Here is a 129,774-nt window from a genome sequence, read left to right on the forward strand (position 1 = left end):
GGTGCAAAAAGTGCAAATCAATCCCAGAACAACAGCGAAGGACCTTGTGATGATGCTGGAGGAAACAGGTACAAAAGTATCTATATCCACAGTAAAACGAGTCCTATATCGACATAACCTGAAAGGCCACTCAGCAAGGAAGAAGCCACTGCTCCAAAACCGCCATAAAAAAGCCAGACTATGGTTTTCAACTGCACATGGGGACAAAGATCGTACTTTTTGGAGAAATGTCATCTGGTCTGATGAAACAAAAATAGAACTGTTTGGCCATAATGACCATCGTTATGTTTGGAGGAAAAAGGGGGAGGCTTGCAAGCCGAGGATCACCATCCCAACCGTGAAGCACGGGGTGGCAGCATCATGTTGTGGGGGTGCTTTGCTGCAGGAGGGACTGGTGCACTTCACAAAATAGATGGCATCATGAGGATGGAAAATTATGTGGATACATTGAAGCAACAGCTCAAGACATCAGTCAGGAAGTTAAAGCTTGGTCGCAAATATGTTTTCGAAATGTACAATGACCCCAAGCATACTTCCAAATTTGTGGCAAAATGGCTTAAGGACAACAAAGTCAAGGTATTGGAGTGGCCCTCACAAAGCCCTGACCTCAGTACTATAGAACATTTGTGGGCAGAACTGAAAAGGCATGTGCTAGCAAGGAGGCCTACAAACCTGACTCAGTTACACCAGCTCTGTCAGGAGGAATGGGCCAAAATTCCCCCAACTTATTGTGGGAAGCTTGTGGAAGGCTACTGAAATGTTTGACCCAAGTTAAACAATTTATAGGCAGTGCTACCAAATACTAATTGAGTGTATGTAAACCTCTGACCCACTGGGAATGTGATGAAAGAAATAAAAGCTGAAATAAATCATTCTCTCTACTATTATTCTGACATTTCACATTCTTAAAATAAAGTGGTGATCCTAACTGACCTAAGACAGGGAATTTTTACTAGGATTAATTGTCAGGAATTGTGAACTTCCGACTTCAACTGTATCATGAACCAAGGATCAATGAGTAATTGGTTGACGGTTCATGCTCCTAAAGACTGAGGCTATTATGTAGGCTGGACAAACAGTATACAGTAAAGGGTTAGAATTCCAAGTGCATTGTTCCACAGCATCAATACATCCTAAAGTCTCACAGATGCTCAAAGTACATAAACAAACATGGGCCTCAAACAAAGAGCGTACACATGAACTCTATGACCACATCCGTGTGTAGGTGTGTTCATTGCAGAATAAATTCATAAACAAAGTGCAAGACAACGAGTTAACGGGAGAATACTCCAAAACAGATCTGTTTCAGCTCCATGTGGGCCCAGCGGATAGGGCTTAGGGCGTAGCCTAAGATTAGTGACTTAAAATAGATCATCTCTATGAAAGGGGTGTTTCAACATACATATGGGTCTAAAACAAACAAACAAATTAATATACTAAATGAAAGTCTAGCCACAATAACCAAAGGCAATTAGTATAATCAGCCTCTCTCCCTGAGGGGCCTGTATCTCGCTGTGGAGGAGGAGGCGGTGGGGGGCAAAAATGGGATGGCCCGCTTCCTCAGGAAAAAGCATCTTGCGCTATAGCCAGGAAATGGCCAACGCCAGCCCTGGAGTCCAGACGAGCCTCTGGAACAGAGAAGCAGGCATTACTTCTGAGCTGTCGGACCTACGAGGACACAGCAACTCACACACACACTTCAACCAGTTACATTGCCCGTGTGGCCCAGGGATGCCACTGCTGTGAGAACCACAGGGATCCTCTTCTTAACAGCATAACAAGGTAAGAGCTGGGCCCGGGTGAAACCATATTAGACTTTTCATCTCAGTTTCATGTTGTCCGGGGTGCCCCTGGTCTGGCTGGGCTCCAGTCAGAGCTCCCCTCGGAGGCATGTGTCCTCACCCACTCATAGAGAGCAGGGCTCCGTATTGGTCAGAGCGGAGACCAATGAGAGACCAGTGAGCGGCGGTATTCAGTGGATGCTTTCTTAAGAGTCATACAGTATGTCACTGTTGTTTCATGTATAGTCTGTATGGTATGTTTATGCATCTGTTGTTGTGTCTCTACTATAGTCTATGGAATAACATCATTTAAATACAACTTCCTCCAAGAACAGTATTTTGTTAGCATGTATTGCAGCACTTGATAATACGTACAGGGCTCCAAAGCCTTGTGGATCAGGAAAAGCCATGCATAGATAACTACATGAATATACATACAGATCAGATTTTCTTAACGTTTAGTCCATCTAGAAACATCCCACATAGTGGACTACCCACAGCTGTTCATCTGTTGGATGTTTTGATCATGTTTTCTCTGGATGAAAAGTGAAGAGTACATTGGCAAAGTAAAACAATGGAACTGAATTCTGCACTTTGGTGCCGTTTTAAACAATGTTTCAATGGTTTGAATGCCTTGTTTGATGCGGTGTAGTAAATTTGAACTACACTGACCGCTGACCACATGTCCAGTGTTGAGGGAGCAGCCGTCTGATGATTCATTGATGGTTATCTGAGAGTCCATCAGGGAATCTCTGTTGTCGTCTGCACTGTTTGTTCCTGCGTGTTTGTGACTCATGCACAGTCACGGGAAAATCAAAGTCACTTTTTCTAGAAACATTAGAGCAACAATGACAAAGTCTAAAGATGAATCGTATGAACAGTAGTTGAATATAGGCCTACAGTCCTATTTAAAAAAAAAAAAAATGTAACCTTTATTTAACCAGGAAACGCCCATTAAGACCCAGAGTCTCTTTTTCAAGTGGCCAGAATAAGCCTTCTTGTGAGATGTCTTGCAGTGAGGCACTATGTAACTAGGGCCCCCATTATTCACTCCTTAATACAACTGTGGGCACAGGTACACCTAGGCAATTCAAGTTAGGACAGTTCAAGGGAACAAGATCTGTTCCCAGTAGGGATTTCAATGTTGAACGATCTGACCAGTACTTCAAAATGTATAATGTAAGAGTTTCTGTCTGGCCTTAATGATGCTACATGGTGTGATATAATATACTAATGTAGTCATAGCAGTCACGGTACCTTATGAGAGATAATACAATGTTTTCAGGCTATAAAGTGTGTTAAGTGGATAACTACACTGTTAAAAATGTGTGCTTTGCAACAACAAAACTAGTGACAACTGAGCTGCCACCAACGTGAAGGAAATGAAACTTTAACTTTGATGGAGTATTGAAACACATAATCCTGATGATGTTTTGAATCCTGTCTATTGCAGAATTAGATACTTTTTCTGACATGTCTTAATGTTTGATATAGTTTTGTATATTTGATAATTTTCCATTATATTCCTTTTTGGCAGTACAGTATTCAAACCACTAGCAGTAACTACAGGTTTTATAGGAAGTATTGCAGGATACTGTATTTGCCTCCACCATTTGAAGTTGGACATGTGGGAATGGGTTCTCTCGTTATTGAACGTCAACTTGTCTGCCGGTTCTGATATCCATTCATCATGATTCATTACACCTCATGGCACAACAAGCTGCTTATTAATACTAATAAAGAAATACAGATTTATTTTTTCAAACATGCATACAACACTGTGTATATAAGAATGTCAGAAAAATGTATTACCCACAATCCTCTAAAAACAGAGCCACGTTGCAAGATAGGAAGTGCAAGGAGATTAAACCAGAGACTTCCAATGAGTTCAATCACTCAATTTTCTCTATCTTTGGTTATCCTCAAAAAGACACTTACATTTTGAGCAACATATTAAGTTGGATTTATTCTTAAATGTTTTGGTAAAATAACATTCGCCTCTGAATATTATTTTACTGTGTGGTTGAGTGTGTAAAATTCAAATAGAATTCCAATGTGTTTTGATGCTGCCTCTTACATGCACTGAAACAACAAAAAAGCGTTTTCACAACACTCTTAAAAACCCCAATATTCAGATTGAAGAACCACTTTGGCTGTTTCAGAGTACTTCTATTCATTTTTAAAACCCATTCAGTGTATCAGAACACTGACATTGGGTTTACATTCAAACACTCTCCAAACACCAGATCTCAGCCTAGGTTCAATACTTTTCATGGTTTCATTACACAATCATGGCGTTTTGAGACGTTTTATTTTTACAGTGTCATATATCCAGTAAACAACAGCAAGCAATACAAAACTTGACAAAAAAAAGAGAAACTTCATTCTCAACATCAGGGACAGAACTGCCTGCCAAACTGAGGACATCGTGGTCATGTTGCCAAGGTCAGTGGTACCAATGCCATGATTGCAAAAGAGTTTAACTCAGGAAGGAAAGCTGAGGCAGAGAGAGACAGAGACCGAGAGAGAAACATGGGATGTGTGGGAGTATACTGTACATAATTACATTTGTCACCAAGCCATTACAGCACACCCTTTGATAACCAAAATGGTTCTGTGGGATCCTTTTTTATCCTCTCTTTCCGACAGTCTACATTACAATTGACTGGACTGCTGAGTGATGAGCTAGCTACATCCCTCTGCCGTCCACCTGAATTAGCATTGAATTAGAACGCTCTGAACCTCTTCAGGTCAGGGAACGAGTTTGACGTCTATCCGCTCCCCAGATGGGTGAATGGTGAAGGCACCAGGATGCTATCTACTGCGGTCAGCGCGAATAAAGGATAACCCGTAATTCCTCATGTGCTGTTGGCTGCGTGTGTTTGAGTGGGACAGGAGACAGATTGATGCGCTGAGACTGGTGAACCGAGAGGGCATTCAATAGGGGCCCTTCACTCAGTGTGGGTTGGTAGAGGTGCTCCAAGGGGGCTTCCCGTGGCCTGTGTGGGGCGATCAGTGCAGGATGCAGGCAGGCTATGATTGGAGCGCCCCCCCCCCGGCCCCCCGTTGTTCCCACACACAGGTGCTACCTTGTGGAAGGTTACATAACCATGACGACAAACAAAGAAAATGTCCTGATTGGCCAGAGGGTGACATGGTGAATATTTTTGTTGAATTCACATGAAATTCATGTTAGGTGACAACTTTTAACAAAAAATGTAACTCAAAACTAGAAATTGAACTGACGTCTGTGCCTAGTGTCATCCAGCCTTGAGTGGTTTGGCAGTGGTTCCAGGGCCATACCAGTGGTCTGTGGTTTTGGAGAAACACACACAGAGAGGGGTTGTGTGGACAGAGTGGTTTATAAAGATTCGTTTTTAGTATCTTTTAGCTTATCCTGAAGAAAAATGTTACCTGCCCATTTGTCAAACATGTGAATGCAGATGCCACTGCAAAATATGCATGGGTTGAGCATGTGAAAGTTAACGCAGAAGATGTAACCCTTTTCTAATAGCATACAATCTTGTTCGTTTAGGAATTCCAGAACCTCAGTGGTAGAGCTTCTACAACAAGAAATATTGAGCTACTAGAACGACCCTCATTCTTTTGCCTATCTTTTCAATCCTAGAGTGAAAGACGCTGAGATGATAGAGATATGGAATCCATTCCACAGTCATGAAGATGACCTAAAGATAACTCACTATCTAAAACCAAAATAATACTTGGGGGCCGTTACGAAACCGCTGAAACACTGCCAAGGTGGACTGTAGTGACAGCTTGGGGAAAAGGATAGAGGGACAGAGAGAAAATGTTGTACTTAACAATGAAGAAGGCAATCTTATGCAGTGCTATTTCCTGTTCCCTAAAGCCTGAAATACACTCCAATTGCGGGCTCCTCTATATAGAAGCCAAGGCACACAAATAGCCACTCTGTATTCACAGCTCGCATTAGATGTGCTGCCAGTGGCTATGTTTCCTGCCCCTCTCACCACCCACATGCCAATCAACAGGAACAGACCCGACTAGTGGTGTGCTCAAAGTGTTTCCACTCAGACAGATCCAATCACTGCTCTGTAATTCATTTGTTTGGCTGTTTGGGACAGGACATTGGAGGACTCACTCAACGGAATGCTGAAAGGTGGCAAAGTTCATTCCAACACTCATATCCATGCAGTACTTAGTCTCTACTTCCAACACTGGAGCATGCAGAGCACCCTGATTCTGGCCAGGGAGACTATTCAGAACTGTATTACGTTGACATTTTAGTCAGTTAGCAGGCACTCTTATCCAGAACGACTTACAGAAGCAATTAGGATTAAGTGCCTTGCTCAAGGGCACATTGGCAGACTTTTCACCTAGTTGACTCTGGGATTCAAACCAGCAATCTTTCGGTTACTAGCCCAACACGCTTAACCGCTAGGCTACCTGCCATATATGGTGTGCAATCCATTTAGTGACATTCTCAAATTATCTCAGCGAGGGTAAATCCTTGCTGTGGTGCACAGGTGTCAAACTCATTCCACTGAGGCCTGAGTGGCTGCAGGTTTTTCGCTCCTCCCTTGTACTTGATTGGTGAATTAAGGACACTAATTAGTAAGGAACTCCCCTCACCTGGTTGTGTATGGCTTCATTGAATAAGTTTGACACCCCTGGTGTAGTGTATCTTCATGCAACTCATTGTCCCTGACAAATAAGTTCTGGCATTCCAGCATGACTTAGCACTATGTGAGGTGGGGTAACTGAGTACACAACTGTCCTTAAAGAACTGCAGGCCAACTGCGTTAGCCAAGGTGACTGGTGGTGGCCACTCACTATTCCGGTTCAGAGTCTGTGTCCGGCGGCAGCCCAGGTTAATCAGTATCACCATCCATTTTGAAAGTCAAAATCACTAAAAGCTTGAAGCTTGTTTGGTGATTGTTGTGCAAAAAAAACACTTACGAGAAACTATTGCTATTCTAAAGTGTCCACCAACTACGGAGCGTAAATATTTATAATTCATGTGTATTAGACTCTTTTACTTGTCCCCATGACTTAACCTTGTAGAACTTTAAGATGATTTTCGAGGTCAGCCAGGCTGAAAGGGCACTCTCGGGACCATCCTTTGTTTATACATCAATACATCAGCGGCTAAGCTTTTCCCAATTGTTTACTGTACTCTCAGCCTCCCAGGCTCAAACTGATTTCTCAATGTTTTACTGAGTGCCAGAATTGAGAGGAAAACTGGAGTTTGTGTAGTCTGGGGTGCTTCGTACAACACGGCTCCAAACAATGGCGTCCTTATTGGCTGCCACAAATGAAATGTACCCCACCATGACGCACTCGTTCACAACTCCTATTGTCTTTTTGAGAGTGAACTGATATGTATTTGAGTGACTTCCTTTCAGCGCGTGCTGAGGCCGTTTGTTCTGGACAACTTACAGGCCAGTGAGGCCAGAGAGAAGGGCAGAGACAGGACATTGACCTTTTGAGGGACGCGCTCCATTCGTTCACAAGGCACAAGGTGAACGTTTGAGTTCAATCTTAATGGACATTTTCTTTTGGCAAAATATGTGTAGGGAGCCTGTTAGGATTCAATTATAACTCTATAGCACCACCTACCCCACAATATCCCATCATGGAATATTGCCATCAGTGTTCATTATGATAGCATCCTATTTATGTAGACTGCAGAGGGTGTCACTCTCACAGAACAGACAAATGTAGGCTTGCATAACACAATAATGCGATGCATAACACATAACATTTCGTCATGCATCTGTTTTGTGAATAAACTGTCTACATTCCTAATAAATCATTAGTCGGGATGACTGCCAGAAGCTCAAGCCATTGGCTGATTCTGGGTCATAATGTGACAGGTGAGGTAGCCTAGCGTAGCACTGTAAACCTGACTGGAAATTCCAGGGGAATTCCGTCTAGGTTTTTTTCTTCCATTAAGCGGAAGCATGCTGTTTTACTGGAAACGTGCGGAAAAGACAGCGTGGAAATACACGTCTGTAAGAGAGAACTTATTCACTTGATTCTGACAGCAACTCTAGAGACCTCAGTCGCACTGCTGTCAATGCCTTTGCGCGATGCCAGGGTTGCTGCTCTGCGTCACCGCGATAGGCTCCTCGTCCAGAAGCCAGCCCACAGAAAATAAAGGGTGGACGCTTTATGGAACTTTCAGCAGCGCGCTAAACGCAGCAGTCTCTCACCTGACGAGACAACGGTATCTTGGTTTGTGACTAGTTCTAGGATTTCACTTTTATTTGTGTTTTTGGTGCATGTTTTTAATAAGCGAGCAATCATGAATCATGTAAGTAGATTGATCTGTTGTGTGTTTCTCTGACTGTTATTGGATATTCATTTTGATTTTGTCACTAATGGACTGACACTGATGACATTGACAAATGGCATTAACCTACAAACAGTAGTGTCTAGGGAAATGTGGTACATTTACGTTGTTATTGTATTCATTATTTTTCAGTGTTTTTGTGTATGATGAAACAAAGTGCTATATTTTAATTGAAAGGTATTTGCGGAGATCATCTCCGATTTTCAGTTTTTGTGTTATATTTTGGTGGCAGTAAACTATGACAAACTACCGTTTGTAATACTAGACAATTTAACCCCAATTTTTTTTAAATCAGATTATCTGGTGTTACAATCTGTAGCTAGTTTGAGATTCCTGAATCTCTTGAAAATTATTGAGTTTTTAAAGAGTCAAGCTCAGGGTTCTGCATTAGAGACTAATTTGATTAGTTCATAAATAATATTTATTCTACAAAAGTTGGGCCTGAGACAGCTTTTGTAGAATAACTATTGATCAGAAAAGTCTCTAATGCTGAGCTTGACTCTCTTTATAAACTCACACATTTTCAAGAGATTCATGATGTATTCCTCTGCACTCTCAGGAGAATTTAACTCGAAATGAGCTGACTGTGACATATTTTCTTCCTGCAGAAGAAAATCCAGAAAGTTCACTTCTTTTTGGGGGGGGGTCCCCCTCCCCCTCCTTTATATCTGCTCACAGCCAGCACTGTGTATTTAGACATGGGTCTACCAGAGAACAGTTAACAGTTTAATGCCCTAAATATGTTGAAATAAGGGACATATTCTTTGCAGAAGTCTTATAGGACTCACATAGCCATTGTGTTAGCTGTTGCAACTACTGAGCAATGCTGATGTGATAGTGAGCTGCTTTGCTTCATCCCTTAATATGATCCTGATGACAGATAAGGTATTAGAGCTCATTGTTCAAAGCCAACACTGAGATTGGAAGCCTTGATTGAGATGAAATCTGTCCCATCAAGGACACTGAAGGGCGAAATCACCTGTTGATTCATTTTTCCTCGTAGATGAGGAAATAATTGAGGGAAAAAAACTGCCTTTCCAAAGTAATCGTACTTACTCGTACAGGTATTTCCTATGCTGCTAATATGTTTTATTGGATTCACATACCCATGTCGCCAGTCTCCATAACACTATCGCTCTCAGGACAGTTTCTGTCCTCAAGGAAAGTTACACAAAACTGTATTTTCTGGGGCCCTTCCAACATTATCGGGCCTCTCCTCTAACCTCTGCCTTCATTGAGTGGCCTTAGGCCAGGATGGAGACGGAGAGGAGCCCCTCATATCTGCCACATCTTGACGGCAGGCCTGGCCTCTCTGCAGTAGCTTGATGCCCGCTCTCTCCCTTCTGTCCTTCATAGAAGAGAGGGGACTTTGTCTTCAGAGAGGGGACTTTGGACCCAGTGAAGTCTTTGATTACACACTATTGTGTTCAGTTCAACAGTTCAAACTTATTCTAGGCCTTTTTCTTAGTCTCTAAAATGTTAAATAGCTGGAGGTCAAGCCTGAGTATAGGCCTATTCAAGACATGAGATTAAAGAGGGTTGTTTGTTGATATGGCTAATAAACAACACATTGGCGTCATACATATCCAGCCAATCCAGAAGGACATGGTGTACAAGCTTTTGAAGTTAATCTGTGTCAAGAGAGATGAGACCCTCGATAGTGTGTGTAAACAAAACAGAAATGCCTGGCCTGGCTGGTGGGTTGTGCCATTGGCCCGTTACAGAGGTGGAGGGGAGGGGACCAAGGGGGACCTGTCCCTTTTGTCTGCTACTTGGTCCTGGACGAGACAGGAAGTCGAGTTTGTCTGGAACGTGGTCCCCGTATCTCCCCCAGTGATCTAACTGCTGCTTTCATAATGGCTGCTCTGATTAGGTTATAATTAGAGCAGGAATTACAGTGTAGCTTTAGTAGCTAAGTAGATGAGGAGGTGTGGGAGAGCGGGATGGACAACAAGGAGGGCTGTCCACGGGACCACTTGTTACAGCCCCTCTCAAAAAAGCTTATCAGACATCTCTGTTACTAGTGTCACCAACTATCGCCAATGCCACATGCGTACATAACTCGGTTTGTCAACATCATGCTTCATGTTGATGTCCCTCCGTGAATATCTGTGCATTTAGCAAGCCATTGTTCATGAGACTCTGTGTTTTCTACCCGAAGTCAAAGATAGGGCTATCATTTGCTTTGCAGAACTATTCAGTATCTTTTTAGTTTCCTTGTTGTCATGCCACTAGTTGGGCTTGCTTCCTGTTGTTTGCTCATATGCGTTTTCTGCAAGTCATGACATTGAACCAAATGGGTAAAATATAACTTCATTAGTAAGAGTGTGTAATAACACATTTATAACCAGAGTCATATGCAGGCCTATTCTGTAACATCACTTATATAGCCCTTGTATAGGCTAAGTCCATGTTGTGTAAAGAAAAATGAAATGGTTCACTGTTATTTAATATCCCTTTCCACAAACCGGTCATCATTTGTATGTCTCAGTTGTAGCAGTTTCCTTTGCCCCATGGTTAACATCCCCTCCCTAGACAGGTGGGTCTTTTTCCAAGCTGGCGACCTGGTCTAAATAAGTACAGCTGTGTATAACACTCTTATACGGTATCACAATATTCTCAGTGTGGTTCCCCTGGAGGTTGGCTCTCTAATTGCACAGGGAAACCTTGAATGCTTAGCCACCCACATGGAAAAAGCATCCAGCCGCATTGTCATTCTAAAACACTTAGGGAAGCCAGAAAACAATAGGTCCTTTTTAGGAATTTAAAACGCTCTGACCATAATAATTTGTGTAAAGCTATTCACGTTATTGTGAAACATCATGAATCAAGTCTTTTTTTAATCTGATATGGAATGTGTTTTAGAATATGTTATATCCAAGTTTATCATTCATAATGTTTGACTTAGTTTTTACTTTACCCAGAATTCATCAAGGAATTTTCATTGGTTAGAACAAAATCAATACTTTTTATGTTTGTATCAAGTAGGAGTAGGTAGGAGAACATTGTAAATTGGTGAGCGTAAGAGGTCTCAGGATTTTCAATTGATAAATTCAGGACTTCCCACTTAAATGTTCTCAAATGTCACTTTCAATTTCCCCAAATAAGGGCACGGAACAAGCGGCCTCCATCATTATCCTAAAGTTTTTGAACACACACACAGAGGAAGTGATTCAGCGTTGTACCTTCTCCTTGTCACCAGCCGTAAATATCGCAGGGCTCTCGGTGTGGCAGGAAGCCCATAGAGAGGAACAAATGTGTTTTCTTCAAAAGGGTCAAAGGGCATCAAAGACTATAGCGCATAAACAAGTAGAACAAGGATCTGAAACCTAATAAAATAGCCCCAGATCCTGGATCTCAGCCACATGACCATTATAACATAGCACATCTATTCACAACCGCCTTCCCACCCAAATGGAAGCAGGGTTAGGGTTTCCATGGTGATTCCTGTTTGGGTGGTAAGGCGGAAGGTTACCTGTTAATGTTTTATCAGATAGACTCTTTACAGAGAATGATTGCTGTTAACCATCCAGTATATGAACTCTCACGTTACCCCATACAAGAGTGGGGCAGTAACATTGGGTGAACAGATGACTTATCTTAAACTCTATATCTGAGTTACTTAAGTAACTGTCTTTATTAGCTGTGTCAGAAGAAATCTTATTATAGTATAATGAACAAAGAAAGATGTGTGACATTGTATTATCAGTTTCATTCAGGCCAAATATTATGGAAGCATCTCTTGGAAAAGGTCCCCTGTAATCATTCCACATCTCTCTCTCTCTCTCTCTCTCTCTCTCTCTCTCTCTCTCTCTCTCTCTCTCTCTCTGTTCCTTAGTTTAACCCCCAAGTGGAAGCATGCCCATCCTCAAGAACCTCCCAGCGCGGCTGAAGGGAGGCAGCAGGGTGAACGGAGAGTTGGAGAACACGCGTGGCGAGCTGATCCTTCGCAAGATGAGCCTGAAGCTGAAATCCAGCCCCTTTGAGGAGCCCAGTGACAATGAGGAATGGGCTCAGGCGCACTCACTCCTGGACGGGGGCACACCACGAGACCGTAACCCCTTCGAGGACGAGGAGGATGAGAATGAGGCGAACGAGGAGAGACGTGGCGGCTCAGGGAGGAGTTCGTTGAAGGGCACTCTGGACCGGATCCGAGGCGTCTCCCCACTAAAGACTCTGGGCAAGCTGGGCAAGGGGCTCCGTATGTCAGGACGCAGTAAGGGCACTGCCACCCCTTCCCCTCAGGGGTCCGTTGCAAGCACCCCCACCTCAGAGAAGAAGAAGAAGGGCCGACGGAGCTCAGAGGGAAGCTTACTCAGGTACGAGAGGTGTAGAGAAAAGCTGTTGAGGAGTGGTTTAGTAGAGGATGTTGAGCTCAGCCCACATCTCCTATAACCAAACCCCCTTAAGATAAATAAAGGTTAAATAAAATAAAAAATTAACCCTTAACTCCCCCTCTTCTCCGCACAGATTTGCAGGGAAGTGCAGGGAGAGCCTTCGCAAGGAAAGCCTGCCCAACGGGGAGCTGTGCTCAGAGAGCGAGGGGGGCGACTCTTCCAGCCGCCGGCTCTCCTTCATGAAGATGGTGGGCCTGGGCAAGCTGAATAGGGGGTCCATGGCCGACCACTCGTCTCATGAAGAAGAGGTGGTGGAGGAGGAAGTGGTAGAGGAGGTGAAGCCAAGGGAGCCCCTCTCAGGTAAGGACAGCTCTCTGTGGAGCGCTGGGTTACTAAGGGTCAGCCAGGGTGCACTGTGATCCACTCTGAAGGATTCCAACGGGGGTCACATGGTGGCTGTCAATGACTGTTGATTGGTAACAGTAAGGTTATGCTAGCTCATCATTTCATTTGAGTTGTTAAGATACTGGTCAAATTAATGGAGATCGTGGCTGATAGTAACCCAAACATTTCAACTGATATTTTGCCTTGGAATATATCACTAAATCACATTTTAACCAATGAGTAAAACCACAACAGACAGAGAAGCACTCTATGCGCAAAGTTAGTTGATAGTTATGGCCAAGGTTTGCTTCAGTTCAGCTGGGCGTTCCATGTGTCACAGGTCTATGATGAAACAGTGCCTTTTCCGGTAAACAATCATTCCCGCCATAATCCCTCAGTATGTTACTATTTTCACAACAGAGATGATGTTATCAATGTCTCAATGTCTGGGCTATTTTTGGACACTTTGGAAACAATGGGAGAAAGAGGTCGCTGGGATAGAGGAGACCAGATCCAACTGGGCCGCTGCTGAGAGATGCAGTCATTCCTATGCAGGAGGACCAACCAAAGGATTTCCCACAGAAATGTTTGATGTAGGGTGGTGTTGTGGTGCTGTTGGGACTTTATTCACTATTACGCTGGCCTTCCTCGCCGTTAAATATGTGCTGTTCCGTTACCCACCTTTGTTCATTAAATGACGTCTCCGGTATGAAAGAGTATAATTAACACACAAACCACACTATGGGGTTGCTTGAAAAGCTACTCCATTATGCTTAGAATAACCAATGTTGGGGGGGAAAAAAAGGTTTTATTGAATACTTATTATACACTAATCATTGTCTAATGATAGGTCTGTTAAATATTTGTAAAGCACAGAACTTGATTCCGTGAGTCTGAACTTAACAATCCAGAGCTTAATGGTCGGGATAGTGTGTGGGCACTCAGTAATGGTATTCCCCCATGTCAGCTCTGCTAGAGATCAGCATTCATGTTTAACACCAACAGGTTGTACCTGTCTCTCTGTGTGAGGAGTAAAGATAAGGCTTATGGTGGCAGCAACAGACCCGGGGTTTTTTTTATTATAAAGAATGCAGAGGGCCAGTTAACCAGCTTTACAAAGAGCACAGAAACTTCTGAGAGCTCAGGATCAGACATGTTCACTCTTTGTCCTGGTCTTTCAGTAAGCAAGCGGTCCAAATACCATCTTATCACGCTCAAAATATCACTGAGATGTGTTGTTTACAGGCTGTTGACTTCATGCCTCGATTGCTAAGACCCAGAGGACACGTCACGCATTCGGAGGCTTTATAAAGATGCTGCTTCTCCGTGTTCATGCCATTTTACCTGCGCCACTGGGCCCCATGACGTATCTGAGACTAGTGAAGCAGGACAGAATGGCTTTATCGCCTTAGAAATTCAGCCATACAGGCTGTCATATCAAAGCTTTACACCATTACACCTCGCACCGGGGATCCATGCATGAGTGCCGTACGGAGAGAGTGATGAAAGAGGGATCCACGGAGGAGGAATGGGACGCGTGCTCCGCTCTGCTTTTTAACCATGTGTGTTATTTCTTGGGTGAACCCCCCCCCCCCCCTTCCTCCAGCTGACACAGCGAAGGGGCCTTTTTTTGTATATTTGACTGTGTTTGTTAGGGGAAAAACGGCACTTTCTGGCATTGTTCTCTCAGCTGTCGGCACAAACAATCACAAAGACATGACCAGTAGGGAACTGTAGGTTTCTTTCATTCATTTCCTCATGCCACACAACTGAAACTTCTCCTATTGTAAAGATCTTTTCAGGGTTATGTTGAGGCTGGTGAATATTTGACACCATCATTTTCTTATTAAGAAAATAGCAGTAGCAGTAACATTCTCACCAGGCCATCCCTCTGTAAAGAGATGGGCCCTCCTTCAACATGGAAAAGCCTTTGTTCCTTAAGGCTGTTTGTTTCTGGACTGGTCCTTTAAAAAAAGAGCCAGGAGCTAAGGAAAACAGGACGGACAGTTTATGTTTGTGGACATCGGTGTTGTGGCGTTCATTACAAGAAGAAACCAGTATGTGCTCAGCTAAGTAGACTGTGTGGCTGTGCTCAAGTGTCAGGAAATACCTCAGTAATGGAGAGTGAGTGACCATTTAGACTATTTGCCAACTGTTTCAGACATATTGAAAGAAAAGTGTTCATGATCCGCCAACCAAATATGCAGTGATTCAATGATTCAAGACAGAATATAGACAAGAGAATACAGACATGAACTATATTGAAACTAAGGAAACATGTATTCATATGCGAAACCGCAGTACATCTTGCAACCCATCCGTGCCTTGAAAGTAAAGCAGTTCAATCTGAATAGTCTGAAAGAGCACAAAGCTAAAGCAACCTCAACACTTCTCCCTGTACCTCCACATGGGATTTTCCCTTCAGTCTTCGTCCAAACAGATGAGTGTGGCAACCAACCTGGCCTCAGGTATTCAGAAAGCTAGGGTCGGATTACAACATATTCTGACCAAGCCCTCAGCCCACAGCCCCCTGTCCCAACCCAGCTCCCCCATTATCGTCAGCCCTAGCTGGTGAACCAGCTAACATGGTAGCCATGATCTCAATGTGTCATACCCCTCTGATTGGCTGGGTGGATCCACATTGGATTGAGTTCATAGCATCCAAGAGCTCCTTGATAACAGGGCCATATAGGAGGTGCAGGCCACTGCCTCGTGAATGATTTCCAGGCCTTGCCAAATGACAACCCCAAGGCCCCTGGACCATAAAACCATAGCTAGAGCTGGCTCATGTCCTGCAATAGCTGCTATGAAAACTGTGTCGGGATCCTAGCAACTAATGGCTATATTAGCCATGATGAAATGCATGCTGCTTCCTCTCATATTCAATATATGACCTTGAAACACAGCAGTTGTAACACTGTCAGTTTAAAGTGTCCGTGTGCCAAAAGTAGGTGTTTTCATACCTCACTGTGGCAAATAGAAATGCATTATAACAAGCAATCAGTTAGGGAAATAAAAGACGAAGAAATGAAGCTGGGCAGAGCTGCCTTTTCTGCCAGAGTGACAACCCAGGGAGTGAACTTTTCCTATAATCGAATTAGTGTTTGTTTTGTTACTGTCGGTCGAATGTCCAGAGCAATGAGGAGAAAGGGGGATCTGAGTGCAGTGTAATACTGACTCCCAGGATGAGTTAATGTGATCAGTCCCCGCCCTGCTGGGATGTGTGCTGACGGGAGGGAGTGGCTGGGGAGGAGGCCTCTCTGTCTCTGGGCCTCCGCTCACTTAGCATAGACGCCATGTCACTCTCCATCCAGAGGGAAAACCAAGGCCTGGAGGGCTGGCCTGGGACCAAAGGCTTTCTCAGGACAGGGCTAGGACAGGGCCTGGCTCGCTTTGTTGTGGCTGAGCTTGGGATTGTGGAGAAAGGGATGGAATGAGAGGGTGGGAAGGGAAGGGCGGAACAGATTTTACCCAGCTGTGCCTGCAGGAATATGGTGGAGTTTGGTGGAGCTGTGGGGAGATTGTTGGATGCTCCTCTGCTTATTAGATTTTTAGCTTTTGGAGGAAAATATTTATCTGCCTCGCACATGCTGAGATGTGAAGACAGGCAGGCTGCCTCTAGCCTGGTCCCAGATCTGTTTAGCATTGACAACGACCATAGCAGTTGGCTCTACTAAAGCACTAACAGATCTGGTACCAGGCTAGGCTGCTTCTGTTTAGATAAAGGCTGAATGGGTACCAGAGAATGGGAGAGGTTGAGGTTCTATAGCTCAGGTGTCCACATACAGTACCCATAGAAAGCCTGCAGAGGACTGAGGAGGCAGTGTAGATGCTGGTCATAGATTTTAGAGATACAGTCATTTCTTTTTTATTTATTCATTTTTAACTTTTACCCCTTTTCTCCCCAATTCCGTGATATCCAATTGGTAGTTACAGTCTTGTCCATCTCTGCAACTCCTCTACAGACTCAAGAGAGGCAAAGATACAGTTTAAAGGGAACATGTGATGCTGCTTTGAATTCACTGGAGAGAGAACTGTGGTTTTGGAGTCCAGGAAGGAGGCTCATATTTTACTTGCTTGGCACCCCCGGACAATATGGTACTGCTAGGCTCTGAGCAGCATGACTGGAGAGTGTCTCGATGGCAGTTCTACAGGTGTGTTCTTACCCTGCATCATTTGAATAGAGAGTACACTACATATCACTACATATTGATTTTACTCCTTTTGGTAATAACAAAGCCCAACATTTCCCCTTAAATTCCTCAAGGTAAAGTTACATAATATCTGCCATAGCCGCAGCCTTCATAGAGATCCCATAGGCGGCCCTCGCAGCATTAAAACTTTTGTGGTTTGCACTGAGGAAGGGTGGTTCCACTGGTGTACATTATCTGGGTATGTTCCGTATGACAGGCTTAGGGGGTAAGTGCCTTGGAACAAAAGACCAGTGTTCCCATGTACTGTTTAGCTTAGCTAAGCGTCTGTGGTACTGCCCATTCCAGGCCAATCTGTGCTTTTAATGATCCCCGAATAGGCTGTCAAATCTGTGCAAAGCCCTCAAACATCTGCCGATCCAGTGCTGGTGTTATTTCAAGGGGACACGTTATAGGACCTCAACAAAAAAACAACATCTCTACTAAAAGTGAGGGCCACTGACTTCTCACCTTAACGTGGTGATTGTGAGCAGGCCGAGCCACGGCGGACGGTTACTCCCTCTCTGTGACGCGTCGCCACCAGCCGCACCATGCCAGGGCTCTGTCTGTGGGCAGACAACCATCATGTGGAAGACGTGGTGTCTTCCTATCACAAGGGAAGAGGAACAGTCATTTTCCACCTCCCGCTCTCTTTAAGGGAGATGTGCCTGGCTGTATTGTGTTTTATATTTAGATGTCCTTCCGCTGCGTTGGCAGGGAACTTTGGAAATGATGGAGTGATGTTGGGGGGGTGGGTATGGGCATTGCTGAGCGCTACTTCTCTTCCTCAAGCGGGACAGGGAAGGATGAGCAAGGCGGCAGGCCGGCAGCGCCGCGCCCCCGCATCCTCTAGTTCATTTATGGGAACGGGGAGAAAAAACGGGCAACTCAGCACTGCGGTGGAAGCCGTGAGGTACCCGAACAGAGCGAGAGGGACGGTTATTTACACAGCTGATCTGTGACGCACCATAGCAGTGGTGCAATGTGCTTCGTAGGCCTATAAGAGAGAGTCCCCAAAGTGGTGTCATGTCACCGCCCCAGCCCCACACTTCCCTGCCCCTTTTCCTGGGGTCGTTGTGTTCAGTCACCACGCCAATTAAATGTAGGAGGAGGAAATTACATCATTTCCTGCCATGCTGCTGGGCTGTGCAGGACAACAGCATGTGAATTGCTATCCGGCTGTCCAGAGACACAAATGACTTATGCAAGCAGATCGGGAGCCTTATTGAGTTTGACACCTGATGCTGAGACACACAGCAGCCCATTCACTAGCATACAGTAAACAGACATGGCTGACTCCTCCTGCTTCTCATCAGACAGCTTCCTTCTCCTCCCAGTGCTGTGCTCATGCCCCAGTCACCTCACTTGGGCTGGGCGGTATGCAGAGACAAGGATCTCCAAACGCTTTAGTACACAGTGATTCACTACACTGACCCCTCTAATCACATTGTGTGATTACTGTAAAAACCCTACCTACTCCCTTGCACTTATCACACAGAATGTGTAAACAGCTCTTTGAGTTTTCTTTTGAGTAAACTATTGTTACACAGTAGCGCTCCATGCATGTTACACTAGCAAGCATTCAATGCATGTATGTTTTTTGTCAAACTGTAGTTAGCTGCTTTGAGTGTAATGGCTGGCTTTATAAAGGTGTAGTTGTAACGTACTCCGTTAGCTTGGGCCCACAACTAGCTCACCTTCATAAAACTGAGTGGTTTGTTGTTGCGGTAAAACCTGGTAATATATACTTTGACATGTTCCTTGACGTATAGAGCTTAGCAACTTTAAATATGTCTGTATTGAAATATGCATACTGCTAGCTTTATTGCTTTGCAGGTGTGATTGGAAAGCTTCCTCCATCCACCATTCCGTTTCAGGTACTGGGAACACTTTCAGGTACTGGGAACACTGTTGATGGCTGATCTATGGATTGGTCAGTTAATGAGCAACTTAGAATGTGAGACCATTCCCCATTTGTCCTAATGTTCTCTTGAACTTCAGCTATGCTTTTGTTACCCACCAGATCCCACCATGCGGAGAGAGGCACTTTTGCCAGCCAACTCCCATAACCACAATAAGTTAATCAACACGTGTACTTTGCCATCAGATAAAAGCTGACTGAACTTTGGTCTGAAATGCCATCATGGGGCCCAAGCATGAAGAGCATTTCAAAGCTCTCTGCTCTAGAAAAACCATCAACACCTGAAGGGGTGTATTCCTGTAAAATGATGGTTTTGGCACATAAGACTGTTTATTGGAATGAGCTATGCAAATGAGTCTGTTCCATTTCGCATTTGCTTTCAGTAAGTGAGGTCATGTGAGAAGGACTCAAGGAGCCTTACAGTATGTTAGCCAATTACATTAGGGCAGCAAAACATGAAGTAGGGCTTGGTCTCAGGGGCGTCGTGCACCCATTATTTTAGAGGTGTCACGAAGTACGTGAGGATGGAGGGGTGGAGAATTTAGCATTTTTCAGAGTCCTCAAGAAACCAACACTCGACCCCTCTGACGTCGAAAACTACAGACCATTATACCCCTGCACCTCTCTGATTCAGAGGGGTTAGGTTAAATGCGGAAGACACATTTCGGGTTGAATGTATTCAGTTGCGCAACTGACTAGGTATCCGCCTTTCCCTTTCTTTTTTTTCTTTCCAAAACACATGAGCCTGCTGTCTCTGACCAACTCTCTCACTATCACTCACCGAACGATCTTCTTGACCCCTAACCAGTCAGGCTTCAAGACTGGTCACCCAACCGAGACCGCTTCCCTCTGTGTCACGGAGGCTCTCCACACTGCTGACTCTCTGTCCTCTGTTCTCATCCTCCTAGATCTATCCGCTGCCTTCCACAACGTGAACCATCAGATCCTCCTCTCCACCCTCTCAGGGCTGGGCGTCTCAGGCTCTGCAAACTCTTGGATTGCATCCTACCTGGCAGGCTGCTCCTACCAGGTGGCGTGGAGAGGATCTGTTTCTCCACCGCGTACTCTCACTACAAAAAACATGCTATCCTGTAGGTTCATGCTCTACAACATTCGCAGAGTACGACCCTGCCTCACACAGGAAGCGGCGCAGGTCCTAATCCAGGCACTTGTCATCTCCCGTCTGGATTACTGCAACTCGCTGTTGGCTGGGCTCCCTGCCTGTGCCATTAAACCCCTACAACTCATCCAGAACGCCGCAGCCCGTCTGGTGTTCAACCTTCCCAAGTTCTCTCACGTCACCCCGCTCCTCCGCTCTCTCCACTGGCTTCCAGTTGAAGCTCGCATCCGCTACAAGACCATGGTGCTTGCCTACGGAGCTGTGAGGGGAACGGCACCTCCGTACCTTCAGGCTCTGATCAGGCCCTACACCCAAACAAGGGCACTGCGTTCAATCACCTCTGGCCTGCTCGCCTCCCTACCTCTGAGGAAGCACAGTTCCTGCTCAGCCCAGTCAAAACTGTTCGCTGCTCTGGCACCCCAATGGTGGAACAAGCTCCCTCACGACGCCAGGACAGCGGAGTCAATCACCACCTTCCGGAGACACCTGAAACCCCACCTCTTTAAGGAATACCTAGGATAGGATAAAGTAATCCTTTTAACCCCCCCCCCTTAAAAGATTTAGATGCACTATTGTAAAGTGGTTGTTCCACTGGATATCATAAGGTGAATGCACCAATTTGTAAGTCGCTCTGGATAAGAGCGTCTGCTAAATGACTTAAATGTAATGTAAATGTAAGTAGAACCATAAAGGGTTCTTGGGTTTGTCCCGATAGGGGAACCCGTTTTGGTGCTAGGTAGAACCCTTTGCATATATCATAAGGCCTTTCTTTGATGGCCTAGTTATAACCTAACACAGCTGTGTCAGGACACTCCTGGTTTACAGGCCACATCATGGCTGCAAATTAAGCTGGCTTGCAAAGTGATGTGTAATTCCTATCGGAATCCAGCCAGAGTTAGAATATCCAACAATGTTAACTTTTAACCATCCGCAACCTGCATTCAGAATGACTGCCAGGGTAGGGAAGATTGAATACTGAGACTACCTCAATCATCTAAACTGGAACAACCGTCTCAGTAACGGGTGCAATAAGCCCAACTACTAACAGATTGGATTAGTTTAGCCTGTTTATCTTTGTGTAGCATAAAATGATCCAACCAATCAATGTATATGCAAAAACACAGATATTAAAACAAACAATTCTGAAAATCACCTTGCAATAGAGCATCCTGGGAAAATAGGATATACAGCTGTGGTTCTATGTACAACCCTTATTGCCTTCCAAAGTACCCTTCTTGCCTTCCAAAGAATAATCAAAGAATCAAAGGGTTCTTAGGTCGTTAAAGATTCTAGGTAGAACCCTTTGCCTTTCAAAGAACCCTTTTTTCTAAGAGTGTACTCTTTTCTCTCTATACTAAGTCACTCGGCTCTGTCATATCCTCACGTGGTCTCTCCTATCATTGCTATGTGGATGACAATCTCTGCGTGCTTGGCAGACGTCTCAGCTTGGGTGTCGGTCCACAACTTCAAGCTCAACCTCGACAAGACGGAGCTGCCCTTCTTCCCGGGGAACGCCTACCAGCTCTAAGACCTCTCCATCACTGTGGACAACTCCGCGGTGTCCGTCCCCCCCAGAGCGCAAATAATCTTGGCGTGACCCTGGACAATACCCTGTCATTCTCTGCAAACATCAAAGCAGTGACCTGCCCCTGCAGGTTCATGCTCTACAACATCCATAGAGTACGACCTTTCCCAACACAGGAAGTGCCGCAGGTCCTCATCCAGGCACTTGTCACCTCCCGTCTGGATTACTGCAACTCTCTGTTGGCTGGGCTCCCCGCATGTGCTATCAAACCCCTACGACTTATCCAGAACGCCACAGCCCACCTGGTGTTCAACCTTCCCAAGTCACCCGCTCCTCTGCACTCTCCACTGGCTTCCAGTCAAAGCTCGCATCCACTACCAGACCATGGTTCTTGCTTATGGGGCAGCAAGAGGTACTGCCCCTCCCTACCTTCAGGCTATGCTCAAACCCTACATCCCAACCCGAGGACTCCAATCAGCCGCCTCTGGTCTCTTGGCCATCCCACCCCTACGGGAGATCAGCTCCCGCTCAGCCCAGTCAAAAGCTTGTCTCTGTCCTGGAACCCCAATGGAGAAACCAGCTTCCCTCTGATGCTAGGACAGCAGAGTCCCCGCCCATCTTATGAAAATGTCAAGTAAGACCCTACCCATTTTAAATAAGACCCCTCCCAAATCTACTTTGCTGATAACTTCTTTATTGAGGAAAAATGTACTTACTACCACTGTTATATGTGGTCTCACCAAGCTATCTTAAGAGGAATGCACTGACTGTAAGTTGCTCTACAATGAAGGCTTACCCCAGCCAAACCCTAACCCGGACGACGCTGGGCCAATTGTGCGCCACCCTATGGGACTCCCAATCACGGCCGGTTGTGATACAGCCTGGAATCAAACCAGGGTCTGTAGTGACGCCTCTAGCACTGAGATGCAGTGCCTTAGACCGCTGCGCCACTTGGGAGTCCAATGTAAACTTCATAAAATTGCTTGGTGGCTAGTATTACCGAGAAACAAGAAAACATTAGCATTTTATTTATTCATGAAGTAGGAATCAATCATTGCTCTGTGGTGCACCTTTTAAGGAACCACTTACTAGGGAGAATAGGCGGTGTGGGGGGGGACTCTTTGCCTGGTCAGTCAGTGCGCCCCCCCTCCGGCAAAATACCGCTGACAGATCTTTATGATAATTATTTTGATAAAATGTGTGCTTCAAAATGAAGTTTAGTCATTCATTTAACGTCTGAAAAATGAAAAAACTGGACAAATCTGAGGGCGGACATGCCTTTACTTGGTCTTATCCTGTAGCTGACAAACAGACTTCATTGATTTTGACAGGCTGTGTTGCTCCTCCCAGAGGGTGAGGGGTGATGTCAGAGAGGAGTGTCTGGTGACTTCAATAGGAAATGGCCGACTTCATCACTGGTTTTAGTACTAATTTAAAAACTTTCTCTCAGACCACATCAGAGTAAGAGATGATGAGATCACCTCAATGGGTGAGGCTGGGCTCTAAAAGTCTATATGCACTTATGGGAACTTTCTGAAGCCAAAGTGAAGTTCCACAGGAAATACAATATCTCCACTTTAATGCAAAGCAATATGAACTTTATTATATACTATTCCATAGCTATACTAGCCGAATAAAAGACCTCAACCTGATAGAGAAGCGTCTAAGGAGAGGACAGTGAGTGGACATTCTGTGGGAATCTAGGATGCTTTATGTTTGGCACCCACATGTCCCTGATGGGATCTTTTGAAGTGTGCAACTGAAGTAGAGATGAAACTAACCCACCTCCAGAGAGATCGGCCTAACAGTGTCCAATCTGCCCAAAAACAACAAGCCAAAGGGGACAAACAACATCTGTGTCTCAGGCCTGGAGCCTCTGATATGGATAGGACCTGATGTGGGAACCTGTGTAGGTGACAACCTGGCTTAGCCTTTAGCTTGACGCGAAAACAAACATAGCTAGTAAACACGTTCAAAGCAAAGAATAGTGATGTTTACTTGAGTAGGTTTTGGATTTACATAGGACTTGATCCAATTGACCAGGTCATGTGTTGTGTGGCATAACAGATAGACAGGTGAGGGTGCAAGAGCCCAGATTTTGCCATTAGGATAGTGTCTCCATTCTGCCTTCTGACTTAATACTGCTGTATTGCCTATAGATTATTTATCATGTGTTATGTGGAGTTGTATCATGCATTTTCCTCCTCTCTACTTTAGTTCTAGAAATTCTGCAGCTGGTGACTAAGAGAGACCTGTTCCTGGCTGACACACACATCCTGGAGCTGGAGCAGGAGTGTAACGAGGCGGCTGCAGCGACCCTGCCCTCATCACCAGCAGGTGGTGCTGTCCCAGAGGACCTCACCAGCCCCGGCAGCAAAGACGGCGGCAGGCGCAAAGCCAAAGACGTGGAGCTGCTGTACGAAGCCCTGCAGAAGGAGCTGTGGGCGGTGGTGCGTGAGTCGCTGCGCTCCCCCACGGCGGGGCCCAACCTGGGGCTGGTGGTGAAGGTGCTGCAGCAGGAGGAGCAGGCGGACCGGGACTGGGCGCAGGGTGAGGGGGCGCTGCCCGGAGGCCCCAGACCCAGGCAGCTGAAGCAGCGGTGGAAGGAGGCGGTGGCGGAGGCAGCAAACGGGAGCCTGCCCCAGAGGAACGAGGCCCAGGGCGGGGAGCTGGCGGACTACCTGGACAGGGTGCGGACCCGGGTGGTGGAGGACCTGGGGGCGGCCAAGAGGAACGTGGTGCCAGTGTACCCAGAGGAGTACGAACCCTTCCAGGTGTACCTACAGAGCTACCACCAGGCTGTGGCCCGCAGACTGCAGAGCATCACTGACGACCAGCTGCTGATCACAGATATCTACTCTCTGCTGGACTGGCTCTACAACATCTATAACAAGTGGGTGTCCATCTTAGGCCACTGAGTGTAGACTATTGAATAGTTCATTCAATAATTGTGTATTGCAGCTTGTGATTTTACACATATCAGATTTTGGAAGTAGCAGAACTGCATAAAAAAAAGGAATGAACAAAAGTATATAGCTAAATGTTGTAACAAACTTGCATAAACCACAAACTTGTCAGAAATGTTTCATTTCATTTTCACTTTATGCTTTCACGGTAAAGCATGTTACAAGGTGGTGTGATGTTATTGTACATAATACTGTGCATAAATACTGTCGATTATACTGTACATAAACAATAGTTTATTAGTTAAGTGTTACTGTATGAGTATGCCACTGACTCTGTCCTCCTACTGTAATCGCTCCAGGGACGTCCTTGGAACAGTCAGCATGACGACGCCCTTCAACAGGTCCCAGCTGGGGCCGTTGTTGCCCTCGGAGACTGTGGACAAACTGGAGATGGACTGTCTCAACTCTGTCAGGGTAAGGGCCGACCATCCACCCCTCACCTCTCCTCATTTGGTGCGCCCCGAAAGGGTGCTCCTATGGTCCTTCCTGTCCACCTAAAGGGAGGGATATCACTCCGACCAGCGTAGCCAATCAGTGCGCACCGTCTCAGGGTCAGCTCGGGGGTTTTCCTGTCTACGACGGACACCACACAATGGAAGCCAGACAACAGGCCATTTAGCTCAGGTCATTACGCAACTCACTTGCGAGTCAAGTCCAGGTAGGCTAGAGCACTGTTGTGTGCATGGTACTCTGTTCACTGTTGGAGATCCAGGGTCCATGTATGTAGACATAATAGTAGTCCACAAGTAAATCCTGCAGAGGAAAAAGAGCACTGGGGCTATTGGCAGCGTGGCCTGTGGGCTGGCAATCAATCATGCCCCTGCGGGGTCACCCACCAATGGGAGGAAACTTAAAATATAAGGGTATGTTTACAAAGGGGCTATAGATCAGAACAAATGAAGCCAGATTTACAGTATTATCTGTGATTCTACGTCTTTTTCCATCTTGATGTCTTGACGGCATCAGCTGGGAATATTTTGATGCTTTGTGGCTGCAGAGCTCCCAGTGGTCCAGTGCATGGTTGAGTTGTGTCTGACCGCGTGGTCTGGTTGCGTTCCAGGAGATGGTGACCACAGAGCTGTCTCGGGTGCTGGACGAGGAGGAGAAGCGTTGGATGGAGACGCTGCACATTGAGGAGTATCAGATCACGCTGGCTCGCACCGTCATCCAGGTACACACACACACACACAGGGATAGATATCAGGAGCTTACGGAAGTAATTGATTTCTTCTCCTGATTTTGATGAGGCTGGTCATGATGGTTTTGTATTGCATGCTAAATGTGGTCACTTCGTACTTTGAGGATAAGCTCATCCATCTGGTGGAGCAGAGAAAACATTCCTCAAGCAGCAGCCAAAGTCAATACAGACACTTCCGTTAGAATTCCATCACAGCTCACTGTTTTAGAGTCACTTCACTGGCCTCTAGTGGCCTTGATTGGTACCAGCACTTTCTACACAGATTACATAAAAGAAAGAAAGAAAGAAAGAAAGAAAGAAAGAAAGAAAGAAAGAAAGAAAGAAAGAAAGAAAGAAAGAAAGAAAGAAAGAAAGAAAGAAAGTGTCTGTTAGCACTTCACACATAATACACATTTGCCAACATTACATCTGGTATGTGTGTGTGTGTGTGTGTGTGTGTGTGTGTGTGTGTGTGTGTGTGTGTGTGTGTGTGTGTGTGTGTGTGTCTGTGTGTGTGTGTGTAGAGGCTGCAGGTAGATCTTGAGCAGTCAGCTGCCATCAACAGAAACCTGGGTTCCCTTGTGGCTCAGTGCAGTCTGAATGGTCTCGCCGACTTCCTGTACAGGTGAGAGGACCACACACTGCAGAATGATATGTTACACACTGTAGTAGTCCTAGAACACACTGTCTCATTACATATTACATAATAAGGCCTAGAACACACTGTCTCATTACATATTTCATAATAAGGCCAAAAACACACTGCATCATTGCATATTACATAATAAGGCCTAGAACACACTGTCTCATTACATATTACAAAATAAGGCCTAGAACACACTGTCTCATTATTTATTACATAATAAGGCCTAGAACAAAGTCACTGTCATCATTGTTAGAATGAAAAGATTATTACACTATGCCAAACCTATAGTTTTCTCACTGCCCGCTACATTTTATTTTGCAATAATGCTATAATAATAATGCTGCAATAATGAATATATCAACTGGAATCAACCAGTTTAACTGGAATATTTAAAGGCACATCTCTATGAGACATTCTAATACTGTTATTATTGCTTAACTTTCAGCTTCCAAAGGAAAGTGGAGATGTTCCACGAGGGTCTGGTCAACATGGTTGGGGATAACGAGGATGGATATGTCTCCAAGACCATCGCCCTGGTCAACTGCTGTCCTCCTTTCAGGTAGGACTGTTGTAGCAGTAGTAGGCTAGCCTGCATTGTGTTACAGTCGGTCCATTTCCCCAATAATGCCTTAAATGGAAATTCCACCCCCAAAAATATATTTTGGTATTTGTTTTCTGTATTTTTAAAGTTATATATCTTGAAGACATGATTGCTGACATGCAAAACATTTTAGGACAACAACGGACTAATGAAATTAATACCAAAATATAGTTTTTGGGTAGAGTTTCCCTTTAAGTACTATACTCAAAAACAATTCCCCAAAATGGTACATTCAAGTTTTCAAGTACAGAGCAAAAACTGCCTTGATGTGTTTTCATAATATTCCTTAAAACATGCATAAATTATGTACAGTGAGGGAAAAAAGTATTTGATCCCCTGCTGATATTGTACGTTTGCCCACTGACAAAGAAATGATCAGTCTATAATTTTAATGGTAGGTTTATTTGAACAGTGAGAGACAGAATAACAACAAAAAAATCCAGAAAAACGCATGTCAAAAATGTTATAAATTGATTTGCATTTTAATGAGGGAAATAAGTATTTGACCCCTCTCAATCAGAAAGATTTCTGGCTCCCAAGTGTATTTTATACAGGTAACGAGCTGAGATTAGGAGCACACTCTTAAAGGGAGTGCTCCTAATCTCAGCTTGTTACCTGTATAAAAAGACACCTGTCCACAGTCGCAATCAATCAATCAGATTCCAAACTCTCCACCATGACCAAGCTCTCCAAGGATGTCAGGGACAAGATTGTAGACCTACACAAGGCTGGAATGGGCTACAAGACCATCGCCAAGCAGCTTGGTGTGAAGGTGACAACAGTTGGTGCGATTATTCGCAAATGGAAGAAACACAAAAGAACTGTCAATCTCCCTCGGCCTGGGGCTCCATGCAAGATCTCACCTCGTGGAGTTGCAATGATCATGAGAACGGTGAGGAATCAGCCCAGAACTACACGGGAGGATCTTGTCAATGATCTCAAGGCAGCTGGGACCATAGTCACCAAGATAACAATTGGTAACACTACGCTGTGAAGGACTGAAATCCTGCAGCGCCCGCAAGGTCCCCCTGCTCAAGAAAGCACATATACATGCCCGTCTGAAGTTTGCCAATGAACATCTGAATGATTCAGAGGACAACTGGGTGAAAGTGTTGTGGTCAGATGAGACCAAAATGGAGCTCTTTGGCATCAACTCAACTCGCCGTGTTTGGAGGAGGAGGAATGCTGCCTATGACCCCAAGAACACCATCCCTACCGTCAAACATGGAGGTGGAAACATTATGTTTTGGGGGTGTTTTTCTGCTAAGGGGACAGGACAATTTCACCGCATCAAAGGGACGATGGACGGGGCCATGTACCGTCAAATCTTGGGTGAGAACCTCCTTCCCTCAGCCAGGGCATTGAAAATGGGTCGTGGATGGGTATTCCAGCATGACAATGACCCAAAACACACGGCCAAGGCAACAAAGGAGTGGCTCAAGAAGAAGCACATTAAGGTCCTGGAGTGGCCTAGCCAGTCTCCAGACCTTAATCCCATAGAAAATCTGTGGAGGGAGCTGAAGGTTCGAGTTGCCAAACGTCAGCCTCGAAACCTTAATGACTTGGAGAAGACCTGCAAAGAGGAGTGGGACAAAATCCCTCCTGAGATGTGTGCAAACCTGGTGGCCAACTACAAAAAACGTCTGACCTCTGTGATTGCCAATAAGGGTTTTGCCACCAAGTACTAAGTCACGTTTTGCAGAGGGGTGTCACGTCCTGACCAATATTTAGGTATTATTTGTATTATATTTGGTCAGGACGTGGCAGAGGTATATTTGTTTTGTTTTGTGGGGTTTTGTGTGGGGTGTGTTAGTTTTGGTATAGGTTCTAGGTTTGTTTTTCTATGTGTAGTTTTGGGTGCTGGACTCTCAATTGGAGGCAGGTGTTTCTAGTTGCCTCTGATTGGGAGTCCTATAAGTAGGTGTGTGTTTGTTTGGTAGGTTGTGGGTAGTTGTATTTTGCACTGCGTTTATTCTGCCTGTAAAACTGTCACTAGTCTTTATTCGTTTTCTTGTTTTTTCTCCGTGTTCTCCTTATTCAATTAAATAATAAGATGAGCATTCACATCCCGGCTGCGTTTTGGTCTGTACAACCCAACGAACTCTGTGACAAGGGGTCAAATACTTATTTCCCTCATTAAAATGCAAATCAATTTATAACATTTTTGACATGTGTTTTTCTGGATTATTTTGTTGTTATTCTGTCTCTCACTGTTCAAATAAACATACCATTAAAATTATAGACTGATCATTTCTTTGTCAGTGGGCAAACGTACAAAATCAGCAGGGGATCAAATAGTTTTTTCCCTCACTGAAAGTGTACAATGTATTCATTAGTCTGCTGTGACTGTGTGTTTGTGCAGGGGTTTTGTCCAGCGCTGTGTGCAGTGCGACCCTGCCATCAATGAGGACTCAGCCAGGCGAGCAAACACTTCCCTGGACAGAATAGTCAACCAGGGAGTGAAGGTGCTGAGTGACAGACTGTATGAGCACATAAGGGTGAGTGTTCTTAACACACACACACACGCATGTAAACTCACACACATAGGATTCCTAAACACACCCATGGTCTCAGCTTTCTAACACAACATGTAAACAACCTCACACACACACACACACCGCTATGTCTTACTATACTTGTGAGTACTTTTTGGGGACCAACAATTGATTCCCATTCAAAATCTTATTTTCCCTAACCCCTAACCATAAACCTAACCCTAACTTTAACCCCTAACCCTATACCCTAAACCTAACCCCTAACCCCAATTCTTACCCTAACCCTAATTCTTACTCTAACCCCTAAACCTAACCCCTAAACCTAACCCCTAAACCTAAAATAGCCTTTTTTTACAAGTGAGGACTGTACTCACTTCTCTGAATTTTAGTTGGTTTACTATTCTGATGATCACTTCTGGTACTCACAAGTATAGTGAAACGTTTACACACACACACACACACACACACACACACACACACACACACACACACACACACACACACACACACACACACACACACACACACACACACACATACACACACACACACACACACGCGCCCTCAAGCGTCCCTCTGTCTGCCATGTGTCCCAGAATATAAAGTACATCTTATCACTGGTCTCCACATGGCTTGCCCTCAAAGTTCTCAGGGATGTGCTGAAGAACTGAGGCCCTAAAATAGCCGCTCCAATGTGACAAACATGGTTAAATAAGATTAGATTGGCGGCATGCCACATAGTTACTGGCAGGCTGTGCAGTTCCGCTCCTCTTCAGTAGCCGCCATAGAGACGGGCATTGCCAGTCGTCCAGGGGCACAGAGCCGCATGTCGCATCCTCTTGATTGAGCTGGGGCTTTTTATGCTGTTGTCGTTGGGTAGGAAGTCACAATCTGTGAAATTATTGGTCTAAACGGCCCACACATCCTCATAGGAAGACATAAACTCAGTCGGGTGATTCAGTTAGCGATAAAACACGGATCTGACTCAGGTGACATGGACGTCTCCACATCCACATCTCTCTGTCTCCCTCCCTCCCTTCCTTGTCTTCTTCATTCTCTCACCATTTTCCTGTCTCTCTCTCTCTCTCGCTCACTCACATTTTCCCTCTCCTGGCCATATTTAGCCCTTCTTTGAGAAGCTGGTGAAGAGGAAGTGGCTGAACAACACAGAGACCTATGAGCAAATCGAGTCCCACATTAAGGAACACTTCAAGAAGTTCCGCAGGGTGGACAGCCCACCCTATCAGGTACATGGCAGAGACAAAGCAAGTATGAGCCATGTAAACATGGGGAGGCGCTAAGGTCCTCAGGCACAATGTCACAATGTGCACTAATAACTCAAAGATATTTGACTGGTTTTAATTCTAAGCAATGAAAAAAGCAGTGACTGTTCAGGAGAAAACGTTTTTTTTTGTTGATGGACTGAATGGATGATTGATTGATTGTATCTTTTCCTTGTTCTCCCAGGTCCTGGTGGGAGAGGTGCATAGACGGGTTTTGATGGAATACCTGCGCTCCCTCATGAGGGGGAGGATCATCTGCACGTCCCTCAGAATGAGGAAGAGGATGGCTGGACGACTGCGCGACGAGGGCAAGCAGGTCAAAGTGCTCTTCAAAGATCTGGTGAGTCATTCTAGAACAACTATGGTATACTAGAGGACCGTAGTCGGATCAACAGTGCTGCATGTGACATGACGCCACGAACGGTGTGTGGCGTGTGCATGTGTGCATGTGTGTGTGTTTGTTTGCACTCATGAGTGTGTGCTCATTAATCACGTTTGACTGGTATGTGGCCTGTCTGTGAGAGTTACTGAAACAACTCTGGATGAGTTCAAACAAAGGAGACGTAAAAAAAAAGGTATTTGTCCTCTGGAGAGGGGTTAAAAAAAAGAGAAGAAAGAATGGCTACTGTAGCCTAGATAGAGATGTATGACCATGCAGGCCGTTTGCACAAGGGGGCAATCACCTCACCCTTCACCCCAGCCCACTCCCTATCCTTCCCTCTGTGGCGTCCGCCCCTTTCTCCAGATAAAACATCCATTTGTCACCTCTCTGGACAACAGGATAGCGTTGTTTACAGACGAGTGGTCTGGCATCCTGCCCTGGGCTTTAGAAGCCCTGACAAGCCTTTGGGGTCGAGTGGAGGACCAGAATGAACCTCTGGTCGGCCACACGGTTTAGTCCTCTCAGAATAACAGGGTCACTTTGATGCTCAGGTAATTGAGTTTGCATGCTCAATACTGTCGCTGTACTTTTAACCTTGGTGTTTTGGGTCTATGTTATCTGATGGTTCCCTCCGGTCAAACAAATGCGTGAACATCATCAATCTAGTTGTAACCATTAAGGCTTGAAATCACTTAATCTAGTTCTGGGTTTGAGCCGTTGCCAAGGTAGTAGACTCAAAGGCATTGAGTCGGAAAATAGCCTGTTGACCTGTCATGAGCAGCAGAACTAGTTGAACATGAATAGTCCTGTTAGATTGTTGTATCCTCATTTGTGCTGTTTAGAGGATCTGTTCTGATCACACCACTCTCGCTCTCTCTCCCTCTCTTTCTCTCTCTTTCTCTCTCTCTCCCCTTTAGGAATCTTCCTCCTCCTGGCTAGACAGTGCTATCCCACACCTCTCTGAGATCATCCTCCTGGAAGACATCCCCTCCATCCAAATGGAGGTGGGGGTCCTGGTGAGGGAGTTCCCAGACATTCGGTAAGGAGCACGAGAGGCAGTGATCATCTATGCAGAATGATAGCCATATTTTCAGAACTTCCATCGAGCCACATGAGCGTCAACATTTCCAAAAGCTTAGGTGGACTGAAACACCCCAAAAGCAAACATGGCTACTGCTCTGCATTGATTGTGGATGGCAAATGGGGGACTTGTTAAAAGCAAACAAGAGCTGAGTCGCTTCCTTATTTTTATGGGGAGCTTTTTGGCCGTCACTGGCACACATTAAAGGGTGGGGTGGGGGGGGGGGGGGGGTTTGTCCGTTTGTCCGTCTCGGGGTCCTGGGCAAAAACAAAGCAAAAACACGGACTTCCTGCTCAGGCGGGACATGGTGGCTGTGCAGCATAACCTGGCGTGGGCAGGTTACGTGTCCCGTAGGAACACACATGCGTGAGGAGGCAGTCCTCAATGGAATCTTTTCTCTAAATTAAGATTTGTCTCCATCCTTAACTCATAACAGACTCGCATGTATTGTTTGGAATCTTGACTTGGATCTGGAGAATGCTAACCATTGACAGAAACTATACCGTACAATCCTTGACTTAATTGCATCAAGTATGAAAAATCCCTCTGTAAAGTACACACCTAATGCTTGCAACTGTGCCAGGCATTGACACTTCAGAGCCTCGTACTATCCTATACACTATGTAGAATAATACCCTCATTGGTTTTATGACATAATTTGCTCCAAATACCAATTGCAATCAACTGGTTGCATGTAACTTCTAGTTAATCCTCTGGGAGTAGCTAACAGAAAAATAAGGTTCAAATTCAAAACAAGTCAAGTTTCTCGGAAGCCAAGCTGCCCACCACTTTATGTATTATTTTTGGTGATAATCGCTGGTCGTGGTGGGAAGTGAGTTTGGGCTCCATCATCAAAATCAAATCAATGTTATTGGTCACATACACATATTTTGCAGATGCTCTCGCGGGTGTAGAGAAATGCTTATGTTCCCAGCTTCAGCAGTGCAGTAATACCTAACAATTAAAAACAACGCACGCAAATCACTTTTTTTTTAAAGAAAGGAATTCATAAATATTAGAACGAGCAGTGTCAGAGTCCGGAATATAAATATATATGTATATGATAGTGTTTGTAGACATTATGGACAGTATATGAATAGAAAAGGTGTGTACAGCAGTATATAGGATGAGCCTTGACTAGAATACAGTATATACATATGAAGTGGGTAAAACAGTATGAAAATATTATTAAAGTGACCAGCGTTCAAAGACTGTGTACATAGGGCAGCAGTCTCTAACATGCAGGGTTGAGTACCGGGTGGTAGCCGGCTAGTAACTGTGACTAAAGTTCAGGGCAGGGTACTGGGTGGAGGCCGGCTAGTGGTGACTATTTAACAGTCTGATGGCCTGGAGATAGAAGCTGTTTTTCTGTCACTCGGTCCCAGCTTTGAAGCACCTGTACTGTCTCCGCTTTCTAGATGGGGGTGAACAGGCCGTGACTCGGGTGGCTGAGGTCCTTGTTGATCTTCTTGGCCTTCCTGTGACACCTGGTTTTGTAGATGTCCTGGAAGGCAGGCAGTGTTCCCCCAGTGATGAGTTGGGCTGACCGTGCCACCCTCTGGAGAACCCTGTGGTTGCGGACGGTGTCCACAATTAGCTCCTTTGTTTTGTTGATGTTGAGGGAAGGGTTATTTTCCTGGCATCACACCGCCAGGACCCTCACCTCCTCCCTGTAGGCTGTCTCGTCGTTGTTGGCAATCAGGCTCACCACTTTTGTGTCGTCTGCAAACTTGATGGTTGACTTGGGGATGTGCATGGCCACGCAGTCATGGGTGAACAGGGAGTACAGGAAGGGCTGAGCATTCACCCTTGTGGGGCCCCCGTGTTGAGGATCGGCGTAGCGGATGTGTTGTTGCCTACCTTCACCACCTGGGGTTGGCCCGTCAGGAAGTCCAGGATCCAGTTGCACAGGGCAGGTTTCAGACCCAGGGCCCCAAGCTTAGTGTTGAGCTTAGAGGGCACTATGGTGTTGAAGGCTGAGCTGTAGTTAATGAACAGCATTCTTACATAGGTATTCCAATTGTCCAGATAGGATAGGTCAGTGTTTAATACAATGGCAATTGCGTCATCCATGGATCTGTTGGGGCGGTATGTAAATTGGTGTGGGTCTAGGGTGTAAGGTAAGGTGGAGTTATTACTATCCCAGGGCTAGGGCTGCTGTTAGTGTTTATGGCTGGTTGTCATTCAGCCTCGTGCTGCTGCTCAGCCCATGTCGCCACAGAGAGGAAGTGGCTTCAGAGCCGCTCCTACTTGCCCGCAGGGAGATTTCCAGAGGCCAAGGTGTTGATTCGAAGGCCAGTCAGGCACCCTCAAACAGGGACAGATGTTTTACCCATTTTGTGTGTGTGTTTGTATATAAGTGTGTGACAGAACCATTTGGGAATGTTCTCTAACTAACTGTATTTTGCTAACTATTTTGTCCAACTTTCCATGTTCCTTAGTGACTTGCCTCAGGGCTGACTGCCTTCACAATATTTTGATGATTCTCTTTATTCCTACCCATATCATGTCCTTGTGATGGTTGACTCTGCCAGTGCAGTGATGCAAGATACACTCTTTTCAAAATAAACTCAATCAAGGCTTTATTGGCTAGATGTGGCCTATATGACATCTTTGTTGCATGTCAATTTTTATTAGTATGAACTAGACTGAGCCCTCTCTCTCCTCCTCTGTTTGCAGGAAGAAACATGTGTCGGCCATCTTGAACATCCGCGGGATGACTCGGCAGACGGAGCGCCAGGAGATCCTGAACATCGTGAAGGACATTGAGAACAGTGACACCCTGACGCGGCTGTCCCGCGACCGCGCCCTCTTCTCCGAGGTGCCCGTCACATCCGAGGTGCACTGCCTGAACTTGGGCCTGAGCCGTATCGCCCTCACCGCCACCTCCTGCTTCTCCAGCCTGAGACGGCGGCGTACCAAGAGAGGCCCGGTCAGAGAGGCATACGACGACATGCTCTAACTGCTCTGGAAACATTCTGATGACTCAAGCAGACAGACAGCAGTTCAACAGCAAGTCACAATGGAGCTCGTTGTCAAGTTCTGCACATGGTGGCGATACCAGGGGCGGACAGCACAACACATTGAGGAAGTGGAACAACACATGGAAAGAATAGCCACGTTGTGACCTTTCACCTTTCACAGCCACCTTGATAAAGAAAGTGTAATGACTGTTTCCATTGTGAGCGATATGCCTAGTCCTTGCAAGACTGGGAAAGAGCTTTCATAAGTGCAACCATACGGAGAAAAATATAAAAATACCCATTTAAGAGGACTTTTGGACTTGAATCCCTGTGGGTTGTTGGCATTGATTCCTTTTGACAAAGGGCAGTGGAAAGAGGCACAAGCAACCTATTGGAGAAGATTCTTAATACTGCACCTAGGTGACTATGAGGGTTAGATAGGAACTATGGTTTAAATCAGTTCCACTGATCAAGAGCACTCTTTGGAATAAATCAAAATGTCACATACAATCCCATAACGTGCTGACATTGATATGGGTAAGGTTGGAGTCTGTTTTGTAGTTGCACATGATAAAAGCTCGATCTAAAGGTACTACACCATTTTTATTATCTGTCATCTCTGTGGTGATTTTCATTGTATTTAAAATAATGATTCATAGTTTATTTTCATTTTGTGATATACAGTATATGGGGTAATGTATGTTGAGCAACTCAAGAGATGATTGAAGCCTGTGTGAATGGATGAAATCATAACTGCCTATTTATGTACCAACCAATGAACTTATTTATTGTAGTGTGGTTTGAGTGTCTTGTAATCAATGTCAAACTGTAAATCCCAGTCAAATTAATGTATGATCATTCCAAGCTTGTTTTTTTTCTCCGGGTTTTCTCAAATGCTGAGACCCTGACTAAAATAATCCGACAGCCATCATTGAAGATTAAGATAAAGATTATTTTCAGCTGTGTACTTTTACCTATGTCAATTAAACAATGAATAATTACTATTCTTCATGATTGTTGACAACATAGATATTCTATTCCTCAGATAATTAGGCTGATACTTGCACTTTTAATAAAAAAAAAAAAATCTGCCTCATTTTTTATTTTTTTAAATCAACAAGCAGACATTTTGGACTGAGACTTCTTCAACTGTTCTTTGGTCACACACTGATTTAAAACGTTTCATCTGTTCACCTGATGTTCCATAATTGAACAGCTGGATGTAATAATCTATCTGCTTTGAAATCGGACATAAATCATCTAATTAAATGAGAATTAACGACAACAGAGATCCAATATTTTGGCTTCGTTTTAAATTACCATTAACGATGGGATATTGATGGGACCTCGCTCCCAAATCATCTCTGTGTTTTGAAGGGCCTGTTGTTAACTTTCCTTTAATTAATTGATGAGAGAGGGTTAAACCAATCATGTAACGTTTTGACAGAGCTGAGCTGACAACTCCAGGGTAACCAACCTGAATGGAAAACAAGGTTCGCAAACAGATCTTACCATGCGCTGTCTGGATGGAGTAATCTGGCATGGCTGTTTTCTGGCCCCTAACTACAGGGTCACAACGCTACAGCACAACTGTTGTGTGTAGGTCTACATCTATTTGTGTTTTACAATGCTATTTCTTTCTGTTTTGTTTTCCACCCATCCACCCAATGCGTCTTGGCAAAGAGTCCCTCTCTCATTACTCAGGGATGTTAGTGAGACGAGACTCAAGCTTGGTTTCTGAAGGAAAACAGCAGGGTGGGTGCATGGGGGTAGGTTGTGTATTTGGGCAATGTGGAAAAAGTGGTTGGTCAGTTATATAGGACTTCTAATGATGCTTACAGAGAAGCTTATTTTTCCGCAAAGAGTTTTGCTGTTGTCCAACTAGGTTGATAACTAATGTTTAGTTGAGACAAATTTACACCACTCAGTGGGAAGAAACTTCCTGTAGTCGTTTTTTCCCAATAATCTTTTCTTTGACACTTTCATGTAAGGTAACAACAGTAATTTACCACAACAACAAAAACAACCATAAGAGTCCGCAGTGTCTGAGAAATGAAGGCAATTCCATGTGAGAAATTGCCAAGAAACTGAAGATCTCGTACAATGCTGTGTACTACTGCCTTCACAGAACAGCGCAAACTGTCTCTAACCAGAATGGGAAGAGGAGTGGGAGGCCCCGGTGCACAACTGAGCAAGAGGACAAGTACATTAGAGTGTCTAGTTTGAGAAGCAGACGCCTCACAAGTCCTCAACTGGCAGCTTCATTAAGTAGTACCCACAAAGCACCCGTCTCAATGTCAACAGTGAAGAGGCGACTCCGGGATGCTGGCCTTCTATCTTCAGTTTCTTGACAATTTCTCGCATGGAATAGCCTTAATTTCTCAGAACAAGAATAGACTGACAGGTTTCAGAAGAAAGTTATTTGTTTCTGGCCATTTTGAGCCTGTAATCAAACCCACAAATGCTGATGCTCAGATACTCAACTAGTCTAAAGGAGGACAGTTTTATTGCTTCTTTAATTATAACAACAGTTTTCAGCTGTGCTAACACAATTGCAAAAGGGTTTTCAAATTATCAATTAGCCTTTTAAAATGATAAACTTGGATTAGCTAACACAACGTGCTATTGGAAGACAGGGGTGATGGTTGCTGATAATGGGCCTCTGTACGCCTATGTAGATATTCCATTAAAAATCAGCTACAATATTCATTTACAACATTAACAATGTCTACACTGTATTACTGATCAATTTTATGTTATTTTAAATGCCCAAAAAATGTGCTTTTCTTTCAAAAACAAGGACGATTCTAAGTCACCCCAAACTTTTGAATGGTAGAGTATACAGTTGAAGTCGGAAGTTTACATAAACCTTAGCCAAATACATTTAAACTCAGTTTTTCACAATTCCTGACATATAATTCTAGTAAAAATCCCCTGTTTTAGGTCAGTTAGGATCACCACTTTATTTTAAGAATCTGAAATGTCAGAATAATAGTTGAGAGAATGATTTATTTCAGCTTGATTTCTTTCATCAACATTCCCAGTGGGTCAGAAGTTTACATACACTCAATTAGTATTTGGTAGCATTGCCTTTAAATTGTTTAACTTGGGTCAAATGTTTCAGGTAGCCACCCACAAGCTTCCCACAATAAGTTGGGTTAATTTTGGCCCATTCCTCCTGACAGAGCTGGAGTAACTGATTCAGGTTTGTAGGCCTCCTTGCTCGCACATGCTTTTTCATTTCTGCCCACAAATTTTCTATAGGCTTGAGGTCAGGGCTTTGTGATGGCCACTCCAATACCTTGACTTTGTTGTCCTTAAGCCATTTTGACAAAACTTTGGAAGTATGCTTGGGGTCATTGTCTATTTGGAAGACCCATTTGCGACCAAGCTTTAATTTCCTGACTGATGTCTTGAGATGTTGCTTCAATATATTCAATTCATTTTCCTCCTCATGATGCCATCTATTTTGTGAAGTGCACCAGTCCCTCCTGCAGCAAAGCACCCCCACAGCATGATGCTGCCACCCCCGTGCTTCACGGTTGGGATGGTGCTCTTCGGCTTGCAAGCCTCCCCCTTTTTCCTCCAAACATAATTTTTATTTCAAATTTCAAATCAAATTTATTTTTATATAGCCCTTCGTACATCAGCTGATATTCTCAAAGTGCTGTACAGAAACCCAGCCTAAAACCCCAAACAGCAAGCAAAGCATGTGAAAGAAGCACGGTGGCTAGGAAAAACTCCCTAGGAAAAACTCCCTAGAAAGGCCAAAAACCTAGGAAGAAACCTAGAGAGGAACCAGGCTATGAGGGGTGGCCAGTCCTCTTCTGGCTGTGCAGGGTGGATATTATAACAGAACATGGTCAAAATGTTAAAATGTTCATAAATGACCAGCATGGTCAAATAATAATAATCATAGTAGTTGTCGAGGGTGCAACAAGCACGTCCGGTGAACAGGTCAGGGTTCCATAGCCGCAGGCAGAACAGTTGAAACTGGAGCAGCAGCACGGCCAGGTGGACTGGGGACAGCAAGGAGTCATCATACCAGGTAGTCCTGAGGCATGGTCCTAGGGCTCAGGTCCTCCGAGAGAAAGACAGAAAGAGAGAAAGAGAGAATTAGAGAGAGCATATTTAAATACACACAGGACACCGGATAAGACAAGAGAAATACTCCAGATGTAACAGACTGACCCTAGCCCCCGACACATAAACTACTGCAGCATAAATACTGGAGGCTGAGACAGGAGGGATCAGAAGACACTGTGGCCCCATCCGATGATACCCCGGACAGGGCCAAACAGGCAGGATATAACCCCACCCACTTTGCCAAAGCACAGCCCCCACACCACTAGAGGGATGTCTCCAACCACCAACTTACCGTCCTAAGACAAGGCCGAGTATAGCCCACAACGATCTCCGCCATGGCACAACCCAAGGGGGGGGGCGCCAACCCAGACAGGAAGACCACGTCAGTGACTCAACCCACTCAAGTGACGCACCCCTCCCATGGACGGCATGGAAGAACACCAGTAGGCCAGTGACTCAGCCTCTGTAAAAGGGTTAGAGGCAGAGAATCCCAGTGGAAAGAGGGGAACCGGCAAGGCAGAGACAGCAAGGGCGGTTCGTTGCTCCAGCCTTTCCGTTCACCTTCACACTCCTGGGCCAGACTATACTTAATCATAGGACCTACTGAAGAGATAAGTCTTCAGTAAAGACTTAAAGGTTGAGACTGAGTCTGCGTCTCTCACATTGGTAGGCAGACCATTCCATAAAAATGGAGCTCTATAGGAGAAAGCCCTACCTCCAGCCGTTTGCTTAGAAATTCTAGGGACAATTAGGAGGCCTGCGTCTTGTGACCGTAGCGTACGTGTAGGTATGTACGGCAGGACCAAATCGGAAAGATAGGTAGGAGCAAGCCCATGTAATGCTTTGTAGGTTAGCAGTAAAACCTTGAAATCAGCCCTTGCCTTAACAGGAAGCCAGTGTAGGGAGGCTAACACTGGAGTAATATGATCAAATTTTTTGGTTCTAGTCAGGATTCTAGCAGCCGTATTTAGCACTAACTGAAGTTTATTTAGTGCTTTATCCGGGTAGCCGGAAAGTAGAGCATTGCAGTAGTCCAGCCTAGAAGTAACAAAAGCATGGATTAATTTTTCTGCGTCATTTTTGGACAGAAAATTTCTGATTTTTGCAATGTTACGTAGATGGAAAAAAGCTATCCTTGAAACAGTCTTGATATGTTCTTCAAAAGAGAGATCAGGGTCCAGAGTAACGCCGAGGTCCTTCACAGTTTTATTTGAGACGACTGTACAACCATCCAGATTAATTGTCAGATTCAACAGAAGATCTCTTTGTTTCTTGGGACCTAGAACAAGCATCTCTGTTTTGTCCGAGTTTAAAAGTAGAAAGTTTGCAGCCATCCACTTCTTTATGTCTGAAACACAGGCTTCTAGCGAGGGCAATTTTGGGGCTTCACCATGTTTCATTGAAATGTACAGCTGTGTGTCGTCTGCATAGCAGTGAAATTTAACATTATGTTTTCGAATGACATCCCCAAGAGGTAAAATATATAGTGAAAACAATAGTGGTCCTAAAACGGAACCTTGAGGAACACCGAAATTTACAATTGATTTGTCAGAGGACAAACCATTCACAGAGACAAACTGATATCTTTCCGACAGATAAGATCTAAACCAGGCCAGAACTTGTCCATGTAGACCAATTTGGGTTTCCAATCTCTCCAAAAGAATGTGGTGATCGATGGTATCAAAAGCGGCACTAAGATCTAGGAGCACGAGGACAGATGCAGAGCCTCGGTCTGACGTCATTAAAAGGTCATTTACCACCTTCACAAGTGCAGTCTCAGTGCTATGATGGGGTCTAAAACCAGACTGAAGCGTTTCGTATACATTGTTTGTCTTCAGGAAGGCAGTCAGTTGCTGTGCAACAGCTTTTTCTAAAATTTTGGAGAGGAATGGAAGATTCGATATAGGCCGATAGTTTTTTATAATTTCTGGATCAAGATTCGGCTTTTTCAAGAGAGGCTTTATTACTGCCACTTTTAGTGAGCTTGGTACACATCCGGTGGATAGAGAGCCGTTTATTATGTTCAACATAGGAGGGCCAAGCACAGGAAGCAGCTCTTTCAGTAGTTTAGTTGGAATAGGGTCCAGTATGCAGCTTGAGGGTTTGGAGGCCATGATTATTTTCATCATTGCGTCAAGAGATATAGTACTAAAACACTTTAGTATCTCCCTTGATCCTAGGTCCTGGCAGAGTTGTGCAGACTCAGGACAATGGAGCTTTGGAGGAATACCCAGATTTAAAGAGGAGTCTGTAATTTGCTTTCTAATGATCATGATCTTTTCCTCAAAGAAGTTCATAAATTTATTACTGCTGAAGTGAAAGCCATCCTCCATTTGCGAAGGCTGCTTTTTAGTTAGCTTTGCGACAGTATCAAAAAGAAATTTCGGATTGTTCTTATTTTCCTCAATTAAGTTGGAAAAATAGGATGATCGAGCAGCAGTAAGGGCTCTTCGATACTGCACGGTACTGTCTTTCCAAGCTAGTCGGAAGACTTCCAGTTTGGTGTGGCGCCATTTCCGTTCCAATTTTCTGGAAGCTTGCTTCAGAGCTCGTGTATTTTCTGTATACCAGGGAGCTAGTTTCTTATGACAGATGTTTTTAGTTTTTAGGGGTGCAACTGCATCTAGGGTATTGCGCAAGGTTAAATTGAGTTCCTCGGTTAGGTGGTTAACTGATTTTTGTCCTCTGACGTCCTTGGGTAGGCAGAGGCAGTCTGGAAGGGCATCAAGGAATCTTTGGGTTGTCTGAGAATTTATAGCACGACTTTTAATGCTCCTTGGTTGGGGTCTGAGCAGATTATTTGTTGCAATTGCAAACGTAATAAAATGGTGGTCCGATAGTCCAGGATTATGAGGAAAAACATTTAGATCCACAACATTTATTCCATGGGACAAAACTAGGTCCAGAGTATGACTGTGGCAGTGAGTAGGTCCAGAGACATGTTGGACAAAACCCACTGAGTCGATGATGGCTCCGAAAGCCTTTTGGAGTGGGTCTGTGGACTTTTCCATGTGAATGTTAAAGTCACCAAAAATTAGAATATTATCTGCTATGACTACAAGATCCGATAGGAATTCAGGGAACTCAGTGAGGAACACTGCATATGGCCCAGGAGGCCTATAAACAGTAGCTATAAAAAGTGAGTGAGTAGGCTGCATAGATTTCATGACTAGAAGCTCAAAAGACGAAAACGTCATTGTTGTTTTTTTTTTGTAAATTGAAATTTGCTATCGTAAATGTTAGCAACACCTCCGCCTTTGCCGGATGCACGGGGGTATGGTCACTAATGTAACCTGGGGGTGAGGCCTCATTTAACACAGTAAATTCATCAGGCTTAAGCCATGTTTCAGTCAGGCCAATCACATCAAGATTATTATCAGTGATTAGTTCATTGACTATAACTGCCTTGGAAGTGAGGGATCTAACATTAAGTAACCCAATTTTGAGATGTGAGGTATCACAATCTCTTTCAATAATGGCAGGAATGGAGGAGGTCTTTATACTAGTGAGATTGCTAAAGCGAACACCGCCATTTTTAATTTTGCCCAACCTAGATCGAGGCACAGACACGGTCTCAATGGGGGAAGCTGAGCTGACTACACTGACTGTGCTAGTGGCAGACTCCACTAAGCTGGCAGGCTGGCTAACAGCCTGCTGCCTGGCCTGCACCCTATTTCATTGTGGAGCTAGAGGAGTTAGAGCCCTGTCTATGTTCGTAGATAAGATGAGAGCACCCCTCCAGCTAGGATGGAGTCCGTCACTCCTCAACAGGCCAGGCTTGGTCCTGTTTGTGGGTGAGTCCCAGAAAGAGGGCCAATTATCTACAAATTCTATCTTTTGGGAGGGGCAGAAAACAGTTTTCAACCAGCGATTGAGTTGTGAGACTCTGCTGTAGAGCTCATCACTCCCCCTAACTGGGAGGGGGCCAGAGACAATTAATCGATGCCGACACATCTTTCTAGCTGATTTACACGCTGAAGCTATGTTGCGCTTGGTGACCTCTGACTGTTTCATCCTAACATCGTTGGTGCCGACGTGGATAACAATATCTCTATACTCTCTACACTCGCCAGTTTTAGCTTTGGCCAGCACCGTCTTTAGATTAGCCTTAACGTCGGTAGCCCTGCCCCCTGGTAAACAGTGTATGATCGCTGGATGATTAGTTTTAAGTCTAATACTGCGGGTAATGGAGTCGCCAATGACTAGGGTTTTCAATTTGTCAGAGCTAATGGTGGGAGCCGTCGGCGTCTCAGACCCCACAACGGGAGGAGTAGAGACCAGAGAAGTCTCGGCCTCCGACTCCGACTCGCTTAATGGGGAGAACCGGTTGAAAGTTTCTGTCGGCTGAATAAGCGACACCGGTTGAGCATTCCTACAGCGTTTCCCTCCAGAAGCCATGAGAAAGATGTCCGGCTGCGGGGACCGTGCGAGGGGGTTTATACTAACGTTACTATCTGTACTTACTGGTGGCACAGACGCTGTTTCATCCTTTCCTACACTGAAATTACCCTTGCCTAACGATCGCGTCTGAAGCTGGGCTTGCAGCACAGCTATCCTTGCCGTAAGGCGATCGTTCTCCTGTATATTATAAGTACAACGACTGCAATTAGAAGGCATCATGTTAATGTTACTTAGCTTCGGCTGTTTGAAGTCCTGACGAACCATGTCCAGATAAAACCTCCGGGGATGAATGAAAAAAGTTGAGTGAGGAAAAAAGTTGAGTGAGGGAAAAAGTAAAAATATACGGTAATGAAAAAGTAAAAAACCGTCAGGTATCAAAGTAAGATCGGCAACAAAAACGCACAGCAGCGTAAACAAGTCTGCAAGTTGTGACCGGAAACAGGAAGTGTTTGGGTATTTCACCTTTATTTAACCAGGTAGGCAAGTTGAGAACAAATTTTCATTTACAATTGCACCCTGGCCAACATAAAGCAAAGCAGTTTGACACATACAACAACACAGAGTTACACATGGAGTAAAACAAACATACAGTCAATAATATGGTAGAAAAATAAGTCTATATACAAAGTGAGCAAATGAGGTGAGATAAGGGAGGTAAAGGCTGAAAAGGCCATGTTAGCGAAGTAAATACAATATAGCAAGTAAAACACTGGAAAAGTAGATTTGCAGTGGAAGAAAGTACAAAGTAGAAATAGAAATAATGGGGTGCAAAGGAGCAAAATAAATAAATAAATACAGTAGGGGAAGAGGTAGTTGTTTGGGCTAAATTATAGATGGGCTGTGTACAGGTGCAGTAATCTCTGAGCTGCTCTGACAGCTGGTGCTTAAAGCTAGTGAGAGAGATAAGTGTTTCCAGTTTTAGAGATTTTTTGTAGATCGTTCCAGTCATTGGCAGCAGAGAACTGGAAGGAGAGGCGGCCGAAGGAGGAGTTGGCTTTGGGGGTGACCAGAGAGATATACCTGCTGGAGCGTGTGCGACAGGTGGGTGCTGCTATGGTGACCAGCGAGCTGAGATAAGGGGGAACTTTACTTGTCGATGACCTGGAGCCAGTGGGTTTGGCGACGAGTATGAAGCCAGAGCCAGCCAACGAGAGCGTACAGGTCGCAGTGGTGGGTAGTATATGGGGCTTTGGAGACAAAATGGATGGCACTGTGATAGACTGCATCCAATTTATTGAGTAGGGTATTGGAGGCTATTTTGTAAATGACGTCGCCGAAGCCGAGGATCGGTAGGATGGTCAGTTTTACGAGGGTATGTTTGGCAGCATGAGTGAAAGATGCTTTGTTGCAAAATAGGAAGCCGATTCTAGATTTAACTTTGGATTGGAGATGTTTGATGTGAGTCTGGAAGGAGAGTTTACAGTCTAACCAGACACCTAGGTATTTGTATTTGTCCACATATTCTAAGTCAGAACCGTCCAGAGTAGTGATGCTGGACGGGCGGGCAGGTGCAGGCAGCGATCGGTTGAAGAGCATGCATTTAGTTTTACTTGTATTTAAGAGCAGTTGGAGGCCCGGACAACAGGCCATCCAATTTGACACACTGAACTCTATCAGAGAAGTAGTTGGTGAACCAGGCGAGGCAATCATTTGAGAAACCAAGGCTATTGAGTCTGCCGATGAGGATGTGGTGATTGACAGAGTCGAAAGCCTTGGCCAGGTCAATGAATACGGCTGCACAATATTGTTTCTTATCGATGGCAGTTAAGATATCGTTTAGGACCTTGAGCGTGGCTGAGGTGCACCCATGACCAGCTCTGAAACCAGACTGCATAGCGGAGAAGGTGCGGTGGGAATCGAAATGGTCGGTAATCTGTTTGTTGACTTGGCTTTCGAAGACTTTAGAAAGGCAGGGTAGGATAGATATAGGTCTGTAGCAGTTTGGGTCAAGAGTGTCCCCCCCTTTGAAGAGGGGGATGACCGCAGCTGCTTTCCAATCTTTGGGAATCTCAGATGACACAAAAGAGAGGTTGAACAGGCTAGTAATAGGGGTTGCAACATTTTCGGCAGATAATTGTAGAAAGAAAGGGTCCAGATTGTCTAGCCCGGCTGATTTGTAGGGGTCCAGATTTTGCAGATCTTTCAGAACATCAGCTGACTGGATTTGGGAGAAGGAGAAATGGGGAAGGCTTGGGTGAGTTGCTGTGGGGGGTGCAGTGCTGTTGAACGGGGTAGTGGTAGCCAGGTGGAAAGCATGGCCAGCTGTAGAAAAATGCTTATTGAAATTCTCAATTATAGTGGATTTGTCGGTTTCCTATCCTCAGTGCAATGGGCAGCTGGGAGGAGGTGCTCTTATTCTCCAAGGACTTTACAGTGTCCCAGAACTTTTTTGAGTTTGTGTTGCAGGAAGTAAATTTCTGCTTGAAAAAGCTAGCCTTGGCTTTTCTAACTGCCTGTGTATATTGGTTTCTAACTTCCCTGAAAAGTTGCATATCACGGGGGCTGTTCGATGCTAATGCATAACGCCACAGGATGTTTTTGTGTTGGTTAAGGGCAGTCAGGTCTGGAGTGAACCAAGGGCTATATCTGTTGCTAGTTCTAAATTTCTTGAATGGGGCATGCTTACTTAAGATGGTGAGGAAGGCATTTAAAAAAAAACAGGCATCCTCTACTGAAGGGATGAGGTCAATATCCTTCCAGGATACCCGGGCCAGGTCGATTAGAAAGGCCTGCTCGCTGAAGTGTTTCAGGGAGCGTTTGACAGTGATGAGTGGAGGTCGGTTGACCACTGATCCCATTACGGATGCAGGCAATGAGGCAGTGATCGCTGAGATCTTGGTTGAAAACAGCAGAGGTGTATTTAGAAGGCAAGTTGGTTAGGATGATATCTATGAGGGTGTCCGTGTTTACGGCTTTGGGGTGGTACCTGGTAGGTTCATTGATGATTTGTGTGAGATTGAGGGCATCAAGCTTAGATTGTAGGATGGTTGGGGTGTTAAGCATGACCCAGCTTAGGTCACCTAGCAGCACGAGCTCTGAAGATAGATGGCGGCAACGGTGAGAGACTTGTTTTTAGAGAGGTGGATTTTTAAAAGTAGAAGTTCAAATTGTTTGAGTCCAGACCTGGATAGTAGGAGGCTATCTCTGCAGTAGATTGCAACACCACACCCTTTGGCCGTTCTATCTTGTCTGAAAATGTTGTAGTTAGGGATGGAGATTTCAGAGTTTTTTGTGGTCTTCCTAAGCCAGGATTCAGACACGGCTAGGACATCCGGGTTGGCAGAGTGTGCTAAAGCAGTGAATAAAACAAACTTAGGGAGGAGGCTTCTAATGTTAACATGCATGAAACCAAGGCTATTACGGTTACAGAAGTCATCAAAAGAGAGCACCTAGGGAATAGGAGTGGAGCTAGGCACTGCAAGGCCTGGATTCACCTCTACATTGCCAAAGGAACAGAGGAGGAGTAGGATAAGGGTACGGCTAAAAGCTATGAGAATTGGTCATCTAGGACATCCGGAACAGAGAGTAAAAGGAGCAGGTTTCTGGGGGCGATAAAATAGCTTCAAGGTATAATGTATAGACAAAGGTATGGTAGGATGTGAATATAGTGGAGTTAAACCTAGGCATTGAGTGATGATGAGAGAGATATTGTCTCTAGAAACATCATTGAAACCAGGTGATGTCATCGCATGTGTGGGTGGTGGAACTGAGAGGTTGGATAAGGTATAATGAGCAGGGCAAGAGGCTCTACAGTGAAATAAGCCAATAAACACTAACCAGAACAGCAATGGACAAGGCATATTGACATTAAGGAGTGGCATGCTTAGCCAAGTGATCAAAAGGGTCCAGTGAGTTGTGAGGTCGGTTGCGGTCACGGCGATTCAGACAGCTAGCCGGGCCATGGGTAGCAAGTTGGTAGAAGAGATGGTCTGTTTTTAGCCACCTTGTGTGTTTCCATCGGTAGATTAGTGGGGTTCCATGTGGTAGAGGGGACCAATCCAATTGGCAAAAATAGTTATAGTTATAGTGGCCCAAGAAAATTGGCCGATAGACCTATTCAGATAGCAGCCGATAAGACAGCTAACGATTAGCTGGCCACAGATGGGCGTTCAGGTTACGTCGCGACGGAGGGGCCAGTTGGATAACTCCCTCGGGCAGATAACGTCGGTAGTCCAGTCATGAAGGCCTGATGGGGCTCCGCATCTGGCTAGCTCCGGTAGGTGATAGGTGATTGTAGCCAAGGAGTGGCTGATGGAACTCTTCAGCTGGCTAGCTCCGGAATAATTGATGGTTGCTCCGGGACCGACGTTAGCCAATAGTCACTCGGATAGCAGCCAGCTAGCTGCAAGATCCAGGTGTAAATGTCCAGAGCCTGCGGTAGAAATCCGGGGATATGAAGAGAAAATAGGTCCGGTATGCTCTGGTCTGAGTTGTGTTGTACAAAACTGGCAATAGCTTTTCAAGCTAAGGGGTAGCTGATGACCGCCAACCGTGGTTAGCTGAATTCTAACGTTAGCTAGTGAACTGGCTAACTTCTGGCTAGCTTCTGGCTAGCTTCTGGCTAGCTTCTGTTGTGGATTTCAGATTTGAGGTAAATAATACTTTTTTTTTTAATTGGTGAGGCGGGTTTCAGGAGAGCGTTTTGAAGTTGAGTTTTTAGAGAAAAAAAATATAAAAAGATATGCGAAGAAAATATGTAAATATAAATGTAATAGTTCTCTCACGTCACCCCGCTCCTCCGCACACTCCACTGGCTTCCAGTTGAAGCTTGCATCTGCTACAAGACCATGGTGCTTGCCTACGGAGCTGTGAGGGGAATGGCACCTCCGTGCCTTCAGGCTCTGATCAGTCCCTACACCCAAAGAAGGGCACTGTGTTCATCCACCTCTGGCCTGCTCGCCTCCCTACTTCTGCGGAAGCACAGTTCCCGCTCAGCCCAGTCAAAACTGTTCGCTGCTCTTGCACACCAATGGTGGAACAAGCTCCCTCACGACGCCATGACAGCGGAGTCAATCACCACCTTCCGGAGACACCTGAAACCCCACCTCTTTAAGGAATACCTGGGATAGGATTAAGTAATCCTTCTACCCTCCCCCCCTACCCTCCCCCCACAAAAGATATAGATGTACTATGGTAAAGTGGTTGTTCCACTGGATATCATAAGGTGAATGCACCAATTTGTAAGTCGCTCTGGATAAGAGCGTCTGCTAAATGACGTAAATGTAAATGTAAAGATAATGATGATTATGGCCAAACAGTTCTATTTTTGTTTCATCAGACCTAAAGACATTTCTCCAAAAAGTACGATCTTTGTCCCCATGTGCAGTTGCAAACCTTAGTCTGGCTTTTTTATGGCGGTTTTGGAGCAGTGGCTTCTTCCTTGCTGAGTGGCCTTTCAAGTTATGTCGATATAGGACTCGTTTTACTGTGGATATAGATACTTTTGTACCTGTTTCCTCCAGCATCTTCACAAGGTCCTTTGCTGTTGTTCTGGGATTGATTTGCACTTTTCGCACCAAAGTACGTTCATCTCTAGGAGACAGAACGCATCTCCTTCCTGAGCGGTATGACGGCTGCGTGGTCCCATGGTGTTTATACTTGCGTACTATTGTTCGTACAGATGAACGTGGTACCTTCAGGCGTTTGGAAATTGCTCCCAAGGATGAACCAGACTTATGGAGGTCGACAGTTTTTTTTCTGAGGTCTTGGCTGAGTTCTATTGATTTTCCCATGATGTCAAGCAAAGAGGCACTGAGTTCGAAGGTAGGCCTTGAAATACATCCACATGTAAACCTCCAATTGACTCAAATTATGTCAATTAACCTATCAGAAGCTTCTAAAGCCATGACATCATTTTCTGTAGTTTTCCAAGCTATTTAAAGGCACAGTCAACTTAGTGTGTGTAAACTTCTGACCCACTGGAATTGTGATACAGTGAATTATAAGTGAATTAATCTGTCTGTAAACAACTGTTGGAAAAATTACTTGTGTTATGCACAAAGTAGATGTCCTAACCGAGTTGGCAAAACTATAGATTATTAACAAGAAATTTGTGGAGTGGTTGATGAATGCGTTTTAATGACTCCAACCTAAGTGTATGTAAACTTCCGACTTCAACTGTATGTCTCATTATTCTATCTGTGGTTAGAGTTAGTGGAAGGGTTGGCTAACATACTAAGTAGTTGCAAAGTAACTAAAAAGTAGTAAGTATTTGAAAGTTGCTAATTAGCTAAAATTGTCTGTGATGAGATTTGAACATGCAACCTTTGGGTTGCTAGGCATTCAAATTATATATATATATTTTTTAACCTTTATTTAACTAGGCAAGTCAGTTAAGAACCCATTCTTATTTACAATGATGGCCTAGGAACAGTGTTGTTCAGGGGCAGAACGACAGATTTTTGCCTTGTTAGCTCGGGGATTCGATCTAGAACCCTTTCAGTTACAGGTCCAACGCTCTAACCACTAGGCTACCTGACACCTCGACCATCCACCCTCCTTTCATTTCTGCCTTAAGTAAACTTTTGTCTTATGTAACCATACCAAAAGAAACATACTATATGAAAAGTAACATACTAATTTGAGTGTCTCGGATTTACGTTTACTATGTTACGTCCCTATCCATATCGACAGGACCGCAGGGGAGAAGGTGGAAAGCCTCAAGTTCCTCTGCGTACACATCACTGACAAACTGAAATGGTCAACCCACACAGGCAGTGTGGTGAAGAAGGCTCAACAGCGCTTTTTCAGCTTCAGGAGGCTAAAGAAATGTGGCTTGCCACCTGAAACCCTGACAAACTTTTACAAATCACAATTGAGAGCATCCTGTCGGGCTGTATCACTGCTTGGTACGGAAACTACACCACCCGCAACCGCAGGGCTCTCCAGAGGGTAGTGAGGTCTGCCCAACGCACCGGGGGCAAACTACATGCCCTCCTTGACACCTAGAGCACCCGATGTCACAGGAAGGCCAAAAAGATTATCAAGGACAACAACCACCCGAGCCACTGCTTGTTCACCCCATTATCATCCAGAAGGCGAGGTCAGTGCAGTCGCATCAAAGCTGGGACCGAGAGACTGAAAAACAGCTTCTATCTCAAGGCCATCAGACTTAAATAGCCATCACTAGCACCTTAGAGGCTGCTGCCCTATATAAATCGGCTTGACATCACTGGCCACTTTAATAATGGATCACTAGTCACTTTAATAATGTTTACATATTTTGCATTACTCATCTCATCTCATGTCATACTGTATTCTATTCTATTCTACTGTATTTAAATCAATGCCACTCCGACATTGCTCGTCGAAATATTTATATATTCTTAATTCCATTCCTTTACTTGTGTGTATTGTTTTGAACTTGTTAGATAGTATTTGTTAGATTTGACTGCACTGTCGGAGCTAGAAACTAAATTATTTCGCTAAACCCGCAATAACATCTGCTAAACATGTGTATGTGACCAATACAATTTGATTTGATTTAGTATGAGACCAGGCTGGGATGTTCAGTAGAGAGGGCGCCAGCACAGTGACAGTAGTTTCCCAGCGGGGACAGCACCTCTTCAAATTGAACCAAAACAACAAGCTTCTCTACCAGGAGAGGACGCTGCAGGACATGGTAATAAAGTGTCGCACAGTCATGGGAATTTCAGTGACACTAGTCATGTACAAGTGGATGTACTCGGTTTTGCCCACCACTCCTTCAGTCAATGTCACTGAAACTGAATTCATAATTTGTATTTGTATGCAACAGCAAGAGGGGCAGGAAGTATATCCCTGAAAACGTTTTAGCAGAGATATCGATGTGCAACATATTTAGTCAGCAAACTGATTTTCAAACCGTTCGCATTATTACGAGTCATGTCAGCTATAGTAGCATTACATATGATTGTAAATTGGTTATTATTACAAATTATTGTATTATATACTATACAAAGCTGCGCATGCAGGATATCGGGAAAATATGCAGACGTTTCATAAATCTACGTCATTTCCGGGATGATAGAGGGGCAATGACAGCTTGATCAACAACAAGACATTTACACAGAACAGATCAATAAAGGTGAGTTTGGAAATGCGAAAATATTAATTGTATGTATATTACTTTAGATTATATCTAACTAATGCAATCGTATTATGACAATAGTAGTTGCGTCATGTTGATGCATTGTCTTTGCATGGGTCGTTCAACGATGCTGACTGTGGAGTCTGGACCAGTCTCTGACCATTCGTAGAAGCGCATATGCAATGTACAGTAACGTTTCAGATCGCAAATCTATCTAGCTAATCGTACTAGTGTAATCGTAATACATTGCAAGCTAGCAAACCACTGATCATGCAGATAACTAGCAGCTGAACGCTACAGTCAAATTGTACAGAATGTTTACGTGTAATGTTTATGAAATCACGTTGTTATCAGCCTCGACCTTTATCCTATAAAATACGTTTCATGCTTGACATATTTATTTTTCTAACCTAGTGTTGTCCGTACACTGTTTTTATTGTTTTGTGTTCTTTTTCATGCTCGATTTGATCTGCACGTAATTGTCCCTGATATGATTGCCATATTTTTAGCTAACGTTAGTTCTCTGCAGTAAAATGCTCATTATGTACATTTTCTGTACTGTAGCACAAGCTAGTATATCAAATACTTAATTTGAGCAATAACTGAGCTGTAAATTAGCTAGATAGCTGTGACAAGGATTTGGCATGGATTGCACAAACAATGTTTGGCTTGACAATGACATCAATTTAATTGGCAATAGCACAAACAGATATGAACAAGGCTAATTATTCTCACAATCTCATGAGCATATTTGAACCTCTGGGGAAAAAAACATGTAATTTGGTCCATTTATTCCTTCAATTCTGAAGTTACAGCACCATATTATGGTCAGTGTATGTGCCACTGGATGTTCATCAGAGCCAAGCTATTCACAAAACATAATACAACGTCAGGGACATAACTTAGCCAGGGTTCCCCAATTTGGGGCTGCGGGTGATTTCTGAGCACAAATGTCCAAAAATGTTTTAAATGTTGGACATAAAAGACTGAAAACACCAGATTATCAGTGCCAAGTGATTTTAATTTTGGAAATCTGTTCCAAAGTATTATCACGCATAATAGAGAGATATAGTATAAGTGATCATAAAAAAATTTAAGCAAGGTTTGAAATGATTATGTTTTAGTCAAATATTATATCTGTTTGGGTTCTTGCGGTCAATTTGCAGTCTACAAATGATTTGTAATGATGTTACGGTCCGCTGACCTTCCGCTCAAGAAGAAATCAGCCCGCGGCTGAATCTAGTTGATGATCCCTGGACTAGGCTATAGCCTAGTCAAACTAATAGGCCTAGGCCTTTTACCTGCCCCTCAAAGTTATGCTTTAACAAGTCAACAATACATGTATATGTATGTAGATTTCTTTCATGTAATTTGAATATCATGCATAACTGCGTATGGTTTGTTTTGATTCCAGTGTCTACTCACACGTGGTGTCTGCGTGTCCCTCCTGTTCACCTAGCAGCCCCTCACTGGAGAGAAGTCTGAAGGAGGAGGGCTCAGTCTCTCTGCTCCTGCTCAGCCAGCCACTATGGAGTAAGCATTGAGAATTATAGAGATATCATCTTTATAAATATCCCATTATGGCATCTGTGAGCGCACAGACAGTGCCATCACAGATAGAACAAGAAGCCAGATGTTTCATCATATGTATAAATCAAGTATGGTGAGGAGAGGAAGGCCAGTGGCCGGCAGTGGGAGAATATGGAGCGAGATGGAACTGGGCCGACATTCTGCAGATTTTTCTCATCGATGAAAAGCCCGATCTCAATACAGTTTTCTGTTCCCAAAACTACAATCTATTGCGAACAGAGTGCACTAAGTTTTGTAGATTTCAAAAAATGGCATTGTTTGCAAAGAGTGCAAGGGCAAATTGAGTTATTGCACACTGTTCAAAGAAGAGATTTGTACTTCCTTTTATACTGGTGTTACTTGCAAATCCGTCCCACCAGCACATGAATGTCCCTCAATTCCAAAAACTGTGTTCCTCTGACAGACCTTCTCTGCAGAAACCCACAATGAGCTGTGATAGTGGACTGGTGGAGAGGAACATTGCTGGAGGTAAGACACTCTTGTTACTGTAGTATCATTGTACTTTATATTACCTATTATTTTCCTCACACTCATATATGTTAATGAAATAATTTTGCTCATATTAGTCAATAACCTAATAGTAACGTGTCAGTTTTGTACAATGATAAGTATAAGGATATTATGGATACTGTAATGTATCATTTCCTTTTATTGTTGTTGTAATATAACAAATATAGGCCAATTCCCCTGTTTACTGTGACCTACACGTTCTGGTGAAGTACTTTAATATGATAGTATTACTTTCATTTCAGTAAAACCTCTACATTATTTATATAGCCAGCAGCAGATGGTGGTTTATCTAGGGCAACCTGCGAGGCGTTCAAAAATGTGTTTTTTTTTTTCACAGTGGAATATTGAAAGAGAAATTTCACCACTTAACAACCTCATTCATCATCTCCAGCACCACCCCAATATCAACATATTTGAAAATGACGGGTTTCTATGTTTTGTTGTCAAACACTACTAACGCTTGCCTGCTCATAGTTGTTTAAAATCACATGATGCACACCAGATAATGTCATCAGTGTTTCCGGATTGTGTCAAACTTTGCCTGTTCAGTTGGTTAAACATTCAAAAGGCACTCGCTCATCTGAACTATCTTTTGTTGCAGGTGCATGGTAACAGTTGAATGAAATGAGAAAAAAGAAGAAATCCGCAAACTGCACTTGATAGTATCACTGCTCTTTAACAAGCTTTACGTATCGGCCTCACGGCCTTCGTCAGAGCTTTTGTCAGTTTAAAAAAAAAAATAGCACCCTTATGTAGACCTAGCCCCACCCACATCCGTTCCACGCATCGAATGGGGTTGAAGTCGAGGGAAAACAAATAAGTGCTACCAAATATAAGAATATGCATTTCATAAATATTAGAATAAAGTGTGTACATAAAACGTCTGTAAAACCACAATGGGGGACATCGACCTACCAAGCAAGTAGTAATCTGATATAGGGGCATAATTCATGTTCACATTTACAACATAACATACATAGGCATTTCATCATTAAGTCCTTTAGGAAAAAATGTCTGGAGGGTGAAAATCCAAAATCATTCTCTTTTACTCAGAGTATTATTTATTTCACCTCCCCTGTCTGATATCTTAACTTTCTCTATGCCACAAAATGTACTGCGACTGGATAATCCCTGTCGTTTCTCCTGATTTAACTTTTATGTTCACAGATTCTCTGTTTGAGAGAATGAGAGGTTTTACCTACATAGCACAGCCCATATGGACATTTAATCTTGTAGATAACAAAGGTGGTGGAGCACGTAATAATGTCATTTATTTGAGGAAGGCCGTAAAGCTTATTAAAGATCAGTGATACTATCAAGAGCAGTGTGCGGGTTTCTTCATTTTTCCTCAGTTGGTTAAACATGAAATATTATGTCCAAAGAGCAGAAGTCATTTGTTTTTGATGGTCCCGTGTGGCTCAGTTGGTAGAGCATGGTGTTTACAACGCCAGGGTTGTGGGTTCGATTCCCACGGGGGACCAGTAAGGGGGGAAAAAAATGTATGAAATGTATGCTTTCTCTACTGTAAGTCGCTCTGGATAAGAGCGTCTGCTAAATGACTAAAATATAAAAATATAAATATATATTTTGACAACATAATCCAGAAAAACAGTTTTAGAATCACCAATATAGACCTGCTCTTTTCTCAGGCGTTCAGAGGGCTTTAAGGTTTCAATGGGAAAGTCTCACTGTGTTTTACTGATAAGGACTTCAGGACAGACGACTGAATCTATTATTATGCTCTGGCTGTTTTGTCTCCAAGGTATTTATATCGAGCAGCATCAACTGAATGATCATGTAAAAGAGTAACTGTTAACATTCCCGATTGAAATACTGTAGATGAAAATAGAATGTCTCGTATGTGAATAGCATACTTTTCAGTGAAGACTGGTATGTATTGTATGACCACAGCTGTATAGAAGGTGAAACAGGTTAGGCAAGTGTCCGTGATGGGCGAGCCCCTCCAAGTGATTGGACGTGAGTGTGAAGGTGAATGACTTCCACTATTGTCTCAGCCAGCTGACCCTGCCAGGCTAACCTCTATGAGTGTTTGGCTCTTTTACCACTTCGGCGGCCCAGCCGACCCAGAGGGGATGTGGGACAGTGGGGCCGTGGATCAACCCGAGGAGGAGGGCCGCACCTTCATGCAGGTTCTCAGCGAGAAGTACAGCCCGGAGAACTTTCCGTACCGCCGATGGCCCGGCATGGGCGTGGTGGTAGTGCCAACTCTCCCACAGGGCTCGCCCATGAAAGGTGAGGACTTCAATATGATCCATCCACAGTTTTACCCATTGAACCCTGTTTTAAAAACGCCATTGGCATCCCTGAGTAGGTTCCTTCCTCTTCAGCAGCTTAGTTAAGATGAAGATGAGGATGAGGATTATGATGTCTAGGCGGTGGTAGAGATAGGCCCGGGTTTACTCAAGTCATTCTGCTCTCTCTCTCACTCCAGATCGTTTGAACCTTCCCAGTGTGCTCGTCCTGGCTGGCTGTGGAATCAGCCATGCGGGAGAGCAGAGAGAGATCGCAGCCTTCTGTGCCCACGTGATGGAGCTCGACCTGTCCCACAACAAGCTCCAGGACTGGCATGAGGTGGGTGGGCTCAACTAGGGTACTCTGTCAAGATGGGAAACATTAAGTACATTAAGTATAAGAATTGGGTGCATTTTATAGTAACTTTGTACATGAATTCCTCTACCAGTATGCAATCTCACCCATATCCTTGTAGCTAGTTACATGTATGAATAATTATATTGAGGACATCACACTAAGTTTGAAGCCACTCCTTTCAGATCAGTAAGATTGTGTCAAACATCCCCAACCTGGACTTCCTCAACCTGAGCTCCAACCCGCTAAGTGAGGTTGTCTTGGAGCCTAGCGGTGCTAAGGCCTTTGCCCGAGTCCGACGCCTGGTTCTCAACAACACTCAAGTGTCCTGGAACACAGTGCTCGTACTAACACGGGAGATGCCTGAGTAAGATAAACCTTAATGCTACACTGCTTTTAAACACCTTTTTATCAAAGGCAACTCTGATTGTTCACTTCTCAAGACGGAAAATGTTGTTTTCCTAAGTCAGTGAGAGGGATTTTGTGTATTTCTCGAGTATTGTGGACTGGAGAGAGTAGTGAGTGGTTATCTGTCATGAGGTCCAGGTTGCAGGCAGCCAACAGTATCTTACAGTAGAAGCAATAAGAAAGGTTAATGGTCTATATACTGAGCCTTGTGTTGCTCCCTGCCCTGCCCGCCAGGCTGGAAGAGCTGTTCCTGTGCCTTAATGAGTACACCACTGTGTCAGCCTCTACTGTGCCCTGCCCCACACTGCGCCTACTGCACATCACCGACAACAACCTGCAGGACTGGGCCGAGGTGCGCAAGATTGGGCCCATGTTCCCCGGCCTGGAAACTCTGGTCATGGCCAACTGCAACCTGAGCTCCATTCAGGACTCAGAAGACACGCTGCGGCGCCTCTTCCCCAACCTACGCAGCATCAATCTGCACAACTCAGGTATCAACCAGAGCAGAGTCTATTGGGGTTGTGTCCTTCACTGGAAACTGTCCTTGGATATTTTAAGTGCACCCAACATCCTTATCGCTAACACTCCCCTCTACTTGATCTGTGGTTTCTCCATCTATCCATCTATCCATCCATCCATCCATCCCCCTCTTCTCCCATTCCCACCATCCTCTTTGACCATCAGTTATCTCGACCGTTTGTGTCAGAGCCAGGGCACAAATGTAAAGATCCTTCTTTTGGAAGTTACGAGTTTTAATCTCATTGACTAATAAGGTGTGCGTGTGGGTGTGCGGTCTGCTATGCGTCTCTGTGTGTGCCAGGTCTTAACCGATGGGAGGACATAGAGAAGCTGAACCAGTTTCCTAAACTGGAAGATGTGAGGCTGCAGGGGATTCCCTTACTGCAGACCTACACCAACACAGAGCGTCGTAGCCTCATGGTAGCACAGTAAGTTTCTCTGGGAGCTACTGTGTGTGTGAGGCAACCACACAGACCTCAGCACACAAATTAGTTGAAAGATCTCATTTTTCACTGAGTGCGGTTTGCATGCACACAATAATGCGATTTAATATAGTAGTTTGATTAAAACGTTTACATGCTTTGCAAGAAGAACAATTTCCCTAATAGCCCTGTTTACAAGGACACATCTGAAATCAGGTCACCTGATGGCGATTTTTTGGGTTTTGCCAATCAAAATTAACATTCTACCACAGCGACCTTGTTATTTTTGGGAAGCAGTTTTCTTTCTGAGTTCGGACATTATAACGTTTGTCCGTGAAAACGACTTCTAAGACGGATACATTCAGTTGTTCCGAACTCACTTCTTCACTCGCGCTAAAGAGGGAGACTCACTCGGCTGGTGCTGGCACATACGCAGATCAAATACACCGCTGGAACGCCGATTAAGGTGTTTACATGTCCTAATCATTTGAAAGATTATTCAGAAAGCCAGGTGTTTTAATCGGCGTATGCTTACTTCGATTTTGCCTGTACGCCGATTATGATACGCAGAGTGAGGTGTTTACACAACTATTGCATAATCTTCCTACTGCCATAATCAGTTTAATATCAAATTATTACTGTGCCTGTAAACATACTCACTGTGACATTGCATTAACACAGACACACACACACACACACACACACACACACACACACACACACACACACACACACACACACACACACACACAGTATTTCAACAGTGCCATATATATCTCTAGATAGTGAAAAGCTCACCCTTCATCCTCGCAGCCTGCCCTCTGTATCATCGCTCAATGGCAGTGTGGTGACGGACGGGGAGAGAGAGGACTCGGAGAGGTTCTTCATCCGTTACCATGTCGACTACCCAGAGGAGGAGCTACCTTACAGGTATACAACACTATGCTTCTCCTTTCACTGATCCAGTGAGACTGCATATCCATTCAAAAGGATTTGGCACATACTTAATTGTAGTATCAGGTGCCTATTAAAATGTGTACATTAAAAATCGAATCTTCACATTCATTAAAATAATTACTATAACCTCACCTAACCGTAATGTAAAACAACTTAGCCTAGATGACTGTGGTCTATGTAGTGTGTTTGTGTGTTGCTAAACCCGTCTATACCTGCTGTCCTAGGTATCACTGCCTGGTGACCAAATACGGGAAGCTGGAACCCTTGGCTGAGATCGACCTTCGACCCCGCTGCCACGCCAAGGTGGAGGTGCACTGCGAGGACAAAGTGGAGGAGGTGAGTATCCGCCTGGACCAGACCGTGGCCGAGCTGAAGAAACAGCTGAGGACAGTGGTGCAGCTGTCGGCCAATCAGATGCGTCTTTACTACATCGACAAGGAGAGTGTCTTTGGGCCGGAGGAGATGAAGTACCACACCAGAGCCCTCCATTCCTACAGTATCCAGGACGGGGACGAACTCCTGGTGGTGCCTAAGGCTGGCCGAGGGACTACCACCACTGCCAAACCACTATCAAACCTTAACTCCAAAACCTTAACTCCTCCGCCATAAAAATAGAATTACTAGAACGGTCCACCTATCATGGCACATTGACTTGAATGGGGATGCAGTTCTAGTAATTATATTTCTATGCTCATACCCTTCCCCATCCTAATCTTGTCTGAAGAACTCCCTGCACCCCTCCTTACGCCCATCCTATGTTTTACATTCAGTGTGGGACACACTATCAGGAATAACAGCGACTCTGACTCTGATTCTGACTGGCTTGTGTTTCACCTCACAGCACCACACATGCACACACACCAATTAATCAGAACAAATGTGTCTCGTATGCTGCCCTCTAAAGGTGTGCATATTATGTGTGACTGAGTCCCCTCTTCGTCTTGGTGTGACGCCTCTGCCCTTGACTCCTAAAAAGCCTATCTTTCGGGGGAGGAGCACAGGAGATATTGCGGAGTACAACCACTATATCTTTTATCTTTAAGACAATCTCCCATTGCATACCCTGTGGTATGCAGAGGATGTTGATGAAAGGATATGGTATACTGCTGTGCCACAGACTATGTTTTGAGTGTACTAGGTTGATTGTACTGTAGCTAACGGAGGTCTTCATCGCGCTGTGTTATTCCACTTCCTCACAAGACGGAGCCATAGTTTTTGATGGGTTATTCTAAGTTAGGTTCAGTTCTTCTACGTTTAGTTCAGTAAGATTAGTATTTTTGGAGGATACTTGATATTCAAACTCAAATCGTGTTGAGTTTTCAAATTGTCTTTCTTTGGCCAGTTGTATCGTAGTGTTCATAGGATATTGATGCCTCTGACTGAAATCATTGATGTACCACAGAGTGCTGCATGAGACTGTTCTTTCCTAAGTGTGTTTTTATGTAGTTTGTGTGGATCCTTCCACTGTCTGGGACCGTCCGTACATGTTATGCCTAAATTACGTTTGAACACCTATTGACACGTTTGCTTCTGTGCCAGAGCCAAAGTATCTCAGGTCTATTGCAGACAGAGGCTTTGTGTGTTCACCAAAGATTTGTATGAACTCTGTGTACTGTTCATTACATTGTTGATGCATTTTCCTTGTGTGTAAAGAGGCTCATGCTTGGTGTTATTTTTGTCATTGCAAGGGCAAAGGTCACTATGTCAGGTGCGGTTGTCTGGGACAGTAGAACTAAGGCATTGCTTGGTACTTCACGCCACTTTAAATCCCAATTTACAGGCTGTTTGTTTCCCTGTTGTATCTTAATTTACATCATTTGTTGTATTATGTCATCGTCTGATTTGGAAGACAGTAAAGTATTGGAAGATGCACTTAAGCATAGCTAGATCTCTCTAAAGATTGGAAATTAGACAATAGCAACATATTTCATACCGCTTGTTGTATTTATTTAGTCATTACAACATTGTAATAAGCAGTAAGAGTCCGTTATTTTTTTCTATGTCGCTTAGATGGCTACTTGGTCTACTCTAGACAGATTCTCTTGGTTAGTGAACCCATATTTTCATGTAGTCAGTATGCACTGGCAATCAATCAATCAAATGTATTTATAAAGCCTTTTTTACATCAGCCGATGTCACAAAGTGCTATACAGAAACCCAGCCTAAAACCCCAAACAGCAAGCAATGCAGATGTAGAAGCACGGTGGCTAGGTCCCTAGAAAGGCATGGACCTAGGAAGAAACCTAGAGAGGGACCAGGTTCTGAGGGGTGGCCAGTCCTCATTCATAAATGACCAGCAGGGTCAAATAATAATAATCACAGTGGTTGTAGAGGGTGCAACAGGTCAGCACATCAGTAGTAAATGTCAGTTGGCTTTTCATAGCCGATCATTCAGAGTTAGAGACAGCAGGTGCGGTAGAGAGAGGCGGTCGAAAACAGCAGGTCCGGGACAAGGTAGCACGTCCGGTGAACAGGTCAGGGTTCTATAGCTGCAGGCAGAACAGTTGAAACTGTAGCAGCAGCACAACCAGGTGGACTGGAGGCATGGTCCTGAGGCATGGTCCTAAGGCTCAGGTCCTCCGAGAGAGAAAAAGAGAGAGAGAGAGAGAATTAGAGTGAGCATACTTAAATTCACACAGGACACCGGATAAGACAGGAGAAATACTCCAGATATAACAGACTGACCCTAGCCCCCAGACACATAAACTATTGCAGCATAATTACTGAAGGCTGAGACAGGAGGGGTCGGGAGACACTGTGGCCCTGTCCGACTATACCCCCGGACAGAGCCAACCAGGCAGGATATAACCCCACCCACTGGCAGGCACACTAATGCATTAATGTGAATATTGAGAGTGGCACTGTCTAAAGGGATAAAGATTGAATCAAATATAAAGGAATAAAACATTAATCTGATTCTGGAGCCATGGCTCCATGTACATTAAATAATGTTATAGGCCTAGATGTAATGGCTTCCCGTGATTTCTGAAATAATGTTTTATTGTAGGCAGTAGACACTACTGCTAACAATGTGTGAGAATTGAGAGTGGCACAGTACAGTAATTAAAGGAAAATTGAATCCGCTATATGCTAATGGTATGCGTCCGTCATCTGAGCCTGTAACGATTTTGGTCTTTGTACATCCAGTTCATACTGTAGTGATGCCTTTTATTTCCGTTTCATCGTCATAAACATAGCACATTTAAGGATTCTGAATCAACTTATATCTGCTAGAGTTTGACATGTTTGAAGTGCAGAAATGTGTAATTATTTTTTATTGATCATTTTAATTTATAGTATTTATTTTTGTGTGATGCTTTCCCTAGTAGTGTCAGCACACACTGAATTGATGCACTAGTTATTTTCAAGTTTAGTATGTTTTCGTGTAAAGGATCTGTTTGGCATCTATTCCAGGTCACCACCTTACTCTAGTCTGGGTTTAATAGCCAGTGCTTTATAGTTAATTAATGTGTTATTTGTTCCGGAGTAGTACAAATATTTATCGCTGTTGTGGGTTAGTGCCTATCCTGAACCACAAATTATTTATTAAGCCATTATGCAGCTCCGCAATAATCAGGTACAGTACATATATCTCCTGCTGTTCTGTTGTAGGTATGAATCCTTCTGCTTATTCAACCTAACCTTGTGTATTCTCATCATTGTGTAAAATGTGGGAAGAAGAAAGGGATACTAAAGTAATGTACCACTTACTGTTGTTTTGAAGGGAACGGTTTAAATGTGGCAAAAGAATCTGAGAATTTCAGCCATTACAGGCTAGGTAAACGGGGCAGCTAGCTACATCGAAATTAGCATGATTCTATAAACACCTGATATATGTGTGTGTTCCATGAGTTCAACCAGTATAGAGACTGTTTTCTGATTGTCTGCCTCCTGGATGTAACAATGCTGTCCAAATGTGTTTACCACAGTACATGCAAATGTTTAGGAAAGGTATATACGTGTGGCATAAATATAAGTATGGAACATGTATCATTCAATGATGGCTGTATGAGTTTGTATGATTGAATGCAATTTAAATGGCAGATGAGCAGACTGATGTAATTCCTCTGAACTCCATATTAGTCACCTGTGTAGAGAAAGATGCATACAAGAATAAATAGTAGTCTTCTTTCTACAGTGTAGCATTCAATTATTCTACTATTACTTTGACTGTGAGATGTTGAAGACCGATGCTGTCTATGCAGTCATTGCTATCAGCCTATTTTTTTTTTTGTACAGCTGGCTTATTATGAAGTTGTCTGTGGTATTGTTGCCAGTCCCAGTTGTCTTACCTTCTATTGCCTTGATGGAAGTTACAAAAGAATTACTCAATTTCAGCTCAAATACATTACAACAATGTAAATCCAAATAAATGCGGCAATTTTTTTAGGGCATAGGACTTATAGAGGTGCTGCTATGATAATGTTAAAGATTATGTTGGCTTCTAAACCTTTTTTTTTCATAAGAGGCAGGGCAGGTGATAAAACGTTCAATGACACATCATTTTATATTAATGATTTGTATTATGTCAATTATCTGTGTCCCCCTCCTTAATTCCAAAAAAAGACAATCGGTCGCTGCAGTGTGAGTAACTAGAGTGCAAATAACTACATTATTCTTATCAGCTTTGGTAGCTGTGAAACAAACTTGAGGATTTATAACCACCTTTTAATTTTAAAAAGTCTAAAAAAAAATGTTACTTTTATTTAACTAGGCAAGTCAGTTAAGAACAAATTCTTATTTGCAATGACGCCCTATGGGATTCCCAGTCACAGCCGGTTGTGATACAGCCTGGATTTGAACCAGGGTGTCTGTAGTGATGCCTCTAGCACTGAGATGCAGTGCCCAAGCCCAATTTATCTCATTGAACATTGCATTAAACATTTATTCAATATTTAATGGTGTTGTGTGTGTATATTATGTGGTATTACTGAATTCCAAACAGAACATTTTGAAATGTCATAACCACTATGCTTATCGTTAACCATGACATCTATGAACATTTCTGTGGTTATGTGACCAGAGAGACAGCAGAACGTCTTTGTTGTGACGTAACAGGCGCTCATTATGACACAACGCTGCCCTCTTCTGGATTGTCGAGTTTTATCTTGATTATTTTTCCGAGCCGTGTGTGGTCTTGGCCACAAACAGCAATCAAGGAAAGGCAAGCAAAGGGAGTCAGAGTGGGATCTACAACCCCACGGACGCAAGGGGATTTACGATAAAGAGAAAATTGTTTGCAAGCAGTTGTGTGGGCAATGTCAGATCAGATGTGAACGTGAGTGTGCGGACCTGAATCAGTGTGGGGGTCTTTTTCTCTGTGCGCTGTTTACATCCGTCGCCAAGGTGATCGTGAGGGAGGCGGTCCTCTGGTATTACCTTCGTGGACAGGACTAAACCAATCCACGACAGCTATTTGCTGAACTAACGTCACAGTTAAAGAGAAAGGTCTGTTACTTGGTCAGCTAAAAACTATTGAAATGCAAAGGCAGTGATATTTTATGTCTATCTATTTTATGTCAAATGTTATCGGTTCAGCATACCGATATTCAAAACTGCGGTCTACGACGCCGATAGGCCATCTAGAAGCCACTTTGGGGACGCTCTGCCAGTCGGACCGACAACAGACGGGATGCTCTCAGACTGGGGGTGAGTGAAGAATGCAGTGGCCAGTGGCCGCAAACCTTGGAACAGTTGATTTCTTGTCACTCTGATAGTTTATCTAAAATCTGTATGCTTCAATCTCTTAGTATGAATGCAGCTAAGCTAAAACTGGTGGTCTTGAGTCACAATCAGATGCTTAGCTAAAAAGAAACCCGTCCCTTATAAAAAAAAATAAAAAATACACGCCCGCGCTCTGACTCGTTCGCGCGCACACTCTGCTAACAAGTTAGCTAGCCAACTTGCTTGCCCTGGGACTGGTAGTGAGTGATATGTGGTTCTAGCCAACTGCTGCCGTATAGAAACTCGGGGAGCTGCTAGCCCCTAGTGTATTGGCGGTTAGTCCATAAACTGTGCAAATTCATTACCCGTGAATCGAGATAATTTATCAATTGCGATATCAGCCTAAAAAACTTCTGGGTGACTTTTTAGGTGGATATCATTGAATCTGGCGCTGACAGTAGCTAACGTTAGCTGTAACGTTACTGATTCCTCGCCCCCGTACAGTACACCCACGCCCTTCCTGTTTCAGTATGATATGTTGGATAAGGAATAAAGACGGACACCAATGTCAAGTTCAACAGCCTTGTTCATGCATTGTACAAATCCCTATACGCGGAGTCCGGGGAACAGTCCGGCTAGTCGATTACCTATCAACTAGACTCCGTAACATCATCCTTTTCAATAGAAAGTGCAAACATAACGGCATAACATTAAGTTCTTAACAGTCAAGTCATAACAATTGAAAAAGCATGACATTTTATTTTTACTTCAGTTGTCATCTTCCATTTTTTTTAATAAACAGAGGACAAGTTAACACAAACTCTTGCTTACAGAGTAAGCCTGTCCGGTGGCTTGCACAGCCGACCCACTGGTGAGTAAGTGTAACCGATGTGAAATGGCTAGTTAGTTAGCTGTGGTGCACGCTAATAGCGTTTCAATCAGTGACGTCACTCGCTCTGAGACCTGAAGTGGTTGTTCCCCTTGCGTTGCAAGGGCCGTGGCTTTTGTGGCGCGATGGGTAACGATGCTTCGTGGGTGTCAGTTGTTGATGTGTGCAAGGGTCCCTGGTTCGAGCCCAGGTTGGGGCGAAGAGAGGGACGGAACCTACACTGTTACATAAGTATTGGCTCTGACAGGGGTAGGATTAGGGCCACGAGCTGGAGAGCCTGGTGGGGTAGAAGCCTCACCTTCAGTTGGTTCATGTCTCAATCCTTATCGTTTCACCCACCTCCAGCTCTGGTAGGTCTCGAGCGGTCCGGTCGTAGAAGCACTTAGTGAGCTGCTTTCTGTGACGCAGTTGTCCGCGACGCCAACCATGATGCAGGGCTCAATGAGCTTGTTAGCTACGGGGATGGTACACTTCAGACGTCTGGACAGGAGGCGTTGTGCTGGGCTGCTGTCCATGTTTTCGGTGGGTGTGTTCCTCCACTGTATAGATCGCTTTCCATGGGTTGTTGCTGTCGCGCAAGGCCCTGCTTAACAGGTTTTTTGCAATCTTGACAGCTGACTCTGCCTTGCCATTTGCTTTTGGGTGTCTTGGAGAGGAGGTCACGTGGTCAAACTCCCATTCTGAGGCGAAACGCTTGAACTGTGCAGTGAATTGTGGGCCATTGTCCTTGATTACCTTGTGAGGCTGACCTTGCCTTGCAAACTGCGCCTTGCAGCGCTTTATGACCATCTCTGCAGACAAGTCAGGGAGCAGTTCAATTTCCCAAAAGTCAGAGTACAATGAGAATATAGTCCTTTTGTCTGTGGCTGAGTAAGTCCATGCTGACAATTTGCCAGGCCCTTGTGGGCAGTTCGTGTGACATCATGGTTTCCTTTTGCTGTTCATGAGCGTACTCGTTGCATGTGGTACAGTTGCTGACAAAGTCTTTAATTTCTGCTTGCATGTTTGGCTAGTATAATGTTTCACGAGCCTGGCGGTAGCATGCGTCACCTCCAACGTGACTGGAGTGTATGTGGGTAAGCATCTCTGGACGTAGTGATTTGGGAATAATGACCTTCTGACCTCTGAACAAGACGCCGATCTCATCTCGAAAGGTCTAGTATTCTCTCATTGTGAAAGGTGTCTCCTCTTTCAGGTATGGCCAACCTGCGAGAGCCATGGACTTCAGTGACTGTATGTGTTCGTCCTTGTCAGTGTGTTGCCTGATCTGGGCTAGGCGGTGATCTGTGATGTTTAAGTAGTCTGCCTGATTGATCTGTTGAACATCTTGTTGTTCCTGCTGTAGCGAACAGATGGCCTGCCGCTGACAGGCAATGCTTTGAAACCTCTTGGGCGCGTTGAGGAGAGGTTTACTGAATATGGCAATGAGTGGTTTGTGGTCAGTTTCAGCGGTGACCAGCTCTCGACCATATAAGTAGTGATGGAATCGCTGGCAGGAGAAGACGATGCTGAGGCACTCTTTCTCAATTTGTGCATAGTTTTGTTCGGTGGGGGTGAGTGCTCTCAAGGAAAACGCAACGGGCTGGCCTTCCTGCATAAGGCAGCATCCAAGTCCCCTTTGGCTGGAGTCGCTCTGGATTGTGACAGGCTTCGTGACGTCGTAGTAGCGCAACACTGGCATGGATGAAGCCAGAGATCTCATCTCCTGCACCGCGGCCTCGTGCTTGGGTAGCCAGTGCCATGGTGTGTCTTTGTCCAGCAACCGGTGCAGAGGCTCACAGACTGCTGATAGGTGTGGCATGAACTTTACAAGATAGTTTGCAAAACCGATGAGACGCTGTACTCCTTTTGCATCAGACGAGTTTGGCATGTCGAGGATCGCTCGGACCTTGTATGGGTCCGGATTCAGGCCTTTTGCCAAGAGAATGTGGCCATGGAAGTGGACATCTTTCACCTTGAACTGCAGCTTCTTCAGGCCAAGACGAAGCTTAACTGATCAACAGCGCTCCATCAGTGCCAGGAGCTTCACATCGTGGTTGCGTTCTGCTTCTTCGTCTGTGTCACCACAGCCTACGATCAGGACATCATCGGCGATGGGTTCAATGCCCTTGAGCCCAGCCAGTAACTCGTGCTGCTTGCATTGGTATACCTCAGGCGCCACTGAGACACCAAACGGGAGCTTGAGCCAGCGTTTCCAACCCCAGGGGGTCCAGAAGGCAGTCATGAAGCTGCTTTCTTCGTCCAGCTTGCATTGAAGAAATGCATCTCGGGCATCTACCAAGGTGAAAATTCTGGCCTTGGCAAGCTTGTAGAGGACATCCTGTAGTGTCAGCATGATGTAATGGGATCGTTTCAGTGCTTGGTTCAGATGCTTTGGGTCGATGCAGACCCTCAGCTTCTCTGGTTTTTTCACTATGACCATATTGCTGATCCAGTCAGTTGGTTCGGTCACAGATGTCATGTGGCCATCGGCCTCATACTTGTCCAGCTGGGCCTTCACAGCCACTTTCATTGCAATGGGCACATTGCGAGGAGCACACTGGACTGGAGTGATGCTCTCATCCACTTCAAAGTGTACCTCCCCAGACACTGATTCAACGGGCCTGTTGAATACATTGTCATATCTGCTGAGTAGTTGTTCTTTGGACAGGGGTCCATGCTGGACATGATCCACAATGTGCAGGTCATTTGGTACAGTGAACTGCATCAGTCCCAGGCGTTCGCATGTAGAGCCTGAGAGGAGAGGATGTTGACTGGTTTTCACAATCTCAAACTCCAGCTTGTGTTTGCATCCCCGAATAACACATTCGGTCTCAAAGGTGCCCATAGAGCTCATTAGCTCTCCTGAGTACAGCTTTAGTCTAGTGTCGCTGGGCAATAGATGCGTGTCAGGTGCCAGACTGATTTTGTCTTTGTAGCTCATTACATTGCATGTAGCACCGGAATCCAGTTGACATTGTTGTTGCTTGTTGTGTAATCGTAGTGTCACAAACCATTTCTTCCCTCTTGAGTGTACAGCCCCAATGGATTCATGCATGTAAATGTCACTTTCACTGTTCAGCTCTGAACATTGAGTGACATCATCAACACAGTGAATCTTGCCCTCACTCACCCTTCTTTTGTTTTTGAGACACACTTTTGCAAAGTGGTTATTAGTTCCACAAGCTCTGCATGGTTTTCCATAGGCAGGGCAGTGCTCTTTGCCACGTGTGTGTGTATTCCCACAGTATTTACATGCTACGGGGCTCTCTGTGTTCACCGTTCGTGGTGAATTACTCTGCCTTGATTGGGTTTGTCTGAATGTCTGCCTAGCAACAGTGTGAACAGTATCAACGTCGGAGCGTGGGGTTTCGATTTCCATTGCTCTCATTCTCATGTCAGTGACTTCAGCAGTGCGGCACATTTCGATGGCAGTTACTAATGTTAAGCCTCTCTTTCTCAGTAGACGCCGGCGCGTATCCTCATTTGCAATTCCCAGTATTATTTTGTCACGAATCAATTCATCTTTCAATCCCCCGTATTCACAAGTGGCGGATTTTTCTCCCAAACGGAAGTTTGAAGTAATTCTCCAATGCATCCAATATAGCCTTTGCATCACACTGTTGTCGTGCTGTGAGGGTGAGATTGTGCCGGTAGATATGCCTGCATTCGCTGCCCATTAAACTCCTCAGTGGTGCCGCTTGTACCTCGTTGGGTTTCTCATGTAGACCGGTCGCCAGTGCATAGTCCTCGAATTCATCCCTGAAATTGTCCCAATTAGTATTCCAGTCCCATGTGAGAACCATGGGATTTGGTGGCGGAATGTTCGCTGCCATAGCGATGAAATAGGATATATGTTTGCCTTCAGTCATCGAGGTAGGTAGTGATGCTAGCTAGCCAGCTAACAACGAGTTGATCAGTGTTGTGACTAGCAGTAGGAAACGGCGAGTGTTCGCATATGGAACGTAACTGTGCCTATACTGTACTTAGCTACAAAAATAACAAACGTGTGGTTTTCGAGCCACTTCTGATACCATGTTTCAGTATGATATGTTGGATAAAGTAATAAAGACAGACACCAATGTCAAGTTCAACAGCCTTGTTCATGCATTGTACAAATCCCTACACGAGGAGTCCGGGGAACAGTCCGGCTAGTCGATTACCTATCAACTAGACTCCGTAACACTTCCCTGCACTCAAAGTAGCTATCAGCCCAGGGTTTCAGTTTTCATCACTCAACTATCCATTATGTGATATGCATTTCAAACCAGACAGTGTAATATTGCGGAAGAACTACCCCCATTCTTTAAACAGTCCTAACACAAGTTATGACAATAGCTGCCTGTTTGTATCCAAATGGTGTCATACACCCGTTATAATATAAATATAATTTATATTTTTAATATAAACTAGCCATGGTTAGTTGTTGATAATCAATATGTAAATGAGTATTTTTCCATTTTTGGATGAAACTGGACATTTCACTGACTTCCATTCCTTGTAGGTTTACAATGAAAACACCTTTAGATAACAGATCGAGCACATCCCAGTGGTTGCTGCTGGCCTACGCAGCGTGGCCTATTCATGGCCTATAAAAAAAACTTCATGCTAATCCTTTAAGAGCAAATTGGAATGCCAATGAGTGTTGAGTGACCTGTGGAGGTCATAGGCAACTGCTATATTTACCGTCTCTGTAACTTGATCTCTGGCATTCTGGATCGCTGTGCTCATACAATCCCTCCCTGGCTCCTCTCACTCTGGGGCCACAGCCTCCTATGCAGCACCCTACCCTGCCTGTCGGCTTGATACGCCACCGGTGAGCCCCTTCACCAATTTACACTTTGTTTCCCTTTTACAAGGGTACCTTTCTGTTATTTTCCCTGACAATCATTCTGTGTGGTATTGGCTGTTGGTAGCCTAGGCCTACTGTTTGTTCATTTTGCTTATCCATCTTTTGTTTTGTTGAAGAGACAAGGGATATTGTTTTTCCGAAAATCTTCTTGAGACCTATTTATTAATTGGCAATTTTCTGTTGGCTGTGCTAGACCTATTCATTGAACTCTGGCTGTGCCAGTGTTGTGGGGACACAGGTCTCTTGGTATGGTGTGTTTGGACCATATTGGGATGCAAGTGCTGGATTATTAAACTACTCAACAAGTACAGAATTTCTGAAACAGGACTTTAAATAGGAAGGCAAAATCTTTTTTCCTGAAACCATATTTTCAAGGAAGATCATTTTTGTGGATTTGACAACAAGCACTGAAGAATAGTCTGCAGTCATTATGCATTTTTTTGTATTATAGCTGAACCTAAAATACTGAGAACTTGTTGACTGGAGACCTGTGGTGAATGATCACTTGGACCTATTTCTATGCTTGTCAAGTGATGCAGTTGATGAGGAGGCATGAGGTGTAGCCTAGGCTACTTTAGCCTACCAGTAGATTGTTTTGTTATGGGATGTTTTTCTCCTCCCATAAAGCAGTCATAGAGCAGTGTTGTTTTAATGCAATTCATTGAATTCTGTGTAAATTGAAGAGGATAATTGGACATGATCAAATCAGTAATGTTGTCAAATTCATGTTCTAATGGCTCAATATCGACCTGCTAGCCTCATTGCAGTGGTATCCAACAAAGTCCACATTAGCTAGACTGCAAATCCATTACCTTAGTCATTTTCGCCCATGGTAATGTCCGCATGGCTATGTGATGTGTGTCTCTCATTGGATTGTGTCTCTGTCTCCCCACAGGTCTGATCAGTGAGAAGTCCCTGTGACTGTGAATGTGTCTGTGAGGTACATTAGGATGAGCGGGCCCCACTCTATCGCTGCCTGCGGGGACTGAGAGACACCGCTCTATACACAGCAGGTAATCATAAATGAACAAATACACGCGCTGTCAGCAATCAGCATCCATCTCACAAATGCGATGAAAGGCAATACTTTCTCAAGGACTAGATGGTACATTGGTACTGAAAACATGTTCAAAGGATGCAGTGGCTCCGACACTCACACAGACACAAGGCTTAAAGGGGCAATCAGCAGTTGCTACATCCATTTTTGGACTTATAAATGAATGATATGTACCCAATGATTGTTATTATATTGTCCCATCGCGGCAACTCCCTTACGGACTCAGGAGAGGCGAAGGACGCATGGCTCTCGACCTCCGAAACACGAGCCTGCCAAGCCACACTGCTTCTTGACACACTGCTCGCTTAACCCGGAAGCCAAACACACCAAGTTGTCTGAGGAAACACCTCTAGCTGCCGATCGAAGTCAGCTTGCAGCTGCCCGGCCCGCAACAAGGAGTCACTAGAGCGCGATGGGACAAGGAAATCTCAGCCAGCCAAACTCTCCCATAACCCGGAAAACGCAGGCCAATTGTGTGCCGGCTCATGGGTCTCCCGGTCACAGCTGGCTGTGACACAGCCTGGGATCGAACCTGGGTCTGTAGTGACGCCTCAAGCACTTCGAGGCAGTGCTTTAGACCGCTGCGCCACTCGGGAGGCTGAAGAATCTAATTTAAATGCCTCATGAGCTTAGTTCAACTGTCGTACCTCATCAGGACCCCAAATATAAGCTTGTTTATAAACAAATTAAATGTAAACAAACAGTATATAGCCTCAAAACATGGTTAAAACTATAATTTTGATATTATCGGTGGTCGCACCTTGCATCCATAGCTCTGTCTATAAACCAACCCCACTTCTCAGCTTTTTGTCCAAACGGGTGGGGAAGACACTTTGTTATTGTTTCTACTGCTGATTGCCGCTTTAAAGGAGACACAACGTTTGAGTTGACTCTTTTCCTACAAGTATTCAGTACAGAACAACATTTTACACAGTGGCACCGAGCACAGATTGATGGTGTTTAAAATAGTAATGATGTCTAATTGAGCTAATCTTTAGGCCAATGAATAAATGAATAAGGAATGAAATCACTTACAGCAGAGATTGGAGCATCAATCACGCACACACACTGCCCTTTTGGTGGGTCACTTTTAGCTAATGCTCTCATCTGAGTTACAAACAGAAGAAAAGGGTTGTTGTTAATTGTGATATAACTAAGTAATCTTTACAAGCGTATGGTACACTGTAAAAAAGCCAACTTAACCAATTTGCTCAATCAGCATGATTCTGTGAGTTGGGTAGACTTCTGAAGGACAGGAAATTGAGCTAATGTGTGAAAGTTTGCTCACAGTGAGCTCAATGTATAAAAACTTGTTGAGTCAAATTACAAATTCATCTTTGGAATGTATGTTGGTTCAGCTATATGCCCAAATGTTGAGCAAACTCACAATGCTATTGCAACTGGTTGCCTTGCAATTGTACTTCGAATCAACAAACTCAGCTTGAAGTGAGCTGAATTTGAACAAGCTTGTTGAGTAAATGACAAATGTATGTTTTCTCAAAATCACTCAAAGCCATGCCCATTATTATCATATTTCCCATCATGCTCTATTGCAGGTTGCTTTTCAGAATTGTTTATTTCAATACCTGTATTTTTGCATGTACATTGATTGGTTGAATAATCTTATGCAACACAAACATAAATAACATACATTTTTATAAACTTATCGAATCTGTCAGTAATTTGACTTAGGTAGTCTCAATAATCAGTCTTCCCTACCCTGGCAGTCATTCTAAATGCAGGTGATTAAAAGCTCCAATTGTTGGATATTATGTTGAATTGTATGTTTGCTCAAGCTAAAATGTACATACAATTCAAATTCAGAATGTATGTTGGTTCAGCTGTATGCCCAAATGTTGAGCAAACTCACAATCCTATTGCAGCTGGTTGCTTTTTTTTGTGCGTTGCGTTCTGATGTAGACTAGGCTGGCATGGACAGTTTGGTGCGATTGCCGTTGGGCCGAGTTAGGGCTTTGGCGTCAGTGCAGCCCTCACAGACACGAGTCTCTTTATCTGCTCACATTTCAGGGTAAATATAGCTCCCCCTAAGATCCAACCAACAAGGTACATTACGTGCTCTGATTTCTAACAGTATTCCTATGAGAATTTGGTTCTGTAAGGAGATGACCTTATATGAACTCAGCAAAAAAAGAAACGTCTTCTCACTGTCAACTGCGTTTATTTTCAGCAAATTTAACATGTGTAAATATTTGTATTAAGCATACAAGATTCAACAACTGAGACATAAACTGAACAAGTTCCACAGACATGTGACTAACAGAAATAAAATAATGTGTCCCTGAAGAAATGGGGCCATACTGCTCGTTCTGTGCGTGATTTCCTGCAAGACAGGAATGTCAGTGTTCTTCCATGGACAACGAAGAGCCCGGATCTCAATCCCATTGAGCAATTATTGGACCTGTTGGATCGGAGTGTGAGGGCTAGGGCCATTCCCCCCAGAAATGTCCGGGAACTTGCAGGTGCCTTGGTGGAAGAGTGGGGTAACATCTCACAGCAAGAATTGGCAAATCTGGTGCAGTCCATGAGGAGGAGATGCACTGCAGTACTTAATGCAGCTGGTGGCCACACCAGATACTGACTGTTACTTTTGATTTTGACCCCCCCCCTTTTGTTCAGGGACACATTATTCCATTTCTGTTAGTCACATGTCTGTGGAACTTGTTCAGTTTATGTCTCAGTTGTGGAATCGTGTTATGTTCATACAAATATTTACACATGTTAAGTTTGCTGAAAACAAACACAGTTGACAGTGGGAGGACGTTTCTTTTTTGCTGAGTTTATATATGATTATATGTTGTTATGGCACAGATACACAGGGATTGTGCATTTTGGGAGGTAAAAAAAACACACTGTAGACTTTCAGTATCTAAATCGGTGACGTGCCATAGCTAAGGTAGATAATAATATAGGCTAGTAGGTGAGGAGCATTATATTGCTAGCTAGCTAGCTTGTTTGAGTTACTGTGCCACACTGTCCTGTTATGGTGGCCTGTCTTGATCCCTCTCTGTCAGACTCAGCTACTGGACTTTTTCACTTGTTTCAGTTGAGGCGCAGGCCTTGTGACTGTTTTGAAAGTGTCAGGCGATCTACTTCGCTATGAGAGCATGAGCATTTTGAAACCCTCTGCAGACCTGCGGTAGGCAGTGCTAGGTACCGCCCTGTCCACAGAACCCACAATTTGTTAGCACAACACTTGTCACCTGCCTCCCCTCCCAGCACTCCACAGAGAGTCCATGCTGATCCGACATTCTAACATGCAATGTCACGCTGGGTGTAACAGAGCGTTCCTGCGTCATCACACATTCAATAACCCCCGTTAGGGTGAGAGATCAGAATAACACAGTTACACTGTCATAAGTGGGAGAAGTGGGGATGGACAGAATGTGGGAAAGAGTGGCTCAGTGTGAGGTTTCAGAGTTTAGGCCCTATTCAATTATATAGCCTACACCTGCTTGGGAATCACTGGATTTTCCAGGTAAAGATGGTAACAGGAATATATTGTCTTTGGGCAATAAACTTGGATTAGGCCTATAGATTAAAAAGACTATCTGCCCTTTCTGTATGCTCAAGTAGAGTCCCATCTACTGGGCCCTAGGCTATAGCTAGATGGACCTTATATTTCTGCAGGGCAAGGGAATCAGGAAGTCAATGGGATCAGTGCAACACCTGCTTTGACACAGATTGTGTGGCGGTCAAATTATGCTTGTTGCCATGTAGTCATGGAAACCACTGTTTAGTAGAGCCTTTGGGGAGGCTGAGATGCAGAGCAACCAGCAGATTTGTGTGTTTTTTTGGTTTCAGAAGTGAATAACGTAATAGTGCTGTGCTGCCGTCATCTTACAAATCCCATGTCCATTTAGGCTGTACTCCCCATGGATTGATGTTGTTTGCTTTTCTTTTTTTAAGTGGCCGCCAGGCTCGCCTGAACTTGTCTCAGTCGGGGCCCTCATTTATTGGACAAGACACCTGCAGTAGCCTAAATGATGTTGTGTGTGTTTATAGGGAGGGCAATTAGGAATGTGTGGAAGTAGCTGTCAGGGGATTCAAGTACAATCACTCTCTCTGGTTATTATTCAAATAGACATGTCCAGATTTGCCTTGCGGTGCAAATTGGCACTGCCACTGTTATTTGGTAGTGTGGTGGAGGTAGTGCTCTATGTTTGTTATCACCCGTTCTCTTTGTATTTGAAGACATTTCTATGTGGCCAAAGTTGATTCTGACCCAACTGTAGGTGGCCTGTTGCCACATGCCAGGTCTGCTCACGTGGACATCCGTTAGATCAGGGTTGCCTATTTCAACAACACACTAAGAGAGGTTGACTTTAAAACATGAATCCCAGGACGAACAGAGAACCACAAACAAGGTACAGTATGTCAACCTACTCTAGGACCTAGGCTTTGTTCTAGTACTGCTGTTTTATTTAGAGACGGGGGGAGGATGAAAAGAGGTGAACTAAACAATAGTGATGCAGACTTGAGGTACTGGCCCATGTTTACAGCTGTGTACCTTTTACAGTCCAGCCATCTTTGCGCAGGATACATGGCGAAATGGTAGGCCGGTTATACCCACATATCCACTGTGGGGTTTTGGTGAGAGCCAAGCTAAGCTAACCTAGCAGTAGTGCTCCAGAGCCTGAGCAGCCCGGCTGGGTCTAGCTAGCTGCACAGAGCTATATGTCTTTGCCTGGCTTCAGTGCTCTGCCTACTCCAGATCCATATGCTGAATTATTGATGCCCCTGTGGCCTGGAATGAGAGAGAGAGAGCGAGAGAGAGAGGGAGAGAGATTAAAGAAACAGGAGCCTCCCCCACTGAACCCAACACGGATCGACAACACCAGATACTTTTATTTATTCAGATGCTGCACTGCCTTGTGAACAAGAGCCCCGTCTCTCCTCGGGAACAGACTGTGCCACCAGAAACATTCGGTGCTTCGTTGACGGGGACTCTCCCGTTACAGGATGCCCAGGGGTGCGTTCAGCCGGCCACAACGTTGTGCTGTGCAACCCATCGCTACGACAGTACATCACATTACCAAGCATGACTTTCCAGTTGGTTGCGTGAGCAGTGTTTCAGCGTTCTACTTCAGTTTGAATACTGATGACACAGCTGATATTGTGTAATGTGTTCCGAGGAGGGTCACATGACGTTGCTTGTCGAATATCTGCATCCTGTACACGAGTAAAACCTCACTCTCGAGCAATGAGCCATTCTATATTCAGCCTGTTGATAAATAGTGCTCCTATATGTGACCTTTGGCATCCTACCTCTCTTGTGATCAGATGAGACTAACCCATAAAACTAAGATGGAGCCAATGTGATATAAAATATAGAATTTAATTTTGTGGTTATAAAGATTCAAATGTTGCTAAATAAGTTTTCATTTTTGGAAATCAAGTTGTTCCCACTCACAGTCTGAAAATAGAAAAACACTGATTTCTGCTCTCTCTCTTGTCTTGCAGTCGATGCGGTCTTCCACCGCATCACCCGTGGCTGAGAATCCAGCATGTCTCGCGTCTCCACCACTGCCAAGCGCTACACCGGCTCCTCCTATACCGGTACCTATAGCTCCTATGGCTCCTCCCTGACGCCCTCCTCCCTCAGCTCCTACACCTCCGACCGGGACAGGCTGCCCTCCTACAGGAGCAACGCTGCCTCCTCCTCGGGCTACTCCTCCTCCAGCTACCTGAGCAGCGCCGCCAGCCGCGCCCGCAACTACAGCACCTCCTTGGAGCTCGACCGGGGCCGGCCCATCCCCCGCACTGACCTCCTGAGCAGCAGCAGCCGGCGCAGCGAGAGCCTTAGCCGCACCCCGGTGAAGACCTATGGCTCGTCGGGCCTGAGCGGCGGCTCCGGTTACGCTGGCTACAGCAGCTACTCCTCTTCCACCACGCCCAGCCGCTCCAGCTACCTCTCCTCGTCGCCTGGAGCCTCCAGCATCTCCCTCAGCCGCCGAAGGTCGTCGAGTCAGAGTGACCTGACGCGGGACCTGTCGTCCCTGGGCCTCAACGAGCCCACCTCCCCTTCCTCCTCCTCCTCCAGCGCCCTGAGGGGTTACCGGAGCAGGGCCAGCGATGTGGCCGACTCCTACAACAGCAGCCTGCATAGCTCCAGCTATGGCCTGTCCCACAGTGCCACGCAGGAGGCCTTGAGCAGCAGCAGCCTGAAGAGCGGTGGTGTTAGCCGCTTCACCTCCTCCTATGAGAGGAGCGACAGCAGCAGCAACGGACGACCCAGCTCCCCCACCAGGGACTCCCCGGTAAGACCGATGTTCTTCTGTTTGCTTAACTTTTTGCTGTGTTCTCAGATTTAGATCTCAGGCCACTGACATGACAGGCTGCCACCATGTGGTGGGGCTCATGGTCAGTACAGCTGTTCTGCACTGTTACTGTACAGTACTAAGGTCCTGTGTTGAGGAACACAGTCACTCACTGGCTTAGGGCAACAATAGGCACATATGATGGGAACACTGTCACTCACTACATAGTATAAAGTAGGTCTTAAACAATTGTTTCAGTATTCATTCATTCATACAGTATTGATGTATAAAATGCAGCCATGTCAGCTATCTATATTAGGTCTATTTTCCATAAAAAAGGAAATTCATCTTACAGAAACAAGAACATGCTTAAAGAAATCTCCATGCCCCTGTATGTAAGATTGTAAACATGCCTGTTGCCATAGCTCCCTGAAGGTCCTCAGAAATGCAATTTTTTTCCCTATGATGATGAATCAGGAAGTTCCTCAGTGAGGCCGTAGCTATAGCCTGGTCCCAGATCTGTTTGTGCTGTATTGCCAACTCCTATGGGTCCTGCATGTTTGACGTGACAATGACCATAGGGGTTGGCAAGGCACTGGGACTAGGCTAGCCAAAGAGGCTGTGCGTCTGTCTGTGTGTCACTAGCTATGTTTCCATGAACTTGTCTAGGGATTTTTTTTTGTCGACATTTAGAAAGTTGGCATAGAAAATAGATGCAACAATTGCCTGCTAGGGTGCGTGTCCATTTAACTATCTTGTGTAATGATGTCACCAACAACCACAAATTACCCATTTATGCAAATTGTGCATTAATAAATTGGCGACAGCCAGTATGCCATCCCACCTATCATGTCTCAGGTAGACTGCGAAAGCCAGCGTGGATAGAATGCAGTAATTTACAAATATTTGCCATATTCTAATAATTCTCATGTGCCAATGTATCGCCAGGGTCCGTGCCATAGTGAAACTTGCGCTTCTGTATATCTGAAACTTGCCAGGCAACCAGAAAAACAAGGCAAAGCAATTCAGGCCTTGAAAGTCAGGACAATCATTGTCCTGCAAAGAAACATATTTTTGTTGTTGAAAGAATCGATTTTGCAAACAGTAGGCATGTAAAATGAAATGTGATTACATCACATGCCCTGCGTACCTTCAAAAGTATTCAGGAATCATCATTTATTCTGAAAAATGGGTCGAAAATAAAGAAAGTTAGACAAAAGAAAAATACACTCCTGTGGAACGGATAAAAATGTTGTGGATATTTAGAAAATGTCTCCTATATCTGCTGTTTCCATTAAACATGTCGCAATAAAAAACAAATCCGACATTGCTTTTGTCGAATAAACCTGGGTCAATGGAAACCTGCTTACTGACTGTCAGAGAGGCAGGTGTACCATTGACTAGACTCCTTGTGTTCCCTCTGTGACGCATGGAGAGTAATGACATCTGGGGGAGTAGCTGGCCTGGCTATCCTCCTCTCCCTCTCCTTAGAGAGCAGAGTGTGAATTAACCCACTTACGGGATTAGCCCTGATTACTGACCACTGTGGGAAGGAGAAGTAGGAGGACATTTGTTTCACAACCAGCCAAGCCGATCTCTTTGACAAGGCTGTTTTGTTGTTGGTGTGGAGCTGCTTTCGCAACATCTATCACAATTAGCATCAGGCAGGCAAAGAGGCTGTTGATGCGCTGTAATGAAACTCTTCAGTGAAGGATGCATCGAGGCTAACCGTTGTTTGCCACCATCTCTGAATTACCGAAGCCACTCGCAAGTGGTATGGAATGTTCTCTGTAATTAACAGTCACCAATCAATGAGGGAATGACTCCTGTACGTGGAACAGTGGAACTGGGTTGCCTATTGGGGCCAAGAGGTTGAGATTTTTCTCTTAATGTCACGAGAGAATTTCCTGAGCCCTGGGCTCAAATGTTCTCATCAAGTCATTTGAATTATCCTTCCTAATTCGTATAATGTTCCACCCGGACCGGTTTAGAGCAGGGAGTTTAGACAGTAAATCCCCTTACCATGACAGGAGAGTAGGCAGGTGTCCAGAGCAGGTGAAGTAAGGGCTAGGGGTGCATGTATGCCAACTTTGTCTGAGAACTGTGATTGCGCTGTATGGGGGGGGGGGTTGATTTAGGAGATGGGGGCTCAACTCAATCTTACTCTTGCAAAAGAGGTTTCTAACCGCAAGGGTCTTTCCTGGTTAAATAAAGCTTACCATAAATAAATATCTGTGTTGAATCTTTGTCCCGACTGTCAGGCATCCCTGTGAGCTGAGTCACAACGGTTTGTCAGCTCATCCACTCCACGGGGTGCAAGGAAAGCCTTTGTTCTCGGGTATGGATCCAGAGGAGTTTTTATGGAGTCATGTTTTGAGGAACGTGTTGGGTCATGCCTCGGAGAAACCAGTCGGACCAGCAGCTTCTCATCAGAGCAGCTCTCTCCCAGGCTGAGTGATGGGAGGTCAGGATGGGAGAAGGGAGCTTGTGTAGGTCAAGTACACTGCGGTTTTGATCGTTCTAGGAAGACTGATTTTTCTCTCGAAGACATCTGATTATTCACCTCTCTCTCTCATTGATAAACAAGCTGTTGTGTTTGACACAAGCTCCAGAAGACAACTGGCGTAGCTGCTTACTTTAACCAGGTTTCCATCCATGAATTACCTGACGCATGGAAAAAGTCACGACAGTGCTGATGGAAACAGGACATTTCGCTACAGTTTCATAATTGTCGATAAACTATTTGTTCTCCTGACACGGTGGGATCTTTTTGTCTGGTAAAATGAATTATGCGAGAAATGAAGGTGGACACACCTTTATGCGCAAATATTGATATAATAAGTGTAACCGATGTGAAATGGCTAGTTAGTGGTGGTGCGCGCTAATAGCGTTTCAATCGGGTGACGTCACTCGCTCTGAGACCTGAAGTAGTTGTTCCCCTTGCTCTGCAAGAGCCGTGGCTTTTGTGGAGCGATGGGTAACGATGCTTCGAGGGTGGCTGTTGTCGATGTGTGCAGAGGGTCCCTGGTTCGAGCCCAGGTAGGGGCGAGGAGAGGGACGGAAGCTATACTGTTACATAAGCACCATGTCAAAGTAAACATGGAGTTACGCGTTGGCATGTTGTGTGGTCCTCCCACTACGATTTGGGAAAGCATGCAGTTTATTAGGCTACAGATGAACTTTTTTGATGAACTTCACAGGGTGGTGAAAGTGAATGGTGATGAGCATGATGCTTCTTTCCAGTAAATATCAAGAGTTTTTTTCTGGTGACATGATGATTGATGCTTCGTTTGACAAATACAAATGATCTCGCTCTTATCCATGATAATCTCATCATCATGTAGGCTAGCCTACCCACACTGTATCTGCAAGCTGCTGGCTAGAGTGAAGGTGCCAAGACCAGTATAATGCAACAGTTTTTTGTGACAAAACCATCGGTAGAGTTGAAAATGCGATGCATTTTTTATTTAGTACATGAGAGCTTAACTGCAAAAGTTATTTTCATGTGCACTACGTCATCACGCACAGTTGGATGGAAACGTCTCTTGTGGGAAAATGTTTTATATTCACATGAAAATCTGTCGCCAAGTAGATGGAAACCAAGCCTATTATACCAATCAATCAATCAAATGTATTTTTTAAAGTCCTTTTCCCTTGTTAACTTCTATGGGCTAGGTGGGACGCTTGCGTCCCACCTACTCAACAGCCAGTGTAATCCCGTGGCGCGTTATTCAAATACCTTAGAAATGCTATTACTTCAATTTCTCAAACATATGACTATTTTACACCATTTTAAAGACAAGACTCTCGGTAATCTAACCACACTGTCCGATTTCAAAAAGGCTTTACAACGAAAGCAAAACATTAGATTATGTCAGCAGAGTACCCAGCCAGAAATAATCAGACACCCATTTTTCAAGCTAGCATATAATGTCACATAAACCCAAACCACAGCTAAATGCAGCACTAACCTTTGATGATCTTCATCAGATGACAATCCTAGGACATTATGTTATACAATACATGCATGTTTTGTTCAATCAAGTTCATATTTATATCAAAAACCAGCTTTTTACATTAGCATGTGACTAGCATGTGACTAGCATTTCCACCGAACACTGCCGGTGAATTTACTAAATTACTCACGATAAACGTTCACAAAAAAACATAACAATTATTTTAAGAATTATAGATACAGAACTGCTCTATGCACTCGATATGTCCGATTTTAAAATAGCTTTTCAGTGAAAGCACATTTTGCAATATTCTCAGTAGGTAGCCCGGCATCACAGGGCTAGCTATTTAGACACCCAGCAAGTTTAGCACTCACCAAAGTCAGATTTACTATAAGAAAAATGTTATTACCTTTGCTGTTCTTCGTCAGAATGCACTCCCAGGACTTCTACTTCAATAACAAATGTTGGTTTGGTCCCAAATAATCCATTGTTATATCCAAATAGCGGCGTTTTGTTTGTGCGTTCAAGACACTATCCGAAAGGGTAAATAAGGGTGACGAGCATGGCGCATTTCGTGACCAAAAATGTCTAAATATTCCATTACCGTACTTCGAAGCATGTCAACTGCTGTTTAAAATAAATTTTTATGCCATTTTTCTCGTAAAAAAGCGATAATATTCCGACCGGGAAAGCCTGTATACGTACAAAGAGAGAGAAAATAAATACATCTCGTGCCCTCGTGCACGAGCGTGAGTCTCAGAGTACTCTGACCAGCCACTATCCAAACGCGATAATGTGTTTCAGCCAGAGGCTGCCTCGATATCATTCAGCTTTTTCCCGGGTTCTGAGAGCCTATGGGAGCCGTAGGAAGTGTCACGTTACGGCAAAGATCCTCAGTCTTCAATAAAAAGAGCCAAGATGAACAACAACTTGTCAGAGAGGGCGCTTCCTGTTTGGAATCTTCTCAGGTTTTTGCCTGCCATATGAGTTCTGTTATACTCACAGACACCATTCAAACAGTTTTAGAAACTTTAGGGTGTTTTCTATCCAAAGCCAATAATTATATGCATATTCTAGTTACTGGGCAGGAGTAGTAACCAGATTAAATCGGGTACGTTTTTTATCCGGCCGTGTCAATACTGCCCCCTAGCCCTAACAGGTTAAGGTCAACAACATCATGAACTACCCAGTACCAGGACATTTTAGCCAAAAACCTGGTTGTCTCTTCCAGGAGGCTGAAACTTGGCCGCAAGTGGACCTTCCAGCAAGACAATAACCCCAAGCACACATCAAAATCCACAACAACAAAAATGTATAGACCACAAAATCGACATTTTGCAATGACCGTCTCAGTCTCCGGACTTGAACTCCATTGAAAACCTGTGGTTTGAATTGAAGAGGGCAGTCCATAAGCTCTGACGAAGGATATCAAGGATCAGGAAAGATTCTGTATGGAGGAATGGTCTAAGATCCTTCCCAATGTGTTCTTTCAATCTCATAAAACATTTTAGAAAAAGGCTCAGTGTCGTTATCCTTGCAAGGAAGAGGGTGCTAGAGTATTGAAAACAGGGGTGCTAATGGTCGGAGGACACTGTGGCCCCGTCCAAAGTTACCCCTGGATGGGGCAAAACATGCAGATATAACCCCACCCACTTTGCCAAAGCACAGCCCCCACACCACTTAAAGAGCAACTGCCCCTAAAAAGCAACTTCTCATTTAGAAAACAGCCTATGTGGCATCGATGTGAGTCAGAAACATTTATTATCCTGTCAAAATTGACTACAAAGTGAAAATAGGATAATTTTGATCGTTTTGTGAGGATTGTGGTCGTGACTGCATCACAACGTAAATTAAGGTTGTGTTTGTTTCAATCCTGCCCATCTGCACACAGCTGGCAGCACACAAGTAATCATCAATTCGGACTGCAGCTGCCTATGGGGCTAATTAGGACCATTGGTAAATTACACAATATACATGGGACAATATGTTACAATTCCAATAGCTCCAAATTTCAATTACCTAAAAACCTCAAACCAACTTTACATTGTAGAAATTCATATACAAATATTAAAAGCATTTCATGAAAAAAATAAAAGGTGTGCAACCTGAAAATATTGTCTCATTTACGTTGTGTAATTTATTGGTGGTCCCTAACTAGCCCGGAGATAGACTATCCAAAATCAAACCAACTTTGCCACGGTCGCACACTAGCGAGCTGAAGCTAATTGGCTAAATAATTTGGCTAATTCTTCCCACCTGCGAACACACATCAAACCACACCCCGAAACAAACTCACGTTTGAATTCAGTTAGAGCCACCAGCATTTCCTTATGAACCACATCTAAAAGGGAGGCAAAATCACCAAGTGCAGTCTCCCTTTAAGGGATATCAACAGACCATTTACTTACTACCCTGAGACAAGGCTGAGTATACCCCACAAAGATCTCCCCCACCGCACGAGAGATGGCATGAAGAGATGCGCTCTGCTAGGGATGGCATGGGAGAGCAAGCTAGTGACTCCATAAGTGACCCCATAAGAAGGTCAGAGGCAGACAATACCAGTGGAGAGTAGGGTGGTTCGTCACTCCAATGCCTTGCCATTCACCTTCGCTCCCCTGGGCCAGACTATACTCAATCATAGGACCTACTGATGAGATGAGTCTTCAGTAAAGACTGAGACTGCCTCTCTCACATGGATTGGCAGACCATTCCATAAAAGAGGAGCTCTAAAGGAGAAAGCCCTGCCACCAGCTGTTTGCTTAGAAATTCTAGGAACAATAAGGAATCTTATTGACCGTAGCATACGTGTAGGTATGTACGGCACGACCAAATCATAGAGATAAGTACAAGCAAGTCCATGCAATGCTTTGTAGGTTAACAGTCAAACCTTGAAATCAGCCCTAGCCTTAACAGGAAGACAGTAGAGAGGCTAGCACTGGAATAATACTGTTTCTAACAGCCGTGTTTTGCACTAGCTGAAGTTTTAGTGCCTTATTTAGGTAGCCGGAGAGTAGAGCATTGCGTTAGTCTAATCTTGACGTGGCAAAGGCATGGATTAGGTTTTCTGCATCATTTTTGGATAAAGTTTCTGATTTTTGCAATGTTACGAAGATGGGGAAAAAAGCTGGTCTTGAAATATTTTTCATACGTTCGTCAAAAGAGAGATCGGGGTCCAGACACAGAGAGTAACAACGAGGTTCTTCACAGATACTGATTCAAAGGTAAACTTAATGTGTTAGACTGTGATAGTTCCTTGTCAATTGAAACCGTTCCTAATTAAGCTCATCAGAGGTGGGTAGGATGACGTGATTGGGTGTCACTGCCTGTGACTGTAGCAAGCTGCATTGTAAAATTGGCCTCAGTGCCTATTATTCTGTGCGTCCTTGGGAATCGATCCACATAGGCCTAATGCATGGGATTTGTGTTCAGCCTCACAAAGCTGACTGACCGACGAGCCATGGGAAAACATTGTGAAGGAAATGCCCGGTTAGTTAAAACGAAGGCTCTTGTGACGCCATCCTGATCTCACGTCATGCCATTTTAGGTCATCCAGCCAGGCACGGCCAGGCAAACGGTTTAATCCTAAAGCTCAGTGCTGCCTGCTCCAGCTGTTGCACACTACCCAGTGCCCTGGGTTGTATTCGTTAAGGCACACTGTAGCAAAATGATCTGCAACGGAAAACAAAAATTAGCGTTTCTTATCGGTCAAGCTCAGGTACTCCCTCCCTAATTCAGTTAGTTTTCTTCCATTTGGAGCATAATGAATACGACCCCAAGACACAACTCCTAGTTATAACGAACAATGGCATCGACATTAGAAGTGGCACTGACAAAATTTGAGCTAGCTGGCACAGTCCTGGACACAGTAATAATAATGCTGTGAAGTGCTGCACCTTCATGCACAGCCTACTGTTCTGTCTTTATACTGTGCTATATGCTGTGTGGAAAAGCCTGGGATTTTACAATGGAAGCAGTTAAAAGAAAGAAGTTATTTGAAAAATAGGCCCACCCCATGCAAAAGGTTTTGATCAGGTAGCCTAGCTTTTAGCCTACTTCTCTATCACCCTTAGCGATATATACTGCTCATAAAAATAAAGGGAACACTTAAACAACACAATATAACTCCAAGTCAATCACACTTCTGTGAAATCAAACTGTCCACTTAGGAAGCAACACTGATTGACAATAAATTTCACATGCTGTTGTGCAAATGGAATAGACAACAGGTGGAAATTATAGGCAATAAGCAAGACACCCCCAATAAAGGAGTGGTTCTGTAGGTGGAGACCACAGACCACTTCTCAGTTCCTATGCTTCCTGGCTGATGTTTTGGTCACTTTTGAATGCTGGCGGTGCTTTCACTCTAGTGGTAGCATGAGACGGAGTCTACAACCCACACAAGTGGCTCAGGTAGTGCAGCTCATCCAGGATGGCACATCAATGCGAGCTGTGGCAAGAAGGTTTGCTGTGTCTGTCAGCGTAGTGTCCAGAGCATGGAGGCGCTACCAGGGGACAGGCCAGTACATCAGGAGACGTGGAGGAGGCCGTAGGAGGGCAACAACCCAGCAGCAGGACCGCTACCTCTGCCTTTGTGCAAGGAGGAGCAGCAGGAGCACTGCCAGAGCCCTGCAAAATGACCTCCAGCAGGCCACAAATGTGCATGTGTCTGCTCAAACAGTCAGAAACAGACTCCATGAGGGTGGTATGAGGGCCCGACGTCCACAGGTTGGGGTTGTGCTTACAGCCCAACACCGTGCAGGACGTTTGGCATTTGCCAGAGAACACCAAGATTGTTAAATTCGCCACTGGCGCCCTGTGCTCTTCCAGATGAAAGCAGGTTCACACTGAGGACGTGACAGAGTCTGGAGACGCCGTGGAGAACGTTCTGCTGCCTGCAACATCCTTCAGCATGACCGGTTTGGCGGTGGGTCAGTCATGGTGTGGGGTGGCATTTCTTTGGGGGGCCGCACAGCCCTCCATGTGCTCGCCAGAGGTAGCCTGACTGCCATTAGGTACCGAGATGAGATCCTCAGACCCCTTGTGAGACCATATGCTGGTGCGGTTGGCCCTGGGTTCCTCCTAATGGAAGACAATGCTAGACCTCATGTGGCTGGAGTGTGTCAGCAGTTCCTGCAAGAGGAAGGCATTGATGTTATGGACTGGCCCGCCCGTTCCCCAGACCTGAATCCAATTGAGCACATCTGGGACATCATGTCTCGCTCCATCCACCAACGCCACGTTGCACCACAGACTGTCCAGGAGTTGGCGGATGCTTTAGTCCAGGTCTGGGAGGAGATCCCTCAGGAGACCATCCGCCACCTCATCAGGAGCATGCCCAGGCGTTGTAGGGAGGTCATACAGGCACGTGGAGGCCACACACACTACTGAGCCTCATTTTGACTTGTTTTAAGGACATTACATCAAAGTTGGATCAGCCTGTAGTGTGGTTTTCCACTTTAATTTTGAGTGTGACTCCAAATCCAGACCTCCATGGGTTGATAAATTGGATTTCCATTGATTATTTTTGTGTGATTTTGTTGTCAGCACATTCAACTATGTAAAGAAAAAAGTATTTAATAAGATTATTTCTTTCATTCAGATCTAGGATGTGTTGTTTAAGTGTTCCCTTTTTTGAGCAGTGTATATATATATATATATATTTTTTTTTCTTTACATAGGCCTATTGTGTTTTATAACCTTTTACCCTTTACCTCAGAGGGCTAGGAGGGGTTTTGTTTGGGTGGCTGAGTTAGTGGCCGGGTAATTACAACAGGTATTAACACACTTTCAGAACCGTTGTGCAACTCCTGTCTGATGGGACCCTCCAGGCATCCCAGTATGTGTCCGCAACTCTGCATCAGTGATGCCAGCCTTTCACACATGGGTGCAATGTGTCTGCCGTTTGTTTCCTGGTTCCTAGACTCCCGCGGAACCAACAGTATATTTGTCGCATGCCTGCCACCTTGTTCAGTCGGCGACAGTAGTATAATGCTTTGATTAAAATGTAACGCCAGTCTGGTCTGTGTGAGAGCTTTAATACTGAGCCCTCTGGAGAGAAAAAATGACCCAGAACTCATTAGGCACTGTATTATTTCTGAGGAGTTTAGAGGTCTGGATCGTGAGAAAGAAGATCTACCACTCAGCAAGCTGCCCATGAGGATGTCAAACAGTAGCCTAGCATTCACACTGCTCAATGTCAACATCTGGTTGGCTGCTGAATTTGAAGCCTTGGGGAGTGGATTCAGACAGTTCTGTATGTAACAAAACTATATCTGTACTCTACTTGGTACTGAGAACAGCAGCCCTTTTGTGATGAAGGTATTTTAAGTGCAACGATGACCATTCAGAATGTATTCCTCTGTTCCGTTACAATCAGTGCCCGCAGAATGATGAGTAGACTAAATATCAACAGAAACAGAAAGTCATTTTCATTAATGTTGTGTTCTGTACTTGAGTGATTGTTGCATTTAGCCGAGTTTCAAAACTTTGAAATGTATCCTAGCCTAGCTTTATGCTGAACTACGGGATTACTTTCCTTTTGGTTGTGCTAACCAATTTGGACGTTTGCTTAAACAAATTAATCTCCTTGATGTGCCCTTATCTAGGAAATGACGTTGGCAGATGTTCATTGATCAAATGTGTCATGATTTTCCTAGCTAACCAGGTCTTTATCTCAGAAGTCAAAATACAAAAATTGATTTCTTTGTCAGATTTTGTAGTTTGCTATCCTTTATGCTCTGTGTTTTCTTCTGTCTCCCCTGAAGGTGGGATTGTTACACACACACACACACACAGCCTGGTAAAAAATGGAATGTGTTCCTTGGCTGTTTGTTGTGTACACATGCGAGGTCACAAGACCGAGCTGGGGACATACTGCCCTCTCTCTTTACCATTTAGCCTATACATCCCTTCAATGAAACAGCAAGTACAACAATATACCTCCCCTCTTGACTCACATGACTTTCTGCCCTATTGATGTTTTGTTATAAAATAAAAATATTTGATTGAACCTTTATTTATCCAGGTTAGTCTCATTGAGATCAAATCAAATTTTCAAGAGAGACCTGGTCCAAACAAGACAGCAGCAGTAGTAGGGGGAAAATGTTTCAGACAAATATCCGACATAACAACTTACAGACTTAGACACCATAAAAATAATTTAGATGTAGACGACACATAGAATTACAATTACAGAAACATACAAGCGTCATAGACGCAATGCTGATGGCATTTCATAAAGTTAGTCTAGTACAATTTAGCTGAGTTGAGCAGGAGTCATGTCACCGCCAGCGATGCTTTCGGTAGGACGTGTGAATTTACTGTCACGTTGCTTCTCGATCAGGAGCACATCACAATTACAGAGGAAGACGTTTCTAAAGACCAACGGCTAAGGAAGTAGCTATGGCAGCATGAATAATCTACGCCAGTGTTGTTGCATTTTAGTAGACCCAATTAGTAGATCATTTCATATGGAATCAAGGTAATAGTCTAGGTAGCCTATATTGGTGATACAGCCTATATCCAGGCACTATCACAACCGGCCGTGATCGGGAGTCCCATAGGACGGCGCGCAATTGGCCCAGCGTCGTCCGGGTTTGGCCGGTGTAGGCCGTCATTGTAAAATAAGAGTTTGTTCTTAACTGACTTGCCTAGTTAAATAAAGGTTACTTTTTTTTTTAAATCGACATTTAAATATAGGTGGGCAGGTCTCTTGGCAGCCGTCTGCTGTTCATACTAGGCCTATGCTAGTTTCTTTAGTTGATGGCTGATGTGTAGATCTTCATTCATTTTCACGCCCGCTTCATAATGTCTGCTGCTTACCAATCCCCTTTCTTGGCAGACTGCTGCTCTGTGTGTGACTGGTGTGGGGAAATGTCATTCTGATCTCCACAAATGTAATAGGCAACATCATTGCAAATACAATTGGCTGTGTCGGGGACTCTGTACTTTTCCAATGCTAATGTCATTTGTTAGGTTTTAAGAGAGGTGGTGAAATTGAAATGGACTGATGGAATTTTAGCTGCATAAAGCCGTTTGTATTTTCCCTCTGACTTTTTGAGTCCTAATAAATCGGGGTATTTTTAGACTTTGAGCAAGAGGGGTGAGCAACAAGATTGAGTGTTGAAGCCTGTAAACAAGCAAACATGTTTGTCTCTCATAGGTGAGAGTTCAGAGCTAACGGTGCTAAATGCTTATTACAGAGGGTCAACTGCAGTCAGCGCTTAGTTTTATTGATTGACAGCAAATTGACAAGGGTTTGGTAATTAATCCTATTCGTTGTGTGAGGAAAACATGTTCTAGCCTACAATCTGTTTTGCCTTGTTGTAAAACCTCACTTTTTGTACTTCTTAACTTTGGTACTGGATGTAGCTATGATATGTTAGGGCTACCCTATTCTCCTTCAGCAGAATGTTCACATTCCAGAGAAGGAGCTCTTCTTTACTAGGAATTTACAAAAGGCTTACTGGTTGATCCTGATGTTGCTCCCCATCTGCCACAAAGCACAGAAGAGACATACTGTAAGCCAAATTTAACAGCTGATTCCATCAAAGTTTGACCTTCAAATGGACTGAAAACCTTATGCAGTGGCATAATACTTTCACGATGACAGTATTCCTCTGTGAAGCTAACTAGGAAGAGATGTATTATTACAACTAGAGTATTACAGCCATGGCCAGTAGCCAACAGATTATGAGCATGTAGTAGCCTACTTTCCCAAACAGGATGTGCTGTGCTCCTCTGAAAGGTAGTCCTGCACGGAAATGAATGGGTCTCACACTGAGTAGCCCTTTAAAAAAGGACACATATTGGACAGTGAATGTGTTGTATCTCATTGCTTGGCGTATGGACAACGGGAATGAATGTTCCACCCGTGTCATTGGAAGCACCATTCAAGTCCTTCAAGTAATTCGTAGAAATGTGAATGGACCGATCTGACGGTGTTTGACGTCGGAGAGGTTTGTGCCAGCGGCTGACGTCTGTAGTATTAAGCCGAAAAGAGGCGGGTCTATGACTGTCCGTGTTGTAAAAAGATTGAAGAGGTAGTGTACATTTACTGCTCAATCAGCCCTATGATTGATTAATGCACGAGTGATAAGTGTTGTGATTTGCGTCTACTGGAGGTCTTCGATTTATGGAATTCATGTGGGAGAAAATAAGACACTGCTCCGTCTGTTTTCATTACGAAACTATTGAATTCATGTATTGTTTATGTGTTTTTTCATGATATCAGGAGTGTCAGCCTGGTATGTATCGCATGTAAATCGAGTGTAGATGAATGGCTCGGTTTTTCATGACAACCGCAAAAAGGAAACGAACAAGCTCGAGCGAAAATACTAATATATTCGTAACGTAGGCTACACGTTCATACAAAGATCCTGCGACATAGAAATCAGGAGAACGAGCGCAACTCCCGGTGAATCAAGAGCGCACCGGCTCTATCTGCCTGATACCGGCAGAGCATCAGAACACACCGATAGCCGACTTTCTCAGACAGTCAACATGCCCAGCATAAGACAGTCATACACGGTGACCGTACCCGAAGAACCCCCGGCCTCTGCTTTCCCGTTCTTGAAGCAAGAGATGCGGCGGAAAAACTCGAGCATGTCTGGCTCGGTGCTGGTGTCAACCTTTGTAGGACTTCTCATTAATCAAGCCAAGGTAAAACAAGAGAGGATATATTGGCACCAAGATGATCTATCGAATGCTTGTCTGCGTATTAGTTACAGTAATATATGTGTTGTTAACCAATAAGGATCTAGGAGGCTTGATGTCAGTAGGGGTTCTTCTACACATCAGCATTGACAGCAATATAGCATTGCATTCAATCTAGCAGTAGGCTAAACCTCTGTTAAGCCTCTGGAGGATCAGTATTCTGGCAGGTCATTAGACTAGTTATACAATCTCACTCCATAGCCGCATTTACTCATATATTGAATGATATTACATAGCCAAGTCCTGTATCAAAATATATTTAGAATGGTTCTTTCAATTATTTTTAGTATGAAACAACTGTAGTACATGAGGCATTATGTCCCACCCTCTTGCTATTTTTATCCATAATTCCATGTCCAAAGAGAGAAACGAATCAAGGTAAAAATTGTTGGTCAAGGGGTCTGTTTTCAGACTGATGTTGAAGTCATCGGACGTACATTAGTGAGCTAATGGTGCTTGTGGATCTAGCAGTGACTGGATAACTCCTTGGCCACCGAAACAGTTATCCACCAATGATTGATGATTTTATTACAACCTTAAACGTTGGCGCTTCATTGATCATCTTCAATAATCTGGCTTCATCCCAGAGAGAGTGTATTGTATTGAATGTTTCAATGAATGAACTAAACTGAAGGAGCGGAGTTGCATGACTGAAAGTATACCTGGCTATGCTATCCTCGGCTCCCGGGCTTCGCTCTCATGAGGTGAAAGCCTGTGGCAGATGCTAGTACCTGGCTATCACGACGAAGAGTTTATTTCCAGTTTCCCTCAATAGTTTTATCTATGGGTCATATTAGACCTTGTAAGGGTTTTCTATAACCTGTTTTGAAAGGAGGGGAAGTGTTGCTATTGTTTCAGTGGATTATCTTGGTGTTGAATATTCAGAGAGACGGTGGATGTAAATATCAATTGATTGAGCTGGTCCATGACTGCTTAGTCACTCCATGTGAAGACAGTTGGTGGGTTGCTGCTGTATTTGTTTCCTGTTAGGGGCCAGGCACAGGAAGGTCAGAACAAACTGTTCTCCATCTCCAGCAGCTCTCACTCAACACAACATACTGCTGCTAGCTAATGATTATACTGCATTCCATGGAGCAAGGTGGAACCGTGTCAGGCAGGCCTGGCCTACCCAACCCATTCAGGGCACAACTTGTACCTGGCTGTTTGTTCCAGGCTCCCGAGTGGCGCAGCGGTCTAAGGCACTGCATCTCAGTGCTTGAGGCGTCACTACAGACACCCTGGTTCAAATCCAGGCTGTATCACACCCGTCCGTAATTGGGAGGCCCATATGGCGGTGCACAATTGGCCCAGCGTTGTACAAGGTTGTCATTGTGAATAAGAATTTGTTCTTAATAGACTTGCCTAGTTAAATAAGGGTAAATAAAAAATAATTTAAAAAAATTCATCATGAGATAGTTCAGCTCAGTGTCAGTGTCTGCCAAGGAACCCAAAACACCGAAATCCCAACAGAAAACATTTCAATGAGATGTCTCGGATTGATAGTGTGGAGGCAGCGATCAAGTTATGTGTAAATACATTGAGAATGCACGGCAATTAATTCATCAGTCTCCGTGTTATGTGAAAACAAGGTCAACTCTGTATCCCCTGTAAATGGAATGACTGTAGACTGGACTAGCTACAGTTTGAACCACACACTGCCTATTACCCTCCATCATGCCTTTCAACTCATCACCTTTTGGTGGCAGCTGGCATCATATTCTGGATCAATGTACAGATTGGTGTAATGGATGTGCCTGGGCATGTTGTAACACTCCACATAGCCTGGTCCTGTTTGAAGTGTTCTGGCATGACAATGGCCATAGGAGTTGGCAAGACAGCCTGGGATCTGCATTCAGACAGAGAGAGATAACAATACTTGCTTTATTGGTCCAGTTGCACAGATATTCTTTTTTGTCCCAGTACCCAACCTGACACACAACACAGGCACAGTATACAGGGATATTGAAGCCGGTAACCCTGCCAGATCTGTAGATTTCCCCACAGGCAGCTTGGGGCTTTGATCCGGTAACCTTCCGGTCACACGCCCTGCCTCTCTAACCTCAAGGCTACCGCCACCCCCCGTCGTGTAGTATCCATCCACAGTCACACATTGGTCACAAGCTTACTGTACCAGTCCTTCACCCATTCTGCTGAAATAGAACTGCTCATCGCTCACTGCTTCGATTGGCTGTCAATACAGTTGCACTGTGGTGTAGGCCTGAATGTAGGGTTAGGCGGCCATGGACAGAGAATTCATTTGACCAACACAATTTGAACCTCAAACCCATTTGCCAAGCTTTCACAGTATTTATTCTGGTGAATCTGGCGAATCTAGAGGAAGCATGTTGTCTTGTGACAGTTGGTCCGACCAGACAAGGCTACTCTCGGACTGGGATCAGGACAGAATAACATTCTCTGCACTTCTATATCAGCCTATTTTTCCTCTGTTGCCTCAGGCTAGAGCTTTGTCACCCAAAAGGATCATCCAAAAGCCTACAGATTGAGGTAATCTCCAAATTAATTAGTATGTTAGGCAAGATTGTCGCTAATGATGTTGCACTCAGCATGAATCCTCTTGCGTGTGCCCGGGCTAGTCACACCACTTTGAAGACTAGCATTCTATAAATAAGCTCATCATCAATTGTTAATGAATGAGACATTTTCAAAATGGGTGACACTGATTCATCTGTTAGTAGTCCAAGGAAGAACACCGGTTGCTCAGTCGGTTAATCAAGCAAGTCACACTTGCCAGATGTGAGTGTGACCAAGTGCGTTTGTGATGTCATATTGTCCTCTAGCTTGTTGGTGTAAAAATAGCATTCCCTGGGCGAGCGGCTGTCAGGATGACTTCTGCAGTGACAGTCACACCGCTCTGACAGCAACCCGCCCAATGAGAACGCGGCAGCAAGTTCTGAAGGAAAGGTGCTATTTTGGGCTCCGATGATATTACTCAGCAAAGTACGGCATGTTGTGACGTCATGAGGCTCGTTCTGGAAAACTGTTCTGGAGGTGACAAGCGGTGTGTGTTTGTTTTTAGCATTATCAGTGGTCCTCCTGAAGTTTAGCCTACACTCGCACACGACTTCCCACAAATGTAAAAGCAAGTAAACCGATAATTGACAACAGGAAGTGCTTTGTTCACGTGGTCACGGACTAATAAATCGCTTTATTTTTACATTGGAATTGAGAAAGGAGGATTTAGATAATCCTGACTTAATTAAACTGTTGGATGGGTTTTTCCTGTTCTGTTGGGAAAGGGGGACAGATGGCGTGGGGTTATTTATATAATAGTAAAACACTTCCGCCCGTCCAAGTTGGTGTTCTCATAACTACATAAGCTGGAAACACTACACACTGTCCTGGTTGGACTCCCAGATACCAGGAGCACATGGGTGTGTGTCTGTTTGTCACTGTGTGTCCCGTGGTGGTTGGTCACTCCTGCGGTCATGGGTAGGGACTAGGAGGGAGGCTATATGAGCCAGCCCAGAACAGAACATGCAGGTGAGAGTTACTGGAGAGCTTCAGTCAGGGTCACTTCAGTGTTAGATTGAGTTCCACAGGAAGCTGGATCAGGTTTCCTCTCCTGTTCCCCAGCAGCGTTGTGCTCTCTACATCAACCCATGAGAACACCATTGTGAACGGGTTACTGGCCTGTCTGACTCAGCGTGAACCGTTTTCATACTGACCCCAGTCGCCCTTCCGCTGGTCTAAATGTGGGGACTGTATCATTGTGATGGGGCCTTGTGTTCACTTATGTTCAAAGTACTAGGCTTAAATAATTGATTGTAGTATTTCTACAAAGGCCTTAAGCACAACACATTGCATTCCATATTAAAGAGATAGGCTAGGCCCTACTGTATGTAATGAAAGTTTTGTCTGCAGTCAGATTGGTGCTTTGGTAATTATTTCCTTTACTACTCAATTATAAAACAACTGAACTTCTATAATTAAACTGCAGTGACGTCAGTCATTTTCTGTTCTCCAAAGCCCTTAGTCTACAATTGAAGACCGTTATCCACCTTAAAAACCGTTAGGCTATTGCTGAGCCGCGATCTTTCAGTTTTGTAGAAAACACTGTACATCTGAGGGGGCGTGATTCCCTCTGTATTGAAACAGGACCAGGCTAGTGTTTGACAAAGAATATGTCCATCTTTACATCTCGTAGCATTTCTAGTAGCCTAACCTATAACAGAAAGGCTCTGTTTGTCTGAGGATGGCCCCATGTTTATCGCACGCCGCCTTCCACCGTGGGCCCGTGCCAAAAATGACATTCCCTCACATGCTTTTGTAGTAAATGTTTTCCATTTCGTGTTCTTCTCCTCCCCAGAACTCCAAGAGTGCCCAGGGCCTGGTGGGCCTACGGAACCTGGGAAATACCGTAAGTAATGGCCTGGGTGCACACACACACACACACACACACACACACACACACACACACACACACACACACACACACTCATACATGTGTACACAGACACACATCATACGTTTACAATATATTTAGGCCTCTATTCATGTGTGTTGTATAAGAAACGTTGAATATTGTGAGTGTACCGAAAACAGTGTAATCAAAATGTCCTATCCTCTGCCATCAGCTTAAGGAATGCGTTTCGATATCACTAGCACATTCCCTTAGTTAGTCTATTTCCATTAGCTGAGATTATTTGCCATGCCATCTCATGGCTCTACAAACAGGAGGAGGGGAGCGGACAGGGGAGGGGACAGGGGAGGGGGGGTGTTTGCCAGGCAACAGAGAGAAGGATGGGTCCCAAAATAAACTGTCTACTTGCACTGTGTACAGTAACCTTATCAGAGTGCTTTCGCTGCTGTTGAACTCTGTACCGGCTGAGGGACTTGACTGTCTCTCTCTCTCTATCCCTGCTACCTTTCATTCACTCAGCCCACTGTTCCTTGTTTCTCACGTGGCCACGTGACGTTAGCTGTTCCTCTGTGTATGTAACAGAAAACATCTAACTATAACTCCAGCAGTCAGGATTTCACCTCTGCACATCTGTCTGCAATGTTGACAACGTTATTGTCAAAGCTGTAACTTCCTGTACCATAAACAGCATGGTAGTGTGTGTGTTAACCCTCTTCTAAAGACTGTGTGTGTGTGTGTGTGTGTGTGTGTGTGTGTGTGTGTGTGTGTCTACAGTGCTTCATGAACTCCATCCTGCAGTGTCTCAGTAACACGCACAACCTCCGGGACTACTGTCTCCACAACTCCCACCGACGCGACCTTAACAAAAACAGCCGCACCAATACCGGAGCGCTCATGGAGGGTGAGACAGCTAGCCTAAGTCCCCTGCAGTCAATGACTGCTGAACATTTTTATTTACCATCAAGTCTCCCATTTTACAATGTCTGCCACTGTTCCGAGGGGATCGGATCTATCTTCTTGGTTTCCCGGTTGTGCTTCTAGAATTTGCCAAGCTCCTCCAGACCATGTGGACATCCTCGAGCAGCGAGGCGGTCGGCCCCTCAGAGTTCAAAACTCAGATCCAGAGATACGCCCCCCGATTCGTGGGATACAAGTATGTGTTGTTCAACTAACTATTCACAAAGCCTACCTCTGAAATGGCACCCTATTCCCTATATAGTGCACTACTTTTGACCAGAGCAGAGCCCTATGGGCCCTGGTGAAAATGTGTGCACTTCATAGAGATGTAGAATCTTAATTTGAGCCAGTTTGCTACAGCAGGAAAATAATCCTGCGGCAACAGGAAATGTGAATTATTATATTGATTATAGTTAACAGACATTTCTGTAGGGGTTGATACATTTTTCGTAAGGGAAAATCAAGTCAGAAATGTCAAAGTGGAAATGACAAACTTCAGAAGTGTTTTTAAACCTCAAATAAACTACAAGTTAAACATTTCCTGCATTGCAGGGAAGTTCTCCTGCAACAGGGTGATCACATTAAGATCCTACATCTGTATGGAATAGGTTGCCATTTCAGAGGCACTCCAAATCTAATAACCTTCTATCAGTAATGGTATTATAGATGATTTTCCAATGCGTTAAAAAATAACATGTGTGTCTGTCTGTGTCCCTCCCCTCCAGCCAACAGGACGCCCAGGAGTTCCTACGCTTCCTGCTGGACGGGCTGCACAACGAGGTAAACCGGGTCACGGTGCGGCCGCGGGGCAGCTCAGAGGACTTTGACCACTTGCCGTGAGTGTTGCTCTCCTCTCCTGCTCTTACTTTCTCCATTAACTACCATGGGACCATGGTCAAGAGAATGTTAGCCGGGAGGGTAGGGCACATCCCACAGTATTAGTATGCAGTCAGTGGGTGTGGAGGCGGGATTCCTCGTGGTTTTACAAGAGGGGAGGCGCGGGAGCAATGAGCATGAGGTTTTAACTCACTGAATACTGACACACCCTCTCCTGTCCGGTCGTCCCTCCCACAGTGACCGAGAGAAAGGGGATAGAATGTGGAGCAAGTACCTGGAGAGAGAGGACAGTAAAATAGTGGGTAAGGGCACACATCAACACCCACAGGGGTTAAGTAACACTCTACGCTGTTAATAAATAGTGTTTTCTGGTAATGTGTAGTCTGCTGATTGATGTGTGTGTGTGTGTGTGTGTGTGTGTGTGTGTGTGTGTGTGTGTGTGTGTGTGTGTGTGTGTGTGTGTGTGTGTGTGTGTGTGTGTGTGTGTGAGGGGGTAGTAATGGTCTCTCTGTCCTGCCCTCCACAGACCTGTTTGTGGGTCAGCTGAAGAGCTCGTTGACATGCAGCACGTGTGGCTACTGCTCCACTGTCTTTGACCCCTTCTGGGATCTCTCTCTACCCATCGCCAAGGTCAGTATCGACAATCCACACCAGCTTCCTCCCCGCAGTATTGTACATTCACCGTTCACCAGACCCACATACACTCCCAGCGTTTTTTTAATGTAACCTAATGTGCCGTGTGTCTATGTGTCAAGAAGGGCTACGGAGAAGTGAGTCTGATGGACTGCATGAGTCTCTTCACCAAAGAGGATGTGCTCGAGGGCGATGAAAAACCAACGTGCTACAGGTGTAAAGCCAGAAGAAGATGCACAAAGAAGTTCACTGTACAGAAATTTCCCAAGATCTTAGTGCTTCGTATCCTTTCTCAAGCCGCTCATATTTCTGGCTTGCTTTTGTCTGATGATACTCTTATCCTATTAGATGTTGTAAAGGAGAGAGGAGTTGGCTAACGCCTGGTCCCAGATCTGTATGTAATGTGCTTAAGCCAACACAACATGTATGAGACAATCGTAGTCAGAGGAGTTGCTTATGGTTCAACTAAAACACACAGATCTGGGACCAGCCTAGAAGTGCTCTCTGTTGCTATAGAGGCTTGCCTATGTGTTAATGTATGTCTGTGAACCTTCATATGAAACCCACTCAAGGTTCCATATGAAGCCCCCGTCTCTGTGTATTTACGGACGCTTCCTCCCTGCACTGCATTTTCCTTTACCTACCTACTTGTCCAGATCTGAAACGCTTCTCTGAAGCGAGGAGAACCAGCAAACTGTCCACATTTGTCAACTTCCCCATGGAGAAACTGGACCTCAGGGAGTTTGCCTCGGAAAACAGCAGTGAGTACCATCGTCTGTCTGGTAGAATCGTCTGTCTGGTAGAATCGTCTGTCTGGTAGAATCGTCTGTCTGGTAGAATCGTCTGTCGGGTAGAATCGTCTGTCTGGTAGAATCGTCTGTCGGGTAGAATCGTCTGTCGGGTAGAATCGTCTGTCGGGTAGAATCGTCTGTCGGGTAGAATCGTCTGTCTAAGTATAACAGTGGCATTCTACTGATTCCTCTCTTTCCCCTGTCCCTTTCCCCCACAGTAAATGCAGTTTATAACCTGTACGCAGTGTCCAATCACTCAGGCACGACCATGGGCGGCCACTACACAGCGTACTGTCGCAACCCCACCTCGGGAGAATGGTACACGTTCAATGACTCCAGGTATAGCTTTCCCTCTCCCTTTATGACACTACACTACCCACAAGGCTCTGCTAGCAAACCATACTGCTCAGAGTGCTAGAGCAGAGACTGTCAGGGAGAAGACTGTCTGTCTGTCTGTCTGTCTGTCTGTCTGTCTGTCTGTCTGTCTGTCTGTCTGTCTGTCTGTCTACATACCACTCACCCAGAGCTACTTGCTTTCTTAATAGCAGTACCTCCCTGTAATTCTGTCAAGTGTGCAGTAGCCTACCTCCTTCCTCTCTCTGCCTCCCCCTCTCTTTTCCTCGTTCTCTCACCTCTCTCCCACTCATTGCCTCGTGAGAGCCTATCTGCTTCTCTCTCTCTCCCAGCAGCCACCTGTCTTCTTTCCCTGCTCCTCCGCTCTCATTCATTATGCAGTTCTCACTCTCTCTCTCTCTCTCTCTCTCTCTCTCTCTCCTAAGTTCTTTCCCTCCCTTTCCTCCTTTAACCTTCTCTGTTTAAGGAACAGTATGATAGTACCCACGCAATGTTACTCTAAAATCTCCCTGCCATAAAATGAGTACCTTTGTTAGATCAACAACCGTCTGAATACACCATCCATTTTCATGGTTTTGTGACATAATAGTTGAAGGGAACCTCAATATGGCTGTTCCCAGTTCAACATAGTTACATTTCTGTAAAAATATTGTCAATTCGTGTTGCTCTTTGCACCCATATGACTGTCTCAACAACATTGCAGCTCATCCACATGCATTCCCCCCTTCCTCTCTCCCCTGACAGAGTAACGCCAATGTCCTCCAGCCAAGTGCGCAGCAGTGACGCCTATGTGCTGTTCTACGAGCTGGCCTCCTCCTCGCGGATGTGAGGGCCTCCCGGAGGAGGAGGGCACTGCAGACGGAGGGAGGGAGGAAGAGGAGGGCAAAGCCAGGCCCATTAGGACTAATCACATCCACAACAGAGAGAGGCTACTACTTCCCCAACTCCATCCACAACAGAGAGAGGCTACTACTCCCACTTCCCCAACTCCATCCACAACAGAGAGAGGCTACTACTCCCACTTCCCCAACTCCATCCACAACAGAGAGAGGCTACTACTCCCACTTCCCCAACTCCATCCACAACAGAGAGAGGCTACTACTCCCACTTCCCCAACTCCATCCACAACAGAGAGAGGCTACTACTCCCACTTCCCCAACTCCATCCACAACAGAGAGAGGCTACTTCAACTGCTGGACGTCCACCCTCAGACTATGGAAACACTACAGGAATCTGTCATATTTGCTGTTGTCGTTCCAACCCAGCCCTCCTTACTTCACTCCCTCTCTTCTCTCTGCTGCCTCTCTCTCTCTCGCTCTCTGCTCTTGGGGAGCAGGGTGGTCAGAGGAGTTGGCCTGTGCGTGTGTGAGCGTGTGTGTCTCAGAGAGTGTGTGTGTGTGTGTTATTACAGGAGACCCTCTCCAGGCAATAAAAACCAAGCGTCTCCTTCTCCGAAGTCCCTCTCTCTATGCACTGCAACAAACCAAACTCTCGTCCCGACTGCGCCTTCTTCTCTTCTTCTTGTTCGAGATCGCCTCAATATTAAAAGACATTGTTTCAATTTCGATTTTGGATTTTCTTGTTGATCTTTGTATTGGTATTACCATCATCATCACGGTGGAAGATTATCTGAACCGTGTTGCGGCAGCGCCCCCTGCTGACGGGTTGGAGTAGGACAATATAGTGCCGTCAGAAATTCTTCTTAACACACCTCTCACACAAGACTGAGTGTCCCCTCCTGCCTACACACTGCAATGTCTCATCCCAGTTGGTCTGTTCAGCTGTGTACAGTACTAGTCTGTCCTCTCACTGCTGCTCTCTCTCTCCTTGTCCTGCATCTTCCTCTGAAAGTGGAGGGGTAGCCAGGTTGTCCCCTTGAGAGTGCTACGTGTTCAGAGGATGCCCTGTACCTTATGTTATTGTTTTCAGTGTGGCTGCTACTGATGTTTTAAAGTGCTGTGAATGAAAAGGACAATCCAGTACAAACTAAAACTATTGGTTACAATCTTGTCAGTATGGATTTGTTCATCCTCGATTGTCATGCCATTGAACAACATCGAAAGAATGTTTTGAGAAAAAGAAAATACACTGTCTATTTTTATATTCTGATGCAATATAGAGAATGTACTTTACAGTGGTGCTGAAAAGACCCATTACTGTTTTCAGTTCATTTAACAGGTGAAGGAGAAAGGCTCTTAATTATGCTTACAGGTGACTTACATGAAATACGAGTCATACTTTTTAACAATGGCAGTCAAAACACATGCATTTATTATAGATACACTACCGGTCAAAAGTTTGGGGTCACTTAGAAATGTCCTTGTTTTTGAAAGAAAAGCAATTTTTTTTGCCCATTAAAATAACATCAAATTGATCAGAAACACAGTGTAGACATTGTTAATGTTGTAAATGACTATTGTAGCTGGAAACGGCAGATTTTTAATGGAATATCTACATAGGCGTACAGCAACCATCACTCCTGTGTTCCAATGGCACATTGTGTTAGCTAATCAAAGTTTATCATTTTAAAAGGCTAATTGATCATTACAAAACCCTTTTGCAGTTATGTTAGCACTGCTGAAAACTGTTGTTCTGATTTATTGAGAAAAAGAACTGTCCTTTAGACAAGTTGAGTATCTGGAGCATCAGCATTTGTGGGTTTGATTACAGGCTCAAAATGGCCAGAAACAAATAACTTTCTTCTGAAACTCGTCAGTCTATTTTTGTTCTGAGAAATGAAGGCTATTCCATGCGAGAAATTGCCAAGAAACTGAAGATCTCGTACAACGCTGTGTATTACTCCCTTCACAGAACAGCGCAAACTGGCTCTAACCAGAATAGAAAGAGGAGTGGGAGGCCCTGGTGCATAACTGCGCAAGAGGATAAGTACATTAGAGTGTCTAGTTTGAGAAACAGACGCCTCACAAGTCCTCAACTGGCAGCTTCATTAAATAGTACCCGCAAAACACCAGTCTCAACGTCAACAGTGAAGAGGCGACTTCGGGATGCTGGCCTTCTAGGCAGAGTTGCAAAGAAAAATCCATATCTCAGACTGGGCAATACAAAGAAAAGATTAAGATGGGCAAAAGAACACAGACACTGGACAGATGATCTCTGCCTAGAAGGCCAGCATCCCGGAGTCGCCTCTTCACTGTTAATGTTGAGACTGGTGTTTTGTGGGTACTATTGAAGGCGTTGTATGAGCGTTGTATGAGATCTTCAGTTTCTTGGCAATTTCTCGCATGGAATAGCCTTCATTTCTCAGAACAAAAATAGACTGACGAGTTTCAGAAGAAAGTTCTTTGTTTCTGGCCATTTTGAGCCCACAAATGCTGATGCTCTAGATACTCAACTTGTCTAAAGAAGGCCAGTTTTATTGCTTCTTTAATCAGGACAACAGTTTTCAGCTGTGCTAACATAATTGAAAATGGGTTTTCTAATGATCAATTAGCCTTTTAAAATGATAAACTTGGATTAGCTAACACAACGTGCCATTGGAACACAGGAGTGATGGTTGCTGTACGCCTATGTAGATATTCCATTAAAAATCAGCCGTTTCCAGCTACAATAGTCATTTACAACATTAACAATGTCTACACTGTATTTCTGACCAATTTGATGTTATTTTAATGGGCAAAAACAATAGCTTTTCTTTCAAAAACAAGGACATTTCTAAGTGACCCCAAACTTTTGACCGGTAGTGTATATTATGTGTGTGTGCGTGTGCATGCGTGTGTGTATATATTCATTTAAAAAACAGTGGCTTTTAATTTTGTATTTCATGTTGTGTTCATGTTAAATCCGTTATGGGATATATATTTTACATTACAGACACGAGAATGACATCGTGCTGCCAAGGCACATAGCCCTTACAGACCCTGGATGCCTCTGCACGTACTTTAAAATATTCAGGTCGAGGTTAACAGTTCTGTTCCTAGGGATAAAAGCATCTGCTAAATGACTATATTAATAACAAACCACCAAGCTCATCCAATGCTGTATGTCCACTTGATTGACATGTATTCTAAAATGATTTCCCTGTACTGAGAACCCCACCAACCATTCAACACTTTATTTATGGGAATCCCAGACTTGCCTCCTTGACTGATGTGTTGTTCCCTTAGCTCAGGACTATTTCTGTAGCCTATGGATGTCACTGTCCTGCTGAGGACTGATACCATGTAAGTGCAACACCCAGGAATAGTTATGCTCACTCTGCCCCCTGGTTACAATGGATGACATCCCTCAATGGAGAATACTGGGAGGAGTCATTCTTAAATACATAATGGGAATGTTAATCATATAGAATAATAAGGAAGTAAACTTGTATCTCTTGTTTGCTTTGAGTCTATATCAGTCTATACACTGAGTAGACCAAACATTAGGAACACCTTCCTAATATTGAGTTGCAACCATGGGTGATGGGACAAGACTGTAATTACCAATTGGGGAGAAAAATGGGTAAAAAGTACCAAAAAAAAGCAAATGGGAGGTAGCCTCTTCACAATATAACAGGTTGGAGAAGAGATTTTCTGTTATTGCCGGAACGTAAGTCATCGTGAACACAGGAGCATGGACTTGGCTATTGCGATCTCCTGCACTTCCCAATAGTAACAAAGAATGACACGTTCAAATGGCAGCTCACAGTTCAACCACTCTTGGTAAGTCTTTGACTGTTATTCTATTCTTATATCATTAATAGTGCCACACATGCATTAGCTATAATGAGATCATACGTTGTTACTCAATAAAATGAAAGCATGAATAGATATAAAATACGTTTGAGGTGTGTTTAACTCTTTAACTCCATATTAGGTCAAGACCCATGTATTTCAAAGCTGAGCCTGCGAACACCATCTTGGGCAAGAGGGAGTTTCACACAGGGATAATGACAACTCACAGCTCCAAGAGGAAGGGCACTGTTGCTGGAAGACAGGTGACGGTGGTGGACACGCCTGGATGGTACGTGGGGCGCATCACCCCTGGCAATGTGGCACAGGAGCTGGGGCGAGTCGTGTCCCTCTGTTCCCTGGGGCCCCATGCCATCCTCCTGGTGGTCTCTGCCACAGGGGACTTCAGGCAGGGAAAATGGAGGACCACGGAGGAGCGTCTGAGGCAGATCCAGGCCCCTATCTGGCAGCGAACTATAGTGCTCCTAACCCACTGAGATGAGATACCAGGAGGAACCACTGTCGAGGAACACATCCAAGGGAAGGACAAGAGTCTCATGTGGCTTGTGGAGAGATGTGGGAACAAGTTACATGTTCTGGACAGCCAAGCCAGGGACAAAGAGCTTCAGGTCCAATTGCTGTTGGAGAAAATTGATAGGATGGTGGAGAAAATAGGCGCCCAAGGGAAATACAGGAGAGGTTGTACAGCCAGGTGAGAGAGAGCTTAAGGATGAGAGGAGGGAAACAGCAGGGAGAGGACATAGAAATGCTTGTCATGCAGGACATGAGGACAAGGCAGAATCAGCGGGTCACAGCAGTGGTACCCATAGGTAAGTGCTCTGCTCTCACAAGACTCAATGATGAGCTGGGGTGTAAAATTGAATGTTTGTGGCAAAGGTTAAAGAAGACAATTGCAAATAGAGAACATTAGGCTACTTGGTAGCATTGTATAACTGCACAGGCAGTTGAGATGTTATTGTTTCTTTTTTTGACAGAGGCATCCAAAACGTAGAGTTCAGCAGGAAATACCATTCTTGGCAGAAGAGAGTTTGACAGTGGCAAAATAACAGTCCAGTGTGTGGTGGAAGGGAGGACAGTCGCAGTGGATTTCTTTCTAATTTTTACTAACGACATGCCACTGACTTTGAGTAAAGCCAGTGTGTCTGTGTATGCGGATGACTCAACACTATACATGTCAGCTACTGCAGCGACTGAAATGACTGCAACACTCAACCAAGAGCTGCATTTATTTTCAGAGTGGGTGGCAAGGAATAAGTTAGCCCTAAATATTTCTAAAACTAAAAGCATTGTATTTGGAACAAAACACTCACTAAACCTTAAAGCTCAACTAAATCTTGTAATAAATAATGTGGAAATTGAGCAAATTGAGATTACTAAACTGCTTGGAGTAACCCTAGATTGTAAACTGTCATGGTCAAAACATATTGATGCAGTAGTAGCTAAGATGGGGAGAAGTCTGTCTATAATAAAGCGATACTCTGCCTTCTTAACAACACTATCAACAAGGCAGGTCCTACAGGCCCTAGTTTAGTCGCACCTCGACTACTGTTCAGTCGTGTGGTCAGGTGCCACAAAAAAGGACTTAGGAGAATTGCAATTGGCTCAGAACAGGGCAGCACGACTGGCCCTTGGATGTACACAGAGCTAATATTAATAATATGCATGCCAATCTCTCCTGGCTCAAAGTGGAGGAGAGACTGACTTCATCAGTACTTTTATTTATGAGACGTATTGACATGTTGAATACACCGAGCTGTCTGTCTAAACTACTGGCCCACAGCACGGACACCCATGTATACCCCACAAGACATGCCACACGAGGTCTCTTCACAGTCCCCAAGTCCAGAACAGACTATGGGAGGCGCAAAGTACTACATAGAGCCATGACTACATGGAAGTCTATTCCACATCAAGTAACTGAGGCAAGCAGTAAAATTAGATTAACAAAAAAAAATGTATGGAACAGCGGGGACTGTGAAGCAACATTGGTACAGACACATGCATACACACACACACACGATAACATACGCACTATACATACACATGGCTTTAGTACTGTAGATATGTGGTAGAGGTGGAGTAGGGGCCTGAGGGCACACAGTGTGTTGTGAATGTATTGTAATGTTTCTAAAATTGTATAAACTGCCTTAATTTTGCTGGACTCCAGGAGGAATAATGGGGATCCATAATAAATACAAATACATTGGTCGAAACTCCCGGTCTGAGTCTTATGGTCTGTCCGACCCAAAGCAGGTCAGACTGGAGATGAGAGGCAGTGCATCCCTGTACCCCTATGGGGTAGTTAGTATGTTCCTTATGGCCATACCTATTGACTCCTTCACAGAGGAAGATAGGCGTGCCGTGGAGAAATACCTGAGTGTTTTGGGTGAGGGGGTATGGAGAAGCACCATGGTGCTTTTCGCCTATGGTGATGAGTTAAGAGGCAGAACCATTGAAGAGCACATTGAGGAGACTGGAGAGCCCCTCCGTGGGCTGCTGGGGAAGTGTAGTCACAGGTACCACGTCGTAGATAACAATCTTAAGGGCGACCTAACCCAGGTTCTGGAGCTGTTGGAGATGATGGAGCAGCTGTGGATATTGGATCATTCACCTCTGCTGAAAACACCCTGTTATATTACATGTTTTAAATTATACATTGATGTTATTTGCAATAAACTATTTGAATGTATGTTCTTGTATGTCCTAATCTAAAACAAAGTTTAGGTTTCTCTGTATCCAGTCAAATAATGTAAAGGTCCAGTGCAGTCAAAAACGTGATTTTAATATTTCCACACAATGAGGTTGGAATAATACTGTGAAATTGTGAAAATGATGATAATGCCCTTTTAGTGTAAGAGCTGTTTGAAAAGACCACCTGAAATGTCTTACCTGTTCTGGTGGGATGGAGATTTGGTCTTCCCATGGTGACATCACCATGCTGTAATTTGACATACCTTGATTAGACTATACTTTAATGAAAACATATATTATATTAACTCAATCACGATTGGCTTGATTAAGTTAACAATTTTAGATGTAGACAATTCAGGAATACTTAATTTTCCCCTTTTGACAAGAAATGACCATATTGCATTAAATACATTGGAAATGAAAAGTAAGTATACTAACACAAGCTTTAAATTAATAAAATGTGTCGAGTAAATTGCCACAGTAGATTCTCTGGTAAACAAGGAAATACCAACTATCAAATTCAAAGGAATTGATAGTTGTCACATAGTTCATCTGTGCTTAGTATGCTCAAATATTAGGTTTAATTTACACCTAATATGATAACACCAGAAGGCTAAATAGCTGTCGGGAGAGAGAGTAGACCAAGGCGCAGCGGAGTTAGTGTTCATCATGATTTTAATTAACGTAAGAACACTATACAAAACTGAACAAAAACACGTCGGCACCACAGTCCTGTTAGGAAACAATCTAACAGAAACAATTACCCACAAAACCCCAACGGAAAAACAGGCACTTATGAGTGACTCCCAATCAGCAACAACACTCTACAGCTGTGCCTGATTGGAAGCCACACGGCCAAAATCAACAAAACAAACCAACATAGAAAAATGCACATAGAACGCCCACCCAATGTAACACCCTGGCCTAACCAAAATAAAGAGCAAAAACCCCTCTCTATGGCCAGGGCGTTAAAATAGCCTTAATTAACATGTTGGCAGCAAACAGTGCAGTCAACGTTCTGTTTTTCCTGTGTGAAACTAGCAATGTAAAAGTGTGAGAAAATGATCCGTGTTATTTCCTGAGAGTTGCTGGTTGAAAATACAATCTACACATGACCCTCCTAATCAGCAGGATTGCATGGGCGGAAGTTGTCTTTCCATGTGGTTAATTGGCTAATAGAGTAACACAGTATGAGTCATAATATCCATAAAATCTAGCGGTCAAAAAATGATTTTATTTTGCAATATATCCCCTCCCCCCGCCATTTTAACACTAAGTCACATCTTAACACTGTGGTCCCATTATCAGCAGGGTTTTGCTGTGTTTCATTTCCTTAGTGACTGAAACTGTACCTCTATTATTCATAGTACTGCATACATGATCATCCCATACCAAACACTGTATTCACATCACAGGGCACAGGTTATAGATTAGAATGAGAAGGCTTCTCAATGCACTGTGCAGTAGTATCAGTATTTTGGGGGGCTTTATTAGCCTACACATGATATCAGACTAGTCAGCTGGCATTGACGGGCAGTTTATAATGCAATTTGTCATCACTCAAGAATGATACTTATGATACTTGACTCAATGCTCCAAAGTTGAAATATGATTGACCAAGATTGCGCAAAGAAAATATTAGATGTTCTATCAGATTCTGTGGTTAACAACTTCCACAGTGCTCTCAAGATGAGGTCAAATCAGGACGTCAGTGATCTTCAGGTCGGAAAGTCAGAGCTCTAGAAAGATGCCCGGGTTTCAGATTTGGAATTCCGAGTTGGATGACCGCAACAACAAAAAATGTAATCCCACTCGGAGTTCAGTTGTTTTGAAAGCACTGAAGTTGGAGATTTCCTCGTCCCCTGTTGTTTTGATTGCTGCATTGATGTCAATGATGCTTCTTTTGCTGCTTGTGTTCCATGTCATGAGTTTATTATTTTTATGTGTCACTCTATAAGAACGGTCTGTGGTCAGACATACTGTATGTGTGTCCATGTATTATACGGTCTGTATTACTACTACAGTTGAAGTCGGAAGTTTACATACACTTAGGTTGGAGTCATTAAAACTCTTATTTCAACCACTCCACATATTTCTTCTTCACAAACTATAGTTTTGGCAAGTCGGTTAGGACATCTACTTTGTGCATGACACAAGTAACTTTTCCAACAATTGTTTACAGACAGATTATTTCACTTATAAATTCACTGTATCACAATTCCAGTGGATCAGAAGTTTGCATACACTAAGTTGACTCTGCATTTAAACAGCTTGGAAAATTCCAGAAAATGATGTTATTGCTTTAGAAGCTTCTGAAAGGCTAATTGACATAATTTGAGTCAATTGGAGGTGTACCTGTGGATGTATTTCAAGGCCTACATTCAAACTCAGTGCCTCTTTGCTTGACATGGGAAAATCAAGAGATCAGCCACGACCTCAGAAAAACTGCAGACCTCCACAAGTCTGGTTCATCTTTGGGAGCAATTTACAAATGCCTGTAGGTACCACGTTCATCTGTACAAACAATAGTATGCAAGTATAAACACCATGGGACCACGCAGCCGTCATACCGCTCAGGAAGGAAATGCGTTCTGTCTCCTAGAGATTAACGTACTTTGGTGCGAAAAGTGCAAATCAATCCCAGAACAGCAAAGGACCTTGTGAAGATGCTGGAGGAAACAGATAAAAACGTGTGTTCTATTCTCTTTGCAGAAGCTTGATTTCGGTTGCCCTGTGTGTTCGGCCTCTGTGTGAGTGTCTAATCCTAGTGTTCATTGTTTTCTCCTGTGTTACGGTGATCCTTATGTTATCTTTTCTCATTAAAGTATTTATGTTTATCCTTAATCATTGATTCCTCGTCTGGTCCATTCTCTGCACCTGGATTCAACCTCACCATGTCACAACAAGCTTCTAACCAGAGATTACCCTGATTAGGAATGTGATAACCCAGCAAGAAGCACTGTTGGGTCGGCAGCAAAGACAACTCTTCCAAATCTGACACCCTCCGGGCACTTACCAATTCCCTCCAACCATGACACGTCTCCAACCCAGGAGGAGCCAATGCCCAAGTCTCTTCGCCCAGTGCTACAGGCATCGCCGTAATTCCTCCAGGGAACCTGCACCTGGAACCCAAGATCCCAGCCCCAGAGCGGTATGATGGACACCCGGGAGGATGCAAGGGGTTCTCTGGTGTTCGAGCTTTAGCCCTCCTTGTTCCACACCATGATCGCCTACATCATCTCTCTACTCTCGGGCAAGGCCCTGGCGTGGGCAATGGCAGTGTGGGAACAGCAGCAACCATCCTGCAGCTCCATAGTAGCCTTCACTGCCGAGCTGTGACGAGTCTTCGACCACCTAGTTGGTGGACGAGAAGCGGCCAGCCGACTGTTCAACATCCGCCAAGGGGCCAGACCAGTGGCTGACTTCGCCATGAGTTCCGCACCCTCTCCGCCGAGAGTGGGTGGAATACAGAGGCACTGGTCACTGCTTTCCACCAGGGTTTGTCTAACTCCAAGGATGAACTGGCCTCTCGGGAACTGGGAGAGGACCTCGAGTCCCTGATAACGCTGGCAATCAGGATTGACACCCGTGAGACAGCGCCTTTTTGACACCACCCCAGTATCCTGGTTTCCTAAGCACCCCAAGCCCCCCGAACTCAGCATTGAGGAGCCCATGCAGCTGGGACGCACACGTCTGAGCCCACAGGAGTCAGACTGGCGCATGCGCGAAGGCTGCTGCCTCTACTGCGGAGGTCTCGGCCATCTCAGTGCTACATGCCCAGAGCTGATGGGAAACACCAGGGCTCGCCAGGACAAGGGGAGACCCTGACGAGCTGTGCAGTTACCTCCCGGCTACCCAGTCACCATCTGTCACTACCCGCAACCCTCCACTGGGATAACCGTCAGCACCAGATTCAAGCCTTCGTGGACTCTGGGGCCGCAGAAAATTTCATTGATCAGGACTTCGCCAGAGAATTACAAATCCCCTGCGTGAAATGTCCCGTTCCTCTGCAGATTCAAGCCCTTGATGGACGGCCCATTGGCTCAGGTCAGGTGGAATATCAGACCAAGCCCATTCTACTGCAGGTTGGGGTGAACCACTGAGACTCTTAGTTTTCTTTTGATCACTGCTCCCGAGAACCCCCTTATCCTAGGGTACCCCTAGCTAGAGCTACATAACCCCCTAGTCTCCTGGTCCATGGGACACCTACTAGACTGGGGTAAGGACTGCCAGACAAAATGTCTAAGACTCCCACCAAGAGCCTAGCAGTGTCCTCCTGCATCCATTGAAGACCAAGACTTCTCTGCTCTCCCTCCCGAATACTTTGACCTCCGGGAGGCCTTCAGTAAGAGAAAAACCGCCACCCTTCCTCCCCATCGTCCCTACGACTGTGCCATAGAACTCCTACCCGGCTCCACACCTCCCCGGGGCCGTCTGTACTCCCGCTCGACCCCTGAAGCAGCAGTCATGTACAATTATATCCGGGAGTCGCTGGCGGTAGGTTTCATTTGCCCCTTTACATCCCCAGCTGGTGCAGACTTCTTCTTCGTGGGTAAGAAGGATGGAGGCCTGTGTCCTTGCATCGATTACAGAGGGCTGGACCAGATTACGATCAAGAATCGTTACCCCTACCCCTGATGTCCGCCGCCTTGGAGTTGGCCCAAGAGGCCCAATTCTTCACCAAACCGGACCTCCGCAACACTTACAATCTGGTGAGAATCAGGGAGGGAGATAAGTGGACAACTGCCTTTAACACCCCTAGTGATCACTATGAGTATTTAGTCATGCCCTTCGGATTATCAAACTCATCGGCAGTCTTTCAAGCATTGGTCAATAGGGATATGTTGAATCGGTTCGTCTTTGTTTACCTTGGCAACATCCTGATCTTCTCCTGCAGAGTCAACTATATGTCAAGATAGAGAAGAGGTCCAAATGGACCCCGTAAAAGTTGAGGCGGTCGCCGACTGGCCCCATCCCACCTCACTTAAGCAGGTCCAGTGGTTCCTCGGGTTTACCAATTGTTTTACAGACGTTTTATCACCAACTTTGGTGCGGTGGCAGCACCTCTGGCAAGTCCCAGACCCGTCACAGAAGTGTGTGTGTTCTCAGTTGTGGTTGATTTGATATGTATTGACCATGTTGTTCAAAACGTATTTTCACAGTCGTAGCTCGTTTTCCCCCCCGAGGTCCCAGTTGTTTTGAACTCACTAAAGTCAGATTTTACAGTTCTGAGTTAACAGTTGTTTTGAGCGCGGCACAAATCATGCTTCATTGACAGCATGGCCAATGTTGAATGTTTATCATTTTAAACTAGCAAAATAGACCCTTATTCTTAGACTTGGGACCACACAGCCACTCCAGTGAATAGCAGGCTAATGATTGCTTTACAACACTTGCAGTTAGCCACTGGTTCCTTCCAAACCACTCATTGTTGAATTTGCGATTTCCAAACTGTAATGTTTATGTCCAATGGCCAATGAACACCGATACGTTTTATCTATAATTTCTCTTCATATGACAAGGATTAAAAAGGATTTGCCAGTAGATTGTCGACTTGATTCATGATGATGACTGCTAGCTAAGATTTTGAAAGTATGATGTTGACATCTGTCCAATCAAAGCTACTGTAGATATAACGTGACGTTATTTCATCTATGGCCAATGACCTGGAGCCTTCTTGGATGGGCACTTCTAATGTAACGATGTACGCTGAGAGTCGGGAAGCAAATTCAGGAAGTGAATATATTTAATAAATAAACAAAACAAGAAACACAAACCGACATGAACACGAACCGACATGGGGCGGCAGGTAGCCTAGTGGTTAGATCGTTGGACTAGTAACCGAAAGGTTGCAAGATCGAATCCCCAAGCTGACAAGGTCAAAAAATCTGTCATTTTGCCCCTGAACAAGGCAGTTAAGCCACTGTTCCTAGGCCGTCACTAAAAATAAGAATTTGTTCTTAACTGACTTGCCTAGTTAAACAAAGGTAAAATAAAAAATAATAAAATGTAAATAAAACAGATACAGAAACAATAATGCCTGGGGAAGGAACCAAAGTGAGTGACATAAATAGGGCAGGAGGTGATGGAGTCCAGGTGAGTGTCAATAAGCGCAGGTGCGCGTGACGATGGTGACAGGTGTGTGTAATAATCAGCAGTCTGGTGACCTAGAGGCCAGAGAGGGAGTATATGTGACAGTACCCCCTTCCTGATGCGTGGCTCCAGCCACAGGATGCCGAAAACAGGGATGATCCCGGGGATCAGGAGCGGACCGGCTACCTCTGCCAAATCTCCGGAACCGGCTGGGGCGCGGGAGCCCAGCGACCTAAAGCGCCGAAGAAGGAGCAGATGAAACAGCATCCCCTCTCCGATGCACTGCTCCAGCCGCAGGACGCCGACCAGAGGGACGTTCCCTGGGATCAGGAGCGGACCAGTCACCTCCGTAGAGGCACAGGAACCTGACGAGCAGCCTGAAGCGCCGGAGCCTGGCGAGCCAGCTGTGGCATGGGAGCCTGCCGAGCCTACCGATACTTGAAAACCTGACGAGCTAGCTAAGGCATGGAAGCCTGATGAGCTAGCTGAGGCATCCTCTGTAGACTTGGCAACAGACGCTTGACCCGCCAATCGAGTCTTGACACCCCGATGTACCGGCTGAGGCATGAAAGCCTGAAGAGCTGGCTGAAGCATCCTCGGTTGCTCTGGCAGCGGAACCCAGAACCGATGTCACCAACACAAAAAAATACTCCGTGATGCTTCCCTGCAAGTAGTGAGAATAGAGGGGGATATGGTAATGCCTAATTAGGTGATTTGTTTCTTCACTGGGATCACGCTTCCCATAGCTGAGTTAAGAGGTAGTAAAGCTGATTTAGACCAGTTGATTATTTGTTTTTCTTATCTCTTACTTTTTTTTAAACTTTAGGTATTTTCTTAAAACTGGATCGTTGGTTAAGGGCTTGTAAGTAAGCATTTCACTGTAAGGTTTACACCTGTTTTATTCGGCATGTGACAAATAACATCTTGTAACAAGACCATGAGCTGAATGCTGTGAAAATAGACATTGGCTGGAGGCATCTCTGAGCGTTTGCGACATATGTCATCTGCATACAGAGAAATTGCTTGAGGAAGCGGAATTTTGATGTATGCTTTGTCTTTGTGCCAGCAGTTCAAGAGAGAGAGCAAATAGCATAGGGGAGGCAGGACAACCTTGGGTAGTTCCAGTAGATATAATAGAAGAATGATTCACATACATGGTGCGGATCATATGTATAAATCTTGCTCCAAAACCAAAATGTTCAAAAACAAGCCATAAATATTCCCACAATGCGTTCAAAGGCTTTCTCTGCATCTAATGATAACACAGCACACGGTATCCAGATTGGAAGCCTCAGAAACCACATGAAAAGGTTACCTGACGACCCTTAATAAACCCTGTTTGGTCAGGATGTATGAGCTTGTTAATAACTTTCTCTTCAGGGCTAGAACTTTAGAATACATCTTCATTTCTGTTCCGATTAAACTGATTGGCCCGAAAATGTGCACAATTTGTGAGGTCTTTTCCTTTCTTATGGATTAGGGATATAATAGCTGTATTGATGTTTCTGTGGAATTGTCTTTTTTCAATAGCAATGTTAAGCAATTCAAGAATAACTGGTCCTAGCTCATCCCAAAAGTTGAGAATGAGTTCAGGAGGTATTCCATCAATACCAGGTGCTTAATCTTTCTTCATATTTAGAAGATCAGCTTTCAGGTCAGATAAAGTAACAGGTTCCTCTAACAAAACAGTTTCTTCTTGAGAGAGTTTGGGCAACGTAAGGTTCTCCAGGAACTGCCGACATGCAGAAGTATCAAAGCTATGTGAGTGTAACAGTGTAGGTTCCGTCCCTCTCTTCGCCCCAACCTGGGCTCGAACCAGGGACCCTTGAACACATCAACAACTGACACCCCACGAAGCATCGTTACCCATCGCGCCACAAAAGCCGCGGCCCTTGCAACGCAAGGGGCAACCCTACTTCAAGTCTCAGAGCGGGTGACGTCACCGATTGAAACGCTATTAGCGCGCACCACCGCTAACTAACTAGCCATTTCACATCGGTTACACTCACCCCCCCTTTGACCTCCTCCTTTTCCACAGCAACCAACGATCCGGGTCACGGCACCAATGTAACAGTGTAGGTTCCGTCCCTCTCTTCGCCCCAACCTGGGCTCGAACCAGGGACCCTTGCACACATCAACAACTGACACCCCACGAAGCATCGTTACCCATCGCGCCACAAAAGCCGCGGCCCTTGCAACGCAAGGGGCAACCCTACTTCAAGTCTCAGAGCGAGTGACGTCACCGATTGAAACGCTATTAGCGCGCACCACCGCTAACTAACTAGCCATTTCACATCGGTTACACTCACCCTCCCTTTGACCTCCTCCTTTTCCGCAGCAACCAACGATCCGGGTCAACAGCATCAATGTAACAGTGTAGGTTCCGTCCCTCTCTTCGCCCCAACCTGGGCTCGAACCAGGGACCCTTGCACACATCAACAACTGACACCCCACGAAGCATCGTTACCCATCGCGCCACAAAAGCCGCGGCCCTTGCAACGCAAGGGGCAACCCTACTTCAAGTCTCAGAGCGGGTGACGTCACCGATTGAAACGCTATTAGCGCGCACCACCGCTTACTAACTAGCCATTTCACATCGGTTACACTCACCCCCCCTTTGACCTCCTCCTTTTCCGCAGCAACCAACGATCCGGGTCAACAGCATCAATGTAACAGTGTAGGTTCCGTCCCTCTCTTCGCCCCAACCTGGGCTCGAACCAGGGACCCTTGCACACATCAACAACTGACACCCCACGAAGCATCGTTACCCATCGCGCCACAAAAGCCGCGGCCCTTGCAACGCAAGGGGCAACCCTACTTCAAGTCTCAGAGCGGGTGACGTCACCGATTGAAACGCTATTAGCGCGCACCACCGCTAACTAACTAGCCATTTCACATCGGTTACATGAGGAACTGTATCAATCGTAATAATATGCACTAAAAGTTGTATTTATTTCTGTAAGATCATATCAGTCCCTTAGTAGGGGATCTGATCAACTGTATTGGTGATCTTGTTTCAGCATGTTTAAGATGCAGCGCAAAAAAGTGGCTAGGTCTACTCACTTGAAAATAGTATTTTTGTCGCAGCCTCTGCATAATGAATTCTGCTCTCTCTCTCTGCTCTCTCATAATGAATTCTGCTCTGTCGCAACAGGTCATTAAGTTCCAGTCGACTTGTTTTTAGATCAATTTCTCTTTGTTGAATAGTTGTTTAAAACTTGTTATGGACAGACGTTCCGCTAGCGGAACCCCGTTCCGCCAGCGGGACCCCTAGCCAACAGCCAATGGAATAGCAGGGCGCGAAATACAAAACAACAAAAATATCATAATTCAATTCTCAAATAATCAACTATTTTACATCATTTTAAAGATAAACTTCTCGTTAATCCAACCACATTGTCCGATTTCAAAAAGGCTTTACGGCGAAAGCATAACATTAAATTATGTTAGGACATCAACTTGACAAGAAAAACAACACAGCCATTTTCCAAGCAAGGAGAGGCATCACAAAAACCAGAAATACAGCTAAAATGAATCACTAACCTTTGACGATCTTCATGAGATGACACTCCCAGGACTCAATGTTACACAATACATGTATGTTTTGTTCAATAAAGTTCATATTTATATCCAAAAACCCCATTTTACATTGGCGCGTGATGTTCAGAAAATGTATTGCCTCCAAAACTTCCGGTGAATGAGCACATCAATTTACAAAACTACTCATCATAAACGTTGATAAACTTTACAACAGTTATTGAAAGAATTATAGATACACTTCTCCTTAATGCAACCGCTGTGTCAGATTTCAAAATAGCTTTACGGCGAAAGCACATTGTTCAATATTCTGAGTACAGAGCTCAGCCATCAAAGCAAGCTATACAGTTACCCGCCAAGTTCTGGAGTCAACTAAACTCAGAAATAGTATTATAAATTTTCACTTACCTTTGCTGATCTTCGTTGGAATGCACTCCCAGGACTCCCACTTCCACAAGAAATGTTTGTTTTGTTCGATAAACTCCATATTTATGTCCAAATACCTCCTTTTGTTTGCGCGTTCAGATCACTATCCAAAGGCAAAATGCGCGAGCGCAAAACCAGAGACGAAAAGTCAAAATGTTCCATTACCGTTCGTAGAAACATGTCAAACGATGTTAACAATCAATCCTTAGGGTCTTTTTAACATAAATATTCGATAATATTCCAACTGGACAATAGCGTATTCATTACAGAGGAAAAAGAAGGAATGGCGTGCCTGCGCAGTTAACAACTCCTTGGTCTCAGGCAGTCCACTGACTGAATGGTATCTTATTCTCTCCCCAGTAACAGTAGAAGCATGAAACAAGGTTCTAAAGACTGTTGACATCTAGTGGAAGCCTTAGGAAGTGCAACATGACCCCACAGACACTGTAGTTTGGATAGGATTCAATTGAAAAACTACAACCCTCAGATTTCCCACTTCCTGGTTGGATTTTTCTCAGGTTTTTGCCTGCCATATGTGTTCTGTTATACTCACAGACATCATTCAAACAGTTTTAGAAACTTCAGAGTGTTTTCTATCCAAATCTACTAATTATATGCAAATATTTGACTCTGGGCCTAAGTAGAAGGCAGTTTACTCTGGGCACGCTTTTCATCCGAACGTGCAAATACTGCCCCCTATCCCTAACAGGTTTTAAGACTATTCAACATTTGGCGCCGACAGAGATGATCGCCTCGCTTCGCGCTCCTAGGAAACTATGCAATATTTTGTTTTTTTATGGGTTATTTCTTACATTGTTACCCCAGGAAATATTAGGTTTTATTACATACAGTCGGGAGGAACTATTGGATATAAGAGCAACATTAACTCACCAACATTACGACCAGGAATACGACTTTCCCAAAGCGGATCCCCTGTTTGGTCCACCACCCAGGACAATGGATCGGATACCGGCCGACGACCCAAAACAACGTCGCCGCAGAAGGGGCAGACGGAGCGGTCTTCTGGTCAGGCTCTGTAGACGGGCACATCGCGCACCGCTCCCGAGCATACTACTCGCCAATGTCCAGTCTCTTGACAGGTAGACGAAATCCGAGCAAGGGGTGCCTTCCAGAGAGACATCAGAGATTGTAACGTTCTTTGTTTCACGGAAACATGGCTCACTCGGGATACGTCATCAGACTCGATACAGCCACCTGGCTTCTTCACGCATCATGCTGACAGAAACAAACATCTCTCTGGTAAGAAGAAGGGCAGGGGTGTATGCCTTATGATTAACGAGATGTGGTGTGATCATAACAACATACAGGAACTCAAGTCATTTTGTTCACCTGACCTAGAATTCCTTACAATCAAATGCGTTATCTACCAAGAGAATTCTCTTTGATCATAATCACAGTCGTGTATATCCCCCCCAAGCAGACACATCGACGGCCCTGAAAGAACTTAATTTGACTCTATGTAAACTAGAAACCACATATCCTGAGGCTGCCTTTATTGTAGCTGGTGATTTTAACAAGGCTAATCTGAAAACAAGGCTCCCTAAATTTTATCAGCATATCGAATGCGCGACCCGGGTTGGCGAAACCCTGGATCATTGTTAATCTAACTTCCGCAACGCATATAAAGCCCTCCCCCGCCCTCCTTTTGGAAAATCTGACCACGACTCCATTTTGTTGCTCCCAGCCTATAGACAGAAACTAAAACAGGAAGCGCCCGTGCTCAGGTCTGTTCAACGCTGGTCCTACCAATCGGATTCACAGGCATTTCGCTACACTCTCATTAACATCTGCTAACCATGTGACAAATAAAAATACAAAAAATATTTCACTCTTCCAGCATTTTACAATGATCTTCCAATTCACTGATCTTCTGAAGTCTTACATTTCTGTTAATTAGAGGAAAATGTGTAGTGATCCTTTTATGAAAACTTTTACAGCTAACCATACCATAGTTGAGTCCTCCACCGAGTGGTCTTTTTTTTATATATATATATTTTAAATTGGACCAAAACTGAAAGATGAAGTCATCTTGTGTAATAAAGTATTATTAAACCTTCATGTCAGTGCACACTTTTTCATTGGGAAGATTTGAAATTTACAAAGAACGGGATTTTGATCAGATAGAATGGCCGGTAATGTTTTTAAAAGTTCCATATTACCTGTAATATCAGTAGACGTTGAAACGGTCAATTCTCGAGAAAGTCTTGAATCTAGCAAAAAAGCATGTTTAAAGGAGACGCTGGGAGTCGGGAAGCGGGTGCAGGGGGTGAGTTTAATAATACAGAAGGAAGACCTGCTGGAATAGTGCCTCAGCGACCTTGAGAGCAGTAGAAATACCAGAGAGAGGGATAAAATGACAGGATTTGGAGAATCTATCCACAACCACCAAAATGGTGGTGAAACTGTCAGAGGAGGGGAGATCAGTGACAAAAGCAATGGATAGATGAGACCAGGGACGCTAAGGCACGGGAAGTGGAAGGAGTTTCAGCTGTGAGCGCCCAGGTCAGCAGCCAATCCCTTATCACTGTGGGAACGTAGATGCGCTCAGGAGGACAGGTAGTGGGTGCAGGTTCCCTCGCCAGAGCCTGGCTAATGTCCACATCTATGTCCCAGACCACAGGGTCTACGACTCGAGAAGGGACAGGAAAGCATGTTCTCTGGCACTCAGGTGGCCAGTCCATGATTCTCGTCCTCGACCATGAGATGGTGGGGTTATGGCGTTTGAGCCATGGGAGGCCGATGATGATCTTGTGAGCTGGTGCACTAATGATGAAGAAGGGAATGTTTTCCTGATGAATGGACTCCACGGTGAAGGTGAGTGGTGTGATGGTTCCGGATCCCAGTGGCCGATTATCATGGGCTTGAAACGGAAACGGAGAGAGAGCGGGTATGAGGTGATGTTCAGAGAAGAAGCAAGGGTCTGGTCAATAAAGTTGCCCGCGGCACATGAATCCACTAGCGCTGTAGAAACAGTACATGAAGGACAGCCAGCTAGTGTGATCGACATTAAAAAGGGTTCGGCAGAAAATGAGGTGTAAGATCACGTGACCGTCCCTCTGCTCTCGTGTATCCTGAGTTGGAACGTACCGGACACTGCTGAAGCTGGAGCCCCCCTTGAGCACAATATGGACAGAGCCCCGGCTGTTTCCGTCTGCGTCGCTCAGCCACGGAGAGGCGTGTGACCCCTACCTCCATGGATTCAGGCTCTGATACAGAGTGGTCACTGAGGGTGGGATGGAGAGAATCGATTAAAACATATTTTTTTAAAAGGTACCTAGCCAAGTCCGATAAGGACAAATTATTATTTACAGTGACGGCCAACCCGGCCAAACCCTAACGACGCTAGGCCAATTGTGTGCCGCCCTATGGGACTCCCAATCACAGCCGGTTGTGATACAGCCTGGAATCGAACCAGGGTTTGTAGTGACGCCTCTAGCACTGAGATGCAGTGCCTTAGACGCTGCGCCACTCAGGAGCAATAAGGGTACCGACGCTCCCGAAGTAGGTTATCCAGACAGAACGCCATCGCGATGAGTGCGTCCAAGGAGAGGTTATCGTTTCGACATGCCAGTTCTGTCTGGACCTCCTCGCGCAGTCCTCTTCTGAATAGCGTACGGAGCACCGGCTTATTCCATCCTCTGGATGCTGCTACTGTCCAGAAGGTGAGCGCGTCCTCGACAGTGGTCTGGTCATCCTGCCGTAGTTAGAGTAGGGGCTCACCACCCTCTCTACCCTCCGGTGGATGATCGAAGATACCTTTGAACAGAGCCATGAACCCCTCATACGAAGCCAGCTCCTCCTCTCCTCTCTCCCAGACGGCCGTAGCCCACTCCAATGCCCGCCCAGTCAGCAGAGAAATAACCGTGGCAACCTTAGACCTCTCTGTGGTGGGAGCTCCCATCTGGTGCGCAAAGTAGAGGGAGCACTGGATTAGGAAGCCAGCTCGCTGGGTCGACTGGTGATAGAGTATCCTCCGATAGTTGAAGGCAACGCCTCTTGGGTATGTTCGAGATGTTCGCGAAGGACCTCCTCCACAGCTGTCCCCAGTTGCGCCAGCTGGTCGTGGCACTGACGAAGTAGGTATCCCTGTTCGTCGACCGTCTGGGAGATGTCCTGATTCCCTGCTGCTTTCATTTGTTGAGGCAGTATTCTGTAACGGTGACGCTCGGGGGGTCGAGAAGCAGGGGGTGAATTTAAAAATACAAGAAACATGGAACGATACAAAACAAGCGTAGCGTCTGGACATGAAACAAATAACCAATACTTCCTGGGGAATGGAACTGAGGGAGTGACAGATATAGGTTATATAATCAGTGAAGTGATGGAGTCCAGGTGTATCTCATGACGAGGTGGGGAGTTGCGCGAGAGGCAGCGTGACAGCATGTATAGTCCTTAGTTGTGGGATTATGAAATCTCCAACAGTCATTAAGATGAAGATCTTTAAGAAATTGTTTAAGCGCATTGGAAGCATTCACTTGTGATGAGCTATGAGAAGGTCCAGATCTATCAAGCTTAGAATCAACAATGGCATTCATGTCAGTTCCAATAACAAGCGTATAATCCGATAAATTGAGCAGGCTTCTAGTTACAGAAGGGAGAAAGTCTTTGTCAGATGCTATTTTCCTTCCATACAGAGTGGAACATATGTAATAAATGTACCCTGTTAATCATTTCCACTTTTTTCAATTGTAAGGGGTAGATTGTGTTGGTAGAATAAGCACCCTTTTAGATTCAGATGTAAAGCACAAAGCAGCTGGCAGTTTGTAGTATTTGTTTTGAAGTCTATGGACATCACCCTCGAAAAGATGTGTATCTTGCAATAGAGCAATGTCAACTTTATAACCCCTCAGATTACAGGAAATGATCACTAAATTAGCCATGATCCATCTGTGGTGATGTGAATACCCGTTTGATGGATAAAAGGGGAGAAAAGTAACTTATGATAATCATTGTAAACCAGATATTCCCCCCCAAAACTGTAAACATATCCATAGTTGGATAAAATAATATATATAATTACAAAACCCTTCAGATTGCCATTCCACACCAATAACCCTGCAAAATGTATCAAAACAATTGAAACAAAGAATCCCTCCCCTCCAATACAGGTTAGGACACAACAGTCCTTCCTCTCCACTCAATGTTGAACCCGTGACTGAACGCAGCGGTGTCTATCACTAAATAACCCTGAATTTCTCCCTCCATTTCCTAAATATCTTGCATTAACTGACACAATTGAGATATAAGGCCAAGAAATGCTCAATTGACTGAATGATTAAGCTTTAACGTAGCACAAACATGGAGAACTAACTTGCAAAATAATTCAGTGGTGATAGTTGACTTCTCTAGCTATGCATTTATTGTCATAGCAACTAGACAAGTTTTTGCATATTTTTGATACTGAATGTTATGAGATCTTCAGCCAAAACCTAACATTTGATAAAGGGAACCCGAGTTTACAAATAACATTTAAAAAAATTATACTTATTTTATTTATTTACTGAACAAAATTATAAACACAACATGCAACAATTTCAACGATTTAACTGTTACAGTTCATATAAATCAGTCAATTGAAATAAATGAGCTAGGCCCTAATCTATGGATTTCACATGACTGGGAAAGCATAGGTCCACCCACTGGGGAGCCAGGCCCAGCCAATCAGAGTGAGTTTTCTACACAAAAGGCCTTTATTACAGAGAGAAATACACCTCCGTTTCATCAGCTGTCGCAGTTGCTGGTCTCAGACGATCCCGCAGGTGAGAAACAGGATGTAGAGGTCCTGGGCTGGAATGGTTACGCATGGTCTCCAGTTGTGAGGCCAGTTGGACCTACTGCCAAATTCTCTAAAACAATTTTGGAGGCGGCTTATGGTAGAGAAATTAACCAACAGCTCTGGTGGACATTCCTGTAGTCAGCATGCCAATTGCACTTCCTCATAACTTTAGACGTGTAGGATTGTGTTGTGTGCACATTTTAGAGATATTTTATTGTACCCGCACAAGGTACACCTGTGCAATGATGTTGTTTAATCAGCTTCTTGATATGCCACACCTGTCAGGTGGATGGATTACCTTGGCAAAGGAGAAATGCTCACTAACAGGGATGTAAATAAATTTGTGCACACAATGAGAGAAATACACTTTTTGTGCATATGGAAAATATCTGGGATCTTTTATTTCAGCTCATGAAACATGGGACCAACACTTTACATGTTATGTTTATATTTTTGTTCAGTATACATTACCATGGAAATGATTGCATCACGCACGGCAAGCGGTACGAATGCGGTACGAAGTCTGGAACCAAGAGGACCCTGAACAGCTTCTACCCCCAAGCCATAAGACTGCTAGATAGTTAACTGAATAGCCACCTGGACTATCTGCATTTACCCTTTTTGCACCAACTCTGAGTCATCACATACGCTACTGTTATGTCACATTATTCCTTTTTATATGTACCTCAATTACCTCGACTTGGTACTTTTACCCCTTGTATATAGGCAAGTTACTGTTACTCGTTGTGTATTTATTATTACTATTCTATTATTTCTCTATTTCTCTCTCTGCATTGTTGGGAAGGGCCCGTAAGTAACCATTTCACTGTTAGTCTCCACCTGTTGTTTACGAAGCATGTGACAAATAACATTTTATTTGTTGACAACACATGGCAGCCATTGCAAGTGTACCCATGAGTTGACCAGTCAAATTGTCAGGGTTATAGGTTCCAAGCCTGTTCTATTCAGCCTGATGTCCATGCCCATGAGTTTACCAGAATGACTACACCCCTGAGGTAGAGCAGTGCTGTTCCAGGTGATCTACATAGCAGTCACACTGCACACAGCCACCAATGATTTCATGACATGTTACTGTTGTTTATTTTTAATGAATTAGCAAATATTTCTAAAAACCTGTTTTGGTTTTGTCATTATGGGTTATTGTGTGCAGATTGAGGAAAATAAACAATTGAATCAATTTTAGAATAAGGCCGTAACCTATCAAAATATGAAAAAGTCAAGGGGTCTGTATACTTTCCAACGGCACTGTATATGATCAGTTTACCTTCCCGCCAATTTCTGGACCAATTGGGTTTTAAAGTTGAATGTTTTCTGTTCAGACACTCTTATCTACCCAGTCCTTGGCCTGTTTGGAATACTTCACATGGCTTCTGATCTACTGACAGGTGTGTAACAGAATAACATTTTTTTTTTTTAAATGAGCCCAAATTAGTCTTTCCTTGCATCCTCCTGAAAGGTTATTGGAGGAGGCATGACTTGAGGAACATTGGGTCCCCTCTTTGAAACGGCTGTGGAAAAATATACACAGAAGATGTAAGAAATTTAACAAAGATCAAATCCGAGACAGTATGGTTGATTGTCCTATCCTCATGTCTGATCCACCACCCCGCTCCTTCTTCCATTCCTTCCCAGGCAGGTAGAAAGAGTGATTGGTGATGTTGGCTAGTATAAAACAGAGAGTCAGTCATTACATGTAAATTCAGGGCATGAGCTGATATTCTAAATGTTTTAATTTAAATCATGTAAGGTTGGGTTAGTTTGTTGTCATTACAACTCATGCACCAGCTATGACCAGAGCCATATATTTATCTATATGGCTCTGGCTATTCGTGTGTCCTTCTCATGGACCTTAACTAAGGCAAGTCATTTTATGAGATCAATAGCACTACAGAAAAGTGATGCCTAGTAGAAAATAGTATACTATTTATTATCAGTAACATTATAATGAAAAGGGGAATTGCGTCACAAAGCTAAATAAACAAAGCAGTCAGTAGGACAGGATAACGTTACCGTTACAGTAGTAGCTAAGCTAAAAATACCACAAGTTAGTTCAGTGAATGGCAAACAAATAACGTTATAAATTACTTTGTGGTGTCTAGCTACAGGTATTAGCAATTTAGCTAGCTAGCAACATACCTTGAATGGGTGGAGCTTTCCCGTCTATGGCGGAAAGACGGTGGGATCAGAACCCGGTTTCAATAGGTCCCCAATGTAGTCAGTGGCCACAAAGTGATCACTGGACACGGTCAACCGCAGCTGGTACAATGCACTTCATTTTGGCCAACTTCACTCAGCTACTCGACTACTAACGTTATTTGCCTTACTTTACTTCAGCCTAGCTAGCTACCATCTCTTTGTTTACTTCCTTTCGTTCTGATTTCCTTTCTTGGAGACCAATAGAAAAATGCTCATTCGTCCCGCCTAGTGTAATTATCCATTTTAGAACCAGGATTAAGAGTATTTACCGGATTACATTCTATATGGAAGAACTTTGTTTTTTATACTTTTTACATTAAACACCACATGTATTTGACAATTCAATGCCGAGACACCAATTGTTGTTTATGTAACAATAAAGACAACGTTTTTAATGCATTTTAGGTAACTTTGGGAAATTCCGAATTTATATGTAAAAATACAGAAATCTAAATACTGTAATGAAACGGCAGGGAGCAGGTTTCGAACCCTCGACCTTCAAGCCCGAAGTCCGGCGCGCTATCGGCTGTGCCGCAAAAGCATGCTCAAGCGGCAGAGTCGATTTCCGCGCTTATAAACCCAGGGTCGTTACAATACTCAAACAATGGCCCTAAAATGGTATAGGGTACTGACAAACAGCCAGGTAAGTGTTGTAAAGGGCCCAGAAGTATTTTTGGGTGAACTTCCCCTTTAACTAATTAAGGATACTTGTTGGTGGCCATTATAACTAGCTGGAGCAACAGTAAGTCAGATAGTGACACAGCTTTTACTTTGAAAACAGCTAGCACATGTTTCCTGTTGCAGCCCATCCTCTCCACGCCCGCATTGTCTCAGTTCTAAAAATGTAACCATACAGTCAAAATTGTTATCCGTCTTAGCTGTTTAAGTTTGGATATCGTACATGGATCTGGGATAATTAGAAGATTGAAATAAAGCTCGCCAGCTTGTAGTCCTAAAAAACGGAAATGAGTTACCTGTGGTTCATTCAGCATTTCTTATGGGAGAATGAATGGTGTTTGTGGATAAACACAGAAAATAAGGTCTGAGGCTTAGGAGAGCGTATACGTTTTGTTCTATGAGATGACATCAGTCAGTTAACATGACCTTTATGAATGAAGCCTTTATGTGCTTGTTTTAATTACACAAATGCTTCAAAATCCAAAGTCACGTTAGCTGATGAAGAGTATCTCATAGGACAAAACCGTACCTTATTTTCTGTGTTTATCCAAAAAATAACATGAATTTCCCCATAGGCTTTGGCCAACGAGCCATGGCTCTATGACTATTGCTTTGCTAGTTTAATTAAACCTTTTTTTTCGTCAGCTTGCAAGGCTAGCTAACGATAAAGCAGACCATTGGATTCCATGAAAATGCGCCGCCTAGACAAAGATGGTGGATAAATGAAGAGTTCACTCAGGCTGTATACCGTCAGTTCCGGTCTGCTTAAGGGTGTGGCTCTCCCATAGACACCAGTGCTATAGCAGTTGGGTCTAATAGTTCATTGACTCCAATGTAACGAGAAAAAATGAAGGAGTCTCACTTTCTCATCCGCCTTGGATGAGTTTGCCGGAAGTGTTGTGGAATCCAATGGGCTGCTTTAGCATTAGCTAGCCTAGCATGCTGACAGAAAAGCCAGTTCAATTAAAAACGAGCAGTATTTCAATCTTCTAGTTATCCCATTATCCCAGCTGCGAAATTGAGGAGTACAGTGACACCTTCCATCCCTGAATTGAGGAGCATTTTGAAGCCATATCCCTCATTCGCCACTAGCATTGCATCGTTATGACTTGGGAAGATTTGTAATTTACTGCAGAACCTCAAATCGAGACATATTGGCTAGATTGGGGTGTGACGTTGAAAAGAATATGAGTGAGAACAATTGTATTCTGTTCTCCCAGCAACAGGAAATTATGCAGGCATCACAAACATGATTTAAAAAAAAGTTACATCGGAAGGTCTGGAGGGGAGATAGAGTTGATAGGATGACAGGGATATGAGAGGAGAATGAATGAAGGAGGAGGGGAGAGTCGAGGAGTTGCTGTGTTTATAGAAGAACAAAGACCATGGGGGAAAAATATATATATTTTTATATTTTATATATTTTATTATTTAAAAAGCATTTATTTTGAAGGTTTACACAAATACTGTTATGTTAAACTATTGTGTATTTTTAAAGAAACCACTTTATATGTTATTGGAATTACCCAATAGATTCTGAAAAATATAAATGGTCTCTTGTGCTGGGCAGCTGGTTTAATACAGAGTGCTGGAGACTCCTTACTCTACCCACTCCCTTCATTGCAATGCAATACAATACACTGTATATAAAATACATGTGGCATAGAGAAAAATACTTGACTACATGTTTCAGCTAGAGGGGGTGGACATTATTCAGTAAGGTCTCTACTAACCAAATGTTTCGTTTTAGAGGGGAACTGTGTTATAAATATCCAGCAGCACTTCGTACTCCGCCTATTTCATTGCCCCAATGCAATACACTATATATGAAATACATATTGGGTTATAGAGAAAAAATATATAATTTGTGCTGAGGTATAAATGGGATTGGAAGTAGTCAGTAGGGTCTGTAGAATCTATATCTGGTGACATTTCATGTGCTCTACTTTTGACTAGGGCCCATGGTGAGAGGAGAAGAAAGGGGAGAAGAGGATTTTCTTGGTTTGACGATGCTCTTAAAGATGATTTGGCCTTCTTATTTTTGTGCCACTACTGTACATTTTTTTTTTACATTTTAGTCATTTAGCAGATGCTCTTATCCAGAGCGACTTACAGTAGTGAATGCATACATTTCAGTTCATTATACACATTTTTTTTAAAACATTTTTGTACTGGCCCCCCATGGGAATCGAACCCACGACCCTGGCGTTGCACACACCATGCTGGCGTTGCAAACACCATGCTCTACCAACTGAGCCACAGGGAGACCACTCCCATTGCTTTTTAGCTAGTGGTGGCTGAAGTTAGCCAGAGTTTGTAGTGGCTGTTTAAATAATAACTTGTTTTATTCAGGCTTCTGATAAGAATCAATGAATTAGAAATTCCTAATATCACACCCTTAACTACAACACTAAGGCTGTCGGTCTGGTCCAGCCAGCATGGAATGTTACAATGGAGTGGAATGTCTGTCATTAAAATTCTACAACGTCTCCATTCTATTATTCTACAGGAGAGGTGATGGAGCACTAGCTAAAGCCTGAAGGTCTGGTAGAGAAGATAGGAAGATATAGGAATAGGAGAGGAATGTGGAGAGGATGGGAGGAGAAGGAATGAGGGAGGAGAGAGAGAGGGGAGGGGAGCGAAGAGTTTCTGTGTTTCTGGAAGAACAAGACAAAGGAATGGATGGATGGAGTCTTAAGTGTGCCCCTTGATAGCCTGACCAGTCTACTATCTGGTCCGTCTTCTCTACAGTCTTTAATGACAGGCTGTAGTGGCCTAACCCCAGACCTCTTATAGTGTAAGGTTTCTTGTGTAAAACGTTACTAATCGGGTGAAATTTTCGTAGTGCAAAATAATTGTCAAAACGCAAAAAGATACTGTTAACCTCATAAGTATGGCCATAGGGCTCTGGTCTAACGTAGTGCACTATATAGGGAATGGTGCCATTTGGGAGGCAGAGTGAATTCCTTAAGGTATCTTGTGTAAGATGGTACTTTGTGCACAGACATGTCAAATATGTTGGCTTGAGAGTATGTTGTTTAAACACTCCGTATTCCTTAAGTCTCCCATGAAAAGGACACCAGATAGAGTAAAGTAGAGACTCAGAGCTACAAAATGGTATATCATACACTGCATTTGAGGAACAATGGGAAAGTAATTCTGCTTTAAAAGTTGATATACTTTTGAGAAAAGGGCCTTTGAATGTTTTGGTACCGACTGGAGAGCTCTCCTTTGTCTACACCCATTCAGCATTGTTCACACCCTCTTAAAGAGATGGGTGGGGCTGGCTTAAGGATTCACATGTGAGGTCATGTGCTAAACAATGAATAGTGTAGTAAAGATTAAGACTAAAATTGGTAGTAGCCTACAATAAGGAACACTTCCAGGTGAACAGAAAGTGTCCAGATGTAAAGATACCTTAATAGAAAATGACTAAAGTAAAAGTCACCCAATAAAATACTACTTGAGTACTTGGAATTGCTAAAATGTACTTAAGTATCAAAAGTAAAAATTATTTAAAATTCCTTAAACCAGACAGGCCCACCCATGTTATTTTTATTGACGGGTAGCCAGGGGCACACTCCAACCCTCAGAAATCATTTACAAACAAAACATTTGTGTTTAGTGAGTGTGTGGTATGTCACAAAATCATGTTACGACCACACATATCAATATTCATTTTATATATCAATATTTTGCTAAGTCTTGCAAAGTGGACAGATCTCCACAGAAGGTGTAAACAGTACAGACAATGGTTACTTGCATAGCAGCAATATCAGAAATAGATAGTGTCAATATAAATAAAATAATATACAGTATGTACACGAACAAGATCAATAACGATAGTGAAAGATGAGGTAATTGTATGCATATAGTCAGGGGTAAAGTGGCTGAGCAGCAGGATAATAAAAATAATAGTAGCAGCAAAGTATGGCGTGTGTGTTAGGAGAGAGTCATTTGAATAGAAGCACTGCAGATAGTGCTGATGACTGGTCCGTCTGAACCACGCACGAACAAGGGAATCTATATTCGGAGAGCCTGTTTCTGTCCTGCCCTTGACTTTGGTGCAGGGCATGTGATGTCCAAAGCCTCTTTGTCGCAAAACTCCCTGATCTTCTCAAAAATATATGTTTGTCTAGCTGTGTCTAGTCCAGGTGGTGCTTCTACAGGCAGACCATCTATGGGAGGAAGGATGTCAGCGTTGCGCAGCAGCTGAAACCTGGTCCTGACTGAACGCTCCTTGGCGACAACACCAGGCTGCAGAGCATCAAAGGTGGAAAACAGGAAATAAAAATGTGAAAACATTAAAACCTTGCACAACATGAATTCACCTCTCAAGTTTAGATAAGAAGAATAACCTCATACAATGCAATGAAAATGATATTCACCTGAAGTGCTGGTACTGCTTGATCTGTAGCAGCGGCCTGAAGTACGGAGTTAGGTGTTGTTGCCAGCCATTGCCTTCCACCAGCACCGTACCATCCTCCAGTCCAACCAGCTGTTAGATGTTGACCCCTGTCACTGTGCTGTCTTTCACAACACCAGCCA

General features: G+C 44.3%; 4 protein-coding genes and 1 non-coding gene across 11 annotated transcripts; all 5 read left to right on the plus strand.

Moving 5' to 3' along the window:
- Positions 1-1,624: 1,624 nt before the first annotated feature.
- exoc3l2b (exocyst complex component 3-like 2b) lies at positions 1,625-36,277 on the plus strand. 3 transcript variants are annotated; one of them, XM_014214078.2, is made up of 13 exons: positions 1,625-1,782; positions 11,954-12,434; positions 12,586-12,812; positions 23,810-24,485; positions 24,858-24,972; positions 25,619-25,729; positions 26,260-26,360; positions 26,827-26,940; positions 29,345-29,480; positions 30,602-30,724; positions 30,945-31,100; positions 32,060-32,181; positions 34,903-36,277. In XM_014214078.2, the coding sequence occupies exons 2-13, from the start codon at positions 11,974-11,976 to the stop codon at positions 35,183-35,185; spliced, it is 2,625 nt and encodes an 874-aa protein (XP_014069553.1). In that variant the 5' UTR covers positions 1,625-1,782; positions 11,954-11,973; the 3' UTR covers positions 35,186-36,277. The 3 variants fall into 3 exon arrangements, with proteins under 3 accessions (XP_014069553.1, XP_014069552.1, XP_045580365.1); XM_014214077.2 differs by lacking the exon at positions 1,625-1,782 and adding an exon at positions 7,730-8,076; XM_045724409.1 differs by lacking the exon at positions 1,625-1,782 and adding an exon at positions 7,731-7,997.
- Positions 36,278-51,632: 15,355 nt separating this feature from the next.
- Positions 51,633-60,727, plus strand: LOC106612673 (tubulin-specific chaperone cofactor E-like protein). Its single transcript, XM_014214075.2, has 10 exons — positions 51,633-51,738; positions 53,156-53,274; positions 53,735-53,799; positions 55,921-56,094; positions 56,294-56,433; positions 56,634-56,815; positions 57,091-57,347; positions 57,677-57,803; positions 58,611-58,727; positions 58,979-60,727. Exons 2-10 carry the CDS (start codon positions 53,270-53,272, stop codon positions 59,361-59,363), a joined length of 1,452 nt encoding a protein of 483 aa, XP_014069550.1. The 5' UTR covers positions 51,633-51,738; positions 53,156-53,269; the 3' UTR covers positions 59,364-60,727.
- Positions 55,247-55,322, plus strand: trnav-uac (transfer RNA valine (anticodon UAC)). Its single transcript has one exon. It is a non-coding gene; the product is annotated as a tRNA-Val (tRNA).
- A 3,162-nt stretch (positions 60,728-63,889) lies between the features above and the next one.
- Positions 63,890-101,318, plus strand: LOC106612671 (ubiquitin carboxyl-terminal hydrolase 2). Of its 5 annotated transcripts, none has more exons than XM_014214072.2 (13): positions 63,890-64,403; positions 71,034-71,151; positions 76,677-77,473; positions 95,471-95,521; positions 96,299-96,425; positions 96,566-96,677; positions 97,207-97,317; positions 97,556-97,620; positions 97,845-97,948; positions 98,074-98,233; positions 98,608-98,712; positions 98,961-99,081; positions 99,841-101,318. In XM_014214072.2, exons 3-13 carry the CDS (start codon positions 76,721-76,723, stop codon positions 99,923-99,925), a joined length of 1,794 nt encoding a protein of 597 aa, XP_014069547.1. In that variant the 5' UTR covers positions 63,890-64,403; positions 71,034-71,151; positions 76,677-76,720; the 3' UTR covers positions 99,926-101,318. The 5 variants fall into 5 exon arrangements, with proteins under 5 accessions (XP_014069547.1, XP_045580367.1, XP_014069546.1 ...); XM_045724411.1 differs by having other exon boundaries at positions 98,077-98,233; XM_014214071.2 differs by lacking the exon at positions 63,890-64,403 and adding an exon at positions 70,000-70,102.
- Positions 101,319-102,638: 1,320 nt separating this feature from the next.
- Positions 102,639-105,050, plus strand: LOC106612670 (GTPase IMAP family member 4). The gene is made up of 2 exons (XM_014214070.2): positions 102,639-103,757; positions 103,912-105,050. The coding sequence occupies exons 1-2, from the start codon at positions 103,717-103,719 to the stop codon at positions 104,261-104,263; spliced, it is 393 nt and encodes a 130-aa protein (XP_014069545.1). The 5' UTR covers positions 102,639-103,716; the 3' UTR covers positions 104,264-105,050.
- The last annotated feature ends 24,724 nt before the right edge of the window (positions 105,051-129,774 follow it).

This window comes from Salmo salar, chromosome ssa09 (genome assembly GCF_905237065.1).
Source record: "Salmo salar chromosome ssa09, Ssal_v3.1, whole genome shotgun sequence".
Taxonomy (NCBI): domain Eukaryota; kingdom Metazoa; phylum Chordata; class Actinopteri; order Salmoniformes; family Salmonidae; genus Salmo; species Salmo salar.

What these genes read in the sequence shown, in the direction of transcription:
- exoc3l2b (XM_014214078.2), top strand. Translation starts at nt 11,974, where the DNA reads ATGCCCATCCTCAAGAACCTCCCAGCGCGGCTGAAGGGAGGCAGCAGG. An exon ending in CTCGCCGACTTCCTGTACAG is followed by an intron (nt 26,361 to 26,826) that starts GTGAGAGGACCA and finishes CTTAACTTTCAG; the next exon opens with CTTCCAAAGGAAAGTGGAGA. An exon ending in TGGACAGCCCACCCTATCAG is followed by an intron (nt 30,725 to 30,944) that starts GTACATGGCAGA and finishes TTGTTCTCCCAG; the next exon opens with GTCCTGGTGGGAGAGGTGCA.
- LOC106612673 (XM_014214075.2), top strand. An exon ending in AGCTCCAGGACTGGCATGAG is followed by an intron (nt 56,434 to 56,633) that starts GTGGGTGGGCTC and finishes CACTCCTTTCAG; the next exon opens with ATCAGTAAGATTGTGTCAAA. An exon ending in CATCAATCTGCACAACTCAG is followed by an intron (nt 57,348 to 57,676) that starts GTATCAACCAGA and finishes TGTGTGTGCCAG; the next exon opens with GTCTTAACCGATGGGAGGAC.
- LOC106612671 (XM_014214072.2), top strand. Translation starts at nt 76,721, where the DNA reads ATGTCTCGCGTCTCCACCACTGCCAAGCGCTACACCGGCTCCTCCTAT. An exon ending in GAGGACTTTGACCACTTGCC is followed by an intron (nt 97,318 to 97,555) that starts GTGAGTGTTGCT and finishes TCCCTCCCACAG; the next exon opens with TGACCGAGAGAAAGGGGATA. An exon ending in TCCCAAGATCTTAGTGCTTC is followed by an intron (nt 98,234 to 98,607) that starts GTATCCTTTCTC and finishes CTACTTGTCCAG; the next exon opens with ATCTGAAACGCTTCTCTGAA.
- LOC106612670 (XM_014214070.2), top strand. Translation starts at nt 103,717, where the DNA reads ATGACACGTTCAAATGGCAGCTCACAGTTCAACCACTCTTG. An exon ending in TCACAGTTCAACCACTCTTG is followed by an intron (nt 103,758 to 103,911) that starts GTAAGTCTTTGA and finishes ACTCCATATTAG; the next exon opens with GTCAAGACCCATGTATTTCA.